Source organism: Macaca mulatta, chromosome 11 (assembly GCF_049350105.2).
Source record: "Macaca mulatta isolate MMU2019108-1 chromosome 11, T2T-MMU8v2.0, whole genome shotgun sequence".
Lineage (NCBI taxonomy): Eukaryota > Metazoa > Chordata > Mammalia > Primates > Cercopithecidae > Macaca > Macaca mulatta.
Window position 1 is genome coordinate 32,569,542 of NC_133416.1, and position 144,179 is coordinate 32,713,720.

The 144,179-nt window shown below is 40.7% G+C and overlaps 1 long non-coding RNA gene across 1 annotated transcript; it reads right to left on the reverse strand.

The window, feature by feature from the left end:
• Positions 1 to 25,091: 25,091 nt before the first annotated feature.
• LOC144333230 (uncharacterized) lies at positions 25,092 to 89,795 on the reverse strand. The gene is made up of 5 exons (XR_013401740.1): positions 89,706 to 89,795; positions 82,274 to 82,328; positions 35,131 to 35,201; positions 27,087 to 27,163; positions 25,092 to 25,379 (listed from the first exon to the last, which is right to left on the reverse strand). It is a non-coding gene; the product is annotated as an uncharacterized LOC144333230 (long non-coding RNA).
• Between the last annotated feature and the right edge of the window lie 54,384 nt (positions 89,796 to 144,179).

Here is a 144,179-nt window from a genome sequence, read left to right on the forward strand (position 1 = left end):
CCTGCTACACAAAGTAGGTATTCAGGAAATTAATAAATTAGGGAAATGGTAAGCAAATTTTCACACACTTTTTAAGATGATGCTTTTAAATGTGGGAATTACGTCTCTTTGGTCTCATTTCTTGACATCTTACCTTTTTCTCTCTTGCTACAAGAGAAAGCAGAAGCAGCCTGAGTTCCCTGGACACACACAGAGAGTGTGGATGGGTCCTGATTACCGGCAGGCTCTGATACTGAGAGCACCTCTGCTTCTGAGGGTATAGGGAAAAGCAATGTTTTTCCTTTTGTATTCTTACCACTGTTACAGGTGACTTCTGGCACCAGAGGTACAGGAAAGACAAACTGTTTTTCTCTATGCACTCTCACAACACTTCTGGTCACCAAAATGTGTAGAGCTTTCTCACACATTAAACAATTCTCCACTTTTTGACAGACACTAACTGGGTGTCTTGCGATTCAATTCTGACAGTAATCCAAGTTTGCATGGACCCCCCTCACATGGATTAATGGTACAGGGCCACAAGATTGCTCCCAACTTCAGATGCCAATCACAAGCAGTAGGTTCCCAGATTACCCACGACTTCTGTCTGACTTGGCTTCATATCAAACATTCTCATGACTCCCTGCTCAAATTCAAAATTTTCTAAGAGCTGCTCATAGAACTCAGGAAAGCACTTTACTTGCTACTACTCATTTATTACAAAAGGAACACAGGAACATCCAGATGGAATCGATTCATAGGGCAAGGTACTGGGAAGGGGCACTGAACTGCTATGCCTTCTCAGGTTGTGCCACCCTCCATGTACTCAGCAACCTGGAAACTCTCCAAACTCTGTTATTTAGGGATTTTTAATGAAGATTATATTACATAGTCATGATTGATTAAATCATTGGCCATTCGTCATTAATTCAACCCTTAGTCTCTTTCTCCTTCTCAGAGGTTGAGGTGTAGGGCTGAAGGTTCAAACCCTCTAATCACATGGTTGATTCCTCCGGCAACCAGCCCCCATCTAAAGGCTATGCAGGAGCCCTCAACCATCACTCATGTCATTGATGCAAGAAACACTTACCACTTTCGAAGATACCAAGGGTTTTAGGAACTGTGTGCAGAAGACTGATGATAGACCGAATACATACATTTCTTTTTTTTTTTTTTTTTTTGAGACGGAGTCTCACTCTGTCTCCTAGGCTGGAGTGCAGTGGCGGGAACTCGACTCACTGCAAGCTTCACCTAACGGGTTCACACCATTCTCCTGCCTCAGCCTCCTGAGTAGCTGAGAAGACAGGTACCCGCCATCACGCCCGGCTAATGTTTTGTATTTTTAGTAGAGACGGGGTTTCATCATGTCAGCCAGGATGGTCTCGATCTCCTGACCTCATGATCCGCCCTCCTCGGACTCCCAAATATATACATTTCTTATTATTTCGGAGTCCACCCTCTGGTCTCTGGCCACACACTTCTTATGGCAAAACAAAATAGAGCTCAATAGATACGGGCACATTACTAGAGTTCCATTCAGTCATTAACAGTCACTCCAAGGCATCATCACATCACATTGCATGAGCATGTCTCCTAGGGCCAGGCCGCTCAGGTTCGCAGGCTTCCATTCAATCTCATCAGGGTCCAAAACCAGGATTGGTCTCAACAAATGTGTATCTTCATCCTTTCAGGAATCTGGTACAATTGAGCTAAGAGACAATGTTATCTCTTGCACTGAACCTCTTTCAAGGTATTAATGTAACATTATATTTCCTTTATTGCATAACTCATTTGTTTATTCCTTTACCCTAAGCTACAATTCCTCCTTCTCTTTATTGTAACCAAGATTTTTCACCTTTGTGAGGGATATTAGGCTTGGTGACTGTGCTGGTCTAGATTACAGGCATAATACTAGTCTAGCAAGAACCTCCCTCTCAGTTCACTCCCATTCATATAGGATAGGGTTACAGAGATACAGAACTAGTAGGATATTTTTTACCACCAGGCAATACAGTTACTGATTCCCTAAAATCCTGATTCCCTAAAATCAGGATTTTAGGGAATTCTAGTATACAGGTTTTAAAGCATCGTTAGAGTTTCTTGATTGGAATCACCCTTGCTTCCAGCACTTGCAGTTGCAGCCTTGCTTCTGTATTGAATCACTGACCATTGAATAAGATAGGGAAAAACAATCAAGTCAGGGTGATGTGGGGAAGACAGAAAAAAGTATAGTCATCATTACCAGCATCTTCCCCAACCCCTCTTGACAATAATCGCACACTCATCCCACCACCCTTCCCCATTCCTCTTCCCCAGACCCACAAGATAAAGAAAGAATCTATCTAGTGGGGACACGCCTTTAGTCCCACTCATACTGAGTGTGACCCACACACTGTAGAGGCATGTACACCAGCCCTTTGTGGCTTTATCTCCCCTTGCTTAAACAACCAATGTGTCATTTGCCCATTGCACTTCTCTGGCACACTATGATTCTGAGGAGGATGTCTCTGCCCATTGTTAGGCATTACAGGCTGTGAAGTCTGTTCCTTGATCTGAAGAAATAAGATTTGGCAGTCCATACTGGTGTAACATCCTCTGTTTGGGTTCTTTAAAGCATTCTAAGCATTTGCACCTATCACGAGGTAAACAAAGCCGACTCCAGAGTCAGTGTCTAATCCTGTCAAGACCCAGGTGTAGCTCCCCCAGGGCTATCAGTATCAGTTTCACTTGCCAGCTATGTTCAGGGCCTTCCCTCCATGGAAATCTGCCCCATAGCCACTTGCAATCTCTGTCGGTTTTGCTGGCAGACAGACCATTCTTTTTGGCATTCTGTGCTTCAGAAGATGCAAGAGGACCACGTCTGGTTTCCGCCATCTCTCTACTGCTGCAGTATTCTCATGTCAGCTCATTTCATGGACCCAGCTCCTCTTCCTCTTTTCCCATGCCTTCTCCTTATAGTTTTCTTTAAAGCTAGGTGATAACGTGCTGCATTAAGCTCAGATCAGAACCATGAACTCTGCTTTCACCTCCAAGTGCACCGTTGTGTTTGCATTGGTTCCTGGAATTACATCCTTCAGTACTTCAGATACATTGTGATGATGATTAGTTCGTTTGCTCCTGGTATTGGTGAAAATGTGCTAAAACAGTAACTAAAATGATTAAGACTCAAGGGATTCACCCTAGAGGAAAAATAAGAAGAAGCAGATGTTGTTATTTATTGGCTAAATAATCTAGGAAGACTATAGAAACCACTTACAAGCATTTGAGGGTTGTAATTATGACAAGGGAAGGGGAAGAAGAAAGATAACTGGCTAGAGCAGAAGACAGGAGAATGTGCTGTGTATTGGGCTGTGGAAACTCACCAGGAAAGTGTTAACAGACCCAACATCGGAGACACCAGAAACAGATGACAAAGGAGTATATTTAATTCTTTTTCTTCCTTGGATTTTATCTTAAATTGTAAGTGAATGTGTATTGACTTACCAGAGAGAGCTAGGTTTGGCTGGAAGATGTAGCAGTTGGCCCTCTGCTCTCTGCCCTAAAATTTTCCAATCTCTGGACTCCCTCCAGCTCTAGTAAATTACAATTTCTGGGGAGTGGGTCAGGAAATCGGCACTGGTAACAAGCACACTAGGCAATTCTTCTATACACAAAAGTTGGGAACCACCAGGTGTGGTAATAACTAACATTTATGTAGCATTTACTGTTTTATACATGTAATCATTTTAATCCTCATAACAACCGTAAGAATTAGGTGTTATTATTGCCACTGTTTTGCAAAAACGAAAACTGCAACAAAGAAAGGTTAAGTGGTTGCCCAACTGACACAACTAAGAAGCACTAGTGCCAGGATTTGCCCCTCACTTGACAGTCTGCTCCTAAGTCCACATTCTTAATGCCCACAGGAAGCTGCCTCTTTGAGAAAGGTTAACTTTGAAGTCCTGTTGGTCTCATGGGCTAGAACTACAAGGAGGAAGGGTTCCATTCCTCTTTTATGTAAAGTGGAATGATCCTTTCTTTTTGTTTTTAAACAGAGGTGAATGAATGATTTAAGGCCCTCTGTGTACAGGTGTGAGCATGTAGTGATTTGAACACCTTAAATTTGTCCTAGATTTGTGCTAACTTGACCATGGGGCTTATATCTTTTTGCATTGAGAATAAAAGGCTGAGATATTTAAGTCTGAAAGGAGCTTCTGCATTTGAAATAGGAAGGTGCTTTCATGAGGAATGTTCATTGCTCTTGAAAAATTGAAACTGCCTACCTGAAAAACAAGTTCAAACCAGGCTTAACAGACTGGACGCCAAGAAAGCGTTTCATAGAAGTTTTTCCAAGTTGGTGTTTGTTTAATAGTGAGTCTTATACTGTAAGTTATCTGGGTTGGTTTTGGTTTGCTTTGTAGTCTGTTATCCAGGATTGTTCTTTCAGCCTTTATGTCCATATTTTTCAACTCATATTATATACTACAGAAAACTAATATTCACAATGATGCACTGAGATGCACTTCTAAAATATCAAAAATAAAGACTTACCCATGGGGAGGTTGTATTCTAGCAGCAAGTGGAGATAAAGAATAAACAAATATAAAAATATGTTAAACAAGATAAATAAATAGTAATGATAAACACTATGTAGAGAATTAAAATAGGCTGATATGATGCAATGTCTATTAACACAAGGTGGTCAAGCAAAGCCTCTGTGCAGAGGAGGTGACAATTAAATGAGATCTGAGTGACGAGTGGAAAAGAACATACTAGGCAAGAAAAGCACCTAGTGTAAGGGCCGTAATATGGTTTGGATTTGTGTCCATGCCCAAATCTCATGTTGAATTGGAGGACAGGGCTGGTGGGAGGTGATTGGATCCTGGGGGTGGATTTCACCCTTGCTGTTCTCATGACTGAGTTCTCACAAGATCTGATGGTTTAAAAGCGTGCAGCACTTCCCCCTTCACTCTGTCTCTTGACCTCCTGACGCCATGCGAAGAAAGTGCTTGCTTCCCCTTCACTTTCCACCATGACTCTAAGTTTCCAGAGGCCTCACAGTCATGCGTCCTGTTAAGCCTGTGGAACTGTGAGTCAGTTAAACCTCTTTTCTTGGTAAATTACCCAGTCTCATGTAGTTCTTTATAGCAGTGTGAAGGTGAGATCAAGTATGATAGGTTTGGAAACAGAAAGACCAGTGTGACTGGAGTGCAGAGAGGGAGAAAGAGAGTACTGCAGATGAGCGGAGAGGTGGCCTGCAGCCAGAAGCAGAGCTCTGTACACCGGGGCAGGGCAGTTTGATTTGCAGTGGGAAGCAATCGAAGTGCTTTAAGCAGAAGAATAGAGTGATCTAAGTTTTAAATGCTGTCCTGCTGCAAAGTGGACAATGGATTGTAGATGGCAAGAAAAGAAACAAAAGACTGGCCAGGAGGCTTATGCAGTGGTCCATGGGAGTCTGACTACAGCTCCCGGGTTGTTAAAACTTATCCTATGTTACTTTTTCATTTTATCCTTTTTTATTTTATGTCCTGTTAAAAAAATACATTGTGGGCTGGGCGCGGTGGCTCACGTCTGTAATCCCAGCACTTTGGGAGGCCGAGATGGGCAGATTACCTGAGGTCAGGAGTTCAAGGCCAGCCTGGCCAGTATGATGAAACCCTGTCTCTACTAAAAATACGAAAATTAGCTGAGCATGGTGGCGGGCACCTGTAATCCCAGCTACTCGGGGAGCTGAAACAGGAGAATTGCTTGAACTTGGGAGGCGGAGGTTGCAGTGAGCTGAGATCGCATCATTGCACTCCAGCCTGGACAATAAGAGCAAAACTCCGTCTCAAAAAGAAAAAAAAAAAAAAAATTACAGGAGGCCCTGATTTTTACTGAGCTCTTGCACTAGGCACCAACAGACCAGACCAAACCACAATGGAGTCACTCATACTAAGTGCCACATAATCAAACTGAAGCATTCAGAAAGTAGATAGATCCCCAAACACACCAATTGTTCTGACAACAGGAGATTCCCGTCTGCCTGCATTAGCATAATAAATGAGTCTCCTCTGCTTTAACCCTCCCAAAATAAAAAAAGGAAGAAATCTGAAGTTACCTGATGTTAACCAATCAGCTTTTTTTTTTTTCTATTGCTCTGTTTCCTTGTTCCCACCTTATAAAGCCCCCTGTCCTGCCATGCCCTGTGGGAGCTCTCATTCTGTTTTATAGAATGGAGGCTGCCCCATTCATGAATGGTGAATAAAAGCCAATTAGGTCTGGTGCCATGGCTCATGCCTATAATCTGAGCACTCTGAGAGGCTGAGGCAGGAGGATTACTTGAGCCCAGGTGTTCAAGACTAGCTTGCGCAACATGGTGAGACCCACCCACCTATACAAAAAAAAAAACAAACTTAAAAATTAGCCAGGTGTGGGTATTGTGGTGGTCTGGGGTCCTAGTTACTCAGGAGGCTGAGGCGAGGGGATGGCCTGAACCTAGGAGGTCAAGGCTGCTGTGAGCCATGCTCACGCCACTGCCACTGCACTCTAGCCTGGGTCACAGAGTGAGTGAGGCCCTGTATCAAAAATTTAAAAATATATATACCATTTAGATCTATAACTAAATTTGTTGTAATTTTGTCTTTTGGCAGTCCTTTTTCATCTCAGGATATTACACTATCTTGCAAAATGATTGTGATAGTATGTGAAAATTGTTTTGTTTTAGTGTCTTTATTAGGAAAAAAAAAATTAAAGTCAATCCCTTGTTTTTACCCCAAGTTTTGTTTTTGAAATTGTGCTGATTTGGATTGGAGTCTACTGGCCTACTCTTCTAGACCATGGAGAGAATACACAATATCCTAGAAAACACAGAAACGAAGAGTGTGCATAGCAGGTTTCTTGAAATGAATGACTGAACAATGAAGCACAGGACAACATAACAACACAGTATAACCTCAGGGCGCATTGAGTCATTTGGCCCTCACTTGGGCATACCCTTGGCTTCTTTCTTGGTGTCTTTTATTGAAGCTTCCCGGGAACACACCTGTCCTGCCTCTGATTTGAACCTTCTTGATTCCCACCCTCAGCAGTGTTCTCTCCCACAACTTCAACAGAGATTCTCTAATCATCCACAAAGGCATTAAAGCTCCACTCAGTTTATATTTATGTCCTTTTCCCTGGGATGGAAAGAAACCTCTGTGTTGATTGGGATCATTAGAAATTCCCCCAGAGAGACATGGACTCATTATGTTCTTCCCGTGTGTTAATATGGATTTACCAGAAGCCCCTGGAGAGCCGTGTGTTTATACGCACAGTTCCTGTTCAAGAAGGGTAACTACCTGCAGTGTTTACAGTGCACAGGCCCTTTGGAAATGGTCTCCAAGTGACTGTAAATAAATTGAAGTGAGTTAGAGGCACACTGTTCTAGACGCGTGCTGTTTCTTCTGGGCAGGCTCCCTGGGGAAGGATGAATTGATGCTGTGTTGAGCTCTCCCTGCACAAAGAAGAAAGTTTTCTGAGGAGGAGCCCCGGAGAAGAGCAGGGGAGAGGGTGAAGAGGGAGGGAGAGAGGAAGGCGTCCTTGGCCACTGAATGTGTGATACTGTGGGGCTTTTACAAACTATCCTTTTTAAAACCTACAATTTCAGGCCTGACATTAAAATTTAGGTACATCAGGATGGTGCAGAACATTAATGTGGAGGGAAATTCAGAGTATTTTTATCAGGGCTTCTTATAAACTCAGTGTAACCACAGAACCAATTCAGTCTGGTTCAGTGTTGTCTGTAACAATATTTAACAAAGTGATGGGTTGTTTTTCAATTGCAACAGACCCCCAGGTTGCAAGTCAAGTAACCAGAGCATGCCCAGATGAAGCAAGCATGTCAGATTTGAGACTGTGGAGCTAACCTGAAGGAAAAAGTCGTCCGTAAGCAGCACCTAAGTACTCAGATCAAGAGGCCAGGCCCAATTAAGAAGGGAGAGGTGCCCTGTTTTGTTGCAGTATGAAGTTAAAAGCCAATGACCCAACACCACATCTTTGTATCACCCAATCAGGTCACACCTCTTTGCATCTTCCTATCTTCCTCATAGCTACTCTCTGCCTATAAAACCTGTCCCCAGTCCCCAGCTCTGGGAGACAGACTTGAGCACTGCTCCCTGTCTCCTGGCCAATTAACTTGCAATAAAGCTTTTTTTTTCTCCTTAAAAGCCAGTACCATATTATTGTTTTCTATATGTGTTGAGCAGTGAGCCCATTGCTTGGTAACTCTGGGGTGTGGGATCTAGTGGTGGTGCTTCAGGGAACAGGAGATGCAGTGTCGTCTTGAATTCCTTGAAAACACAGGCAAAACGTAGTTAATATAAGTACATACGCATTTTTTCTAAGGAGCATATTCTTAGCTGTTATCACACAAAAGAGCCTATAAAAAACACATTGCGGTTCTCTCATCCCCATAGGAGTGGCTGCTTTTCTGTTCCCTGGTATAGGGCTCTCTTCCAGGACCACAGTTTTTTTCTTTTACTTAAATGCGAGCTATCTTTCAAAGAGCGCTAGAACAGAAAGATGTAGCATATCTAAAGTGCCTGGCTTCTGAGTGTGTGAACAAGACAATGCATGTCTCTTTTCCCTTGCCTGGCTACGGCCTTCCCATGACTTTCTTGCTTTCCCAATTGTGTGCCCCTGAGGCCTCTCCTGGGAAGCGTACCCTCTCTCAGGGATGGTGCTCTCTAGCCCCTGTGAGCCCATTACTCCTCCCCTCTCCTGGTCTGTTTTTGAAGGAGCCAAAGGGAGTTTCACATGCAGCAAAGATTATTTGTATTCGTATTTGCCACAGTCTGGAAGGTTCTCAGCTTATAAGAGATCATTATTAAGGTTATTTCAGAAAAAAGATTGTTTTCTTTTCCTATTACCTGCTTCATTTTTAATGAGAAATGAAAACTAAGCCTAATAGAATTAGAGACTCATAGAGCTGACAGAAAATAATTGTCAACTTCCAGCTCAATACAATAAGTATTGATTCATTCAGTGAACTTTCCTTTGAAGCCTATCTACTGAATGTGGAGGACACAAGGATAAGCAAGACAGACTAAGGAAAAATTGTTCATGATCTATTAAAAGGCAGTTAAGAAGTTTTAAAAATTGGTTAGGTGCTATAACGGAAATACATTCAGTATATGACACCTAAGATTTGTTTTTATTTTTAATTTTTTAAATTTGCATACATTTAAGGAGCAGAAGTGCAGTTCTGTTATATCATGGATATGTTACTGGCACCCTGGGTTCTTGTAATCTCTCAAGATAGAAATCAAGAGAGATCACAAGACATAGCAGCAAAGAGGACATTTATTTAGCTTGTGCACAAGGAAGCCAGCACTGTGGAAGGAAAACGTGGGGAGGGGTGGGTATGTCCCTGGAAGATAGTATGGGGGTTACCTTTAAAGGATTTTTCTATAGGGAAGGGTTTTGTCAGGGCACAAATAGGAGGGGTTTCTCTAGCCCTTGTGCAGTGGCTTGACATGCTTCTTTAGACATTGAACATAGCATTAGCATTTTAAATCTCTATCCCTGGGTGACATTTTTTGCAATAAAATGAGGAAGGGGTAAGTATAAGTTGAAGTTTAACTGCACATATGGGGTCCTGGGGAACTCCTTAGCCCCATAAAGCAGGAACTTGTGGTTAATAGCTTCTTGGGTCTTTTGTTGCTGATTGGCTGGAAGTTAGGTAAGCTATAGCTTGAGTAAGGGACTTTTGTGCTTTTTCTCTAGACCACATCAAAACAAAAAGCCAGCCAGCCTGCTTGTCTCAGATATATTGTGTGGTGGTGAAGCTGGGCTTTTAGGGTAACCATTACATGAATAATGTACATGTACCCGTTAAATAATTTCTCATCCCTCACCTCTCCACCACCCTTCTGAGTTTCCAAAGTGTATTATTCCATACGCTGTGTCCGTGCGTACAGATTATTTAGCTTCCACTTATAAGTGAGAACATGCAGCATTTGACTCTTTGTTTCTGAGTGTTTCACTTAAGATATGGCCTCTGGTTCCATTGGATGGTGTTCTGGATGGACTATTATCAAACTTTTGCCTGAACATTTCTGACTATTCAGTTCTAAAATATCAGACTGAGCTGAAATTGTCTCTTAGTTACTAATATTGTATATTAAGTATATATGCCCAAAGGGTCAGGCAGGCTTACTAACTGAGTGAAGAGAGTTGGGTATAAGGTTATAGCCATTTGATTCAGGGGCACTTTGCATATTAAACATATGAAAATGCTTTCTTCTTTCAGAGGAGATTTGTTTTCTTCTATTTTTCTTCTTAAAATGTGCATTTCTGCCTGTGTTTAATATCCCATGTCTAATAGTAATATAGACAAAAAAAATCCACTCTTCTCTTTACCATAAGATACACAGTAATGCATATATAATGATAAATGACAGCTTCAGTTTGGGAACGCAGTGAGGATTGTGAGGGACTATGGCAAATTGTGAACACCTGCTTCATCTAAATGGACGCCTAAATTATCCATGCAGGCTGACCCAGTGTGACTAATTCCTCTGATATTTCAAGAAAAGCCAACACAAAACTTTCATGTTTGGATGTTAAACATGTAACAGCTAATCAAATAAGTTCACAGACTAATCCTGGCCCATGGCAGTCTATTTACTACATTTGAACAGACAATGATCTTTGTAACTCCAAAGAGGATATTTCTTTGGATTGTTACTCAGAACAAATGTACTCCTTCAGTATTTCATTCACTCATTCATTCTTTCATCCGTCTATTCCTTCCAATATTTATTGAGTGCATATGAGTCAACCATTATGCACTGCGTATAAAGCTAAAACTAAAAATATGATAACGATCCTGACCCTGAGGAATTTGCCTCCTTTCCATCTCTCATTTTGTCTACACTGAACCTTTTACAACAAACTTGAGCCTTTGAGATTGGCTCTTTCCTCTTCTGATCACCCAATTTTAATGAATGACTTAGTTGGTCAGGAAGGCTGAGTCTGAAGAAGTATGAAACTGTAAATTTGGCCACCCTGAGGACACTGAGCCTAGATTCTCTTCTCTGAGGACAGAAGCCTTCATGCCCTTCTCTCCAGGATCTGTCTGATTTTTTTATTGATCCTCAGATCAGGAAAGTGGAGGTTTTAGTTGCTCCTCCCAGTAGTCTAGTCCAGTTGTCCCCAACCTTTCTGGCACCAGGGACCAGTTTCATGGGAGAAAATTTTCCCATGTACCGGGGTGGCAGGGGAATGATTTTGGGATGATTCAAGTGCCTTACGTTTATTGTGCACTTTATTTCTATTATTATTTGCATATTAAACGTATTGTAATTATTAATGTAATAAAATAATATTACAATAAAAATATTGTGATATATAATGAAATAATGATACAACTCACCATAATGTAGAATCAGTGGGAGCTCTGAGCTTGTTTTCCTGCAACTAGATAGTCCCAATTGGATGGTGATGATGGGAGACGGTGACAGATCATCAGGCATTAGATTTTCATAAGGAGCGCACAACCTAGATCCCTCACATGTGCAGTTCACAATAGGGTTTGCACTCCTATGATAATCTAATGCTGCTGCTGATCTGACAGGAGATGGAGCTCAGGTGGTAATGTGAGCAATGGGGAGTGGCTGTGAATACAGATGAAGCTTCACTTGCTGATCCATTGTTTACCTCCTGCTGTGCAGCCTGGTTCCTAACAGGCCACGTACCAGTATTGACCCATGGCCTGGTAACTGGGGTCCTTTGGTCTAGTCCACTGACCTCTCCCCATTTCCTCTGGGTGGGGCATATAACAATTGGACTATTTCATAAGGTCAAGTCTCACCTCAGAGCACTGGAGTCAGATCCACCCAATACTTCATTTTTCTGGTCTTTGGTGGGAAAAAGATTACTTCAATTTTCTTTCCCTGCGGGAATGAAAATGAAGTGGACAACATCTCTTTCCTGTTCCAATTTTATTTGTCATACTATAGTCTGAGATATTCAGAATCCCATAGGTTGTAAGTTGTGTATATATCAGGTATTTGGAATTAGCCTGTCATTACCAACTTAGAAATCTGCCATAATTATTTCTGAATAGTCCAGTGGGAAAAAAAAAGGAACGATCAACAAGTTCTGCTCTCTATTCCTTAGATTGATCTGCCAGAATATAACTAGAACTGTTTAAAAATCTGTGGTTTATAAATTCTGCATGTAATCAGGTGTTGGGAATTCCATAACATCTATACCAAAATGGTGGCTAATAACCACATGTGAGTTTTTGAGCACTTTAAATGTGGCTAGTCCACACTGAAATATGTAGTAAGTGTAATATATAAATAAAATTTTAAAAACAAAAGCAAAAGAATATAAAATATCTCATTGATGATTTTTGAATATTGATTACCAATTGAGAAGATAATATTTTGGATATATTGGCATAATTAAAATATATTATTAAAAATAGTTTCACCTATTTTTTTAAACATGGCTACTAAAATATCTAAAATTACATATGTGGCATGCACTATCTTTCTGTTGTATAGTGCTGGTCTAGACCTTACTTTTGTCAACTGACTTACCAAAGAGGAAGCATTTGCATAACAAAAACAAGTTAAGGTACAGGATAAAGACTGGACTAGTGTTTTGGTAAAATACTTTAGTTGTGTAGACATCTGCAGGCAATATCTGTTAGGATGTATGCCCCCCAACCATGCTCTCTACTCTACTTTTCCCTGTAAAAATATTAACTCAATTGGGATTGTTATCTTAGTTATAAGAAGATTTATTTTAAGATAAAGTTTAGAAGTCTGTTTTTTTCAGCATTTCTATCTCAGGAAATACTTAAAGAGATTGAACAGTATGTTTCTTTTCTTTCTTTTTGGGGAGGATTTTTTTTTAGTTTAACTATAATAGTCTTACAATACAGAGTCTTGGTTGAATGGGAATTTCTGTAAGAGGGCTTTTAGTAAACATTCTAAAACTTATGCTTTTCTTCATTCTATTTATTTCAGCAGCAGCTGTGAATAAGCTCTCTGATACCCTGAAGAGTCCCTTGTGAGGTGGTCACTAATGGTGCTTCCAGGTGCACAGTTTGGGAGGTTGGTTTGTGGTGGCACCATGGTGGAGAAAAAACATTCATTCCTGGTTTTTCCCAACTGTGGATATGATCGTAAGGGAAATCATCTCTAGTGGCGGGGACTCTTGCCTCCAGCCCTCTGGGACTTGCCTCTGGATCACCATTTGTTCAGGGAAGACCATAGCAGCCAGAATGATGTATTTTGGGCTTGGATTGCCTTCTGTGTGGAGTGAGGAGACAAATGGGCTTAGCACCTACCTTCTAGTCTTTTCCATGACACTAAAATTTTTTAAAATATAATTTTACTATATTTAAGGTTGTTTAATCATAATTCTGGAAGAAAGAAAAATGATGCAGACTCAAATTTATAGAATAATTACATGTTGGGACACATTTTTAACTAAGTAATCAAATAGCTTATCTTTATAAATGACAGATTTTTCTCTGCTTTTCCTCATGCTATTTTAATGGTATCTGTAGTCTCTTTGTAACTAATGCAGAGACATTACTTTCGTTTATTTTCCTCCTGGCTGACCATATTTTTGACAGGCATGAACTCATTCTGTTTCCGTGCAGTAAATATAATTTTATACTGACAAGTGGCTTTTAAGCTGATGTACACCTGTGACAAAGCTGTCTTTGCGAATCACAGACTTGCTTTTGTTACGAGCTACTTTTTGCTGTGCATCCTATTCACACTGAGGACCTAGATGAAGTAATAGACTGAAAATTAAGTACAGTCATGTGCTGTATAACTGCATATATGGGGTAGATTTGTAAGATTATATTGGAGATGAAAAATTTCTAATGTCTAGCACATCATAGTTGTTTTGTCATCAAGGCGCAATGCCTTATGCATGGGTTTGTGGTGATGCTGGTGTAAACAAACCTAGTACTGCAAGTCTTGCAAAATAGAGCACATATAATAATATAAGTTACATAAGACTTGATAGTAATAATAAATGACTATGTTAGTGTTTACATACTTACTATACTTTTTATTGTTATTTTACAGTGTACTCTTTCTAGTTATTAAAAAAAATAAAGCTAACTGTAAAACAGCTGCAGGTAGGTTTTTCAGGAGATGTTCTAGAAGAAGACATTGTTATAGGAGAAGACAGCTCCACGCATGTTATTGTCCCTGAAGACCTTCCAGTGGGAAAAGATGTGAAGATGAAAGACATGGATATTAATGATCCTGACCCCACGTAGGCCTAGGCTAAAGTGTGGGTTTGTGTCTTGGTTTTTAACAAAAATGTTTGGAAAGTAAAAAGTTAAAAATGATTTTCAAAATAAAAAATCATTATAGAATGAGTATAAAGAACAAAAATCATTTTGTACAGTTGTACGGTGTGTTTATGTTTTAAGCAGTTATTACAAAAAAGTAAAAAGGTTTGTTAAAAATGTTAAAGTCTATGAAATAAGTAAATTACAATAGATAACATTAATTTAAAGTCTACAGTAGTGCATAGTAATGTCTTAGGCCTTCACATTCACTCACCACCCACTCACTGACTCACCCAGGGCAACTTCTCGTGCTGCAAGCTCCATTCATATACCTACCATTGTGTTACAATTGCCTATGGTATTCAGTACAGGCACAGTGTAGGCACACTGTGCAGGTGCCTACGAGCAATAGGCTATTCCTTGTAGACTAGGTGTGTAATGGCCTATACCATCTAGGTGTGTGTAGGTACACCCTATGATGTTCACACAACATAACTAAATCGCCTAAAGACACATTCCTCAGAACATGTCCTTGTTATTAAGTGATACATGACTGTATAAGCTAAATTTTCTTCTCTCTACTTGATTTCAAGTAATAGCTGGTAAGCAGGACTTCAAAAACCACTAACATATTGTCTTCATTTTTATAAAGTTTATACCAACTATCTGCATGACAATTTCCCTTTGTGTATAATCACAATGGACTTTATTAAGCATCCCAGTGAACAGTTTTTTAAATTATTAAACATCATTATCATTATAAATACAAATAAAGGCCCACAGTCTTTTATTGCAGTAAATTGATATGTAATGTTTTTCAAGCAGCAAGCATCATGAAGTGCCTATTATCATGCTGGCGCTTTATTCTTACTCCAAATGTATGGTTTACCTTTTCCTCATCTTGTTTTTTCTGCATAGTATTTATGATACAGAACTGTGAATGCTTTGAAAGGACTGTATGAAAGTTAGCATAACGTTCTTCAAGTTAGAATGACAAGCTATGTGAAAAATGTGTATATTTATATATTTATGTATGTATATTTATAGATATTTATATATGTATATAAACACACACATATATATGTATAAATTATATTCCAAGTTATTTCATAAGTCTAGTGTCTCCATGGGAACAAAATGAAAGTTATGAATTTATAAGGCAGAGATATCCAGGCTTTGAAGTCCTCTTTTCGTGATGCAAAGAGCTGGAATTGTCCGGTCCCCTGTGCCCCATCACAGTTAACCACAGGTAGTCTACCTGCAGTAGGCACCTGTTTCTCTCAGTCTAGACAAAAGCTTTCAAGGGACACATGGGCAAAACATTTTCTTTTTTTTTTTTTTTTTGAGACGGAGTCTCGCTCTGTCACCCAGGCTGTAGTGCAGTGGCCGGATCTCAGCTCACTGCAAGCTCCGCCTCCCGGGTTTACGCCATTCTCCTGCCTCAGCCTCCCGAGTAGCTGGGACTACAGGCGCCCGCCACCTCGCCCGGCTAAGTTTTTGTATTTTTAGTAGAGACGGGGTTTCACTGTGTTAGCCAGGATGGTCTCGATCTCCTGACCTCGTGATCCGCCCGTCTCGGCCTCCCAAAGTGCTGGGATTACAGGCTTGAGCCACCGCGCCCGGCCGCAAAACATTTTCTTAACAGCCCAGTTCCCAGAGGCTTAACTTCCACCTGTTTACTTTCCTAGAACAGATGTGCTTGAGAATGTGCTGTGGCCATGGAACCAGGATGATTCTCTTCACCTCTCTTTCCTGTTCACAGTGAACTTGTCTTTACAAGTCATGATTCTCACTGCTCCAGAATCTTACTAATGCCTTCCTTACACCTCTGGTGTAGAAACTTGAGGTAGTGCAAATGGACAATTGAAGTGCTGGGGTCAACAAAAACCTCCTTTAATTAAGGCTCAATAAAGCCAAAGTCCACTTCCTAATTTCTCCCAGTCTCTTTCTCTAAAGAGTAAAGCATGACATTAGAAATAGCATATTTTGATCTCTGTTGCAATGTTCTGAATTCAGAAGGGTTCTCATCAAAATAGGTACCATCAGTTTATTTGAATTAAAAACATGAAACGATAGTTTCTGACAGAGAGTTAGTCTGATTTGCAATTGGTTTGATAATGAAAACTGATTTTGCCAATTAAGCTAAATTGTAGACATCCTTCATAAATGGAATGAGTTAAATCTCCCCATTTTAATGAAAATATTTAAAACATATATTATTTTGTATGCAAATATATAATACATGTATTCTATTTTTTAAAATTGATATATTAAAAAAAGTTTTTTTGCAAACGTGTATTAAAATTGACAGAATGTTCACTTCATAACTTAATTGGATTGAGCAGGGTGCCTCTAGCTGAAAGAGTAACAAATATAAAAAAAAACTCCTTTAATAAAGGACCAGGCTTTTGGTGCATTTTTCAGAAAGTAGAGGAGTAAAACATGATTCTAATGACAGAGTTACAAATCACTTTGCATCAGGTGGGTTCCAGTTGTTTGCTTTCACAAAGGAATTGAGTTTTCAGTTGATACAAAATTAAAGATAATTTTTGATGATAAATCACTATGTGCATTTTGGCATTCTGAAAGGAATTCATAGAACTGAATCATTCCTATGAGACAACTCTTCCTATTATCATATGAACTATCCATAAAGAAAAAACTGGGAGTACTGTTGATGTTGCTCTAGCAATAGGTAATATTCAGATACAAGAACAATAGCCCCCAAAAATGCATTTTTACATTTAACATTTAATTGTCAAAATGTGTTATACAGATGTGTGTGTGTGTGTGTGTGTGTGTATATACACATATATATATACACACACACATATTTGTGTGGTTTGATCAAGTCTGAATTAATAATAAAGCTAATAACAGTGCAAATTGAACTTTTGGCATGTTAAACCATATGATTACAATACATTTAAAAATTTAAATGTATACACATACTTATGATGTTGAAGGATCAATTAATAAGAGATTTTGAAGCATAAATATATATTACAGTAAGTTAAAATGCTGTGGGTAAAATAGAACAGAAATATTTCTTTCAGGGAGAAAGGAATTATGTAAAATAGCTTTTAAGGAAGAGTTTCTTCATGTTTGTATAAATGAAAAATGATGGAGTTTCACATTGCTATGGCATTTAGACTCCACTGGGCACATTTAAAGCAGTGATATTAAGGTTTTATTTTAAAATGTCAGTATATACAATGAACTGAAAATCTTTTTATTTAAAATTATGATGCAAATTTAAATATTAACCTAAAAGATGAGAGAGGACACATAATTTTTTAAAATTCTTTTATGAGGCAAAAAGATAAAATGCCACTACTGTGAACTCTATAGAACTCTGACAATAGGTCACTGGCCGTGTGTTACATTGCTTTAAATGTCAGCATTATAGTTCTAGTAAGTGATTTTTTTAGTCTAGTTGAAAATCTATACTTAAAGTACCTTGGAGACAATGATCGGAAGAAGGAACAAATGAGCAAGGCAGGTAACCATCTTCATTCAATGCTTGCAGAGAGGGAGTACATGAAACTGCAGGTGACCTTGGGCATAGTGATCATAAGCTGATAAAGCTTAGGTTGAATTCTAAGCAAAAAGGAAAGTTCTATTAGTAAAATGACTTTTTAAAAAGTTTCAGCAGGCTTTGATACTAAATGCAAAAAAGCCATGGAAACAAGACAAAAGGGGCAAAGGAGTCTGAAAGCAGATATTCATTTAGGGAAGGATGTTAAAGAAGGCTATTTGCATTCACAGGAAGATAGGAGATGTATAGGAAGAAGTCGAGAAAATTATTTGATAAAGCAAATTACCATAGAAAATGAAAAACAAAAAGATTAATTTTAAAAACAAGACCTCAGTTCAGCTTTCTACAAAGAGACAGAAAAAGAAATAGATGTGCTTTGTGCAAAACATAAAGATAAATTATATTTTAAAAATTAAGATTATGCAGTGACATGGTTTTTCTTCACAGAAATCTCATCTTGAATTGTAGCTCTCATAATTCCCACATGTTGTGGGAGGGACCTGCTGGGAGATAACTGAATCATGGGGGCAGTTTACCCCATACTGTTCTTACGATAGTGAATAAGTCTCATGGAATCTGATGGTTTTGTAAGGGGTTTCTCCTTTCGTTTGACTCTCATTTCCTCTTGCCTGCTGCCATGTAAGACATGCCTTTTGTCTTCTGCCATGATTGTGAGACCTCCCCAGCCACATGGAACTGTGAATCCATTAGACCTCTTTTACTTTATAAATTACCCAGTCTCTAGTATGTCTTTATCAGAAACGTGAGAACAGACTTATACATGCAGACAAAAGGGTAATGAGAATTAGCACACGTTCATTGAATTAGGAACAAAATATACACCGTAACTGATCAAAGAAAGGAAGAAAAACATTTTGAAACTACTTTTTTGCCATTAATTTGACTTAGAGTATTTCATCTGCCATATGAATCACACACAATAAATATTTAATAAGCATCTACTGGGCCTAAGGCATTCTGTTGGTACACACAGACACACCTTGGTCCCCAGCCATGAGTTGTTTAGATCTCATGGGAAAGCAAAAGAACATAAAAATAACTACAAGAACTAGTGGTGTATTGAGATCCAAACAAGAAACTTAGCCAGGAGGAAAATTAATTTTAACTTGGGTAGGCAGAAAAGAATTTGTGCATTTACTCATTCTTTCTACAAATATTCACATGCGTATTTTGTGACAGCATAGAATGCTTGATGATGGTTCCAGGGAACTTCTGAAAGTGTTGATGGTATCTGAAGTTCTAGCTCCATTCACCTTCCTGGCATGGCAGCCTTCAGTTTGAAGCCAAAATATATGTTGCCTATTTGCATGAATGTTTCATTGACCATGAGTTGACCAAGTCCTTTTTGAATTTCTCAGTATCTCAGTTTTGCATTTCACTATAACAGAATTAAGTCTGCCCGCCTTAGGGTGATGGTCAAGGTTTTTCATTTTCTCATCCCAATTTAACCTCCAGCTTCATCTTGCCATCACCCTCCCCTATCCCTTCCATACTTATATGTGTTCTCCACTCTTGTGATTTTATGCCTCCCCTTCTGAAAACACTCCATATTGTTTTAGACACCTGTTCTGTCACTCTTGTTGGTTCCTCTGCCTCAAATACACTTTTTCTCTCTGACTTTGAATGCATATTTCCTTCACTTTTGCTTCCTGAAATCCTCCTCAATTGTCCTCAAATCTTCATTCATGGGCTGGCTCTTCTGTGCAGCCTTCCCGGACCCTACATTCAAAATTATTCCCTTTCTCTGACTTCCCATGGCGATCAATCCTTCTTAGATTAAAAGGATCTCTAACTTGTTTTTCAGGAGGCTGAATCAGGGCTGTGTTGAGGAATATTTTTCTCCAAGGTTCTCTTTTCTTCTTGCTGCTCTGTTTGTTTCTGGGGACCTGGGTGATGCTGGTGAAAGAGACAGGCATCACGGTGTTTGGAGTGTGCTTGGTTTATACCTCTTTTTCCTTTTCCACAAGCAAGATAAGTCAAAGTCATAGTCATTTTAAAAGTTTTAATATCAAGCAGCAGAAAGGCTATTCAGAGAAATTTTCTTAAAACACTGGTCTTCAAACTGTCACTTTAAAAAGTAGTACTAGGACTTTTTCTAAGGTGATCTCACATGGCACTCCATCATAATAAATAACATTTACTTTATTAGTATAAATTTATTTTAAAAACTAAAACTTTTAACATTTACTTATTATAAAATCAACAAAAAATTTGGCACAGGAAAACACCAGTTGGCTGCAAATTTATATCTACATGCAGTTTATTTTAGTTTTTTGTTTCAGTTGTACAGTCTTGAGAAAATTCTTGATCTGCACAGAAAAGTACTTGCCAAATAATAATAGCATTTTTATAGCTTATGAATTTCTGAACATTTTTCAATTAAACAGATGCTAGGTTTGTAAAAGTATTAAATAAAAAATTTTAGGTTCAGAGTTTTGTACTTAAACATAAACAACTGTAAACATAAGTAAACATAAATACTGCAAGTATTTATAACAGAATACTATTGAAATGCATCATGCTAATTATTTTGGTTATTGAAAAACTAAATAGCGTTCCTGCAGTGCAAACATTCGTGGAGTAGATGTGTCTAGTTTTTGCCTGTCATCCATTTCCATTAGCATCCAGCACATGTATGTTATAGCAATATACTTGCTTGAACAATTTTACATGTACTGACATGGATAGGCTTGAGCTATAAAGAAAAGAAAAACACAGCCAGACTTGTACCTCTCTCACCAATGACACATTTTCATTTACAGTTTACATGAGGACACTGAGAGTCTTTGAGGTTAAGTCAATTAAGTTAGACAGTGACCGTGTATGAATGAATGTCTGAGTGAATTAGACTTTGAGTCCTGGGTTAATTTTACCTCTCCATGGTTTCTTCATGTTAATCATGCCGCTTGTTGATTGGTGATTTTTGGTGACAGATTCAGTGACTGTTTGACCGTCTTTATGAGCTCCCTCTAAAACTGTCAGCTCTAAAGGAATAGTCATCAGAGTAAACAGACAACCCACAGATTGGTAGAAAATATTTTCAAATGACACATCCAACAAAGGACTGATATCCAGAATCTACAAGGAACTCAAACAAGTTAGCAAGAAAAAACAAATAATCCCATCCAAAAGTGGGCAAATGACATGAACAGACATTTCTCAAAAGAAGATATACAAATAGCCAACAAACATATGAAAAAATGCACAACATCACTAATCATGAGGGAAATGCAGATTAAAACCACAATCAGATACCACCTTACTCCTGCAAGAATGGTCATAATTAAAAAGTCAAAGAAACAATAGACGTTGGCATGGACATGGGGAAAAAGGAACTCTTATACACTGCTGGTAGGAATAGAAGGAAATTAATGCAACATCTATGAAAAAAGATTTCTTAAAGAACTAAAAGTAGATCTACCATTTGATCCAGAAATCCCACTACTGGGGATCTACCCAAAGGAAAACGAGTAATTATATCAAAAAGATACCTGCACATGTATAATTATTGCAGCACAATTCACAATTGTCAAGATATAAAACCAACCTAAGTGCCCATCAACCTATGAGTAGATAAAGAAAATGTGGTATATATACACCATGGAATATACACTACTACATATACACTACTCAGTACCTATACACTACTCAGCCACAAAAGAGAATGAAATAATGTTTTTTGCAGCAACTTGGATGGAGCTGTAGGCTATTATTCTAAGTGAAGTAACTCAGGAATGGAAAACCAAATACCATGTTCTCACTTATAAGTGGGAGCTAAGCTGTCGGTACACAAAGGGATACAGAGTGTTATAATGGACTATTGCAACTCAAAAGGGGGAGGTGGGAAGGGGGAAAATGATTAAAAAATGACATTTGGAGTACAATGTACACTATTCGAGGGACGAAAACATTAAAATCTCAGACTTCACTACTATAAGATTCACTCACATAATCAAAAACTACTTGTACCCACAAAGCTCCTGAAATCAAAAAATATATTTTTAAAAAACCTGTTAACTCTAGAGTGCACAATCTCCTCAGTGTGGTTGCCAGTGAGCTTTCTCTGGGTCTACAGATGTTGGTAAAAGCTGGGTCACACACAGCCTGAGGAGAGAGAAGAAAGAGCGAAGCAGTGAAAAAGAACATTTAGAGCTGGTCCCATTGACAGGAGCAGTGATCTGAGATTATGTGAGGTGGGTAACGATGATACCCCAAGACTACCCAGACTGGTGATGCTGGCTCCCAACAGGTGGCTATTTTCCCAAGGCCTATTTTGGTGGTAATTAATCATAAAGATTAAGTGTAATCATATCTTTCAGAGACCCATCTTGTATCTTGTGTTATTTGGTTTTAGGCAAATGACCACAGAATGAAAACTCTTGTGTTTGCCACATGCCACAATCACATCCATAAATTTTATAGCTGAAGACATACCAGTGAGACAATATCACACAACCCTTGCCCTAAGCTCTTTTTCCCCACTCCCAGGCCTTTTCATTCTCCCATAATCTTACCTATATTTTCTTTTTTAATTAAATTAAATTTTATCTTTTTATCTATTTTATAAAGTTATATTTTAGTTGACAAATAATAATTGTATATATTTCTGGAGAACAGTGTCATGTATTGATAGATGTACACATTTAGGAATAATCAAATCAGGTTAATTAGCATACCTATCACCTCAAATGCTTATCATTTTCTTGGGGTAAGAACATTAAAAATCCTCTCTTTTAGCTATTTTGAAATAGACAATATACTATTATTAACTGTAGTCATCATGCTGTGCAATAGAACACCAGAACATTTCTCCTATCTAACTGAAACTTTGGACCCTGATATGGTTTGGCTCTGTGTCCCCACCCAAGTCTCATCTTGTAGCTCCCATAATTCACATGTATTACGGGGGGGACCTGGGGGAGATGATTTAACCATGGGGGTGAGTCTTCCCTGTGCTGTTCTCATGATAGTGAATGGATCTTATGAGATCTGATGGCTTTAAAAATGGGAGTTTTCCTGCACAAGCTATCTTTCCTTGTCTGCCGCCATGTGGGACATGCCTTCCACCACGATTGTGAGGCCTCTCTAGCAATATGGAACTGTAAGTCCAATAAGCCTCTTTCTTTTGTAAATTGCCCAGTCTGAGGTATGTCTTTATTGTCCAATAAACCTCTTTCTTTTGTAAATTGCCCAGTCTGAGGTATGTCTTTATCAGCAATGGGAAAATAAACTAATACAGACCCATTCATCAACACCTCCCGTTTCCCATCCACAACCCCCCTCCAGTAGCCTCTGGTAACCACCATTCTACTTTCTGCTTTTATGAGTTTGAAATTTTTAGATTCTGGATATAAATGAGATCATAGCTATTTCCCCAAGGAAGGCAACAGATACATGAAAAAAATACTCAAAATCTCTAAGAGAAATACAAATTTAAACCACAACGAGATATCACCTCACATCTGTTAGGATGGCTATTATCAAAAAGATGAACGGTGGTGTTGGTGAGGATATGGAGAAAAGGAAACACTTGTACACTGTTGATGATATAATAAATTAGTACAGCCATTTTGAAAAACAGCATGGTGTTTCTTTAAAAAACTAAAAATAAAATTACTATATAATCCAGCAATGACCTATATTTTCTTTACAGCCTTCTCAAACCCTCCTAGTTCCTCCTATTGTGGAGCTCCTTGGCAGGTACTTCTGGTCTGACTGCAAAGCAATGAGGCACTTTGTTGTTAATGCTAGAGACACCAGTCATTAAGCCTATCAGAATTAATGACACCAGTAATTAAGTCTATTAGAATTCCACAAACCACACAGGAAGATCAGTTGATGATGATCAGTAACATGTTATATTCAAAGAACTACTTTAGTCACCTATTTTCATGAAAGAAGTTGAGCATATGCATTTTTGCCTATAGATTGTTAATGGTAAGAAAAACTGAAGCATATTAGAAATTTAAGCACATACTGAGATTTTCTTCCCCTATTAAATCCATAAATAGCAGCCATGTGACATGCAGACTCTTAAGCTTTTAATGGCAGTAATTACAAGGCCCTCTCTCTTTTGAACTTTACTTTTCTGTGATTGATTTATTCTCTGCCTTGTCAGATGAAAAAGTTTAACTTAAAAAAAAAAAAACGAGTCTTTTTTGTATTTAAAAAAATTCCCTATGCCTTTTTTCTCCTTGATGTGAAGACAGACTATTGAGTGGTAAAAAGCTGAGACAAGTCATGACATCCTGATCTCCTTCCTGTCTGGGTGTGTGATCCTTGCAGATTGTCTAATAGCCTGGTGCTCAATTGGCTCTTTGTAAATCCCAGTGTGTGAAACGAAGACAAGGAGTCCACCATCAATTTGATCCAAGCTCATGTCAGGCACATGTTTTACCACAAAGAACCAATAGTGCCCTAAAACCCATGAGCCAGAGGACCTACTCTTGGCTTACATGAGGTTGAGGATGTCTCTCCTCTCTTTCTTCTCAACCAATTGGAATAACTGCATTGCCCATTTTACTTTCTAGAAAACCATCTATAAATCTCTCTTGCTTTCCACTTTCTCCTTGCATCTTCTTTGTACCTGCCTCCTAACTTGTGGTGCTTTACCTTATTGACAACAGAAGGATGTGATAACTGACTGTGGACCCTTCCCTTTGGTTCAGTCCAAAACTATTTTAATGTCATCATTGTAGTCATGTCTCCTCTGGTCTTGTGACTTTGCAACCCACAGATGCCTACATTCATTTCTTTCCACTTTATCCTGTCACTGTTGAGCCAGGCTTTTCTCAAAGAAGGTTACTGTCTCTTTTATTCTCTGAATAATCCTACTTAACCTTCTTCATAATAAGCCAGCAGAAGTTCTATAGGAGGACTGATTCTGCTGACGTGTAGCATAGAAACCCCATAACTAATAGTTTCAAATTCTGTGCTTTTAAAAACATTTAGCTCTTACACCCAGAAAATCTCCATACATGAAAGCATTCATTCATTTATTTATTCAATATGTATCCTGTGTATGGCATTCTACTGGGCCTTAGATATAAAGCCAAGAACGAGATAGATATGATTCCTGCCCTCAAAGTGCTTACAGTCTGATGAGGGAGGCAGATAAAACACAGTGGTTAGAGTATAATTGATTACAATTGTGATAATGCTACAAATGGCAAGTTCAGAATGTCATGAAAATATGTGACAGGGAGACTTGCCTGATATAAGACCAAGAGGTTTGTATGCCCACTGCAAAATAACAGACTCATTACACTGAGACAGCAGCGATGCAGCAGAGAAAGTTTAATGACCACAGGGTGCTGAGTGAGGAGTTGGAAGGAGACCCTCAAATGCATCTTCCTGAGGAATTCTGGGCTAGGGTTTTTAAGAGGATCATGGAGGGCAAGGGACTGGAGAATTAGTGTTGTTAATTGGTCAGGGCAAGGGGGGTGAACTGTTCAGGATTTAGAAACCGCATTCTTTGGTGAGTAGGCTTCTCATGAGGTCCCTCAGACCAGTTGAGTCAGTGGGGTCCCTTGGACCTGCTGATGTAGTAGTTTCATCAGTATGCAGAACCTGAAGGACTATCTCAAAGGCAAAGCTTCTTAATGTTTCATAATGTTCAAGTTCTTTTCTACAGAGGAGTTAAGGGAAAGTATAATCTTATAACAGGGTCTACATGATTCTAGGACAGCAGATAACAAACAACTATGAGGAAGCAGGTCAGAGACTGAGCTAACTTCACAATTAATACTGAATGTGCTACAGGCTGAGTTTATGTTGGTTTCTCCCTCTCCCTGTTTCCTGATTAATTTTGACTAATTTTTTAAAGTTTATATGGGGAGTTTCAGGCCAACAAAAATTAATGTTTCTTAAGCACTAAATACGCACCTGCCAAGCCTCACAACAACTCTATGAGATAGGGGCCATTACTATTTTCATTTTATATAAGAAGAAACTGAGGTCCAAAGAATAACCAGCCCAAAGTGAAACAGCTAATAAGGGATGAAGTTGGAATTTAGACCCAAGTTTGTATGACTCCAGAGACTATATCATTAACCTGTGTGCATCCCCACCTACCACAGAGGAACAAAGAACAAGTCTCAGGAGACCTCCTAGCACATCTGCTGCCAAGGCCTGGCTCCCCTTTGTACCACGAACCAGTTATGTTATGTGAAATTAAATATAGGTGTTGGAACTTAAAGCTATTTTGAGCCTTGAGAGGAACGTGGCTATGTGGTCCAAGTCATGTAGTGTGCAGGTGAAGCTTTGTTTTTTCACGTAATAATGAGAAAAGACTAAAAGATGTTGCCAGAGATAGGACCCCTTGAGATCATTATCCCTCCTTATAAAATGTTAAAGCAATCTTCCTGGGCTATAGCAAGCTGTAACACATCAATTCACTGTAATGTATGTATTAACCTTGTATGGAAAATGTTGTAACCCTGCTAAACTTATCTGTCTCTGTCATGTAAAATCTTAACTTCGGCTGGGTGTGGTGGCTCACACCTGTAATCCCAGCACTTTGGGAGGCCAAGGAGGGTGAATCACTTGAGGTCAGGATTTCGAGACCATCCTGGCCAACATGGTGAAACATCGTCTCTACTAAAAATACAAAAATTAGCCAGGCATGGTGGCACATGCCTGTAATCCCAGCTACTTGGGAGGCTGAGTGGGGAGGATTGCTTGAACCCGGGAGGCAGAGGTTGCAGTGAGCCAAGATCGCACCACCACTCTCCAGCCTGGGTGACAGAGTAAGACTTTGTCTCAGAAAAAAAAAAAAAAAAAAAAAAAAAAAAGAAGCTTAACTTCTCCACTTTGGATCACTGACTACATTCCTTTGGAGTGTGTGTTTTCCAGGTGGATGTCCTCAAGCTTTGCCCTCAAATAAACTCTATACTTAATCATATTTTCTAAATCTCATTATTTAGGGTTGACACTTGTTAGATCAAACGTTCTTAATGTCTGAAGGGCCATGGGCCCTGTAGAAGATACCCTGTGGCCACAAACACTTAGATATTCCCCTAATAGAGAGATGAGGTCTGTGTTTCCATCCATTGAATCCAAGCAGCCTCTGTGACTGCTTTGACCAACAGAACATGACAGGAGTTTCATTATATTAGTTTCTAGACACATGTCTTAAGGAACCTGCAACTCTGGTCCCTTAGAACACTCATTCTGGGGGAAGCCAAACACTATGTAAGAAGTCCAACTACCCTGAGACTGCCATACTATGAGGAAGCTCAAGCTAGCCATGTGGAGTGGCTATGTTGGGATAGATACCTGGCATCTTTAGCTGCTGTAGCCATCATAGTCCAGGTTCCAAGAACGAGTGAAAAAACCATCTTGGTCATTCCAGCCTAACAGACTCAACAAGGAGAAAAGTTGAAGACACAAGTCAACAGCCAAAACCAAGGCCCTGGGCACATGCAGCTATTTGAGCCATACAAGCTGAGATCCCAATCATCACTGGGCAGACACAAGTCATTCCCTCTGTGCCCTGTTCGAATTCCAGACTCAGTGTTGTGAGCCTAATTAAATCCTTGTTGATTAATTCTACTAGATTTTGGAGTAGTTTGTTCCACAGCAGACCTTTGAAAACTGGATGGGAGCAATGGATCCTCTTCTCAGAGCAATGCACACAGACACAAGTACACACACATGTGTGCACACACACACACACAAGTTTATGACAAATCCTAGTGTTCACCACTCCCCTCAAATTGATCTGCTGATTCTAGACAAAGCATCTGGCCACTGAACAATTTTAGAAGCCTTTAGTTTTATAATTCAGGCCAAAGAAAAATAACAACAAAACAAATGTTAGATGCACTTCCACAAGTGAATATAACTTTACTCCTATGTTAAATTCAAGCTGTAAGATTGGAATAGGATTTCCTTACCAGACTCCTCTCAAGAGGCAACATTTGCAATGGAAGCTTTTCTTTTTCTTACTTTACAATTATTTTTATATATAATCCGTAACATAAAGCATAGAGAAAACATAATGAATGCCTGTTTCCACCACCCAGCTCTATCAAACCTTGACACTGTACCATATTCATCTCCTTAAAACAAATTATAGGCCGAGAGTGGTGGCTCACACCTGTAATCTCAGCACTTTCGGAGGCTTAGGCAGGCAGGTCACCTGAGGTCAGGAGTTTGAGACCAGCTTGGCCAACATGGTAAAACCCCATCTCTATTTAAAAAAAAAAAAAAAAAATTACAAAAGAGCCAGACATGGTGGTGCACGCCTGTAATCCCAGCTACTCAAGTGGCTGAGGCAGGAGAATCACTTGAACTCAGGAGATGGAGGTTGCAGTGAGCTGAAATTGCATGACTGCACTCCAGCCTGGGCAACAGAGTGAGACTCCATCTCAAAAAAAAAAAAAAAAACCCACAAATTATAGGCACATTTGAAATATTTTACTACTTTCTATTTCTCCTCCCTCCTTAGAAGTAACCTTGATCCCAAATTTGGTATTTATCATTCCTATCCTATGTACATTGTATAATTATTACTTTGAAAGTATAATACTATAAATAATAAATGGCATTATTTGACTTATTTTCAAACTTTGAATAAATATTATCATTCTATTTATAATTGTGTAGCTTTCTTTCCTAATCAACATTAGGTTTTTGAGATTTACCTATGTTGATATATGTAACTTAAATTCATTAAGCTTAAGTCTTGTACAAGGTTTCATGTCTTGAATTTGTTCATCCATTCTCCCATGAGTCATCTGGGTTATTTCCACATTTTTGCTATTACAAACTATGCTACAGGAGTGTATAGTGTCTATGTGCATGTAGATGAGAGCTTCTCTAAGGTACATACCTATAATTGGAGTTGCTGAGGTACCATGTGCAGAGAAATTGCTCTTCAGAACGGGTGTGGCAATTCATAGTCACACCAGCAATTAGGCCCCCACTATTCTACATCCTCACCAAAATTCAATAGCATCAGATTGTTTAACTTTTGCTAGTCTGATGTGGATAAAGTTGATTCAGTTCAGTGTGTGGCTCACCTGTAACCCATAATTACCAGGTCATAAAAATTGAACACTAAGTACTGATTTAATCAAAAATTGTAAGAGAACTCAAAGTATGGAAAGAGTGGCTGTGTGTGCATTTATGTTTGTGCATTAGGGCACAGTAGTTGTATGGTGATGGGGATAATACTCACTTAAAAGAGATTAAGTCTTATGCTTTTTAGTAGGAAGTTAATAATGTCTATAATTGAAAAATCAGGAAATTTTAATATAATCATATTATCTAGAAACCTGGAGGCAAATATCTGAAGGAAAAAATAAAGAGCTAAAAGATGAGAATGGTGGCTTCCTGGGATTAGGACCAGTGGTGGGGCAGGATATGGCTCTTCTTTTTTGCAATCCTTATGTTCTACTTGACTTTGTTTTCTCTCAATTCCATGTGTATTGGGAGCCAGTGAGGCCCTCCATCAGCACAGTACATAGGAGCCTAGGAGCTCCTGGACCTCCTCACTGCCAGCCACCCTCACTAAGAAAATCAGAAGTAGCAGTTGCTGCACAAACACTTGAAAATCTTCCACTCCTCATTGCCATGGGAACCATGGTCACAGATTCCCGGGTCCCCATGAGTCGTGTGTGTGTACGTGTGTGGGTCCTTGTCCCTGTGTGTTTTCAATGTCCAGCATCACCTAGTGCAGTCTGTGATGCCTGGAGAAGCAAGTTCAGCTTCTTATGACCTCCCTCTCTCTCCCTCTCTTCCTCTTTCCTTCCTTTTTTTCTTCCCTCCCTCTATTTCTGCCTTATGTCAGAATAGACAGGAAAAGAGTAGTTAGGAACCAAGCAGAAACCCTGCTGGATGCCATCATTTGGAAGAAAGGTGATGAGCTGTGGGTCTGAGAAGCCTTAAGAAGAACAAACATGCTACCCCTTCCCTGGGGGAAGAGTCCTGTGCACAGAGAAGAGGCACCCTAAGTTTGCTGAGGAGGAGAGCATTCTCCCCACCCTCTTCCTCCTTAATCTTTGTGTTTGATGTAAACTTATTACAGAACAGGTATGGGAGGGAGCTCAGGGGACACTTTCTCTCTGAAATGTTTAGAAAGAGGCAAGAAAATGCTTTTAAAGCAAGAGATTTTCCAATGCCTTTATAATTTAGTTTTTGTCTTCTTTGACTCAGCTATGAAGTTTAACATAGATTTACCAACACAGGGGCTTTGTTCCTAATCACTTCCTCCTGCTCTTCATCTGCTTCTTTCATTCATTCACTGATTCATTCATTCATCAGCAAATATCTATTGAACATCTACCATTTTCCAGCCACTGTTCCAGTCACCTGGAATCTCCCGGTGAATATGCAAGACAAGGTCTTTGCTCCTGGATGGCTTCCCTTCTAATGAGGAAGACAGATGATGAACCATCAATGACTGAGTGAATGATGTGAGTGTTGTAAAGAGAGTGGGGGCAGCCTCCCTGTGCCAGGGATGTCTGAGCTGAGACCCGATTGATGGTGGAAGCCCTCGCTGCGAGGATCTGGCAGAGGGTTCCAGGTTTGAAGGTGATGAACAAGTGGAGAGAGACGGGGTGAGGGCAGAGAGCAGGCGGGATACAGATAATGAAGGGCGGTGTTGACTGGGAAGCCAGTATGGATCTTATTCTGAGTGCAATGGAAAGACATTGGAGTCTTCTGGTTTGTTTATTTGTTTTGTTTTATTGTGGTGTGGGAGCGAGATGATCAGGTTTGCTTTTTTAAAAGTTCAAGCTTGTGGCTGTGTGATGAAAAGAGCCCTGTCAGGAGGCTGTAAGTGTTCTGTGGGAGGTGGAAGGCTCTTAAGGCAAAGCAGTAACCACGGCAATGAAGGAACACGGACAGTTTGGGTGTATATTTTAGATGTAGAGTCAACAGGACCTGCTGGTAGATGAGGTGAAAGAGGAGAGAGGGAATCAAGAGTGTCTGGGTTTTTAGCTTGAACAAGTTCTTTGTTGAGAGAGAAAGATTAGAGAGGAATTGGCTTGGGGTAGGTGGTTAGGGAAGGAAAAAGACTCAAAAAGTCGTGGTGTCCCAAGGGAGAGAGAAAGGGGATTTATGTGTTTCTGTAGAAGGGCAGTTAAGAGAAAAATGAGGAGTTAGGTGAGCCGTGGTGACTTTTGAAGGAAAGATATCAATAGAACGATGAGTCAGAAGTCACATTTCAAGAAGATGGTGAACACCAGGAAGGTGGGATAGTGTCAGTTTTCACTCACAGTGTGTCCCCAGTTCCAGTCACTGTGTGTGGCAAATGGCAGGTGCTCCTCAATCATTTGTGAAGTGAACAATGATAGAGCAGAAGGCAAAGAGGTATTGGAGCTCAGTGAGAAAGACTTTTAGTAAATTTGGGAATGAAAGCATTGGGAGAAAAAGAATGCTAAATGGCAGACATGTTAGATTTTTTTATTTTTGTGCGTGTTAAATTTAACAGATATGAGATACTTGAATATTTGTAGTCACAGAAGAGATAACTCTAGAGAGGAGAGATGAAGAAGCTGGCCCAGGAAGGAATAATTGATGGCAAAGTTTTTTCGACAGGAGGAAGGAGACTAACATCTGTTGTCTATCTATTATGTACCAAGAAGTGGGCTAGGCTTGATAGTTGTTATCTCGACATCATAATAGCCCTTGAGGTGGAGACAAAACACAGGATACTCAATTAAATTTTAATTTTAGATAACAAAATATTTATTTTAACATTGTGGCCTCATTTAGTAATTTTGGTGTAAATATGCCCCATGCAGTATTTGGGACATACTTATATTTTTAAAAACATTTAATGCTTATACAAAATTCAAATTTAATTGGATCCCCTATATTTTCATCTGGCAACTCTATTTTGGGGTAAATATATAATTGCCATTTTACCTGAAGGAAACTGAACATCTGAGATATTCAATAACATTGCCCTCATTCACCAAGTTAAAGTAAGTGAGAATGTCAAGATTGAAACCCAGTCTTTTTGACTTCTGAACCCCACTTTTCTCACTTGTGATGTCACGGGAGATTGGAGTCCAGAGTCTCTGGTAGGGGCTAAGCTCAGTGAGAAGGCTCTTATCCCAATTGTATGTGTGCCTGGTCTCCCTGTTAAACTCCCAAAGGTAAGGAACTTCTTGGGGTCATTTTTGTGTCCATTAAAAGAGCCATTTACTACATGATTCTTGATGTACTTCTAGGTGGAACATTTTTTCTAACACATTAAGATAAATGACAAACTTTTGAGAGTCACCTCTGTTTAAATCGCCAACCCCTGGGCTAATTTAAAGAGGGAGCCTGGCCAGACAGCACACACAGCACTGCTGAAATCAACCAGATATTTACCAAATTAATGCTTGTGAATGAAGAGGACAGCTTTATTTCTTTTGAGAATAAATCTATTTTATATATATATAAATGGACTCAATATTAAAATTATCTGTGTGAACTATGCTTGTCCCTTTGGCAGGACGTGGGTGAGGTAAGCTTACCCCAACCCCTAAGAGGCAGTATAGTCTACGATGCAAGAGCTCTGACTCTGCAGTCAGAGGCGCAGAACCTTGACTTCTGGTTCCACCACATATTTGATATTTTGCAAGTTATTTAACTTCTCTTAGTCTCCTGTTTCCTGCTCTCAAAAATTGGGATGAAGATGATGACAATAATAATATCATCCCGACAGAGTAGATGCAAGGACTAAATGAGACTGCACATGTAATAAACGCTTAACAGGATAGTAGCTACCATCTTCATCACCATTACTGGTGGATAATGGTAAATAATGGTAATATGGTAATAATGGTAAATAATAACAGTGGATCCACATTTTACAAGTTGGGGAGAAGGTTGTGTGAGGATTTCGTTGTTGTTCAACTTTGAGAGCTGTTTGTAACAAGAACCTCATGTGAATTTTTATGGGGACATTGACACCAGGCTGAAACAAATCTGGCTTAAATTATGAGCAGGTAAAATGTTGCTTACATATGTCACCAAACATAAGAAAAAAGTAGTTTCCTCTGAATGCCATTTATTTAGTTGCCCAGATTTATATGGGGATTTGGGAGACTTTTCTTGAAAATGAATAAAGTTAGCCAGCACTTTACGGAAAACAACTAATGGTATTTGCTGTCAGAGGTAAAAATGGTGCTTTTGAGTTGTAATGGTTAATATAGGTGTCAATTTGACTGGATTGAGGGACGCCTAGATGAAGCATCATGATTGGGCGTTTGAGAGAGTGTATCCAGAGGCGATTGGCATGTGAGTCAGTGGACTGAGAGAGGAAGACCTGTCATCAGTGCTGACTGGCGCTTCCAAAGGGCTAGGAGCAGAAAAAGCAGGCAGAAAAAGAGGGATCCTCATGCTCTCTCTACTCTCTGCCTCTCTTCCTGAGGAGGACACTTTTTCTCCTTCTGCCTTTGGACATAAGACTTCAGGTTCTTTGGCTTTTGAACTGTGGGACTTACTCGAGCAGCTTCATGGGGGCTCTAGGGCCTGAGTAGGGGCTGCACTGTTAACTTTCCTGGTGCTAAGGCTCCTGGATTTGGACTGAACCATACTACTAGCTTGAGCCACGCTACCAGCTTCTGTGCTTCTCCAGCCTTGCAGATGGCCTATGAAGGGACTTTGCTTCTGTGATCCTTTGAGCAAATTCCCCCTAATAAACCCTCTTCCATGCATTCTACTGATTCTGTATCTCTGGAGAACCCTGACTGATACACAACTGAAAATGAGAATTTTGAAAAATCTACACCTGAACCATGAACTTTCTAGGACTTACAGTCTTTTCTGACAACATAGGTTAGATAGTAATGAATACAATTTTTTGATATCATATAGGGAAATGGCTCATCATTTGGAAGATCTCAATAAATTCAGTGAATCAATAACTTAGAGATAATTAATGCATGATGTAACAAAATCATGCTTTAGAAAAGGATACAGTGTTTTAATGTAACCAGACACCAAACGCTTATTTGATAAGGTTTTAGAGTCCAAATTGCAACTAATCTTCAAGCAATGACCATCTATCCATTTTTGGTGTAACATCAAAGAAAAATATCCACAATTATCTAAAAGAGCAAGAAAATACCCCTCTCTTTTCCAACTACACATCTGTGCGAGGCTGGATTTTCTTCACGTATCTCAACCAAGACAACAGATTACAATAGAATGAATGCAAAACAGATATGGGAATCTCGTTGTCATCAATCAAGCCAGACATTAAAGAAATTTGCAGAACAATCCTCATTGCTCTCTAAATTTTTGGTTTGTTCTTGGAAACCATAACTTTTAAAATACAGATATTTGTGTTAATATGTAATGGTTGTATTATTATTTTTAATTAATTAAATATTTTTAAATTCCCCATTAAGTTTCTAGTATGGTAAACGCTGCTAGATATGACACGCTTTGGGGGTTCTCAATAATTTTTAGGAGTATAAAGGAAACTGAGAGCAGCAAAAAGTTTTAGAACTTCTGGTGGTGGCTAATTTGCTTTTCAGTTGGAGGTACTGGGGCATATGTTGAGACAGAAAACTATCAACAGGTAGATACTTCTCCCTGGCGTGCAAGTCAGTTACTGTCATAAATGATTCTTCAGACAACATCTCAGGTCTTGAGTTCTTCCATCCACTTAGCAGTCACCATATGGAATTCTCATGTGGTCAGAATTGATTCTCAACTTCTGGCTCCTATGGCAGTCTCTCAAACTTCTTTCATTTCCTCTGCAGAGTACAGCTAGGGTTCTTACACCAAAGTAAGGGAATTTACTTTGTAGTTCCTTTGCTTTGTACTTAATGCTACTAATGCCCATGTTTAGGTTTCTTTTTCTTTTTTTCTCTTTCTTCCTTCCTTTTCTTTCTTTCTCTTCTTTTCATTTTTCCTTCATGTCTTTATTTTTGGTTTTCCCTTCTTTTTCAAAAATGAGGCTATTAGAGTGATTGTAGAGTTATAATAGAAGAATCGCCTTTATATTGTAAATATAAGGTTGGTACATTAATATGTTTTTCTTGAGAACATCATTCTACACCAGGCAGCTAACCCTGTGATCTCAAGCAACTTAGTGAAGTCTGCAACTCTGACAATTATAAGACATATATTTTGAACACTGACTGGTACTATTCTTTGTAGAATGCATGAGGACCAAATCCACAAAATACACATGCTTTAAAATAAATCACTAACAATTTGGAAGCCTATGCCCAACAGAGTGAAAATGAGATTGCACAAGTATAATTTCAAAATCAGTTTACAATCCAGTGGCAAATTCATGGTCATAATTAGCATCGTGATCACTATTGTGATAATCATAATGGATAAAAGGAAATTTTCAACTCACAGCCATTCATGCATGGAAGACAGCAAAACTGAAAATCCTGTTGCATCCCAACTGGTTCTAACAAACTGAAGCTGGGAAAAAAAAAAAAAAAACATGAATTTTGAGTGACTTAAGATGCCATGCTGTTACTAATTCCATCCAAAAATTCTCCTGATTGATGAACATGGAGACCTGTTTTATCCAATCACATTCAAACTTATGAACTTGTCTCCTCCTTTGCCGGCCACTTGTGTTCAATCTTTATTTAAAATAACACCATGAGCTCACACACACACACACACACACACACACACACACACACATCCTCTTCTGTTTTCTAGCACTTAACCAGGATTTTGTCCCTCGGTACAACTAGTCAATAAATGGCTTCACTAGTGTGTTTTCCTTTCCCCAACAAGTTAATAAACTTGGATTGGGTCTCCTTTAATTTCAGTTTTCTTTGTTTTATTCTTTGATAGCTGCTCACTAAGGGCAGGACCTGTTCTTCATATTTTACATATAGTTTGAAATTTTAATTCTCACAAAAGCCTCTGATGTAGTCAGGTCACATGCTGGTGAAGATCACGAATTCAAACCAGTGTTTGAGTTCTGATCTTGCTCCCCTACCTGCAGCTGCATGATCTTCTGCAAATGTTTGTGCCTCACATCTCTGTGCCTATACTTATGTGTAAAATGGCAGCAATAATAGAACCAAATTCTTGACTTGTTGAACACAAGGAAGATAACACATAAGGAACATAAGGAAGATAAGGAAGATAAGGAACATAAGGAAGATAAGGAAGATAAGGAACATAAGGAAGATAAGGAAGATAACACATAAAGACGATTAGAATGGGCTGGGCGCGGTGGCTCATGCCTGTAATCCCAGCACTTTGGGAGGCCGAGGCGGGTGGATCACAAGGTCAGGAGATCAAGACCATCCTGGCTAACACGGTGAAACCCCATCTCTACTAAAAATACAAAAAAATTTGCCAGGCGTGGTGGCGTGCGGCTGTAATCCCAGCTGCTCGGGAGGCTGACGCAGGAGAATCGTTTGAACCCGGGAGGCGGAGGTTGCAGTGTGCCGAGATGGCACCACTGCACTCTATCCTGGGTAGCAGAGCGAGACTGCGGTCTCAAAGAAAATTAAAAAAAAAAAAATTAAAACATAAAAAAAATTATTGCAATGGTGCCTAGCACATAGTAAAGCATTCAGTACTAACTATTATGAACTCTCTTTACAGATGAAAAATCTGAGACTTCCAGCAATTGAGGAATTGGTTTAAGGTCATAGCTAGTAAATGGTGGATCTTGGGTTTCTTCCCCAAGATTTATTTTATGGCAAAGCCTGTGCTAAAAAAATTCTTGTTTATAACCACTTTCTACAATGTTTCCTTTCGCTTCGTTGTATTATTTTCTTAAGTGGTGTAGTCTTGCCTTTTCTTGTTTATGTTATTTCATTCCTTTTAAATAATCTAGATGACAATATAATTCCTCTATTAACACTTCATTCTTCACCAAAGTTTCAATCATTTCAGTGACAAATATCACCCTCCTTACCCATTGTTCGTGCCTTGAAGACATTTTTTTCTAATGAACATTCTTATTTTTCTGAAACTAAAATTTGACCTCTTTCAAAATATTCCTTTTAATGTATGTAGTTTCTACTGATAAGCATCTATTATCAATAAATAAGCAGTTGTGTTGAAAACCAAAAAATGAACATCACTATAATTTCTGATCTTAAGATAGATGAACTTTGTAATCAGTTAGGAAGATATGTGCTTGTGATAAGACCTTACAAATTTTTAGGATTTTTTTGCATCTAGACAAACCATGGACATTATTTTTGAACATTCATTATTATTATTATTTGAGACAGAGTCTTACTTTGTCACCCAGGCTGGTATGCAGTGGTGCAATCATAGCTCACGGTACCCTCAATCATCTGGGCTCATGCTGTCCTCTCACCTCAGATTCCAATGTAGCTGGCACTATAGGAATACACAAACATAACCTGCTGAATTTTTTATTTTTTGTAGAGATGGGTTTCACTATGTTGCCCAGGCTGGTCTTGAACTCCTAGCCTTGAGAGGTTCTCCCATCTTGGCCTCCCAAAGTGCTGGTGGTCAGTCACCATGCCTGACCTATCATTATTTAAATATAAGTTTATATCAATTTTGAAATCATGCTAAGAAGCAATTTCCATGAGGGGACTGACATTAGAGATTCCTTCTTAAAGATCTAATCTCCAAATGCACTAGCAAAGTGTTTAAAGAGAATATAAGTATGGATTTTTAAGGAATGGAAGCAATTATTATATCAACGACACACACACAATACATACACCACATACACACATAACTCCTGTCTTACTCAGGTTAAGGAAAGAATTAATTTGTATATCTTATATTAAGAGCTACATGTACACTTTTTACCCAATGAACACCTAATATATTTCAATTATTGATTGGTAAATTGTTTTGTTTCTGACAATTATGTCAGTATCACAGAGTTTTATTTTTATACTTTGCATTTTACTTTCATAAGAATTTTTTCTTCATGACTGATTACAAAAGGAATTATGAGCTACATGGCAATTACAATGGAGAAAACATTTTGGTTGAAAAAAGTTGTTTATTTAACTTGACAACAGTAATTTTGGGTTTTAGTAAAGTTAATGAGATATTAGGTACTTTCCACAATGAAAATTGTTTCTGTCCAATGATATTTCATAAATTGTGTGATTTATAGCTCTAGATGACAGGCAAACACACTGGGAAACTGAGGCTTTATTTAAGCAAAAGATACAGGTGTGATAAAGCTTGATGGCTAAAATAATGGAATGTCTTGAAATTCAAACATATACCAATGTTCCTCATTTCTCTTTTTATAAATCTGAACATTGTCAAGCCATGGATTTGTTTTGCTCTTTTGTTGAAAGCCAGGACATAGAGAATATAGTCCCAAGTTGTGCTAGAGGCAAAGAAAGAGAGGAAACACTGGGTGGAGAAAGGAGTTGTGCCAAGAGGTCAGGAAACCTGGGTTCCACCCAGTTCCACCCTGATCATGACTTGCCATGTGACTTTGGGCAAGTTATTTTACATTTCTTGATCTCCATTTTTTTGCCTATAAAATGGGAGCGGGTCAATGTCATTGACTACTTTTGAAAATCTACTGTATTCCCAAAATTCTGTACAGTTGAACTGCCAATTTTTTTTCTTTTTTACACACTCTTGTTTGAATAGCATGTGTATTGAATATTTATAATGCTATAGTTTAAATATTTGTCCCCTTTAAAACTCATGTTGAAACTTAGCTGCCGTTCTAATGGTACAAAGATATGGGGCCTTTAAGAGGTGTTTAGGTCATAAGAGCTCTGCCCTCATGAATGGACTAACACTGTTATTATAGGAATGGGTTCTTTATCACAGTAGTGAGCTCATCCCCTCTTGCTCTCTCTTGCCTTCTCTTCACCCTTCTATCATGTGATGGCTTCTGCCCATTATGATGTGGCAAAAAGGTCTTTGCCAGATGCTGTCAACTTAATGTTGGACTTCCCAACCTCCAGAGCTGTGAGCTAATACAATTTTGTTCATTATAAATTACCTAATCACTGTTATCATAGCAGCACAAAAAGGTTGAAGACATACACACACACACACACACACACACAGAGATAAGTGTACACACAAATATTTGCTTGTACTATGAGCTGAAAGGGCCTAGAAACAATAACACTCTAAATCAATGAGCACATTGGTGCCCAGATCGCAGTTTCCAGTGCCATTCTCCAATAAAAGGAACCAGAACTTCTCAGAGAAATGACTAATTTTAGGACTGATGCAGGGAATATACAATATCAACCTGGAGCATCTTCTATTACCAAAAAGAAAGAAAATGCTCAAAAACAATTTTAGGAATATTCCAAAGGGATACAGGACCAATATGAAAGGCCTCTTAATAGCCAATGCTTAAAAAATCTGAGCAATTAATAGTATGCCATTGAATTATAACATGAAATATAAAATCATTATGGTTGGCTCCATACTGATGTAAATAAAAGTTTGAATAAATAAATGGAGAAAGACAAATATCCCAAACAGAAGAATTTCAACCAATTTGTGTAGTTGACTGAACATATACACAAGTGTATACATACATACATAAGTAAATAAGCAGGAAATAATAGAATATCTCCAGTGCAGAAAAATTCTAAACAGTTTACATAGATACTCCCTTTTTAGGAAGTATCCACCACCTTTCTACCATTTAAGAATGGGCCGTGTATAGAGATTTTCTTCAGTATAGAGTAAGGGAAAGGGAAGAGTAACTTGATTATTTATTGTGGAAAAACTAATACTACCCTAGCCAGATGATTAAGATGATAATCAACAATAATAAGTATATTGATTGCATACATCCTTCATATGATACAATAAAAATGGCACTTTACCTCTGTGATCTTTCTTCCCCCAAACCATAAATCCAGCCTACTAATGAGAAAAATATCAGACAACTCCCAATTGAGGGACAATGCACATAATAGCTGACCTGTACCCCTCAAAACAGTCAAGGTCATCAAAAATAAGGAAAGACTACTGAATTATCACAGTCTGGAGAAGCATAAGAAGACATGACAACTCAATGCAATGTGGTATCCTGAATGGTATTTGAAAGAGAAAAATGGCATAGGGAAGAAAAGGGAAATCTGAATAAAGTATGAACTTTAATAATAATGTGTCAATATTGATTTATTAGTTGTGACAGATGTACCACATTAATGTAATATATTAGCAATAGAAAAAACCAAGTGCGGAGTACATGGGAAATCTTTTTACTCTCTTTGCAATTTTTTTGTAAATCAAAATATTTTCTAACATAAACATGTATTTGAAACTATCTGGAAAAACAAAAGACCAAGAATAATGAAGGCAATCTTCAAAAAGAAAAAAAAAAATGGAAGGATTTATGCTACCCAGCTTCAGCATTTATCGTAAAGCTACTATATCTAAAACAGTATAATATTGGCAAAAGGACAAATAGATCAATTAAATAGGATGAGGAGTCTACAAAGAGGCCCAACTTATATAGTCAAGTGATTTTCAACAAGAGCACCAAAGCACCACAATGGGGAAAGGAAAATCTCTTCAACAAATATGCTGGAATACTGGATTAAAAACAAACAAACAAACAAACTTTGCCCCTACCTCACATCATACACAAAAAGAATCAATTCAAATTGAATAATATTCCTAAAGGTAAAAACCTAAAAAATATAGCTAATGAACAAACACTTAGAAAAATATATCTTTGCAAATTTGTGTCAGGCAAATATTTCTTAGAAAACCCATAGTTGAATCATAAGAGAAAAAACTGATAAATAAGACTTCATCAGAATTTAAAACTTTGGCTCTGGAATACGCCATCAAATAAATAGACAAGTCATAGATTTTGAGAAATTATGGGCAACACATATATATATGACAAAGGACTTGTTAACATGTGTGAAGAACTCCTGCAACACCATGATAAAAAAGATGAAAATTCAGTCTAAAAAATGGGCAAAAGACTAGAACATACACTATACAAAAAATATAATAAATGGCCAATAAACACATACTAAGGAGCTAAATAGCATTAGTCATTAGGGGAATTGAAATTAACACCATAATGATAAACCATTATATAAACACCAAACTGGCTAAAATTTAAAAGACTGACAATCACAAATGTCAAGAAAATTTGAATTTACTGGAATTTTTATACATATAAAATGGCACAACCAGTTTGTAAAACCATTTGTCAGTTACTTTAAAAGTTACACATGCGCCTACCCTATGACTCAACATTTTCCCACTTAGGTAATTATACAAGACAACAGAAAACATGTCTATAAAATTTTTGTAAATGAATGATTATAGTAGCTTTATTTATCATAGCCCCAAACTGGAAACAACCAACGTGTCTATAACCTTGTATATTCACACATGAAATACTGTTCACTCAAAAAAGGAGCAAACTACTGCTAAAACAGAATGGGTAAATCTCAGAAATCTTCTGCCAAGGGAAAGAAGTCAAAAACAAAAAAGTTCATACCATACACTTCCATTTATATGAAATTCTACAAGAGATGAAAACTAATCTATTGCAATGAAAATTACATCATTGGCTGCTTCTTGGGAGGTGCTATCTGAATAGAGGAGAGAGGAGTGATGGAAATATTCTGTGTCTTAATACACATTTATCAAACTGATTGAATGGTACACTTAGATACACATTTCTTGTGTGTAAATTATACCTCAATTCTTAAAAGTTCCCAGGAATATTTAGGGATGCTGTACATAATTAGTAATAATAAATAATAGATAAAATGTATTGAGTAATTATAATGTTCAAACATTGTTCTAAGTGTTTTACTTATATTAACTCACTTAATCCTCACACTCACTCTTTGGAGTTGAGACTATGAGTATATTATGAAACTGAAATATCAAACCTGGCTCCAGGGACCTTGCCTTTAATCGGTTTGTTGTATGGCCCTATGAAGAGAAATGTGCAAGGATCAGAATCATCATCTAAAATGGTACCTCCTTGTAGAACATTAAGGGCTCATCCCCATTTGAGAGCTTCTAGCCTTCTGAGTAGCCTTCTTTTCTACTCTCATGGGCTTTACTTCTGCTTACTGAATTCAGGCACTTAATTCTGGAATATAATGGGATCACAGTTGTGATATAATTGGTGATTTATTATTCATCATTTTTAATTGCTTTGGATAAATGAATGTTTGTGACAGGAGCCAAATACTGAGGTCAAACAAACCGTTCTACCCACCTTATGTTCTGTGTTTACACATAATTGAAGTAATCTCAGAATTGAAATAACCTGGGGGTCCCAGGTGAAAAATGATAATAAAAAATTGAAATCATAAAAAGTTGCTAGTGGTAGTTCAGCATAAATAGCATGGGGAATGAGGTGTATTCTGAAAGATTAATTCATCAGGTAATTCTATAGTGTGTTCCATGACACAGTTTTTTTTCAGTTAGATGTTTACAATCACCAAGAAAGCTCGTGTTTCTCCTGCCCACTGGTGCAGGTCACCCATCGGGTTACTGAGGCAATCCAAAGGAAAAGTATGACAAAAATGAGTGAAAATTAGAAGGACTAATATCCTGGGAAGGGGTCCAGAGTTCATTCATAGGAAAAATACTCTGCATTTCCTAAAACTCAGGGGAAAATTCGGATCCGGTCACTCGTCAGCTCAGCATCGGTGCGTGGCCTTAGAGAGAGGTTGAGCTGGTGTTTGAGAAGAATCAAATCATCCCCTTAGGAAGCACACTTCCTCTCTCCTGAAATACAGAAGTCACGCGGAAGAGTAAAAAGATAGAGTTGAGACTCCGTCTCAAAAAAAAAAAGACAAAATGTCATCCTGGATCAGCAGAACGAATCCTGGTTTTAGCAGCTAGTTTCTGGCTGCTCTGTGAGGCAACACGTTTTTCAACATATACAGTAACGCTTATGCACTTAAGTAGAATAAAAGAACAGCAGGTCTTCACGGTATAAAAAAGGCACAAAGACTGGAGCCTGGCTCTCAAAGGAAAGTTGAAAAGGAAGTCTATTTTCCCTAGTTAAGTACTAAATATATGTCATCAAAGAAAAATAAATGAGCACCTTCAAGGACCTCAATGTTCTAAGGAAATGGCAATATAAAAGAAAATCCCTGGATTTGTCAAAGAAAAAAAAAGGCAAGGAGGGAGGACATTCCCCAAGACAAACAATGGGGCAAGCAGAGATATATTGAAATATGTTTAAAAAAAAAAAATCAGGAGGTGTTGAAGACAGAGCAATTACTGTTGGCACCGAAACAGGGGAGTATGAATAGGGAGTGAGGGGTCAACTAGGAAAGTAGCTCATAAGCAGTTCAGCTAATGTGAATATGTAATTCTACTACGAAGAACTAGTCATTAGCATTTTATTTTCTTTGTGTGACTTTTGTGGCTTTGTTACCAAGCAGCATATAATTTATATTGATATTTATCTGACTTTATTCCAACAGATAAGAATAAGAAACATTACCATATATTTTTAACAGCGTTTGGTTGCACAAGGAACGGGTATTTTTGAACAGTTACATGGACTTAAATCTTTTCCTAGGTTTTTGTTTGTGGTGGTTTCAAGAATTTAATGCTATTTCCTATTCTTTGGTTATTTTCTTATTTTAAAAAATCCTCTTGACCAGGTGTGGTGGCTCATGGCTCTAAACCTAGCACTTTGGTAGGCGGAGGCAGGAGGATTACCTGAGGCCAGGAATTCAAGACCAGCCTGGCCAACATGGTGAAACCTCATCTCTACTCAAAATACAAAAAATTAGCCAGGCGTGATAGCACATGCCTGTAGTCCCAGCTCCTTGGGGGGTGAGGCAGGAGGATCACTTGCCTGAGAGTTCAAGGCTGCATTGAGCCAAAATCACACCACTGCACTCCAGCCTGGGTGACAAAGTGAGATCCTGTCTTAAAAAAACAAACAACAACAAAAAATCATTTTGTCAGACTGTTAGGCTATTATCTGACCCCTTTCAGTCTTTATTGAATTAAATGCTCTCAGTGCAAACTTAGAGGTTAATCATAGAAAACTATAGAAAGTAGGTTGCTATTAGTTTCTCTATATTCCTTCCTCCTTTCTCCAAATGTCAATTCCGATATTCCTCAAGAACATGTAAAATCTACTCTTTCATTTATTACTAACAGAGATGGGCATTAAGGTCTAGAAATATCCCAGAACTTTTTTCTTTCATCATTATCTCTCTGTCTTGCTTCCAGATGTTTTTAGAAAGTAGATGTGGATGTAAATGCTACTCTACCAAGAATAAAGCTGGAAATTAAAAGGAAATTGTATTAATAATAAGAAAATGGAATGTAATTTTATTTAGAAATAATACTAAATCAAATCTGACTATGATCCTGCTCTTTTTAATCCCCCAAGTGGGTAGTGTTTACTTAACCTTGCCCAAAGACAGGTCTGGCCTCTGCCCTCAGCTGTTGAGGTAATCTCTAAGCCCTTAGAATATCATGCCTGATAACAGTGTTTTTGTTTACTGGGGGCCTTGGGCCCGGCCAGATAGTTTAACAGTGTGATTTGTCAGGAGGGATTTGGGGCCCATGGTACCAGCTGACCTCAGGAGGGGCTGGAGACTTGGGTTAGCCACATGGATAGCCAACCATGTCTATGTGATGACCCCCAATAAAACTCTGGACACTAAGAATCAGGTCAGCTTCCTTGGTTGGCAGAACTCCATGTGTACTGTCACAAACATTACCTGAAAAGTTAGCACTGTCCATGACTCCACTGGGAAGTGTGTATGTGGATGTTTCTTGAACTCTGCCCTATGCACCTCTGCCCTTGGCTGATTTTAAGCTGTATCTTTTCACTGTAATAAGCTGCAACCAAGATTAACTGTTTTCTGTGAGTTTTGTGAATCCTTCTAGAGAATTATTAAAACTGGAGGTGATCTTGGGAACCCTAACTTGAAGTTGGGATCGGAAGTGAGAGTGGTCTTGAATGTCCCAGAATCCACACTAAATGAACCTATTCATATTTTATCTTTCACATGTTGGAGCCTAAGAACCACTGTTATTACTACTGGCTCTTATAAATATGTGAAATGTATTCTAATTTAAATAGTTAAAGAAAGAGCAGGTAAAAATCTGTGTTAGCTGCAAAAAATAATTAAATTACCTTGGTATTGATATCCATCATGCTTTACTGCAGATGGCAATGTTGTCATGATCCTCTGTTGATATTTCTCAGAGATGGTCTAAGTGTAGAATCGCTGCTTGCTTGTGATAAATCTGAATTATTTTTCTAAAGGATGAGTCAGAGACAGGACACAGACTCTTCTGGTCTCTTGGCATGAGTATTATTTGATGAAAATTTCAGACAGATGTAAAAAGATGGCTTTGCATGGTACCAGGGCTCAGAACACTAACTGACACATATTACTGATAAGACATTTAGCTTAACCCATCTGCCTTCTAAGAAATGTGACTATTTTCCATAAAATATCCTTTTTTTCTAAAAACCAGCTAGGATATTGGTGTAGTTCTTAGACAGAAGGTGGAAGTTATACTGTATGCAGTTATTTGATCTGATGGAAAAGCTGAAAAACCCAAATTTCTGTGTCTATTTTTAAGATCTCAAGTTTTCAGGGAAAATATTGTGGGTGTCTTTCAATTTATTTAATAAAAAAGTAGACTTACAATGAAATAAATATAGCTCTTGTTGCTGCTGCACCCTTCTATGAGGCCCGCAGGCACGGTATTTAGGAATCTTCTCTTGTATGACTTATTGCTCACCCTCTTCCTACTCCCTTCAGTAATATATTCTGTATGTTACCAGTAGGCTTTTGCTCACTCACCTGGCAAGCACTTTTAAGATGTCATTGAATAAGAAAGTTTAATGGAAAGATGAATATATTTATCCCTTCGGAATAGCACCTGTTCTGCCTAGAACCTGGGTCTAAAATGTCAAATGTCAATTCCAATCATACAGGAATTTTTCTCTCTAAATCTCTCTTTTAGGAACCTAAAACTGTGCGTGCTTAACAGTTTCTGGAATATAATAGACAGGCAAAATTGTTATTGAATGAGTGATCAGAAACAAAGGGTCTGGATTAGAATAACAATAAGAAGGAAAAAGTGGCCAAGCATGGTGGCTCATGTCTGTAATCCCAGAACTTTGGGAGGCCAAGGTGGGTGAATCATTTGTGCTCAGGGGTTTGAGACTCCCTGGCCAGCATGGCAAAACTGCATCTGTACAAAAACTACAAAAACTGAGCATGGTGGGGCGCACCTGTGGTCCCAGCTACTTGGGAGGATGAAGTGGGAGGATGGCTTGAACCCAGGAGGTGGAGGTTGCAGTTAGCTGAGATTGCACCACTGCACTCTGGCCTGGGTAAAACCCTGTCTCAAAAAAAGAAGAAGGAAAAAGTACTCAAATGAGCTTATTGGAGGGTGTATTTACAGATGAACTGTTTACGCACATGAATTGAAAGGGATCATAGATGTAACCCAAGGGATAATGCAGTAAGCTCACGCACAAAGGAGCTATTTTCTGTCCTAGATACAAAGGGAAAAGGTGAGGGAATGGTTACCACAACCTGGAATAAGTTTGTGTAGAGAATGTTGCTTTGGGAGAGACAATGAAGAACCCAGATAGCTGAGGTCCTTTTCAGGGAATGAGCAGAGAAATAAATGCAAATGCCTTGGCATCACATCCCTCTCTCACTCTAACTTACTCTTAAGATTCCTGCTGGGAATCTAACCAAGTTCATGAGAACCTGTGGTGAACACCAGAATGGCCAGTCTCTGGGGAAGGGTGCAGAGTAACCTAGAGGAGAAAAGGAAAGATATCCAGGAGGGAGTTTCCAGTGTGGACAGGGAGATGGGGCATAAGCAGGCACTTCCCTATAAAGCTTAATTAGAGCTATTCTAGGGGCAAGGACAGGATGCTCCTGGATTCAACAGACAAGATACCTGCATCATCAGGGTCCAGTCAGAGAACAAACACTACACAATATTTTGAATAGAGAAAGGTTAGGGTAAAGAATTCTTAACTAATAACAGGCAGGTAGCTAGCTATAAGGCATTAAGAGAACTCTAAAGAATACAGAAATCACAGACACGGTGGCAGATAGACAGCAGTTTCTACCCCTAGGCTGAAGCAGAGTACCCAAGCCAGAAACAAATGTGGAAGAAAGCCCTCCATTCAAGGCTAAGATTCACACCTCATTGGAGAAGTAACGTTATACGGCCACGTTATACGGCCACTGATGGCAGAGGAGTTCACTGAGGCATGTATGACTGGCTGAGGCTGGAAAACAGGAAAACGTTCATGGAGGTGCTGACAAAACGTGCCAGAAATCCACCCATTGGGTGCTGATGTAAAAGCTCCGAATTAGCTCGGCTGAGGATCCTGCTCAAGGTCTAAGTGCAACAGGAGCAAGAAGAAAGGCAAGCACAGGGAAGCATAAAAAGAAGCCCCTTCCTCCTGCAATCTCCCTCCAGTGTCCTCCACTGACAAAGACGAACAATATGCCAGGTGGCAAAAAATATTTACAGGGTCCATATGCAAAAATCACAGGGTGATGAAGAGCACAATTCAAGTTGAGAAGCATCAAATTGATAACTGACACACTATCTAACACAGGAGTAAATGGGGTTATGGAATTAAAGGAGGAATTCCTAAATTTTGAATGAGTTGGAGTTTTCTAGGTGAATAATTTGAAGAGGAACATTTATGCTGCATGTAAAAAAAAGTTGTAGAGTTGCAAGAACATTACATCGAAAGGATTATAAATAATTCTGAATGATTGCAGTTATCTATGACCATTAGAAGCCCCAAGTATGAGCTCCACCATGTGTAATTATAAATGACATTTTACTTTTACCTAGCTAGCAATTTCTTCAAAAAGGAAAAGAAATAAAAGACATTAAGAGTGGAAAAATCTTATTTTTCAAAACAACACAATACCTACCTGAAAGTGGAAATGCAAATAGCTTTTCTAGACTTATCCAATTATAAAGTCATGGATAGATTCATTCTGTTGAACTTTCTCATTTTCAAGGTGGTCTGGGGTAGGATGGGGCTTGCATTGCTGGTGTTTCAAATGTGGGCTTAACAGGTGATCCAGAACTGTCTGCGTGGGAGAAGATAAGACTGCAGAGATTGATGGGGGCTAGGAAGTTTCTATTGTTTTCTGGAGATACTATATCATGCCCTAAAAGCATTGCAAAATCTATACTCCCAAGAGCAGGTATGTGTGTGTGTGTGTGTGTGTGTGTATATATATATATGTAAACATTTTTACAGTTCTTGAAAAGCAAGGGAATTAGGTTAAATAAGGTCATAGATTTTTGTTTTTTTAGCTTTTTTTGTAATTGTTGTTTTTAAATTTACAAATGACATGAAATTAACTTTCAACAGATAAGTAGTTCTTATAAATTCTAACAAAACATACTAAAATATAAAAGCTTCACCATTATTTTTAATAGGTTTTCATGAGCTCTAATATTTCAGAGTGCTGACTCTTAAATTAATAGCATGGCAAAGAGGAGGTAGAGCAAGATGGCCAAATAGAAGCTTCCACTAATTGTCCTCCCCATAGGAACATCAACTGTAACTATCTACACAAAAATACACCTTTCTAGGAAGCAAAAATCCAGGTGATCCAGGTGAGGTGATCACAGTACCTGGTTTTAACTTCATGTTACTGAAAGAGGCACTGAAGATTATAGGAAAGACAGCCTTGAATCACTGACACCACCCCTCCCTATCCCCTGACAGTGGCTGCACGGTGCAGAGAGAGAATCTGTGTGCTTGGTGGAGAGAGAGCACAGTAACTACAGGACTTTGCATTGGAGCTAAGAGCTACCCTGCCACAGGGGAAAGAAAAACGACTGAACTCAGCCAATGCCCACTGAGGGTGCATTTAAGCCAGCCTTAGCCAGAGGGAATCACCCATTCCAGCACTCAGAACTTGAGGGTCTACAAGACTCACCACTCTATGCTGAAGTACTCTGGGGTCCTAAATAAATTTGAAAGACAGTCTATTCTAGGCCACAAGGACTTCAAGTATTAGGCAAGTCCTAGTGCTGTGCTGGGCTTGCAGCCAGTGGACTTAGAGGACACATGACCTAGTGAAACACCAGCGGGGCAGTCAAGGGAGTGCTTGTGCCACTCCCCCACCTCCACCAACCTCAGGCAGCACAGCTCACAGCAATGAAAGTGACTCACCATGTCTGCTTGAGAAGAGGAGAAGGAAGAGGAAAGAGGACTTAGTCTTGCATCTTAGATACCAACTCAGCCACAGTATGATAGGGTACCAGTCAGAGTCATGAGGCCCGCAGTTCAGGCCCTACCTCCCAGACATTTCTAGACACATCTGGGCCAGAAAGAAATGAAGGCCTTGAATGGAAGGACCCAGTCCTAGCAGAATTCATCATCTGCTGACAAAAGAGCCTTGGGGCCCTGAATAATTAGCAGTGATGGCCAGGTGGTATACTGCAGGCTTTGGGTGAGACTCTAAGACATGCTGGCTTCAGGTGTGACCCAACACATTCCCAGCTGTGGTGGCTATGGTGAGAGACTTCTTCCGTTGAGAAAACAGAGGGAAAGTAAAGGGGACTTTATCTCACACTTTAGGTGTCAGGTTGGCCACAGTGGGCTAGAGCACAAAGCAGGATCTTGGGTCCCTGATTACAGGTTTTGGGCCTTGGATGTTATTTCTGGACCTGCTTTGGGCTAGAGGGGAGCCCAATGTCTTGAAGGGTTAGTCCCAAATCTGGCAGCATTCACCACAAGCCAACTGATGAGCCCTTGGGCCTTAAGTGAACATCAACAGTAGCTGGGCAGTACTTGCAATGGCTCTTTGTTAGTGGTGGCCTGTGGCGAGAAGCTCCTTTGCCTGTGGAAAGGGGAGGGAAGAGTGGGAAGACCTTTGTCTTGTGGTTTGAGTGCCAGCTTAGCAGAAGCTAATAGAGAACCAGGTAGATTTCTAAGATTGTTACTCCAGTCCCTGGCTTCTAGATGGCATCTCTGGACTTACCCGGGGCCCTGAGGAACTTGCTGGCCTGAAGTGCAGTACACAAGCCTGGCTGGAATCACCATCTGTTGATTATAGAGCCCTGGGGGCTCGATCGAACATAAGTGGTAGCCAGGCAGTGGTTACTGCAGGCCTTGGGTGAGACTCAGTGCTATGTTGGTTTTGGGTCTGACCCAGAACAGTCTCAGTGGTGGTGACCACAGGGGAGCTTTTGTCACCTCTCCTCCAGCTCTAGGTGGTTCAGCACAAAGAGAGAGAGAGAGACTCCATTTGTTTGGGAGAAAGTAAGGGAAGAGAACAAGAGTCTCTGCCTGGTAATCCAGAGAATTCTTCTGGATCTTATCTAAGTCCACCAAGGTCACACCTCCAGAAGTCTGCAAGAAGCACAGCAATACTGGACTTGGGATGCCTCCTAATGCAGCTGGAGCTGAGATCACAGCACCCAAATCCATTTGAATATCTGAAAAGCCTTCCCAAGAATGATGAGTACAATGAAGCCCAGATTGCAAAGACTATAATAAATACATAACTCTTTAATGCCCAGAATGATACACACATACAAGATGTAAAAATTAGCCTCAAGGGAGGCCAATCCAAGAGTTATTGACCTTAAAGAAGAGGTAGAGAAAGAGATAAGTGTAGACAGTTTATTCAAAGAGAGAATAACAGAGAACTTCCCAAACCCAGTACAAGAAGACTATAAAACACCAAGCAGATTTAACCCAAAGAAGACTACCTCTAGACATTCAATAATCAAACTCCCAAAGATCAAGGATAAAGAAAGGATTCTAAAAGCAGGAAGAGAAAATAAACAAATAACATACAATGGAACTTCAATACATCAGGCAGCAAAGTTTTCAGTGAAAACCTTGCAGGCCAGAAGAAAGCGGCATTGCATATTTAAAGTGCTGAAGATGAAACACTTTTACCCTAGAATACCATATCCAGTGAAAATATCCTTCACACATAAAGGAGAAATAAAGACTTTCCCAGACAAAGAAATGCTGAAGGATTTCCTCAACACCAAACCTGACGTACAAAAAATACTAAAGGGAGTTTGTCAAGCTGAAAGAAAAGGACATTAATAAGCAACAAGAAATCATCTGAAGATTCAAAACTCACTGATAATAGTCACTACACAGAAAAACACAGAATATTATAACACTGTAATTGTTGTGTATAAGCTACTCTTAAGTAGAAAGACTAAATGATGAACCAATAAAAATAATAACTACGACAACTTTTCAAGACATAGTAAAATAACATATAAATATAGCCATGCACAGTGGCTTACACCTGTAATCCCAGCATTTTGAGAGGCTGAGACAGGACAATTGCTTGAATTCAGGAGTTAGAGACCAGCATGGGCAACATAGTGAAACCTCATCAATAAAAAAATAAAAAATTAAAAACAAAATTTCCAGTATATCAAAAGAAACAACAATAAGTTAAAAAGCAGAGGATGAAGTTAAAGTGAAGCATTTTGTTTTATTTTTGCTTGTTTGTTTATGAAATCAGTGTTAACTTGTTATCAGTTTAAAATAATGAGTTATAAGAGAGTATTTGCAAGCCTCGTGATAACCTCAAATCAAAAAGCAACAGATACATAAATAATAAAAAGCAGGAAATTAAAACACACCACCACAGAAAATTACCTTCACCAAAAGGAAGACAGGAAGGAAGGAAAGAAGGAAGAAAAGGTTACACACACACGCGCGCGCAAAGAAAAAAAAAGAAAGAAGAAAAAACAAATAACATAATGGCAGGAGTAGGTCCTTACTTATCAATAATAACATTGGATGTAAATGGCCTAAACTCTCCAATAAAATACATAAAGTGGCTGAATGGATTTAAAAACAGACCCAACAATCTATTGCCTCCAAGAAACACACTTCACCTGTGAAGATACACATAGACTGAAAATAATGAGATGGAAAAAGGTATTTCATGCCAATTAAACCAAAAAAGAGTACGAGTAGCTATAACTGTATAAGACAAAATAGATTTCAAGACAAAAACTACAGGAAGAGGCAAAGAAAGTCACTATATAATGATAAAGGGGTCAACTCAGCAAGAGGATATAGCAATTGTAAACACATATGCACACAACTGGAGCATCCAGATATATAAAGCAGATATTGGTTAAGCTAAAGAGAGAGAGACCCCAGTAAAATAATAGCTAGAGAGAGAGTTCAACACCCAACCATCAGCATTGGACATCTCTCCCAGATAGAAAATAAAAAAAGAAGTATTGGACTTAATCTGCACTGTAGAACAAATGGACTTAATATATATTTACAAAGCATTTCATCAAACAGCTACAGATTACACATTCTTTTCCTAAGTACATGGATCATTCTCAAAAAGGTGGCCGAATAGGAACAGCTCCAGTCTCCAACTCCCAGCGCGAGCAACACGGAAGACCTGTGATTTCTGCATTTTCAACTGAGGTACTGGGTTCATCTCACTAGGGAGTGCCGGACAATCGGTGCTGGTCAGCTGCTGCAGCCCGACCAGCAGAGCTGAAGCAGGGCGAGGCATTGACTCACCTGGGAAGCACAAGGGGAAAGGGAATCCCTTTTCCTAGCCAGGGGAACTGAGACACACAACAACTGGAAAATCGGGTAACTCCCACCACAATAATGCGCTTTAAGCAAACAGGCACACCAGGAGATTATATCCCACACCTGGCTGGGAGGGTCCCACGCCCACAGAGCCTCCCTCATTGCTAGCACAGCAGTCTGTGATCTAACTGCAAGGCAGCAGCGAGGCTGGGGGAGGGGCGCCCGCCATTGCTGAGGCTTAAGTAGGTAAACAAAGCCGCTGGGAAACTGGAACTGGGTGGAGCTCACAGCAGCTCAAGGAAACCTGCCTGTCTCTGTAGACTCCACCTCTGGGGACAGGACACAGATAAACAACAACAAAAGCAGCAGAAACCTCTGCAGACGCAAACGACTCTGTCTGACAGCTTTGAAGAGAGCAGGGGATCTCCCAACATGGAGGTTGAGATCTGAGAAGGGACAGACTCCCTGCTCAAGTGTGTCCCTGACTCCTGAGTAGCCTAACTGGGAGACATCCCCCAGTAGGGGCAGTCTGACACCACACACCTCACAGGGTGGAGTGTACCACTGAGAGGAAGCCTCCAAAGCAAGAATCAGACAGGTACACTCGCTGTTCAGCAATATTCCATTCTGCAGCCTCTGCTGCTGACACCCAGGCAAACAGGGTCTGGAGTGGACCTCAAGCAATCTCCAACACACCTACAGCTGAGGTTCCTGACTGTTAGAAGGAAAACTATCAAAAGGAAGGACACCTACACCAAAACCCCATCAGTACGTCACCATCATCATCAAAGACCAGAAGCAGATAAAACCACAAAGATGGGGAAAAAGCAGGGCAGAAAAGCTGGAAATTCAAAAAATAAGAGCGCATCTCCCCTAGCAAAGGAGCGCAGCTCATCGCCAGCAACGGATCAAAGCTGGACAGAGAATGACTTTGACGAGATGAGAGAAGGCTTCAGTCCATCAAACTTCTCAGAGCTAAAGGAGGAATTATGTACCCAGCGCAAAGAAACTAAAAATCTTGAAAAAAAAGTGGAAGAATTGATGGCTAGAGTAATTAATGCAGACAAGGTCATAAATGAAATGAAAGAGATGAAAACCATGACACGAGAAATACGTGACAAATGCACAAGCTTCAGTAACCGACTCGATCAACTGGAAGAAAGAGTATCAGCGATTGAGGATTAAATGAACGAAATGAAGCGAGAAGAGAAACCAAAAGAAAAAAGAAGAAAAAGAAATGAACAAAGCCTGCAAGAAGTATGGGATTATGTAAAAAGACCAAATCTACGTCTGATTGGGGTGCCTGAAAGTGAGGGGGAAAATGGAACCAAGTTGGAAAACACTCTTCAGGATATCATCCAGGAGAACTTCCCCAACCTAGTAGGGCAGGCCAACATTCATATCCAGGAAATACAGAGAATGCCACAAAGATACTCCTTGAGAAGAGCAACTCCAAGACACATAATTGCCAGATTCACCAAAGTTGAAATGAAGGAAAAAATCTTAAGGGCAGCCAGAGAGAAAGGTCGGGTTACCCACAAAGGGAAGCCCATCAGACTAACAGCAGATCTCTCGGCAGAAACTCTCCAAGCCAGAAGAGAATGGGGGCCAATATTCAATTCTTAAAGAAAAGAATTTTCAACCCAGAATTTCATATCCAGCCAAACTAAGTTTCATTAGTGAAGGAGAAATAAAATCCTTTACAGATAAGCAAATGCTTAGAGATTTTGTCACCAGTAGGCCTGGCTTACAAGAGACCCTGAAGGAAGCACTAAACATGGAAAGGAACAACGGGTACCAGCCATTGCAAAAACATGCCAAAATGTAAAGACCATCGAGGCTAGGAAGAAACTGCATCAACTAACGAGCAAAATAATCAGTTAATATCATAATGGCAGGATCAAGTTCACACATAACAATATTAACCTTAAATGTAAATGGACTAAATGCTCCAATTAAAAGACACAGACCGGCAAACTGGATAGAGTCAAGACCATCAGTTTGCTGTATTCAGGAGACCCATCTCACACGCAGAGACATACATAGGCTCAAAATAAAGGGATGGAGGAAGATTTACCAAGCAAATGGAGAACAAAAAAAAGCAGAGGTTGCAATACTAGTCTCTGATAAAACAGACTTTAAACCATCAAAGATCAAAAGAGACAAAGAAGGCCATTACACAATGGTAAAGGGATCAATTCAACAGGAAGAGCTAACTATCCTAAATATATATGCACCCACTACAGGAGCACCAAGATTCATAAAGCAAGTCCTTAGAGACTTACAAAGAGACTTAGACTCCCATATAATAATAATGGGAGACTTCAACACTCCACTGTCAACATTAGACAGATCAACAAGACAGAAATTTAACAAGGATATCCAGGAATTGAACTCATCTCTGCAGCAAGCAGACCTAATAGACATCTACAGAACTCTCCACCCCAAATCAACAGAATATACATTCTTCTCAGCACCACATCGCACTTATTCCAAAATTGACCACATAATTGGAAGTAAAGCACTCCTCAGCAAATGTACAAGAACAGAAATTATAACAAACTGTCTCTCAGACCACAGTGCAATCAAACTAGAACTCAGGACTAAGAAACTCAATCAAAACCGCTCAACTACATGGAAACTGAACAACCTGCTTCTGAATGACTACTGGGCACATAACGAAATGAAGGCAGAAATAAAGATGTTCTTTGAAACCAATGAGAACAAAGATACAACATACCAGAATCTCTGGGACACATTTAAAGCAGTGTGTAGAGGGAAATTTATAGCACTAAATGCCCACAAGAGACAGCAGGAAAGATCTAAAATTGACACTCTAACATCACAATTAAAAGAACTACAGAAGCAAGAGCAAACACATTCAAAAGCTAGCAGAAGGCAAGAAATAACCAAGATCAGAGCAGAACTGAAAGAGATAGAGACACAAAAAACCCTCCAAAAAAACAGTGAATCCGGAGTTGGTTTTTTGAAAAGATCAACAAAATTGACAGACCACTAGCAAGACTAATAAAGAAGAAAAGAGAGAAGCATCAAATAGACGCAATAAAAAATGATAAAGGGGATATCACCACCGACCCCACAGAAATACAAACTACCATCAGAGAATACTATAAACACCTCTACGCAAATAAACTAGAAAATCTAGAAGAAATGGATAATTTCCTGGACACTTACACTCTCCCAAGACTAAACCAGGAAGAAGTTGAATCCCTGAATAGACCAATAGCAGCCTCTGAAATTCAGGCAATAATTAATAGCCTACCAACGAAAAAAAGTCCAGGACCAGATGGATTCACAGCTGAATTCTACCAGAGGTACAAGGAGCAGCTGGTGCCATTCCTTCTGAAACTATTCCAATCAATAGAAAAAGAGGGAATCCTCCCTAACTCATTTTATGAGGCCAACATCATCCTGATACCAAAGCCTGGCAGAGACACAACAAAAAAAGAGAATTTTAGACCAATATCCCTGATGAACATCGATGCAAAAATCCTCAATAAAATACTGGCAAACCGGATTCAGCAGCACATCAAAAAGCTTATCCACCATGATCAAGTGGGCTTCATCCCTGGGATGCAAGGCTGGTTCAACATTCACAAATCAATAAACATAATCCAGCATATAAACAGAACCAAAGACAAGAACCACATGATTATCTCAATAGATGCAGAAAAGGCTTTTGACAAAATTCAACAGCCCTTCATGCTAAAAACGCTCAATAAATTCGCTATTGATGGAACGTACCTCAAAATAATAAGAGCTGTTTATGACAAACCCACAGCCAATATCATACTGAATGGGCAACAACTGGAAAAATTCCCTTTGAAAACTGGCACAAGACAGGGATGCCCTCTCTCACCACTCCTATTCAACATAGTGTTGGAAGTTCTGGCTAGGGCAATCAGGCAAGAGAAAGAAATCAAGGGTATTCAGTTAGGAAAGGAAGAAGTCAAATTGTCCCTCTTTGCAGATGACATGATTGTATATTTAGAAAACCCCATTGTCTCACCCCAAAATCTCCTTAAGCTGATAAGCAACTTCAGCAAAGTCTCAGGATACAAAATTAATGTGCAAAAATCACAAGCATTCTTATACACCAGTAACAGACAAACAGAGAGCCAAATCAGGAATGAACTTCCATTCACAATTGCTCAAAGAGAATAAAATACCTAGGAATCCAACTTACAAGGGATGTAAAGGACCTCTTCAAGGAGAACTACAAACCACTGCTCAGTGAAATAAAAGAGGACACAAACAAATGGAAGAACATACCATGCTCATGGATAGGAAGAATCAATATCGTGAAAATGGCCATACTGCCCAAGGTTATTTATAGATTCAATGCCATCCCCATCAAGCTACCAATGAGTTTCTTCACAGAATTGGAATAAACTGCTTTAAAGTTCATATGGAACCAAAAAAGAGCCCACATCTCCAAGACAATCCTAAGTCAAAAGAACAAAGCTGGAGGCATCACGCTACCTGACTTCAAGCTATACTACAAGGCTACAGTAACCAAAACAGCATGGTACTGGTACCAAAACAGAGATATAGACCAATGGAACAGAACAGAGTCCTCAGAAATAATACCACACATCTACAGCCATCTGATCTTTGACAAACCTGAGAGAAACAAGAAATGGGGAAAGGATTCCCTATTTAATAAATGGTGCTGGGAAAATTGGCTAGCCATAAGTAGAAAGCTGAAACTGAATCCTTTCCTTACTCCTTATACGAAAATTAATTCAAGATGGATTAGAGACTTAAATGTTAGACCTAATACCATAAAAACCCTGGAGGAAAACCTAGGTAGTACCATTCAGGACATAGGCATGAGCAAAGACTTCATGTCTAAAACACCAAAAGCAATGGCAGCAAAAGCCAAAATTGACAAATGGGATCTCATTAAACTAAAAAGCTTCTGCACAGCAAAAGAAACTACCATCAGAGTGAACAGGCAACCTACAGAATGGGAGAAAATTTTTGCAGTCTACTCATCTGACAAAGGGCTAATATCCAGAACCTACAAAGAACTCCAACAAATTTACAAGAAAAAAACAAACAACCCCATCAAAAAGTGGGCAAAGGATATGAACAGACATTTCTCAAAAGAAGACATTCATACAGCCAACAGACACATGAAAAAATGCTCATCATCACTGGCCATCAGAGAAATGCAAATCAAAACCACAATGAGATACCATCTCACACCAGTTAGAATGGCAATCATTAAAAAGTCAGGAAACAACAGGTGCTGGAGAGGATGTGGAGAAATAGGACCACTTTTACACTGTTGGTGGGATTGTAAACTAGTTCAACCAAATGGGAAACAGTATGGCGATTCCTCAAGGATCTAGAACTAGATGTACCATATGACCCAGCCATCCCATTACTGGGTACATACCCAAAGGATTATAAATTATGCTGCTATAAAGACACATGCACACGTATGTTTATTGCGGCACTATTCACAATAGCAAAGACTTGGAATCAACCCAAATGTCCATCAGTGACAGGCTGGATTAAGAAAATGTGGCACATATACACCATGGAATACTATGCAGCCATCAAAAAGGATGAGTTTGTGTCCTTTGTAGGGACATGGATGCAGCTGGAAACCATCATTCTTAGCAAACTATCACAAGAACAGAAAACCAAACACCGCATGTTCTCACTCATAGGTGGGAACTGAAAAATGAGATCACTTGGACTCGGGAAGGGGGACATCACACACCGGGGCCTATCATGGGGAGGGCGTAGGGGGGAGGGATTGCATTGGGAGTTATACCTGATGTAAATGACGAGTTGATGGGTGCTGACCCATCATGTGAGGACATGAGATTTGGAGGGGCCAGGGATGGAATGCTATGGTTTGGCTGTGTCCCCACCCAGATCTCAACTTAAATTGTATCTCCCAGAATTCCCATGTGTTGTGGGAGGGACCCAGGGCAAGGTAATTGAATCATGGGGGCTGGTCTTTCTCATGAATAATATTATTCTCATGAATAATTCTCATGAGATCTGATGGGTTTATTGGGGTTTTTGCTTTTGCTTCTGTCTCATTTTCTCTTGCTGCCACCATGTAAGAAGTGCCTTTCACCTCCCACCATGATTCTGAGGCCTCCCCAGTCAGCTGGAACTGTAAGTCCAATTTAAACCTCCTTTTCTTCCCAGTCTTGTGTATGTCTTTATCAGCAGCATGAAAAAGGGCTAATACAATTTCAACTTAACCAGTCTTGTGTATGTCTTTATCAGCAGCATGAAAAAGGGCTAATACAATTTCAACTTAACCAGTCTTGTGTATGTCTTTAGCAGCAGCATGAAAAAGGGCTAATACAATTTCAACTTAATCAATGTGGTACATCATATCAACAGAATGAAGGTCAAAAATCATATGCTCATTTCAATTGATGCTGAACAGCATTTGATAAAATTCAATATCTTTCATTACAAAAATCATCAAAAAACTAGATACAGAAGGAACACACTTCAACATAATAGAAGTTATGTATGACAGACCTGTAGCTAGTATCATATCGAATGGGAAAAAACTGAAAGACTTTCCTCTAAGACCTAGAACAAGACAAGCATGTTCACTGTCACCACTGTTATTCAACATAGTATTGAAAGTCCTAGTTAGAACAATCAGACAAGAGAAAGAAATAATGGGCATTCAAATTGGAAAGGAAGAAGTCAAATTATCCTTGTTTGGAGATGATATAATCTTATATTTAGAAAAATCTGAAGACTCCATCAAAACTCTATTGGAACTGACAAACAAATTCAGTAAAGGTGCAAGATACAAAGTCAGCATACAAAAATCATTAGCATTTATTTATGCCAACAGTAAACAATCTGAAAAAAGAATCAAGAAAGTAATTCTATTTACAATAGCCATAAATAAAATTAAGTATGTAGGAATTAACTTAACCAAGAAAGCAAAAGCCCCACTATAAAGAAAAGTATAAAACACTCATGAAAGAAGTTAAAGAGGACACCAAAATATAGAAAGATAGTTCATGTTTATGGATTGAAAGAACTAATGTTGTTAGAATGTCCATATTATCCAAAGCAAACTATAGATTCAATGTAATCCCTATCAAAATATCAATAGCCTTCTTCATAGAAATAGGAAAAACAGCCAGGCATGATGGCTCATACCTGTAATCCTAGCACTTTGGGAGGCAGAGGTGGGCAGATTACCTGAGGTCAGGAGTTCAAGACCAGCCTGGAAAACACGGTGAAACCCCCTCTCTACTAAAAATACAAAAGTTAGCCAGGTGTGGTGGTGTGTGCCTGTAATCCTAGCTACTGGGGAGGCTGAGGCATGAGAATTGCTTGAACCCAGGAGGTGGAGGTTGCAGTGAGCCAGGATCATACCACTGCACTCCAGTCTGGGCAACAGAGCAAGCCTCCATCTCAGAAAAAAAAAAAAAAAAAAATGGAAATAGAAAAAACAATCCAAAAATGTATGTAAAACCACAAAGACCAAGAATACCAAAGCTTTCCTGAGCAAAAGGAACAAAACTAGAGGAATCACATTATCTGACTCAAATTATACTGTAGAGCTATAGTAACCAAAACAGCATAGTGTTGGCTATAAAAACAGACACACAGAGCAGCAAAACAGAATAGATTAACCATAAACAAATTCATACATCTACAGTCAACTCATTTTTGACAAATATGCCAAGAGCATACATTGGGGAAAGGACAGTCTTTTCAATAAATGGTACTGGGAAAACTGGATATACATATGCAGAAGAATGAAACTAGACCCATCTCTCCCACCATATACAAAAATCACATCAAAATGGATTCAAAGACTTAAATTTAAGACCTCAAACTATGAAACTACTAAAATAAAACACTGGGGGAAACTCTTCAGGATGTTGATTGAGGCAAAAATTTCCTAATACCACACAAGCACAGGCAACCAAAGCAAAAATGGACAAATATGATCACATCAAGTTAAAAACCTTCTGTATAACAAATGAAACAACAATGTGAAGAGACAACCCACAGAATGGGAGTAAATATTGGCATGCTACCAATCTGACAAGATATTTATATCAGAATATATAAGGAGCTCAAAAAATTTCAGGGGCAAAAAAATCTAGTAATCCAATTAAAAAATGGGCAAAAGATCAGAACACACATTTCTCAAAAGACATACAAATGGCAAACAGACATATGAAAAGGTGCTCAACATCACTAATCGTCAGAGAAATCCAAATCAAACCCACAGTATCAACTCACCCCAGTTAAAATGGCTTTTGTCCAAACACATGTTTACCTAGGTAACAAACCTGCACATCCTGCACATGTACCCCAAAACTTAATTAATTAATAAGTGGCTTTTGTCAATAAGTTGGGCAATAACAAATACTGGCAAGAATGTGGAGAAAAGGGAACCCTTGTACACTGTTGGTGGGACTGTAAATTAACACAACTGCTATGGAGAATACTTTGGAGGCTCCTCAAAAAACTAAAAATAGAGCTACCATACAATTCATCAATGCCACTGTTAGGTATATACCCAAAATAAAGGAAATCAGTGTATCGAAGAGATATCTGCACTTCTATATTTATTGAAGCACTATTTAGAATGGCCAAGATTTGGAAGCAATTTTAGTGTCCATCAACAGATGAATGGATTAAAAAAATGTGGTACATATACAAAATGGAGTACTACTCAGCCATAAAGAAGAATGAGATTTGGCCATTTGCAACAACAAGGTTGGAACGGGAGGTCATTATGTTAAGCAAAATAAGCCAGGCACAGAAGGGCAAACTTTGTATGCTCTCACTTATTTATGGGAGCTACATATCAAAACAATTGAACTTATGGAGATAATAAATAGAAAGATGATTACCAGGTACTGGGAAGGGTAGTAAGAGCTTGGGAAAGAAGTAGGGATGGTTAATGGGTACAAAAAAATTAGAAAGAATGAATAATACCTAGTATTTGATAGCACCACAGGGTGACTATAGTCAATAATAATTAAATTGTACATATAAAAATAACTAAAAGAGTATAATTGGATTATTTATAAAAGAAAAAGGGATAAATACTTCTGGTGATGGATACCCTATTTACCCTGATGTGATTATTACACATTGGATGCTTGTACTAATATATCTCATTCACCCCATAAATATATATACCAATTATGTACCCATAAAAATAAAAATAAAAAATAAAAATAAAAAACAGCATGGCATATCATGACAATAGTTTAGAGCTGCTTGTAAAAGTTTTCTCAATTTTAAATTTTTTTTTCAAAGTATTGATTTGTACTCTAGTTTTATAACACTGCAGTTCCATCAGATAACAAACTCTGGAATAATAATTATATGGTAAAATATTTAGATTATAATAATTGTTCAAGTAAAAGAACAGATAACACCAAAATGAATCTACAAAGTGCATATGAGGTAATGTGATTGACACAATGCCGTCTTTTCCTCCCAGATTTCTTGAAGTATAATAGACAAATAAAAATTTTATATAATTTAGCTGTACAATGTGATGGTTTGATAGATGTATACACTGTGATGTGATTACCACAATCAAGTGAATTAACATAGAAAGCTATTGACTCTGGCAGTTTTTATGACTTCTACTGAAAGGTGCCTCTCTCCTAGGAAATACCTTCATCATGAATCTCTGAAGGAAAGTCAGCACAGTCCTTAACCTACCAATGATCTTTGTGGAAAGCCAGCATATTCTAAAATCAAGTTTTCTCACTGCTTCATATGACTGTCATCTTTGGTCTTACAGAACACTGCCAATTTGTTTCCCTTCTCTTTCCCCAACCCCTGGTCTTGAAATTATGAATGTTTTTAATAAATGCCTGTGGTTTTCTGGCAGGAAGATAATAACTTATTATCTCCAAGCAACTGTAAAGAATTGAAGAGAGGTCACTTTTTTTTTTTTTTTGAGAGAGTTTTGCTCTTGTTGCCCAGGCTGGAGTGCAGGTGGCACAATCTTGGCTCACTGCTACCTCTGTCTCCTGGCTTCAAGTGATTCTCCTGCCTCAACCTCCTGAGTAACTGGGATTACAGGCACCCAACACCACACCCAGCTAATTTTTTTTATTTTTAGTAGAGATGGGGTTTCATCATGTTGGCCAGACTGATCTTGAACTCCTGACCTCAGGTGATCTACCTGCTTCAGCCTCCCAAAGTGCAGGGATTACAGGCATGAGCCACCACACCCAGCTGAGTGGTCATATTTTTATGCTTTGGCCTTATTGGTGAAGGCGGCTTCTCTACCACTTTTAAAATTGAAAGCAGTGTTTACAATCATAATTTGCTTTTCTGCCATTTTCCTTATGTCCCTATAATTAATAATGATATTAAAGGTAATAATTGCTAACCATGTAAACTATAACACTATGTGCCCAGTACCATAAAAGCATTTTCCCTACATTTGCTCATTTAATCCTCACAAGAATTCTATGTGCTAGGTATTATTATTTAACTAAGAGACAGAGAGCTAAGCAACTTAAGGCCTACAACTAACAAGTCAAAGAGTCAGGACTTCAACCTTTGCAGTTTGCCTCCAGCATCTGTGTTTTGTTGGGTTGGGATGGATTAAAAGTGGGTCTGAAGGATTTGGAGTAAGAAAATCTATGTCAAAATCCTGGGGATTAGAAAGTCAGTTAATCCCTTCAGTATTTTTTTATCCTGATTTATAAAATGAGTGCATTGGATGAATTTTAAGCCTCCTTCCCATTCTTTCCAATTTCAGACAGGCAGGGTGGGCCTTTGGCTGTTATTGTTGAGGTTTTCATTGTCTTAACCCTCTCCACCTCCACCTGAACTCAAAATGTCTGCTCTGTTATCAATTCTTTCCTTCCAAGGCTAGAAAGTCTTTGGGAATCTGCCTCCACCCACTTTTCTCTTGTGGAGTTTTATTGTCTGAGACAGCTTAATAGGGGCTAGATGTAAAAATGCAGCCTGACTTTTAAGTCACTATATTGTGTCATTTTCTTACTGTGTGCCTAGAATTTCAATGAGAAATTATTTTTGTTTCTGTGATGAAGCCTCTAGAATCATTTAAAAGATTTTCTACTCTTGAACTAGGACGAAAATACTTAACGCTGTCTGTGTGGTCAGACAATACTCTGCTTGCAGCTCACTATTTAAATGGAAAGTGATAAATGCACTCATAAGATAAGCTTCAAATAAAGCTTTACTGCTACACTCCACAAATAGCCAAACTTTGTGCCAGGAGTTGGGACTTTTGTTTCACTGTAAGCCACAGCTGTACATGCAATATGCAAACTTTCAGACTTTGTATTTCAGGTAATTTGTCTGGGGCCAGTTGGTCAGGCATAATACTGAACTGTTTTTCTCTCTGTTATCTGTTTGTTTTGATCATGCAGGGTCTTTTGTTTTGCTCATGACACAAAAAATAAATGAAGCAGCAAATTTCTTCAGATACAGAGATCCTGTGACAATATGGGTTATGGGTTCCTTGCTGTATTTGATATTTTGTGCAATTTAATGGCACTTAGAAATAATCCTTGTTTATTTTGAGGAGTACAGCATTGCTCTCCTGTGGTGTTTAATAGTGTCTACTGGAAGATTATACAGCAGATTGCCTGTTGGCCTGTTAGCCTGTTTACTTAAGTTATTGTCTCCTTAATATATTTGGTAGTAATTATACGAAAGGAGATTTTTGGAAAGGGATAATCCTTTAAGTCTACGTTTAATTTCTCGGTAGAAACCAATTTCCCCTCTTTAAGTGTTTCTATGTTAGTGATATTGCCTTAAGTGACTTGGTTTCTAGATCTTTCTGTCCTGTTCTGAGGGATATTTCCTTACATGCTGCCAGTGCTCAGATATTTTTTTCAAAATAGCTTGGAACCACTATATGTTGTATGCCCAGCACTTAACCAGGCTGGGATTTTTAGGATTTAAGGGCTAAAAGCTTCAATGGTTTCAAAACTCTCTGTGATGTTAGTAGTGTGTGCAGAGCAAAGAGAAGGTTTCCAAATGTACATGAGAGTAGCAAGCATTTGTTGTTCTCATGGGGGAACAGCCTTGGCCCATAGCTCTGTTTTTAATTCCTGTCTTGGCCATCTGATTTGTTTCCTTCTTGAGATGACAGGATCAGAAGGAAGAGAAGGGGCTTCATTACACATCTAGGGAGAACATCTCTGGACTTATGTGAAGATAGGGGAAGCAGTAGAATCCCTGTTAGTAACAGAGTAAATAATGTATTTAAATAGCCTCTATGTCTCTGAATGCAGCCTTCATGTTAACTGCTTTTGAATTATAGAAAAAAATCAAAAAATCTATTGAACAGGCAAAATTTAGGGCAGAAATGTGAGCTGATTTCATAAGACAGGTCACATCTCTCCTCCCCAAATCCACCCATCCTTGCTCAGCAGCTCAGAGTGCAGGCAGCTATTATCCCAGGCTTGCAGGGATGGGGGTGTCCCTGGAGCAGTGTTAGGCAAACCAGACAACACTGTACAGTTTTTCTTTTTCTTTTGGGCCAATACTTGGCAGGTCAGTCAGGCTGTGGGATCCTGAATCTAGGTAGCTCTCCATATGAAGACTTTGGTCTTGGGAAAGGCTAAAAGGCCGGAATAGAACTTGTCTCCCTTTGCAGGCAACATATTATTCAGATTCAGATACAGTTCCAGATATCTCTTGCATGTTTGTATACATGCATGAACTGAGCATACATTAGTGCTCAGAAAGAAAGGAATAACATTTTGAATTTGAATAGTATTTTAAAAATGGACTTTATATGCTGCTTTCTGTCCCTCCAAAGTCATTCCCTATTTACTTCTGATGACTTTGAAAGGTTATGCAGGAAAGATGAATTCTACTTGCACATAACCTAGTAGAATAGCAGAATGTTGTGAAACAGCAGATCAAATGAACATCTTTATAGAAATGTCAAAAAACCTTTATACTAGAGTGGCTTCCCTCCACAGGGCATTCAATTAATTATGAGCTGATAATAAACAATACTTTTTATAATACCTTGACATTTATCTGGGTGCATTGTTTTATAAACAGTATTATTCACTAACAGCCTTCCAGTTCTGCGTTTATTACAAGGTGATCTTATAATTCTAAATGGGAAATTTCTACAATAAGAATTTGGTAGATTTATAATTAAGTTTTATAAAGATTTTGAGGTTGTCATTGATAATAAAAAGTTACATATACAGCATTCTATCTCATGTTCTTTGGTCTACACTTCTATATTCTTTTTGGTACACAATTTTAGTAAATTTGTGTTAAATATTGTTAGTTCCTTCTCATGCTTCTACAAAGAAATACCAGAGACTGGATAATTTATAAAGGAAATTGGTTAAATTGACTCACTGTGCTGCCTGACTGAGGAGACCTCAGGAAACTTACAATCATGGCAGAAGGGGAAGCAAAAACATCCTTCTTCACAAGGTGGCAGGAGAAAGAAGTGCTGAGCAAAGGGGGAAAAGCCCCTTATAAAACCTTCAGATCTCATGAGAACTCACTCACTATCATGAGAATAGCATTGTAGTACCTGCTCCCGTGATTCAATTACCTTTCACTGGATCTCTCCTATGACACATGTGGATTATGGGAACTAAAAGTCAGGTGAGATTTGGCTGAGGACACAAACAATATCGTCCCACAGCTGGTCCCTCCCAAATCTCATGTCCTCACATTTCAAAACCAATCATGCCTTTCCAACAGTCACCCAAAGTCTTAGCTCATTCCAGAATTAACTCAAGTCCAAAGTCTCATCTGAGACAAGGCAAGTCCCTTCCACCTATGAGCCTATAAAATCAAAAGCAAGTGAGTTACTTCCCAGATACAATGGGAATACAGGGATTGGGTAAATATACTCTTTCCAAATGGGAGAAACTGGCCAAAACAAAGTGGGTACAGGCTGCATGCAAGTCCAAATTCCAATAGGACAGTCATTAAACCTTGAAGTTCCAAAATGTTCTCCTTTGACTCCAGGTCTCACATCCACAGCATTCTGATGCAAGAAGTGGGTTCCAATGGCCTGGGGCAGCTCCATCTCTGTGACTTTGCAGGGTGCAGCCCCCCTCCTGGCTGCTTTCACATGTTGGCATTGCGTGTCTGTGGCTTTTCCAGGCACACTGTTCTATCTGTCAGTTGATCTACCATTCTGGGGTCTGGGGGATGGTGGCCCTCTTCTCACAGCTCTACTAGGCAGTGCTCCAGTGGTGACTCTATGTGAGGGCTCGGACTCTGCGTTTCCCTTCCACACTGCCCTGGCAGAGGTTCACCGTGAGGGCTCCACCCCTGCAGCAGACTTCTGACTGGACATCCAGGCATTTGCATACATCCTCTGAAATCCAGGTGGAGGTTTCCAAACATCAATTATCGACTTCTGTGCACCCACAGCCCCAAGACCACATGTAAACCACCAAGGCTTGGAGCTTGCATCCTCTCAAGCAATGTCCTGAACTGTATGTTGCTCCCTTTTAGCTACATCCAGAGCTGAAACAGCTGGGACAAAGGGCACCATGTCCTGAGGCTACATAGACTAGGGGGCCCTGTACCTGGCCCGTAAAACCATTTTTCCCTCCTAGGCCTCCAGGATTGGAGGAGCTGCCATGAAGTTCTCTAACATGCCCTGGAGGCATTTTCCCCATTGTCTTTTGATTAACATTTGATTCCTCATTACTTATGCAAATTTATACAGCAGGCTTGAATTTCTCCCTAGAAAAATGGGTTTTTCTTTTCTACTGCATCATCAGGCTGTAAATTTTCTAGGCTTTTATGCTCCACTTCCTCTTGAATGCTTTGCTGCTTAGAAATTTCTTCTGCCAGATACCCTAAATCATCTCTCTCAAGTTCAAAGTTCTACAGATCCCTAGAGCAGAGGCAAAGTGCCACCAGTCTCTTTGCATAGCAAGAGTAACCTTTACTCCAGCTCCAAACAATATCTTCATTCTTGCATAGCAAGAGTGACCTTTACTCCAGTTCCCAACAAGTTCTTTACTTCACACCACCTTAGCCTGGACTTCATTGCCCATATTACTATCAGCATTTTGGCCAAAATCATTCGACATGTCTCTAGGAAGTTCCAAATTCCCCACATCTTTCTGTCTTCTGAGCCCTCCAAGTCTCTAGGAAGTTCCAAACCATCCCACATTTTTCTATCTTCTTCTGAGCCCTCTAAACTGTTCCAACCTCTGCCTGTTACCCAGTTCCAAAGTCACTTCCACATTTTCAGGTATCTTTACAGCAGTGCCCCACTCTATGTGATACCAATTTATTGCACTATTTATTGTACTATTTATTGCATTATTTATTGTACTATTTATTTATTGTACTATTTCCTTCTCATGCTACTATGAAGAAATACCTGAGACTATAATTTAAACAGGCAAGAGTTTTAATTGACTCACAGTTCCACATGACTGGGAAAGCCTCAGGAAACTTACAATCATGGCAGAAGGGGAAGTAAACACATTATTCTTCACAAGACAGCAAGAGAGAGAAGTGTCGTGCAAAGGGGGAAAAGCCCTTATGAAACCATCAGATCTCATGAGAACTCACTCTCACAAGGATAACATGAGGGTAACCATCCCCATGATTCAACCTATCACCAGGGCCCTCCTACAACACATGAGGATTATGGGAACTACAATTCAAGATGAGATTTGGGTGAGGACACAGCCAAACCATATAAATATTAAGTGGATAAGAAATAATTTAGTAGACTATATATGAAGTTTAAAGAACACAATAGAGTGGACTCCTTTATATTATGTCCTTCCCCAATTCTATTCCCTTCTCAAACTCTGTTTATGATTGTGTTAATTATTTTCTTTCTTGTCTTTATTGTTTACATGTGTTTGTGCCTCTAAACATTATACAGTTTTGTTATGCGTGTTTTTGAGATACATACAGATGAAATCATACTTTGGAAACTTAGTTTTCCCACTCAACTTTATACACCTGAGATTCATGTATCTATTTATGTAGCTGAAATTTGTTAAATCCTACTTCCTTATGAATGTATTCAACCCATGTTTCACTATATCACTATTTATCCATAATTATTGCTGATTAAAAGTGTCAAACTCTGTAAAATATTGAAGGGCCAAATATGAGAACCATGACCCATGAGTGACACAGCCCCAGGAGATCCTGAGAACATGTGCCCAAGTTGGTTAGGCTATAGCTTGAGCTTGATTTTATACATTTTAGGGAGATCTACGATTTCAATCAATACATGTAAGATGTGTATTGGTTTGGCCGGAAAGGCAGGCTACCTTGAAGCTGGGTGGGGGCTGGGGCTTCCAGGTCATAGGTGGATTCAAAGATTTTCTGATTAACCATTGGTTGAAAGAGTTTCACTAAAGACCTGGAATCAATTGAATGTAGTGGCTGGGTTGAGATAAAGAGCTGTGGAAACCGAGGTTCTTATGGCAGATGAAGCCTTCAGGTAGCAGGACACAGAAAGAATAGATTGTAATTGTTTCTTATCAGGTTTAAAAAGGTGTCAGACTCTTAATTAATTCTCTCCTGAATCAGAAAAAAAGACCTGGAAAGGGAAGTGAATACTCTACAGAATGTAGATCTTCCCCATAAGAGAAAGCTTTACAGGGCCATTTCAAAATATGTCAAAGAAATACATTTTGCAGTAAAAAGATGCTTGATATTTTTAGGGCCTACTTTCTGTCAGGCTGGTATCATATTGCTACAAGGAGTCTGTTTTGTTAGTCTTAAGGTCTCTGTGTTAATGTTAATGTTAATGTTAATGTTAATGTTAATATTAGTCAGCTGTGCCTGAATTTCAAAGAGAGAAACGTATAACGAAGTATGTCCGACCATCCATTCCCATCATGGCCTGAGCTAGTATTTCGGCTTTACTTTAGAATGCTCTTGACCAGGAAGAAGGGTCCATTCGGCTTATTGGGAGGCTTAGAATTTTACTTTTGGCTTACAATTCTATAAGCAAATCTTCAGGTTTTCAAATTTTTGTTGTCACAAACACTGCTGTTAAAAAAAAGATCCACAAGTCTTTAATGCTTAAGATTTTTTTTTTCTAAGAAATATTTCAAGGAGTGACATTTCAGGGAACAGGGAATGGATTTCTTTATTACTAAGTAAGCCAAATGTTTCCCAAGGCAGTTGCTCCAATATATATTGGATCAGCAGAATATGTGATCAAATGGTGTCAAATTTTAAAATATCACCAAGTTGGTGGGTACAAAATGGAGTCTTACTGTGGTTCTAGTTTATTTTTTTCATGAATTCCAATGATGCTGAGCATATTTTTCTTTATTATTGGCTATTTAACTTGCACTACTTTAAGTGCCTATTTTTCTACTGAACTGTGAAAATTTAAAATTTTTATTGAATGAAATGCCCAGTTTGTACAGTATAATCAATTTTTACCATGCCTACTCCCCTGTAACTCACATGCCTACCAATTTAGAAACTATTTCCTTACCTAAAATTTCCTTACATTATTTCTCAAAAGATTCTTTCATTCCAAAAGCAACCACTGATCTATCTGATTTCTACCATCATAAATCAATTTTATCCATTCAAGAATCTCAAATAAGTGGAATCATATGATATGCAATTTTTAATGTTTTGCTTTCTTCACTTAGCATGATGTTTTTGAGGTTCATTAATGTTGATATGCTTCTTAGAAAATCTTTTTTATCATGAAGTAGTTCTCTTTGTTCAAATGTATAAGCACATAGATTGTTTTTGGTTTTTAGCAATCATGAGTAAAGCTTCAAGGAATATTTTTCTACAAGTTTTTGGTAGATAAGAACTCTTTCAATATCCTTCTCTGCTAATTCTAACATCTGGATCAGTTCTAGGTGGATTTTAATTGACTGATTCTTCTCTGCATTAGGGGTTGTGTGTTCTTGCCTCTTTGTCTGCCTGGTAGTCTTTTATTACATAACAGATATTGTTGGGTGATGAAAATTTTTGTATTTCTATAGATTTTCTTGAGCTTTGTTTTACTATGCCATTAAGTTACTTGTAACACTTTGCTGTTTTCAGGTCTTACTCTTGTGATTTTTAGGCATTTCTGAAACAGAGCCCAGTCTAAGGTTAATTATTCCTCATGCGTGAGGCAAATATTCCTGAGAACTCTGCCCACAGCCTTAAGCATTGTTTTTCCTGTCTGCTTGGTGGGAGCACGCATTGTTTCCAGCCCAGCATAAGCAGTCTCTTTTTCCTCTTTTGATGATTCTTTCCTGGGTAGCTTCCTCACATTCATGTTCTGATTCCCATCAGAGTTCCTCTGCAGATCTCTGGAGTTGTCTATCTGTGCAGCTCTCTCCTCTCTGGCACTCGACCCTGTGAACTCTCGCTGCCCAGGTCCCAAAGGACCAAGCTTGATCTCCTCACGTCGGGGAACCCACCTCAGTTCTGCCTCCAGCATCGCAGCCTAGGAACTCCCTCAAGGCTGTTAGCTGGAGCAGTTGTAGGGTTTATCTTGTTTGTTTCCCATCTCTCAGAGATCACCTGCTGATTAATGTATTTTGCTGTTGTTTCAGGCAGAGGATATGTCTGGTCCCTATTAGTCCACTTTGTCCAGATCCACCAATATTTTGAATCATATATTCATATTTTGAACCATAACCTCCCAGTTTGGCACCTTGGGAGGTTGTTTCCCTCCAGGGAAGGGGGTCATTGTTAACTTCAGGATGTAAGAGACATATGCCCTTCTTTAAAAGAAGACATTGCTAATGGAGGTAGGTAGTGGAAACAGCCAGAATGACACCGTGACAGCACCATTCTTCAGGGTGAGGGACATTTCCAGGGGTTCTCTCTTCTCCCTCAGTGTCAGAATCAGGAAGTCATCCTGCTCAGCATCTGCTGGCATGAGCTTTTGTTGTGGTCCCCATTGAGGCTTGAGGACCTGAAGAAAGTTCTTTTCCTTTTTTTTTTTTTTTTTTTTTTGATGGAGTCTCACTGTGTCACCAGCCTGGAGTGCAGTGGCGCGATCTCTGCTCACTGCAACCTCTGCCTCCCGGGTTCAAGTGATTCTCCTGCCTCAGCCTCCCGAGCAGCTGGGACTACAGGCATGCACCACCACGCCCAGCTAATTTTTGTATTTTTTTAGTAGAGACGGGGTTTCACCATGTTGACCAGGATGGTCTCGGTCTCTTGACCTCGTGATCCGCCCACCTCGGCCTCCCAAAGTGCTGGGATTACAGGCGTGAGCCACCGCGCCTGGCCGAGAAAGTTCATTCTTAAAAGGAGAAAGTGGGGTTGGAAAAAGAGTGTTTCTTATTAAAGTTGGGCGCATGATAGAGTGAAACGTTTGTCTTGAGGTGTTAACCTCTTTGGACACCTTAATATTTTTGCCAGCATTTTCACCTAAGAAGTAGTTTGCACACACAGCACAATAGTATTGGTAGTGGCTTCACCTGGTGTAAGATGAATGATCTGAAATGAATGTGCTGGTTAATCTGGGGGATTTTCTTCCAGATCAAATTTACTTGAGGGGAAATCCACATGATGTTGGACACAAGTGTCCTCTCATAAAGAGCCTTCCAGGGATGAACGGCTGACGCAGGGCTTCTCTGTAAAGTGACTCTGGGAACATTTTCCCCAGTGCGTTAGAAATTTCAGCATCTCTTTAAAGTCCTGCCTCGGGGACCCAAATCTTTGAATATCTCCCACATCTGCTCCAAAAATTCAGTCCTTCTCACTCATTATAGCAATGTTAGAAATATAGTCCCATTTGCAGTTTGCAACTTGAATTAAACCAATAACACAAACAACCTAGAACAATGCATTTAAATTTTTGGTATTACAACATGAAATATGCAGACCAGTTTCAGTAAGTTTGAGAGAATAGAAATGTATCATGCTAATGCAGCCTCTGGAATCAATAAACCTGGTTTTATTTCAATAATCCCCTATGATTTCCCCTTCTAAATCACAGCATGAAAGTAGTTGCTTCTCTATCTTGTAAAATACTCACGTTTTTATTTCCTATCCTGAAAATAACATTCTAAGGATTCAGGTAGATTATGCCAAGCATATTTGAGATCCAGGTTGATAACAAACATTGAGCATTTTCCTCATTTGGTTTTCCAGTCACAGGGCTTCTGAGAGAACCCTGAAATGGGAGCATGGTTCCAATGACTGAAAAGAAAGAGCAGCCAGCAGACTAATTGGCATGCAGCTTGGACCAAGAACTGCCAAAATGACCTAGAAAGGATCTGCTGTGTCCTGACAGGCCTGGAGATTTCCTGCAGATTCTGGCACGGTGGTACAGGCTGTGTCTGGAGCTCAATATGAAAACCAGTTAGATTGTGGCAGCTGCTGATTAAAGAACATTGCTCCCTAGAAAGGGTGTGGAAAAATGAGAAGAGTGGAAATCCGCTATAAACTGCTTCACAAAAGAGGGAAAGGAATGTCATTGAACTCTATGTCAGTGACGGATCTTTCCCATTTGCAGAAAACTTATCAAAATAACCTCCCTTGGGCTTATCACATCTTACCATTGACCCGTCTTCTAGCAGCTTAAATTTTTCATGTCTGTTAAAGAGGATTATCTATCTTTTCATATCATTTTTTTCCTATACATGATGATGGTGAGGCATTTTATACTTTACACGTATTTCATGCTTTATGTACATCATATCATTAAAATACCACAGTGATATGGTTTGGCTGTGTCCCCGCACAAATCTCAACTTGAACTGTGTCTCCCAGAATTCCCACATGTTTTGGGAGGGACCCAGGGGGAGGTAACTGAATCATGGGGGCTCGTCTTTCCATGCTATTCTTGTGATAGTGAATAAGTCTCATGAGATCTGATGGGTTTATCAGGGGTTTCCGCTTTTGCTTCTTCCCCATTCTCTCCTGCTGCCACCATATATGAAGTGTCTTACCCCTCCTGCCATGGTTATCAGGCCTCCCCAGCCATGTGGAACTGTAAGTCCAATTAAACCTCTTTTTCTTCCCAGTCTTGGGTATGTCTTTATCAGCAGCTTGAAAACAGACTAATACAGCAAATTGGTACCAGTAGAGTGGGACATTGCTGAAAAGATACCTGAGAATGTGGAAGCGAGTTTGGAACTTGGTAACAGCCAGAAGTTGGAACAGTGTGGAGGGCTCAGAAGAAGACAGGAAACTGTGGGAAAGTTTGGAACTTCCTAGAGACTTGTCGAATGGCTTTGACAAAAATGCTGATAGTGATATGAACAATAAGGTCCAGGTTGAGCTAGTCTTAGATGGAGATGAGAAACTCGTTGGGAACTAGAGCAAAGGTGACTCTCGTTATATTTTAGCGAAGAGACTGGCGAAATTTTGTCCCTGCCCTAGAGATATGTGGAACTTTGAACTTGAGAGATACTATTCAGGGTATCTGGAGGAAGAAATTTCTAAGCAGCAAAGCATTTAAATGGTGACTTGGGTGCTGTTAAAAGCACCCGGCAGGGTGCGATGTCTCACGCCTGTAATCCCAGCACTTTGGGAGGCCAAGATGGGCAGATCATCAGGTCAAGAGTTTGAGACCAGCCTGACCAACATGGTGAAACCCCGGTTCTACTAAAACACAAAAAAATTAGCCGGGCGTGGTAGTGTTTACCTGGAGTCCCAGCTACTCAGGAGGCTGAGGCAGAAGAATCACTTGAACCCTGCAGGCAGAGGTTGCAGTAAGCCCAGATTGCGCCACTGTATTCCAGCCTGGGTGACAGAGTGAGACTGTGTTTCAAACAAAACAAACAAACAAAACAAAGGCATTCCATTTTAAAAGGGAAACAGAGCATAATAGTTCAGAAAATTTGCAGCCTGATAATTCAGTAGAAAAGAAAAACCCATTTTTTTGAAGTGAAATTCAAGCCAGCTGCAGAAATTTGCATAAGTAGCAAGGACCCTAATGTTAGTTCCCAAGACCATGGGGAAATGTCTCAATACCATGTCAGAGACCTTTACGGCAGGCCCTTGCATCACAGACCCAGAGGTCTAGGAGGAAAATGTGGTTTTCTGGGCCAGGCACAGGGTCCCTGTGGTGTGTACACACTAGAGACTTGGTGCCCCGTGTTGCAGCTGCTCCAGCCATGGCTGAAAGGGGCCAACATACAGCTTGGGCTGTGGCTTCAGAGGGTGGAAGCCCCAAGACTTGGCAGCTTCCATGTCTTGTTGGGCCTGCGGGTACAGAACTGAAGTCAAGAATTGAGGTTTGGGAACCTCTGCCTAGATGTCAGAAAATGTATGGAAATGCCTGGATGCCCAGGCAAAAGTTTGTTGCAGGAGTGGGGCCCTCATGGAGAACCTCTCCTAGGGCAGTGCAGAAGAGAAATATGGGATTGGAGCCTCCACATAGAGTCCCTACTGGGGCACTGTCTAGTGGAGCTGTGAGAAGAGGGCCACCATCCTCCAGACCCCAGAATGGTAGATCCACCAACAGCTTGTACCATGCACCTGGAAAATTCACAGACACTCAATGCCAGCTCATGAAAGCAGCCGGAAGGGAGGCTGTACCCTGTGAAGCCACAGGAGTGGAGCTGCCCAAGGCCATGGGAACTTACCTTTTGCATCAGTGTGACCTGGGTGTGAGACCTGGAGTCAAAGGAGATCATTTTGGAGCTTTAAAATTTGACTGCCCAACTGGATTTCAGACTTGCATGGGTCCTGTTACCCTTTTGATTTGGCCAGTTACTCCCATTTGGAACATCTGTATTTACCAAATACCTGTACCCCCATTGTATCTAGGAAGTAGAGCTTGCTTTTGATTTTACAGACTCATAGGCAGAAGAGACTTGCCTTTTCTCAGATGAAACTTTGGACTGTGGACTTCTGGGTTAATGCTGAAATGAGTTAAGACTTTGGAGCACTGTGGGGAAGGCATGATTGGTTTTGAAATGTGAGGACATGGGTTTGGAAGGGCCAGGGGCCGAATGATATGGTTTGGCTGTGTCCCTGCCCAAATCTCCACTTGAATTATATCTCCCAGAATTCCCACAACACGTGGGACCCGGTGGGAGGTAACTGAATCATGGGGGCTGGTCTTTCTCTTGCTAGTCCAGTGACTAATTATCATGAGATCTGATGGGTTTATCAGGGTTTCTGCTTTTGCTTCTTCCTCATTCTCTCTTGCTGCCACCATGTAAGAAGGGCCTTTTGCCCTCCACCATAATTATGAGACCTCCCCAGCCATGTGGAACTGTAAGTCAAATTAAACCTTCTTTTTTTCACAGTCTCAGGTATGTCTTTATCAGCAGTGTAAAAATGAACTAATCTATCTTGCAGGTAAGTGTACAGTAAAGAACTAAAAATTAGGTTATTAAAAGCATTATTTTTTGAAAAGTAGATCTGAAAAAGTCTTTAAATTTTAAACACATTTTGGAAAGCAGGTGAATAGCTACAAAGTGTCACCCATTTGTGATTGGCCCCATTACCATCCAACATTTGAATTTCTCTAAAAGAAAGAACAGAAAAAAGGTAGACAGTCTCAGGCATTTGGGGGAATTTCTTTGATTTTTTTCCAGGTTTTATTTTTCTCTTTTTTGTTAATGAGTGTGGGGGTGTATCTGTGAAAATTTTTCCCAAAACTTTTCATCCCAATGTACTTTATTTTATTTACTCCAAAGTCTATATCCTTAAAATGGCATGTTAAAGTCTAAAATTTCTCCGCAATTATTGAAACACCTTTTTTTTTTAACCTTTATACTCATGATTTCTCTTTGTTATAGATGGCACAGAGATTATTTTTATTCTCTGTTAGTGAAAAAGAAATAAATGCTATTTTTTAAATATTTTTCTTCTTCTGGGTTTCAACGCTTGTTCCATATGCTTTCTTATTACTTTTTCTCTCAGTTGCAGAACTAGACGGAAAGAATATGCTTTCTGCAGAAACCGTCATTTGTCTCCATTCCCATGTTTCTGTTTATAACAAAAAGAAACTTAGCTTACTCGCTCAAAGGAAAATCAAGATAAATTTTTGTTGGGATATTATTACTGATTTACAATGTCGATTTGATTTTCGAATATTCAAACATCTTGGATTTGTCTTGCTTTAGATATTTCTCCTATTAGGCATCTCCTGGAAAACAGATACTAGTTTAAGGGCTCAAAAGAAGCTAACTCTACGCAGGCATTAGAGGTAAAGGCCTTCAGTTCTGGGGACATTGATCATGAACTGGGGCTACATGGCTTTTCATGGGTCCCATTTCAACTGTCTGCAACATTTTTTTTTTTTATCAGAATTCCAAAGGGGTACCTGAAAGGTTATGAGCAAGGGCTTTGGATTTCTTCTAAAATCACTTCTAATCAAATCATTCGCTTCTAAACTATCATTGCTTACTAATACTCCCTGTACATTTCACATTCCTCTATTTAGTAAATAAATTGCATTAAATTTGTGAGAACTTCCTTGAAATTTTGTCTTTACTCCTTACTCAAATATAATGTAATGTGTAAATCCTTACTCTGCTAGACACTGTGCCAAAGCAATAAATCGTGTCCTCTCAGGCTAAAGCAGGTCACTTCATTGTACATCACTATGGCATCCATATCCATACCTTTCTGCTATAACATGCATCAAACTTTGCAGTTATGAGCAGGTAAACACCAGGGTTTAGCTTTCACAAAGCTCGATGGAGAATTAGTCCCACCAGCCTTCCAGTGGGTGGGTGGACCCTCAGGCCATACACCTAAAGAAGCCTTCTTACTCTTTGACAGATGAGGCTTGGGTCCTTGGGAGAAGTTGGAACTGACTTGTATCTGGATGGCTCACTTAAGTTCTGGGAATAGACTACAAACTCTACACTTGAGGTTAGCAAACTACAGCCAAGTCCTGTTTGATTAGAATACAGCCATGCTCCATTTATGTATGGTCTATTGTTGCTTCAGAAAGTTGAATAGTTGCAAGAGACTATATGGTCTGCAAAACCTAAAACATTTACTCTCTGGTTCTCTATGGAAAAGGTTTGCTGAGCCCCACTCTAAAATAGCAGTCAGCTTTCTTAGAAATAGTTCAGGCCTGGTCTGTATGTGCTGAATAGGTTAGGCTAACCTCTGAAGCTGGATCTCCAAAAACTCAATTCCATCTCAGGTCTTGTAAATCTATTAGTCACTAAGCTTGTTAACATGTATATGGTTATATGCTATGAGCTTTAAAGTGTGGTGCCAGGCTTGGATTGGTCTTCTATGAGTGGTCTATGGGCTCTGCCACTTGCTGCTAGAGGACCCTTCCCCAGTCATTTCTAAGCATGTTATCCCTTGCTCTGCAACGTTATGTGACTCTCTGTTGCTACCTGATGACATTTACATGCCTTAACCTGACCTTCTCCACATGTGAACCTACTGCACCATTCCAGCCTTAGTTTCCATGTCTCACTGAATACCTGTTAAATGCTTCAGCCAAACCTGACTCCTTAACACCTGTCAAACATACTTTCTCCACCTTGGTGACCAAATCTTTTTGGGACTATTTAAACACATTCAGCTTTCTGTTGTCGTTTATTTGGGTTCTTGTCTCATGTACCCTATCAGGTTTTCAACTTTGTGAGGGCAAATTCCATATCTCCACTCATTTTTACGTGCCCAGTACATCTGGCTGTTAGGAAGGACTTAGTGATGATCGAGGCCATTGATCCTTAGCACTGTTTCTTGAATTTGTTTGACCCTCAGGAATATTCACCTTTGGATGCTTTCAGTTAATTTAGAGTCTAGTGTATTAATATTTGTATACCCAGCATCGAATATCTGGCACATAATAAATGAATGAAAAATAATGAATAAAAGAAAGGATGAGAAGAAAGTGGTCCCATTTACTAGGAGTGCTAGGGAGGCATTTGGGATCGTTGGCTCTGCTGCTGCATGATAGGCTTGGGACTTTCAAGACTGTCATTTCCTCCTTCTAAACTTGGAATTTCAATACATTACTGTGAGGCAGACAAAGGTATATGGGACAGGGTCCTTCATCTAAATAATATACCTCTTTGGAGTGTGATTAATTGAAAGGGACTGTAAAAAGCTAAAAACAATGTTTGAGTGCTATCTGTCAGCCATAGTGATAAAGCACTCTATATACATGGTCTTATTTAATACTAACTACAAATGCATAAAGTTGATTTTTAGAAAAACTTTCTGTTATGGAGAACTTTAAACAAGACACTAGTGTGATGAGTTTTCACACACTCATCACCAGATTCAACATTTATTAATTCACGGGCAATCTTGTTTAATGTATGCTTCCACCCACTTCTCCTCTCCCTTGTTATTTTGAAGCAAATCTCAGATATCATATAATTTCATCCATAAATATTTTGGCATATGTAATAGATAAGAACTCTACTTTTTTCTTTTTAAGACAGGGTCCAACTCTGTCACCCAGGTTGGAGTGCAATGGCGTGATCATAGGTCACTGCAGCAACAATCTCCTGCCAGGCTCAGGCAGTCCTCCTTTTTCAGCCTCCTGAGTAACTAGGACTACACCACACCTGGCTAATTTTTTATTTTTATTTTTGTAAAGACGGGATCTTGCTATTGTGCTCAGGCTGGTCTCGAACTCCTGGCCTCAAGCAATACCCCCCCAAACTTGGCCTCCCAAAGTGCTGGAATTTCAGGCATGAGGCACTACACCCAGGGGAAAAAAAAAAAAAAAAACTTTAAAAAAAATTCACAATACCATCATTAAACCAACCACTCAGCACAACTATTCTTTAATATCAAATATCCTGTTATCTCTAACTATCCATTAATTTTATATATTTTTGCTTGCTTGAATCAGGATCCAAATAAAATCCTACTTTATGATTGTTTGTCTTTTAACTTTTTGTGATCTACAGGCTTCTCCTTTCATCTCTTTTTTTCTCCCTTGCAATTTGTTTATTGAAGAAACCAGGTTGTTTTCCTATATTTTGGATTTTGCTAAATACATCCTCATTATGCCATGTCTCAGAGTTCAGATTTTTCTGACTGTATGCTCATGAAGTTCTTCAACTTTTTCCTCACTTTCTTCTGTTCTCTGTATTTACTATAAATTAATAGTTTGATCCAAATATTTGATCAGATTTAGGTTGGATTTGAAGAGCAGGACAAAAAAAAAAAACTGTGCTAGGCTCTTCCATCAGGAGAAATGTAATGTCTACCTGTCTTCTTTTGGTGATGTTAGCATCCATTGATCAATTATGAATTGAAAAATAATGGTATTATTATATCTTTCCTTCTTCATTTATTAGCTGTCATACTGTAGATACTGCTTTTTATAAATTATTGTTTTACCCAGTTGTACAATTTACATAGAAAAGGCCAGATAGTTGTTGAATTTTTCTTTTCAATATTTTTTCTCAAAATGATGGTTTGACTTATGTATATCCTTCAATCGTGACAACTTTTATTTTTTAAAAAGAATTATTATGAATACAGAAGTTTAAGCATATGTGAGGTATTTCTATCCATTGCAATTATTATCCTTATCAATATATAAAATATCCTATCTTTGGTCAGAATGAGTCCCTTTAAATTTCCTCTTGAGACTTGTTGATATCATTCTAACAATCTTTGATACAGTCCTTGCTATCTAGAGTGACAATGTGTTCTAGGCTTATCTTATGCATTTCTGGCCCAGACCTGAAATAAGCAATTTCTCCAAGAAGTTTTGGGGATTTTGTAGTGGTAGATGGTATTTGGAGACAACAATCTTGGTGTTAGGAATAAATATTATAATTTTAAAACTTTTGAAAAATTAATTGCTTTATTAAAGTATAATTTATATACCATAAAATTCACCCATTTTAAGTGTGCAATTCAATGATTTTCAGTATATTTAGTGTGTTTACAGAGGTGTGCAACCATCACCAAAATCTACTTTTAGAACATTCTCCTCATCCCAGAAAGAAAACTTGTGTCCATCGAGTCATTTTTCATTCTCAACTCAGCCCTAGGCAACCACTAATCTACTTTTCTCTGCATATATATATTAGGTGATTCTGTTCCAATATGTGTTCTTTTGTGTCTGGCTTCTTTCAAGAAGCACTATGTTTTTGAGGTATATCAATGTTTTGGAGCGTGTATCAGAACTTCCTTTTTATTGCTAAACAATATTTTATTGTATAGATCTACTACATGTCTTTATCCATTCACCAGTTGATGACTGTTGGGTTTGTCTCCATCTGTTGGTTCTTGTGAATAGTGCTACTATGAACATTTACCTAACAGATTTTGGTTGGACATATGTTTTCATTTCCCTCGGGTAGATACCTAGAAGTGAAATTGCTGGGTTTAAGGCAACCCTATATTTAACATTTTGAGAAATTATCATACTATTTTCCAAAAACAGTGGCTACACAATTTTACATTCCCACCAGCAATATATGAGAATTTTGATTTTTTCACATCCTCTCCAACACTTGTTATCTTATTGTTGTCTTATTGTTTATAGTCAGTCTAGTGGGTGTGAAGTGATATTGTGGTTTTGATTTGCATTTTCCTAGTAACAATGGTGTTCAGCATTTTTAATGTGCTTATTGGTCATATCTTCTTTAGAGAAGTGTCTATTCAAAGTATTTTGCCCATTTTTTAATTGGATTACCTTTTAATATTGGATTGGAAGAGTTCTTCTGGATATGTCACTTATTAGATATCTGACTTATTTCTTCCCTTTTGTGGGTTGTCTTTCACTTTCCCTGCCCGTGTCTTTTGATGTGTAAAAGTTTGTAATTGGGGATTATGTTTAAATTACTGGGTTGTTTTTCTTTTCTCACTTGTGTTTTGGATGTTGTGTCTAAGAAATCATTGCCTAACACAAGATCACAAAGATTCACTCATATGTTTTCTTCTAAGAGATTTAGTAAATTTTTAGTAAAGATTTTAGTAAATTTTTGTGTATGGTGTTAGGTAGGGAAACAAATTAATTTTTTGCAGATGGATATTCAATTGCCCCAGCACCATCTGTTGAAAATAGAATTTTTTTCCCGTTGAATTTTCTTGACACCTTTGTCAAAAATCAATTGACTGAAAATGAAAGGAGTTATTTCTGGGCTTTCAATTATATTCCATTGACCAATACATCTGTCCTTATGCTAGTACCATACTCTCTGTATTACCTTATCTTTGTAGTAAGTTTTGAAATTAGCGTAAGTCTTTCAATCCTGTTCTTTCTCAGAATGGTTTTGGTTATTCTGTGTCTTTTGCATTTCCATAGGAATTTTAGGATCAGCTTGTCAATTTCTGCAGAAAAGCCAGCTGGGATTTTGACAGGCATTGTGTTGAACCTGTAAGAATTTGGGGAGTATTGCCACGTTAATAATATTTAGTCTTCTGATCCATAAATGTGGGATGCCTTTCCATCTACTTAAGTCTTTTAATTTCTTTCAGCAATGTTTTGAAGTTCTTAGTATACACACCTTGCTTTTGTTAAATTTATTCCTAATAGTTTATTCTTTTTGATGCTGTTGTGAATGAAATAATTTTCTTAATTTTATTTTCACACTCTTCATTGCCAGTGTATATAAATACAATTGATTTTTGTATGTTTATTTTGTGAACTTCCTGAACTCATTTATTAATTCTAGGGGTTTTTTTAAGTGGATTCCTTCAGATTTTCTATATATAAGATCATGTCATTTGTGAATAAGATAGTTTTACTTCCTGCTTTCTAATCTGAATACTTTTATAGATTCATTGCCTAATTGCCCTGGCTAGAACCTTAGTATGTGCTGAATAGACTAATAAACATTACCATCTTTATCTTGTTCTCAGTCTTAGGGGGATAATATTCAATCTTTCACCATTAAATATGTTAGCTGTAGGATTTTCACAGATTTTTTTATCATGTTGGTGAAGTTCCCTCCTATTTCTTATTTGTTGAGAGTTTCCTTTTCATGAGTGGATAGATATTGTTTGTAATTCTTATTTACCTATAAGGAAACTAGCATTCTGGTGATATGACTCCAAGGACCAAGCTCTTAATCATTGTGCTATCTCTATAGCACCATCTTCCATTTAATTTTCACTCTACCCCCGCCTCTGAATTCTTTTAGCTCACCTTGTTAATGCTGGTGTTCTCCAGGATTTTCAGCCCTTCCTCTGGTTATTCTATCCTAAAGTGAGAGTATGGTTTCAATCATTCACTTGTAAGCTGATGACTACAAAATCTGTATCTCCTACCCTCACAGAGCTCTAGTATATCTTAAAGCTTCCAAGACTCTTCCACTTAGATATGTAAAGAACTTCCCAATCCATCATGTCCTAACGTGCCCCATTACCCCCACTCTACTCAAGTGGGCTCCTCTTTCCAGCCTAAAACCTGGTATGATCCTATAGGCTTCCTGGTCCTTGGTCCCTCCTCTCACTTTTTCTAATCAATTGCCAAGTTCTGCCTATTTTAACCACCAGAGCAGTCTGGTGGTCTTTGCAATCCATTCTTTTCTCTTCATCTCCACTGCTACTATCTTGTTCCTGTTTCCAGTCTTGTTCACCCTTAAATTCACACACCACATTACCAACAGAATGATTTCTCTGAATTACAGCTACTCTGACACTTAAATTCTTCAGAGATTTCTTATCACCCAGCACAGCAAGCAAGGCCATTCTTCCAAATATTAAAATCATTAAATGCCCATTAAGATGTCAATTTTAATAGCTGCATGATACTTTCATCATTTGGAGACATTATAAATTATATTACCTTCCTCAAGGATCTAGAAGTAGAAATACCATTTGACCCAGCCATCCCATTACTGGGTATATACCCAAAGGATTGTAAATCATGTGGCCATAAAGACACATGCACATGTATGTTTATTGTGGCCACTATTTACAATAGCAAAGACTTGGAACCAACCCAAATGTCCATCAATGATAGACTGGATTAAGAAAATGTGGCATATATACACCATGGAATACTATGCAGCCATAAAAAAGGATGAGTTCATGTCCTTTGTAGGAAGGGACATGGATGAAGCTGGAAACCATCATTCTCAGCAAACTATCGTAGGGACAAAAAACCAAACACCACATGTTCTCACTCATAGGCGGGAAATGAACAATGAGAACACTTGGACACAGGAAGGGGAACATCACACACACCAGGGCCTGTTGTGGGGTGGAGGGAGGCGGGAGGGATAGCATTAGGAGATAAACCTAATGTAAATGACGAGTTAATGGGTGCAGCACACCAACATGGCACACGTATACATATGTAACAAACCTGCACGTTGTGCACATGTACCCTAGAACTTAAAGTATAACAATAAAAAAATTATATCAACAGATCTATTTCTACTTTCCTTTGCCTGTCTTGTTGATTCATGCCTCAGTGCTTTTTGTTTATTCTGTTGTCTTTGAGAGATTTTTTTCTCCTTCGACAACATCCCCTCTATTCCTTTACACCCTGAAAAGCCTGGCTGACTAGACCCTCCTTTTTGAAACCTTCCTCTAACTCTTTCAGAGCTAATTATGCCTTCCTCTGTATTTTTTTCAGAACATTGCAGAAGCCTATAATATTTCATGTATTATCCTATATTATAATTATTTGTTGTTGTTTTACTCTCACTCTAAGTTCGAGTTCAGCATTTATACTAGATTTATATAGAGTAGTCTCACAATATCCAGCATACAGAAAATACTCAAAAAATATTTGTTGAACTCACCTAAATTTTGCTTTATCTATAAACTTCCTTGCTTTTAATAGATCATTTTCTAATTTGTCAAAATTTAAATGCATTTTAAAGAGAACATACTTAAGAAATAATATTTTTTAAATGACAAAGTAATATATGTTTATTTTAGATTGCATGAAATACATAAGTTTGAGGTGGGGATTCTTTTGCAAGTGATTTTTCAAAGGAGCATGCTCAGAAGAAACTGGAATTCAGTGAAGGGAGCAGAATAGGAAAGGGGAGAAACTAAGCAAAGATTTGGTCTGATCCCATGGGGAGCTCTGGAGGGAAATTGCACTACAGAGCTTCTCCTGCCTTGAGACAAGCAATGGGGACTTTTGTACCTAACCCGCCTCACACATCTGTCCATTGTTGGCTTCCATGGTTGGCATAACGCACAAAGGGGAGAAAGAGAAATGCAACTTTCAGGGCCCACCAGGAAAGGAGGCCCCAGATAGCTCAGGGAAATGCTCCTGAGAAGGGTGCAGCCAGTCAAAAGGAAGGAACCTGAAACCTCAGGTCTGGGCAGGGCATCAACAGCACCTGCCAGAGCAGGGTAAAGTGCTCATAGACAGAGGTCTTAGGGGTGAGTTGAAAGCAGGTGAGAGATTTATTCCACTACTGGTTCATTCACTTCATCTGCTGTGTCACACACTGTGCTAGTCACACACTGATGACAAACAAGGCAGACAGTACTCCTGGGCTTTGCTCCTGAGCTTTCTTCTGGCCATAGACATGGGGCTGTAGGGAGTTAGGAACTAACCAAAGAGATGCATCAACAAGATCACCAGTGGATGGCGAGCCAGAGAGGAACCCAAGAGGCAAGGGAAAGCTTGTGAGCCATTGTCTGAAAGATCTGGAGTCTGAGTGGTTGAGCTCCTTCTGGTTTCAGCTCTTGAAGGTGTGAAGAATGATTCTCTGGAAGCTATCCAGTCTTTGTTCAATACCATCCTGAAAAAAGTTGACTCAGATACCAGTGCCCAATTTACCCTCCTTTCTGGCTGAGTTGGATGAGCAGTAGCCTTGTCAAAGCCTCTGGATCAAAGTCCTGGAAAGAAAGAAGCACCACCTTTTTAAGGCTGTCAAAAAGAAAATAATCTGGAATTGGCTCCAAGACCTTCAAAATTTATTGCACAACTGGCACCATAGGAGGGTGAACATAAACAATGCTCCTCCTTCTGAAAAATAAGGAATGTATGAACAAGGTCAACCATAAAAGGCACATGGACCACAACATCTAACTGAAGTAGCTGGATCTGTCTACAAACCAGTGATGTGTCACTGTGAATATTTGGAGCTGGTGAGATGACCAGATCCCCAGAGCCACTGGACACCGAGAGTCCTACTCCAGGCTCTGGAGGCCAATCTGCCCTCAGTGTTTACGGAACCCTCAGGTTGGGTGGTCTCCCAGTTTCCAGAGATATCCTTACAATAAATCCCAATTGCTGAAGGTAACCCTTTGAGAGGGTCTCTGTGGCCCTGAGAGATCCTGAGTGATACACAGGCTCTAAATGTGTAGAGGTCTGCAGACAACAGGTCAGGGAGGGCTGGAAGCAGAGTGAGCCACTACATTCCCACTTTTGACTTTTTTTCACTCCAGCCTGCCCTTCTCATTCCTGCCAAAATTACAGATTGCACCAACCCAGAGGTAAGCCCTGAATTAAGGATTTGGGTCTCCATCCAATTTCAAAGTGCAATCACTGAAACAGGTACTTCCATCAGTACCACTTGGTTCTCCATGAAGCAGGACAGTTCCTTCTGCTCCCCAAGCCCAGCTCCACTTGGTTCCAGTCTGCCAGAACTCAAGACATGGGTCACCATCTCTTCCCTTTCAACTCCCAGGTTCTGTCAAGCATGGCCCTGATGGAAAGCCACGGTAGTGGAGTGGGAGTTGTCTCTTTTAACTAGTTGTTTTCAGGAGCATGTTTGAACTTACATCTTAAAAAACTCCAAAATATTTATTTTAGAAAGCAGGTTCCATGTCCCAAAGACTGTGGCAAGTGGGAACTTAAGGTCCCTTGAAATCATCCAACTGTGGAAGTGGTGATTTAGAGCTAAAGCAAAGATCTAAATTCTCCAGGCTGAAGTTTAGCTGAAAGAGGGCTTTGGTTCTCTCCCTCTATCCCTAAGCCTTCTTCCCAAGCCACCCCTAGACACCCTGTCCACAGAAGCCATGGTTTGTGATGGCACTTCGCTCCTGCATTCTGGGAGATGCCATTTCACAATGGTTGCTCCCTTTACACCTGTCACATGGCCCCCAATCAAACAAACTCCGGTGGACAGATTCACGCCAGCAACAGGTTCACAGCAGACCATGGAGGTATAGAGCACATGAATCTTCCATTTACTGAGAAAAAAAAGTGACAGAGAGTCTGGGGAAAGAGTACAGGTTCAAATAGGGACCCGCTCCCTGCTTTCTGTTCCCCTGCATGCAAGCCCCTCCCATCCATCCCCATTCCTTCCACCTGAGATCAGCGCTGAGCCCCCAAAGAAGTTCACTGAGTCTTTTGGAAATGTAACAAAAGTGAATACAATTGGTGCAGTTGCAATGAGGCCCCAGATGCCCAGGTTTGACATCCTCTGAATCACCCCCTCTCAAGTGTTACTGAGGGCTATGGGGATGTTTGCTTTCCACATACATGGCAGCATCTCATTCCTTGGCTTCTCTAGGAAAGCAGCCATTCCACATATAATATCTTTCCAGCTAATTGAAATCTGACAGCAGAGGTTTCAATATTTCCTTAAAAGGCTGGCAATGTGAAAACCATTTTATATACATTTCTTACTTATGATCTACTCCTTTGCCTTCATACAACTAAGCATTTTGAAAATGTCATAAGTTAACCTCTTCATGATGACTTGGGGTCATTATTATGAACACCCATTATTGTGTCAAGGTATCATTTTCTCTAGAAGGAAGAGACCATGTCTTAGGTGAAGAGGGATTGTTAGTCCACACTCCACCATTTTGTAAGCCCCCCACCATTTCGCAGACCTTGGTCAAAGTGAAATATTTCACGGTGGTTCGGGCCATGAGAAACATTCTGCCTAACCACCTGACCACAAGGCACAGGAACTTCCTTATCATACCCTGCTGGGCAAAGACCCAACTAAAGGAATATCCCTATCATATGTTGGGAGAAAGTCCAAGGAGTGTCACTGCACATCTTGTAGGATCAAAGGCCAAACTACCTCATCATAGGAACGTCTTATCAACATCTTCCCAGGCAGTAAACCATATTGCCCAGACCCCTTCCGCCTATACCAATAAGTACCCCGGCCTGTAAGCAGCAGTGGGCACTGGCATTAAGCTGATCCCCCACCTCGGCAGGTTTATGCTGGACATAAATGTCTGCATTTGCTGTAGAATTGCCCTCTCTCTCACTATGAGTCTTTCTTTAGCCCTCACCTTCCCTTCAAAACCTAACAGGGATGTCGTGTGCATTTGTGGGATTGGATTCCACTCATTTGTAACAAAGATCCTCATAAGTCATGGTAGTGGGTCTAGTTATGTTAAGCATGAAGTACTATCAAGTATCCTTTAACCTTACCATGAGAATCCAAAAGATGGAAGGCTTATTCTGTGCATATGACTGCTCTAGGCAAGAATGTGCACCAACCATCCCTGGAGGATAAAGATTATCATCATTACCATTGCAAGGCAATGATAGCTCCTTACAGTTCACATCACTTTTTTCCAGTTGCTCTCCTTCTTAATTATTAAAAGCCCTGGGCACAATGGCCCATGCCTGTAATCTTAATGCTTTGGGAGACTAAGGCAGCAGGATCACTTAAGTCCAGGAGCTCATAGCAAGAGCCCCATCTCCACAAACAATAAAAAAGTTAGCCAGGCATGATGGCACTTGCCCGTAGTTCCAGTTACTCAGGAGGCTGAAGCAGGAGGATTGCTTGAGCCCAGGAGTTTGAGGCTTCAGTGAACTAGGATCATACCACTACACTATAGCCTGGATGACAGAGCAAAACTCTCTCTAAAATAAATAATTTTCTAAAAAATGTCCTTCAAGATAGGTGTGACTCTCTCTAGAGCATAGCTGAAAAGATTAAATGGCTTGTCCTAGAGCACAGAGCTCAGCAGAGCTGAGAACAAAATTTAAATCCAGTGTTTTTCCCTCTATGCAGCAGCAAGCCTCCACTAGAGTTTTATGAAGGTCCAACTTGTTGACAACAGGGAGAAAAAAAAATCTAATGTTCCTTGATATTTTAACCTAACAAACAATCATCAACCCAGAAAAAAACCTTCCAAAAGTCTAAGACATATACATGTGCTTGCCTGTATGTATAGACATTCACCCATCAGCCATAACCTTAAATCTGAAGTCAAGAGCCAGAAAAAAAAAAAATCTCAGGGTAACATTATTATTGCTTCAGTCATGAAGTCTCACTTCCAGGACCAGTTATGACTTAGGTTTACGTCTCCATCCTTCCAGATGTCTCCAAAACCCTGAATCCTAGGGCTTTTCTTCTGCTGATTTCACTCTTTCTACACACATTTCTCACCACTCACCGCCTGCCAAAAGGGAGTGATCCCTAAACATGTGCAGTGATTTATGCTTTCCATGTCTTTTCCATCTGCCTACAGTTATGCTACAAGATCTATGGGGAAAGGACTAACCAGGTCTGCCTAATCAATACATTTGCATGACTTAAACTGATTTCTACCACTTTCAGCCTGAAGTGAAAGTGTTTTTTAACGCTGGATGGAGGCAGGGGACTGTTGACCCTTGCACAGCCTCTTGTTGGCTTCAGTCTGCCCCCACCAGCAGCTCCTCATGGGAAACGCAAATAAAGCAGAAAACGGGGTTTCTGATGAGAAAAGAACTTTTATCTGAAGAAAGAGAGTCCTTTTCAATTATCAGGTCCAGAGAGACATCAAAAGGAGACAGTAATTACTTTCTACTCTCCCCACTTCGAGCTACTTGTTCATCTCTTGAAATTACTTACTAATGCCACCAGTAGCTCTTAAATTAACCTAATAATGCCTCACTGGACACTATAACCCACATCCTATTGTTTAACAATGTACAGCTAATCACTAATTGTCATTTGGGATCCCTATTGACTCTAACAGGGAGGGCATCATGTCCAAGAAGCTGAAGAAGAGACAGTGAAGGATAGGGTTTATTAAGGAGGACTCTCATACAGAGATGATCCTGTGGCAGCAGGCTGGATGGGAGAGCTGCTATCATTTATAAAAAGCATGCAGTTTACATAGCATTTTCAATTAGTTCCCTCCACCTAGAAACCTCCAGTTAACCCCAAACAAAGGACCTTGATCCCCTGTATGACCTGCTTTCCAAGGGGTGGGCAGGGGGTTCAGATGTACTTCATAGAAAAAGAGTGAATCTCCTGGTTGGTCACTCCCAATTCCTTAGCTCAGGAATCCAAATCAACACTCTTCTTAGAACACAGGGTCACTCTCAGGGAATGCTTAAGTTATTACTGTCTGGTGCACTTGCCATACACTAGTCAATATGTCAGCCATTAAGAATTCCTGATAACTGTGTACCAGCCTGCTCCTTGTCCCGCTCTCGCCCTCTTTTTTTCTTTAAAAACCTGCTTGTAACAAAGGCTGGAGAGAGCACATAGCCAAGGTTCCTTGGATCTGAGTCTTCCAGGCAGCTGTCCTCACTCTGGCTCAAGTAAATTAAGTTAGATTTTGTGCCTTGCCTCTTGCTTTTAGGTTGACACTGATGCGAATAAATGACCCATGCTCCTTCACTGTCTGCAGCTTGGACTCCACATGAGAGGGTTTCCTAAGAGAGGAAGGAGGCTGCCTCAGACGGAGGAGGAACTCACGTCTGCCGAGGACACAGTTATGTCCAGTGAGGTCAGGGGACGGCTGTTGGCAGCTTCCATTAATTCTACTGGGGCAGGGAAGTGGCAACTGGCCGTTATTGGAGCTGAGGATGCTGGAATCGATTGTAAAGTGAACAGCTGCCCCTTAGATTGTAAGCCTACCTTAAGGAAACAGAACTACAGGGAGAGAGGAAAGAGCAGATTTTCACAAGACTCCTTGTTAGGCTTTGGTTCCCATATCCTTCCCCACAGCTTCAGCCTAAGTGTCCAGCAGCCCACCTGCTCACCTTTTCCCAACTCCCCAAAGGTAGAGGCTCCTGCTGGTAAAGAAACAGTTGAGAAGTGGGAAAGATAAAGGTTACAAACACTGCCCCAGATAATCCACAAAAAGCTTTGCTGGAATCAGGTTATGCATCTCTGAATCTGAGCTAGATTTGTTGGGGTCAGTTACCATGCTTGCTTATTGGCTCAAGAACTGACAAAGGAGGTGTCTTAAGAATTGCTTGCTGGATGGATAAATAAACAGCTGAGTGTTTGTCTGAGCCTGGAAACTGCCTGCATCAGCACAAAAGTAAAGCCCCAACGCCCTTAGGCCACATCTGCTGGAAGACTTCCTATCCATCAGTCCCAGGAAAATGTAGGCAAGATGAGGCAAGTCCTGACCAACACAGGAAACTGCTCTCCTTCTTTCCTGGCCTTTCTTCCACTGTGATGCCAAAAATTTCATCAAGTCCAGTTAGCCAGAGAGTGGGATGTAAAAGGAGTTTCCTGGATATCTGGTTCTACCATTGCCCCATGAGTATGATGGTGACGAGCTTGGGCCCTGAAATCAGAAAGCCCGAAGTTTGAAATCTCAGTCTTCTTACTTGCTAGCTGTGAGACTTCGAGCAAATTACTCAATGTTACTAAACCTCAATTTCCTCAGTGGATAAAATGGGGATAATATTGGGTAACACACTAACCCTAATGTCAGGAATAGAGTTAGTGCTCAATAAATGTTTATTTCTGTTCCCGTACACCCCATCCTGCTAATTCCCTTCTTTCTCTTCTTCCCTATAACTTCCAACTGCATTATTGCCTATGAACAGAGGGTAGAATAATCACAAAACTGGAAAGTTTGGGACAGCCTAGAAGTTATTTACAAGTCTAGGAGCAACCACTGAGGCCTTCCCAATGCCCTGGCTTTTTAAAAAACACCTAATTAGGAGCCAGTGAGGTCCCTAAGCCCACATAATTTCCTGGGAATGATAGGGGTATGTATTTACAAAATAACTCTTTACCCTTTAAAAGAACACAAGTATTTTTGGCTCCCATGATATCTCAAGTGGCACCTAGATTGCTGAAGGTCTGCTATCCAATGAGTAATGTCACTCAGAGAGGTGGTATGAGTGATCTAGAGTCTAGGTCTGTGAACTGGGATGCGCCATTTCTTCAAGTCTTGGTCTCCAAGGCGTAAAATGGAGAGATTGGACCAGATGATCACCAGAGAACCTTCCAATTTTAAGACTTAAAGTTTAAATGGTATTATGATATAGAGCGATTGTAAAAAAGTAAAACCCCCAAAACTTAACCTCCCAGGAGGAAAATTAAAAAGTTTTCATTGGAAGTAAATGATAACGTGGCACAGTTGGATGTGAATATAACGGCATAAGGAGGTCGGAGGGCCTAGGTGCCCTCTCACACTCATTCTCAGCACCAGATGTGGGGGCACCTGGAACAGCCTGTAGGGAGGCTAATGAATTCCACCCTCACTCCAGCTCTGAAGTAACCTCCATGGTAGAAAAAAGACAAGGAGCCCCTGAGTCTCTCTACTGCTTCACTGGCTACTCCCACTCTGGAAAGCAGGGGAGGAGGAAGACCCCAACATCTTCCATCACTGCTGAAGACACCCCCCAATACCCCCACACCTCTGCTTCAGCTCTTACCTGTGCCCCCACCCCCACACAGCCCTCTGCTAGCCATTAGGTGTTAGCTGCCTTTCACTTGCAAAAGGTCTTCCTTTGCCAACTTTTGTCACAAATTTTTGCGTATTGCTTCCATACATTTGCAGATAGGATTCAGTAGGCCCTGATTCCAACTATGTAAGAGAAAACAGAATGACTGCACTTGCTGTCACAGAAGGGTTTCAGGAGAGCACGTTGATTGGCTAAACAGTGCTGGGAGAGGTACTCTAACTATGTTCGACTGAGATGCTCAGACAGGAGCTTCCCCACAATCCAGGAAATCAGACTTTTCAATGTTGACTTGAAATCCTGCCTGATAGTCAGGAAAAAGCTTTTTTCAACCATGGGAGAAGAATGAGGAGGTGGGGATGGAGAGGGATAGAGTGTCAAACGATTCCATCCGGGACGGGGCATGGAAGGACAGTGGCGGACCCAAGTCCGGAGCTGTTCCCTCCAAACAGTGAATGTTTGGCAACCTTACCCAGAAGTTCTGATATTTCTAGTTAGTCAAACCAGGCTCTGATTTCCAAAATAAGGCCAAATCCAGAACAGTTTGGGAAATGAAGGTATCTGGCTGAAAGACAAGAGTTGGAACCATTGCCCTACCCTCAGCATCACGTTGACAGAAACAAATTCCTCTGCTATGCTAACTATCCACAAACAATTTAAGCCAAGAAAAAGTCCCAACTAGAAAAGCAGTGAATGAGCACCAATCCAATGAGGCCCATCATTTTTGAGTGGACACCCTCTGAGCAACTTGGGATTTCAGAGATAGCAACTGGAAAGGTAGTAACTACTCACTGGCCACAGGGATGACTGAAATGAGACCCACACCAGGGATAACACAAAGGATAAAAACAGTTTAAAGCAGAGATTGAGTTTATTATTTGCTGAACAAGAGTAGGATCGCGTTTCATTAAGAAAGGTCAAGACGGTTCTCTGAATTGAAGGTGAACAGGACAGACACACTGTGGGAAAGAGGAAGTTTTGTCCAAATTTGTGATTGACTGGAAAACAAGAGTAAACTCTCTTGGATTGTTTGCTGTTCTATTTTGGATCACAGAAGCACAAGCACAGTTCTCCGAAAGGTCCTGGATGGATCTGATCTGTGGGGCATGGCCCTGGCAGCCTGGGGTCTGTGTCTCCTCTCACTGAGGTGAAGTTTTTCTCTGGCACCCACTTTGGTTAAGAATGAGGAGCCCTGGGCCCCCATCAGCCTGTGGCATGGCTCTGCGCCCATCACCCAGCTCTCTTTTCCTCACTGCCTAGGATGGAAAAAAATGCAGCTTTCCTGGACACAGGAATGAGATAACCACATGAAAGCAGATGGGTAATTTTGTTAGCACGTAACTACTAATATGATATTTTCCAAACAGGAAAACTGAGGCACTGAGCCCCAAGCCCCAGTAAGTTGGAGGCTACGTGATTAAAATGTTGCTGAGTAGGGGGAAAAAGGCAAATTTTAAAGAGCTAACCAAAAACTAATAGGGTATAAATCTGAGTGGTGCAATTGCAGGTGATTTTTATTTTCTAATTTTCTGTATTGGTGTTCTATATTCTCCAAATTTTCTACTCTGTGTGGTTTTGAAATCTTTTTCTTTTTATTTTGCTATAACAAGGATGAAGTCAAGGTCATGGTAGTTATTGCAATGATGAGTTTAGGCCAGGCTCACACCTGTAATCCCAACCCTCTGGAATGGTAGGAGGTAGGAGGATCACTTGAGGCCAGGAGTTTAAGACCAGCCTGGGCAACATGGTGAGACTCCACTTCTATAAAAAATGTATTAGCCAGGGGTGGTGGTGCATGCCTGTAGTCCTGGCTACTTAGGAGACTGAGATGGGAAGATTACTTGAGCTCACAACTTTGAAGTTGCCAGGAACTAAGATTATGATGATCATGCCACTGCACTCTAGCCCGGACAACAGAGCAAAACCCTGTCTCCAAAAAGAAGAGAAAATATTACATAGGGGTGTGAGGTCAAAAAGTTTAACTCCTGATGCAGACAATAGGGCACAAAGAGTTCAAAACTAAATAATGCGTTTACCCAACCCTGCATATTAGCCACTATAAAAGTAAGAAAAGATGGTGCAGGTGTGCCCAAGGACATGTAGTTTTCTTCTCAAGAAAGGAAAGTACCTAGAATAAGATAATGTAAAAGGGTGAGTGCAGGGGTAAACAACGCCTATTTTTTTTTTTTTTTTTTTTTTGAGACAGAGTCTCACTCTGTCGCTAAGACTGGAGTGCAGTAACACGATCTCGGCTCGCTGCAACCTCCGCCTCCTGGCTGGGTTCAAGCGATTCTCCTGCCTCAGCTGGGATTACAGGTGCATGCCACCACATCCGGCTAATTTTTTTTTTTTTTTTTTTTTTGTATTTTTAGTAGAGATGGGGTTTCACCATGTTGACCAGGATGGTCTTATCTCCTGACCTTGCAATTCGCCCACCTCGGCCTCCCAAAGTGCTGGGACTACAGGTGTGAGCCACTGCACCCGGCCTAACAACTCCAATTTAAGCATCAGTGTTGTGTCAGAGTTTGTGATGGCTGGGAGGAATGTAATCATGTCTAAAATTCACTATTCCCCAAAAGCTGACTGTCTAGGAGAGACACAACTGAATTTTTGGTTGAAATGCAGTTAGGAAGAAGGGAGATACATGCACGGAATGAATATAAGAGGTTGCGGGGAGGGGCCTTGCATGAGGAGTGGAATGAGGAAAGGTGAGAAGGGGGACTTCCTGAAAAGGTATGTCTGTGCTGAGTGTTGGAGGATGAGCGGGAATTTGGCTTCTGAGTGGGAGAGGCACTCTCGGAGAAGGGGGTGCCCCCGCACTGGGAACAGCATGAGCCCAGGCCCAGAGGTGTGAATCAGCATGGTGCATTTGGAGAAGGTATGAAAAAGGAGTAGTCAAAATGAAAAACAGACTAGAGTTGTCCCCCAACAAAATAAATGTAATGTCCCCAATAAAATTAAAATGTTTACAAACCAAGACTTAGTAGCTCTGATAACAAGTATCTACTCTTTTAGAAGATAATAAACTGGTCCATAATTCAGGTGTATGGAAACAAAGTGTCTGTTTTGGAAAACAAAAATGAGGCTCTGCTCTCACATCTTGATACAAAGTGAAATGCTCTGGTCACCCCCTAGCCTTTCGAGTGCTTTCTTGTCTGTGGCTCCCAAGGGCTGCCCAGAGTGGCCATTGTGGACCCCTCAGGACCCATCAGCAAGAATCCCAGGACTTCACTCCATGTGGTTCAGAAAGGGGTTGTGTGGCTAGGTCATGCCATGCTTGTGAAATTGTTTTTTTCACCAAAGGAGCTAGTCAGGATGGCTGAATGTTTATTTCAGAAGCAGTGGATCAATGCCATTCCAAAAAGTTAAATCAAGTTAGCCTAAAGCTGCCTCCTTACATATTTAAGTTTGGCCTAAAGGTTTTCCTGTACATCGGAAACCATAACAAGCAGAGATGTAAACCAACTGTAGCTCACATCTGTGCTAATCACTGTGTTTTGGGCAATCAAATGCAGCCAACTGTTCAAACCATGTTCAAATATGGCAAATGCCGAGCTGTAAGCCATCCAGTGTTTCTGTACCTCACTTCTGTTTTCTGTACGTCACTTTCCTTTTGCCGTCCATAAATCATCTTCCACCACGTGGCTGTGCTGAAGCTTCTCTGAATCTGCTGTGATTCTGGCAGCTGCCCAATTCACAAATTGTTCATTGCTCAATTAAACTCCTTTACATTTAATTTGGCTGAATTTTTTTTAAAACAAAAGCTAGTATTCTGTTTTAAATCACACGGGGGAGGCGGAATACCCTGCTAGTTACATCAAATAAAAGAGGAGAGAAAGGGAACATTTTCTGATAGTAATCCATGCCCACCTATCCCCACAAACAGCCTTCATCAAAGGTTGAACTGACCCAAAAGATGCTCTGGCATTTACTCAGGGGTCCCTGGGGGGAATCTGACCTTTCCAACAGGCACTGGTAGGTGGCAGAAGAAGCCTCCTTGTCACACAGCTGGGACTCTGCTTCCAGTAGAAGCCTGACTGAAACCCCTGGAATTAAAGAGGGTTAGACAATTCTGCAGGCTGTGGACTAGGGTCCCAGAACCCTTCAAGGGCCAGGGCAGGCTGGAGGCAACCTGGGCAGATGTTTGCCAAGAACAGCAGGCAGCTGAGGCAGTGCAGCCAGAGTGAGACTCTGCCAGCAGTCAGGCTGGGGGGCTGAGGCAGTGCAGGGAGAGAGCCAGCTCACACTGGTCTGCAGGTGGAGAGGATTCTGCAAATAGGGAAGAAAAGTATCAAGAGTAGCAAGAAGCCCCAGGAAAAGGTTGAGATGGGCCTCTCAGAGCAGAGTGGGGATAATCAGTAAAGAAGTAAGGATTTGAATGCAGAGAGAGGAAATTAGCCTGTCATTACACTCTAAATGGTTCAGGGACAGGCAACCTAACATAGAGGATCTCACTCCTATCAATGGAACAGAATAAATAACTCAGAAAAAAAGTTACATACATACAACGAACTGATCTTCAACAAAGCTGACAAAAATATACACTGGGGAAAGGACTCCCTATTCAATTAATGTGCTGGGAAAATTGGATAACCATAGGCAGAAGAGTGAAACTGGATCCCTGTCTCTCACCATATACAACAATTAACTCAAGACGGATTGAACACTTACATGTAAGACCTGAAATTATAAAATTTCTAGAAGAAAACCTAGGGAAAAACTCTACTGAACATTGGTTTAGACAAATAATTTATGACTAAGACCCCAAAAGCAAACATAACAAAAACAAAAATAGACAATAGATTAATAGACTTCATTAAACCTAAAAGGTTCTGCACAGCAAAAGAAATCAACAGAGTAAACAACTTGCAGAATGACAGAAAATATTTGCAAGCTATGCATCTGACAAGGGACTGATATCCAGAATCTATAAAGAATTTAAACAATTCAATGAGAAAAAAATAACCCCATCAAAAAGAAGACAAAGGATATAAAGAGACACTCTTCACAAGAATACATACAAGTGGCCAAAAAACATATGAAAAAATGCTCAACACCACCAATTATCAGAGAAATGCAAACTAAATTCACAGTGAAATACCATCTTTACAGCAGTCCAATTGGGAGCTAAACAATGGTACACGGGGACATACAGAGTATGTTACCTGCACCAAGTGTCCTCCCTGGCCCCCTACCCTTAGAGGTCTGCAGGCCAAAATTGTACAAAAAGCAAGATGACAGAGTCCGGGGAGATAATGCCAGGTTTCCAGGCATGAAGGCCAAGGCCGCACTGCATGCAGGACAGGGGCGTCTGGAAATACAACTTTCCTTGACCCAGAACAGCTGGAAAAAAGGCTCCATAGTACATTTGTAAACAAAAAAAAAAAACATAAAAAAGGAAATTACCCCAAATCCTTGCCTGGGTTCCAGGCTAGGAGGAAATAGGACAATGAACCTTTCATCGCTGGCCATTTCTATACATGCACAGAAATGCTTGAAGACTTTTAGATTGCCTTTTACATAACATATGGAAAGTATAAAAGGGAGATGTGATCGAATTGTGGGGCAACCCTTAGATTGGGTGTAAAGAGATGATGTTTAGGTGGAACTCACACAATTAAAAGAAGTCCATTGTCTTTGGTGGCATGCATTGCAGAAAAGAAAGCTAATGCAGGTCCCTACGGTAGGAACAAACTTGGAGGACAGACAGAAAGGCAACCATGACTGAATCATCCAGGGGGGAAGGTGGGGGAAGCAAGAGCAGGTGCTGATGAGGTTGGCAGGACTCAGGCCCTTTGCAACCACTAGGGAGAGGGGTCCGAATTCCATTGCAAATCTGATGCACAGCCCTTGGTAAGTTTTAACCAGGACGGTGATGTGATCAACTTAAATTTAAAAAGATAACTCCAGATAGTCTATGGAGAACACCCAAAGGGGAAGAGAGTACAAACATGAAGCCCAAGTAAGAGGCTTCTGTAGTACTCCAGACAGGAAATAATGGTAGTTTTGACCAGGTTGGACATAGTGGAGAGGTGGGGAACCGCATCCGTTTGGGAAATGCTTCAGAGGTCGTCTTGACAGACGCTATAGTGGATTGGATGTGAGTTAGGCAGGAGAAGGGAACTGAGGATGGACCTCTAGGATTTTGGGCTGAGCAACTCTGGGTGGATGGTGGGATCCTTTAGTTAGATGAAGAAGAGAGGCAAAGCTGGTTTGGAGTGGAGGAGTGAATCATTAAGAACTCTGTTTTTGAACATGGTGAATTGGGTATTAATAGCTTATAAAATGTAACGCTATCTTAGAATCCATAACACTTCCCAGGAAATGTGGCTTTTTCACTGGGGTTTTAAGCTCCACTGGGAAAACCACATGCAGCACCCACATTGTTAGATGTTGTCCTCAAGGTCAGCAAACAATGACTTTGTCCTTGGGTCACTCATTCATTCATTCCTCCCTTAGACACACATGTATGTTCCAGAAGGAAAGTCTGCATGTCCTTCAATCTTTGTAATAATCAATTGGTAGAGGCCCTTATGACTTCTAAAGGTCCAGACAGATCTAGAATCTGTCATTTTACTGTTTAAAAATTATCTTTCTTCGTAGATATAGACACAGAAAAGTACAAATTATAAGGTCACAGCATGGCCTCTAATCCCCTAGTTCAGGAAATGCAGACAAATACTGGCCTCAGCCAGCCTCCCCAGCCCCACATCCCCTCCAGGCCCAGCCCTGGTATCCCGTTCACCTTGCAGCCTAGATAGGAAGTTTCTGTCCTGTCCCTGGAGACAGGGTGGCTGCACTTGGAAGGGCTGGGTTTTTCACATGGCGTGGGTGACAGGCTGGTAGCGGGAGAGGGATTGACCAGGAGCCCAGGCCAGAGCTAAGAACTGATCTAAGAATTGCATGGTGGAGAAAGGGCAGGGACCAATCCCATTTTTTTTTTTTAACAAGGCAACTGGCATGCAGGAACAATCAGCTGTCTCCTCTCCTGATTCTGGGGCTGAAGTCATTTTATTGAAGGCCTGGTAGTATCACATGGGGGATGGGAAGGGAGGAGGTTTAGTTGCCTGGAATTGGGACAGACAAAAGTATGCCAGAAATCATCTTCTACTGAAAACTTACAGCTGGTCCCCTTTTCCTTTTGAATGTCAAATAAACAGAAGAGAAAGCAGATTATGTGCATACCCTCCTCATTTCCCTAGGGATAAGGTGTGGGTTTTCAGTCTTTGGATGTTTCTTACCAGACTGAGCTAGAGTGAGCTGTGCCTATTGGGAAGACAGGGTGGGATTCTAGCCTGGGCTTCCAGTGTCAGGGATCATGGCCCAGGTCTGTTCAACTCCACTTCCCTCCTCCCAGGTATTGTGGGCCTTGTGTCAGATGTTGTCAGGATTCCTGTGCCAGGAGGCAGTCCAGGAGCTCTACCTACAGCTGCTGCTGACTGTGCTTTGTCATTTTTGCTGGGTGATTTAGCAAAATGCTCTCTCCAGAAGATGACAGAACACAACAAGGAGGGGCCCCTGGGAAGCAAAATCAACTCTGACCCCATTAGGTAAGCCTAACCACCAGGGAATAGAGAAAGGAAATGAGGCAATTTCCTGAGGGCCCTGGACAACCAGATGTGGGTCCCTCAGGGAGGCAAGGAAGAGAAGAGTGGGCTATGGCATGGGTGCTGCACCATCGTACACTGGAGTACTCTCACAGGTGTTCCAATTTCATGAATCCCATTACCCTCCCGTCCAAGGACGAACCAGGCCTGACTCTACTTAGCATCCGAAATCATGAGATCTGGCATGTTCAGGGTGGTATGGGCAGTGGACCAATTTCATGAATCCTTGTATTACATTCACTCTTCTACTGACCCACACAATGGTTTTTAATCCATGTTCATAACTCTACACATAAGAGATTCGATTAGACAGGGGCAAGGCTGTGTCATTCTCTCCATGAAGTTTTGGCCACTTGAGTCAGCCTTTTTGGCCTCTGGCTTGGTTTTGCCATTAGCTGCATCTTCTTATATGAGTTGCTGATAGAATTCCATTTCCTCATCTGCAAAATGGGAGTCCTAAATAAGTGGTTATCACTCCTTCTTTAAAATTTAGAACATTTGGGCCAGGTGCGGTGGCTCATGCCTGTAATCCCAGCACCCTGGGAGGCTGAGGTGGGAGGATCGCTTGAGGTTGGGAGTTCCAGACCAGCCTGACCAACATGGAGAAACCCCGTCTCTACTAAAAATACAAAAAAAAAATTAGACAGGCAGGGAGGTGCATGCCTGTAATCCTAGTTACTTGGGAAAGCTGAAGCAAAAGAATCGCTTGAACCCAGAAGGTAGAAGTTGCAGTGAGGCAAGATTGCAACATTGCATTCAACCTGGGCAACAAGAGTGAAATTCTGTCTCAAAAAAAAAAAAAAAAAATCAGAACATTCAATTCAAATGAAACCTTGAATAAAAATGAAAATGAATGGAACCAATAAATCAGAGACATTCTGATTAGGTGGCTGTGGAAGTGAAGAGAGATTCTAACCCTTTTTCTGTGCCCCAGAGAGCAGAATTTGAAAACCATGGCACTAGGATACCTCCATTGCCCCTCTTAGCCCACTCTGTGACTGGATGAGGGGCAGGGTGAAAGGGTGAGTGGATTGGTAATTGAAGATGGCTCCTGTAGAGCCATTACTTTCTATCATCAGGACAGCAGAACCCAATCATGAAAGGGCTGAGAATTGTCTCCTAGCTTGCCAGCAGAAGGGTGCAAACCAGGGCATAACATCTGGTCCATCTTTTTGTCCTTTTCACAAACCCAATGGAGGTGGCCTTCAGTTGTGCCCTGGAAGTAGTGAAGATGGTGCTACTGGCAGCTTTGTATGATAAAGTGATGTTCTATACAAGGTAACATCACTGCTGGGAACTTCCATCCAGCTCCAGATCTTACTACACAGAGAACATGAACCTGATAAGGTGGGACCTCTTTTCCAGTAATGTTGGCACCACTCTGGCCCCTGACATTGTCTCCCAGGTCCCAGCATTCAACCCTCCCTTCCCCATCACCTAGCCCTCTAGTCTCTTGATTCTTCAGCTCTCACATCTTCCTGTTCTGTGCAAATGATCTCTCGTGACTACCTGCCCCACTGCAACTCCTGGCTTCCTGTGCCCCATCCCAGTGATATTGTGAAGAGCTGTGAACTCTTCATTCTGCACTGAATCCTAAACTGTATCTGCAACCTGCAGTATGGCTTGGATGAGTGTAGGAAGATCCTGGCAAGGGTCTTCTATGAACAGGTAAGAGTAGGGGAGAGGTCAGCAGCTCCAGCCATTCATTTCCTGTAGCTGAGGAACTAACTGGTTAACAGGATGTTGACTAACTTGCACCAGAAAGGAGATAAAAAGATAGGGCTCCCTTCCTGGAACTTCAGGGGCCTGGTTAAAGGTGGATAGGAAAGAATGAGGAGGAGGTAAGCAGGTCTAGTCTTCCCGAAATGATCCATGGATCCCAGCATCTGGCTTGAAATTCAAGCCTTGTCAGAATTACCCCCCAATTCCTTCTCCTTTATCTCCATCCCATGTGAGCAGATCTGCCATTGCTCTCAGCTGGACACAGTCTTTGCCGGAGCATGAGGCCTGAGGAAGTCCTAGAGGAGCGCTGGGTTCCCATGACATTTCCTCTTTTCATGGACATTGTCTCCTGTTTCTACAGCTCCTCTGACATTGATCAGTGATACAGACTCTGGGGCAAGACTTCTGGGAAATCTACTCAAATGTACAAAGGAGCCAACTTCATTATGAAGGAAATTGGTCTCCTGAGATTCAGTAACCTGGAACTGCACCTAGGAAATGTAAGAGTATGGGGAGGACCAAATGTGACGTGAGTCCCTGGAGCACTTTATTTCCCTCCCTTGGGTCTCCTGGTTAGCCAGGCCTTATTATATCCCTAACCCCTCATTCTGGGGGCATTACAGCATCCAGTGTGTAGATCTATGTAGATCCATCTGCAAGTGGCCAGAACGTCCTGAGCCTGCTGTCTCTGCAGCAAGTCCAGCCCCTAGATTGCTCATGTCAGTTTCTCTTAGGCACCATCTATGCTCTCAAAACCCTGTTCCCAGAGTGTTGTATGATCCCCAGGGTGGTGAGTCACCTCTACCTTCTTCCAGATAGGCAGAGCATTGTTCCGTCCTTGCAAGGAAAACTACATAGTGAGGTGTGGATGACGGTGCAGGTGGTGAAGAACCTGTGGAACATCATCTACCACAGGCAGGAAGAGGACATCAAGCTGTTCTTCTGCAGCATCTCCAAGCAACTACATTCATTCATCAATGATGTATGCCCCTAAGTCCTGACAATCAGGTGAGAACAATATAGGCTGGGGCTGAGGATGGACTCTGGGAGCTTAACTAATGGTTCTGGGTTAGGGCAAGGGACTGGTGCAAGGCTGAGATAACCAAAGAGCAGAAGAAAGGAGACTTAACTACTTGAAGCAGCACACAGAGCAGGTCCCACATGCCTTTCCTACTGTATACAGATGTAGCATACACTGCCTCACTTACTCTCAACAGAAGTTCTTGTAGGAGCCACTCATTGAAAAATAAAAAGCTAACATACTGATAATGACGTTGGTTCTGACGTTGATTCTCCTCTTTTTGTTTTATAAACAGGGATGCAGTGGTTAAATCTTTGCATGCCAAGATGATTATTTCATTAAGATAAATTTCAAGTAGAGCCACTGGACTCAAAGGATATGTAACATTTTAAGGATTTTGATGCTTATTGCCAAAGATGGAATCATTATCTACTCCCAAGATTCCTTGTAGCCTAGATGTCAGTGACTTAGTAAAAGAACACCCCTCAGAGTAGCTGTGATCCAAAAATCATTGTCAGAGGTGAGAAGTAGAGCATCAGCCCAACATGTTAAATTGTATGTGGTTCCTACACCAATCAAAAAATGGACAAAGGGCATGAGGCAATTAATTAGCAAAAATGAAATACACATAGCCAATAAACAGAAAAAATGTTTAACCTCACTGATGATTGAAAAATATTAATCAAAACAGTAACAAGATATTATTTTTCACTTATCAAATTGGTAATGATTTAAAAAATATATAACTTAGATTTGGCAAATGTCTGGCCTCATCTGATGGGCAAGACCGCCTTGCAGAATTCAGGTGCAACAGTTCCCCTAGGACTAAAGTCTCCTACAGGAGTAAGTCAAGTCTAGGAGGATGGCCATTCCTGGCTGTGCCCCACTACAGACGCTCTGGCACCAAACACTCTGGGATCTGCACTGGCTGGAGTGCTGCCCTTACCACTCCTCTAAGCAGCTCTTCCTGCCAACTCAAGTGTCCGTGGTGGTCAAGGGGTCTCCTCCTGCTGGGATTCCAGAGGCCCATGGCCAGAGCAGGTTGCTCCTTGCCAGTATAACTCACCCATCCTCCTGGGGTCGTTGCAGGCCAGGAATGAGTTCCAGTGTGCGGTAGCCCCATGCCGGGTTCCCAGCTTCCCCTTCAGCTCAGCTTCTGTGACTTCACTCCACCCACTCTCAGTGCCTTCCCTCTGAAGGTCTGTTAGGGGTGTGCCAGTTAGCCCAGTCCCTCGGTGGCAGCTGTCCCACCTGGCAGTGTCTAGTGGGCCATCTTGCCCAGTTCCAAACATTCTTACATATACCACCTTATATACATTTGTAAAAGTTTCTCCAGGCTAGATACCAAAAAGTAGACTTTTGTTATGCAAATGAAGCTTAATAGAGTGTAAAGTAAAACATCTTAACCATCCCTCCTCCTATCTTGATGTTAATTCCCACCACTGTTCTTCCTAACTTACAGGCTTTTGCTAGCCAATATTTCATTTGTCTTTCTTTAACCCAGAATTTAGATGCTGTTATTATTGTTATTTTCTACAAACTCATTAGATTTACATACATTCTCATCAATTCCTTTTTGCATCTCTCACTCTCTTTGAGGATCATCTCTCTTCATCCTGGAATTCAACTTTTAGAAATATCTTTAGTGCTGGTATCTTGATGGTGCACTCTCCTGGTTTTTGTTTGTTTGCAATGATTTTATATTACTCTTATTCTTGATAGATGGCTTTACTGGTGACACAGTTCTAGACAACTACAATTATTTCTCTTAGCACCCTGAAGATACCACATTACCGTTTTCTGGCTTTCTTTGTCACTATTGAGAAACTTGAAGTCATTCTAAATTTTGGCCCTTTTAGGTGATCTATCTTTTTTCTCTGGCTGTTTTAAGATTTTTATCTGTGGCTGGGTGCAGTGGCTCATGCCTGTATTTCCAGCACTTTGGGAGGCAAAAGCAGGAGGATCAGTTGAGCCCAGGGGTTCAAGACCAGCCTGGGCAACATGGTGAAATCCTGTCTCTACAAAATTCGACAGTTATCCAGGCATAGTGGCTCATGCCTGTAGTCCCACCTACTTGGAAAGCTAAGGCAGGGGGATCACTTGAGTCCGAGAGGTCAAGGCTGCAGTGAGTCATGATCATGCCACTGCACTCTAGCCTGGTGACAGAGTGAGACCCTTTCTCAAAAACAAAACGAAACCAAAAAAAAAAAACACTTTTTTGACTGTTTTTAGTGTTTTACAGAAGTATATAAAATAGTATCATGAAGTCTCATCTTCTGTATGCTTCTGTTGACCAAGGATGGTCAACAACTCATGACCATCCTTGTTTTTTCTACACCCTTTCCCTGCCAGGATTATTTTAAATCAAATATCAGACTTTATATTGTTTTTTTTTCTATAAATATTTTCATACAAATTTCCAAATCATACTCTTTTAAAATTAAAACATTAGAAAATTATACTATACATACTACAAATTAAAATACAAATTATGCACGAATTTTAAAGATAAAAGAGGTTCCCAAAATGTGTAGAACAGAGGAACCTGAGGCCATTTATCCAGACCCTTAAGGCTGCTGGTTTACTCTTTTCTGCCTCTGAAATTAGGAGCATTTCAAAGAAGCATTTACTAGTTCTAATTTACATTTCAACTCATTTCGGAGGCTGAATCATTTGTCCAAGGTCATAGAGTGAATTACTGGGAGAAATAGGAGGAGGATTTCCAATTGAGAGCTCTTCCCTGTAACCCACATTCCCTACATTGTTCTTTAGTCTTAACAACTTTTGTCCTGAGAAAGAAAAGAGGTAAGGAATAGGAGTTGAGGCTACAGAGAAAGAAAAGCAGATATTTCCAAAGAATAGTAGAAGAAAAAATTGACCTCACCTTTCACAGCCTTTGTTAGCTACAGTAGCCAAACATCAATATCTATGTTTGATATAGAATGTACTTCTGCCAACTCCCTACCCTTGCTGCTTATATGAAAATCATTTTATATTGAAAACCTACTGTGTATCAGGTACTTTTCTAAGCATTGGAGATACTGCACTCATGTCCTTAACCTCATGAAGCTTACATTCTGGTGGGGGAGAGGAAACCTGCCCTAAAAAGAGTACATATATGTTAGATAAGTGCCATGGAGAAAATAAAGTAAGGTAAAGGGATAAGAAGTTTATGAGGGTGAGATGACAGAGAAGGCCTCTTTGATAAGGCAGCATTTAAACAGAAACCTGTGTCAACCTGAAAGAGTCAAAAAGGTCAGAATCCAGCTTGAAGAGAGTTTATTCAAGCACAGAGGTTGAGAACAGGCCACCCAGGAAGCACAGATTTCAAAGAATGGAAGTCAGTGTTCCAAAGTGTAGAAGTTTGGGATCATTTACATAGACAAAACTTTGGGATCATTTACACAGACAAAAATTTCAGCATCTTTATATGTAAGGATTAACACACAGTTACAACAATCTAATTAGTCAAAGTGGTCTTTTTCTTTTGGGAAAAGTATATTTAACATTTCACACTGAAAATACAACAGTCTTGGGGTCTTGGGCACCATCTGGTCTGAGTTCTGTATAGGACAACAGAGGAAGCAGTTAATCTGTAACAAAGATCAGTGATTGGAATGGGGAAGATATGGTCTCTGATCTCTCCTAGTCATTTACAGAACAAGAACAATGAGGAAGAGAGTTATCTACAATGTAAGAAGCAGAATTGCAAACATGCTGTGTGGCTCAGATCCAGGGCTTAATCTCTTCCTTGGCATAACAAATTTTGAGGGTCCTGACATTTTATTTTATGTTTTTCACTCTTAAAGGAAGTGAGGTCATAAACCATATAACTGTCTAAAGGAAGAAGATTTGGTATGTTCAAGGAACAAGAGGTCAGTGTGATGATCATGGAGAAAGTAAAAGGAAGAACAGGAGATGAGATTAGAGAATAGCAGTGAAGACAGAATCATCTTGGGTTCTTCTAGGCATGGTCAAGATTTAGGATTTTACTTTGAGTGGCATGGGACCTCCCTGAAGCACAGTTCTTAACTCCTCTAAGTTGGGGGAGTGGGGTGAAGGGTGCCTGTGATCAAGTGTGGGGCTGTTCATTTTAGTAGCAAATGGAAATGACCATTGTTCTTCACTATTTTCCATGCCATAATTTCCTTTCTTTGATGCAGACAAATGAAAAAGAATGTTTGCTTTTACAGATCATGCTTCTAAGTCATTTTGTATTGAAGAATGTATGTGTGTATTTGACTATCATGACTTGAACATTACAGGTTTGCTATTGTTGCCATTTTAGTGTTGTAAATATTTGTCCTCAGGGTGTTTGACTCTGGTTTGAACCCCATTAAAGTATCCCAGTGCCTGATCAGAGATAATATTTTGGATATGGCGCTTTTGAGTTCATGGAGCAAATGCCTAGCAGACAACAGGAAATGAACAACTCATTATTTTTATGGTTCCTTCACAGCTCTTTATCTAGAAAATCAAGTGGAACTAAATGATGTTTAAAGGTTCTTTCTTTCCTCAGTGTCAGCAGTGTAATGAAATAGTGTGGGCTCCAGCATCAGCCAGACCATCCTCAAATATTAGCTCTATAAGTGGGAGTCTTAGGAACTTGGGTATGTCACTTTAACCTCTATGCCTCAGTTTCTGCATCTGCGTATGAGGAAAATAGTGCTGATCTTGCATGTTGTTCTGAGTATTGAATAAAAATGCCCATAAAGCACTGAGGTTTGGCCAGCACATGGATGTCCTAGAACACATTTGTGTTGCATTGAGTGAAGCTTCTGGGTGAGAGTGACGGATGCGATTGAGGGTGGCAGGTAGGGAATGTCCTTATAGCTGTGGTCAGGGAAAACCAAATTTGTTAGCTGTTTCCCTGAGTGTGGCCATGCCCCCTCTAGAACACTAATAACTGGGCAGTGGTATCTGTCCCCTTTGGGCTCTAACCCTGGCTTCAATACTGACCCTGCCATTCCGTACCTCTGAACACTTCCCTCCTTGTTTTTGAAACTGAGGTCCCTGCTGAATATCCTAGATTCCTCAGTCTACCAAAGAGTTCATCTTCCTTTCCTCATCCCACCCAACCTCTAATAAAGACTGTCTAAATCACCCAGATAGCAGGAAGTCTTTCCTCAGGAAGGAAATTCTAGGAACACTTACACGCATATCTAGTGCCCAAGAAACCTTATGACCAAGAAATGCTTTTTCAAATGTCTTACATCTTTTCTGTTAGAGCTTAAGTCCAGTTCTTGTTATCTGTTCTAAATGTAAATAAAGTCAGCATTATGCTATAGACTTTGATGGGCTTGAAGGCCCACAGTGAAAAGATTTTTGTTGAGCCCTGATTCTTCCTGTTATCTATATATTTTCCATGCTAAGGAATCTCCTGTCTCCATCCCTTCTGCTCCCATCCTGATCTAAACCCTCACCCTTCCCTAATGGGACCATTTTAATGACTTCCCAATACCCTCTTCCTCTTCTCTACCTGATGCTCCACTTAGCAACCAGACTCTCTTTAAAACATGTACATTGGACCATGCCACCCCTTGCTTTAAATGCTTTAATAGCTTCCTCTTGCTCTTAGGGTCTAAATCTGGTCCCATATACTCACCCCCAAGGCCTCTGAGGACCTCTGCACCTTTAGCCTACATCACTTTCTATGTCCCTGGAAGCTACAGCCATACTGGTTCTTTCTCCAACATGAAGAGACCCCTTTCCTATGGGAATGGCTTCTGCTCTTACCCTACACAAGGCTGGCTCTCAGGCTAGCTCTTGCCCTTTGGATCTTAGCTGGAATGTCACCTTCTCAGAGAGGCATTCCCTGGCCAGCCTGTCTGAAGGAGACTTCCCGGTTACTCTCTCTCAGTAGTCAGTTCAGTTTTCTTCTTTGTACGTAATTAGTATTTACTTGTTTGTCTTTCCTGCAGCAGAATATTCACTTCTTGAGGGTGGAGAGTCTGTCTTTCTAGTACACCCCATATCCCAGAACCTAGCACAGTGCCTAGTGATAGTAAGTACTCAATAAATAGTTGCTGGAGGAATTCATGATTATTATTTATGACAGAGAAAAACTGTAAGCAATTTAATTATTCACTAATGGGGGTTCATCAAAAAAAGTATGACAGTAATCCCAGCACTTTGGGAGGCCGAGACGGGCGGATCACGAGGTCAGGAGATCGAGACCATCCTGGCGAACACGGTGAAACCCCGTCTCTACTAAAGAAATACAAAAAACTAGCCGGGCAAGGTGGCGGGCGCCTGTAGTCCCAGCTACTCTGGAGGCTGAGGCCGGAGAATGGCGTGAACCCGGGAGGCGGAGCTTGCAGTGAGCTGAGATCCAGCCACTGCACTCCAACCTGGGCTACAGAGCAAGACTCCGTCTCAAAAAAAAAAAAAAAAAAAAAAAAAAGTATGACAGAATTGGCTAGGCATAGTGGCTCACAGCTGTAATCACAGCAACTTCAAAGGCCAAGGTGGAAGGATCACTTGAGGCCAGGAGTTTAATATGTTGATGAAAAAATCCAAACTCTGCAAAATATTTAAAGAGGTTTATTCTGTGCCAAACATGAGTGACCATGGCCCGTGACACAGCCTCAGGAGGTCCTGAGAACAAGTGCCCAAAGTGGTTGGGTTACAGCTTGGTTTTATACATCAAATGTATGCATAAAAGGGAGACAGAAGTTATATGCAAAGACATAAATCAACACATGTCAGGTATACATTGCTTCAGCCCAGAAAGGTGGGACATCATGAATGGGCGGGGAGGGTGGTTTTCTAGGTCAAAGGCAGATTCCAAGATTTCCTGATTGGCAATTGGTTGAAAGAGTTAAGCTTTGCCTAAAGAGTTGAAGGCAACAGAAAGAAATGTTTGAGTTAAGATAAAAAGAGTTATGGAAGCCAAGGTTCTAGTTATTTAGATGAAGCCTCTAATTAACAGGCTTCAGAGAGAATAGATGTTGTCTCTTGTCAACCTTAAAGGGTGTCAGACTGTCTGGAAAAGAACTAGTAAAGGAAGGAGATTTTATGAAGAATGAAATTTCCTCCACAAGAGATGGCTTTGCAGGGCCATTTCAAAATATGCCAAAGAAAGTATATTTGGGGGTAAAATATTTTATTTTTTTCAGGGTCTGCTATCTGTCGTGTGATTCTATACCAGAGTCATGTTGGAGCTGGGTATCTTACTGCTACATAGAGTCTATTTTGTCAGTCTTATTATCTCTGTTTTAATGTTAATTCAACTCAGTTGTGACTAAACATAAAAGAGAGGAGGGTATAACGAGTCATGACCAACACCCACTTCCTATCATGGCCTGAACTGGTTTCTCAGATTTCTTAGGGATCCCAATGGCCAAGAGGGGAGTCCATTCAATTGGTTGGAGGGCTTAGAGTTTTATTTGGTTTACAGAGACCAGCCTGGCCAATGTAGCAAGTCACTATCTCTACAAAACATATAGATTAAAAAATTAGCCAAGCATGATGGTGAGACAGCAGGGATGGGACTCAGCTCCACTCCTACTACAGTATCTTTCCATACATACTGACTAACCACCAGACCTGGCACTACCCCATTGGCACCATACCTGCTGATCACAAGACCTTACAAACTATGTGAGAAAACTGAAATAAGAAGCATTGCACCATAAATCTTACTGAAGGGAATTAACCCTATTGCCCTCATGTATGTAAGTCCAGGAAAATTATAGATCTTAACCTCTTGCCTCATTATAATAAAATCCTCACCCCAGGAGGGGCTTTTCTGCCATTATTTGATCTTGCAATGTACATACTAACGTGACTTCCCACTGCATCTATGCACCCTGCACTCTGCCCTGCAAATGTAATGATGCTCATATACCTCATGTTTATTCATGTCGCCCTTCCTAAAACACCACAAAGACCTGTCCTCAGAAAGCCAGCCAGAGAACTCTTGCTCCTATGCTGTCTCCCTTGTGTTTGAGCATAAGTCTTAATAAAGCCTTGTCTGGGAAACTTTCTGAGCCTCATGTCAATTTTTATTGCATACGAGCCTAAGAAACAGTGGTTGATAACAGTGGTGCAGGCCTGGAACTCCAGCAACTCTAGACACTGAGGTGGGAGGATCACTTGAGCCCAGGAATTTAAAGCTACCATGAGCTATGATCCCACTACTGCACTCCAGCCTGGGTGACAAAATGAGACCCTGTTTCTTAAAAAAATAAAAATAAAAAACTGATAGAATCCTGTGATTGGTGATTATGCTGTATAGAGAAATATTTTACAGGAAGAAAAAAATTGTTAATCTTATTTTTGTAAAAATAAATTCTGCCTATATTAGGTATTTAAAAAATATATACTACCAGGATAGGTATCAAAATATCAGTGTTATCTCTGGGAGTGAAAGATTTTTCTTCCTTTAAAAAAAAAAAAAAAAAACTTGTATTTTAAATATTTCATACAATGAAACAAGTATTACTTTTGTAGTGTCAAAAATTATTCTCAATGGAATTCTACAATAATGACCTGATATGTGGGGTGTTACAGAATGGGGTTGGATAGTTAGTCTTTAGGGTTCTGTAGTCTGAGTTGACCCTCTTCTGGTTTTAGCTCCTGAAGGTGTGAAGAATGATTCTCTAGAGCCTATCCCATGTTTGGTCAATGCCATCCTGAAAAAAGGTTGACATGGATACTAGCACCTAGTTTGCCCCTACTTCCTGGCTGAACCAAATGATCAGTAGCTTCCTCAAAGCTCCGGTGTCAAAGCCCCAGAAAGAAAGAAGTGCCTTTTCTTGTTTTTATTATTTCTTTTGGAGACAGGGTCTCACTTTGTTGCTCAGTCTGGAGTGCAATGTCACGATCATGGCTCAGTGCAGCTTTGAACATCTGGGCTCAAGAAATACTCCCACCTCAGCCCCCTGAGTAGCCAGGACTACAGACACACCACTACATCCAGCTAATTTTTTATTTTTTGTACAGATGGGGTCTCACTATGTTGCTCGTGCTGTTATCAAACTCTTACACCCGGTGAGGAGGAGCCAAGATAGCCTATTAGAAGTAGCTGCAGTCCACAGCTCTCACGGAGAGGAATGAAAGTGGCGAGTGAATTCAGCACCTTCAACTGAAATATCCAAGTTCCCACATTGGGACTGACTAGGCAAACAACTCAAACCACAGGAAACGAAGAAAAGCAGGGTGGGGCAACGGCCCACCCAGCAGCAGCACAAAGCCAAAGGAACCTCCAACCCAAGCCAAGGAAAGTAGTGAGTGATTGTGCAACCCCACCCAGGAAACCATGCTTCTCCCACGGATCTTTGCAACCTGTGGATTGGGAGATCACCTCGTGAGACCACATCACCAGGTCCTTGGGTCTGATACACAGAGTTGTGTGGAGTCTCAGCAAAGCAGCTGCACAAGCACACACAGAGACCCAGGAGTTTTACGTACTCCAGCCCCAGGAATCCTGGCAAGGTGGGAGATCTGTCCATACATTCCCCTAGGAAGGGGGCTGAATCCAGGGAGCCAAGCAGTGTCATTCTGCAGGCCCTACTTCCAGGGAACCTCACAAGTTAAAACCCGCTGGCTTGGAATTCCAGCCAGCCAGTGGCAACAGGCCAGAGACTCCCTAAGATGGGACCAAGTTCCTATGGGGAGGGGCAGCCACCATCTCTGTGGTTTGGTCAACTCAGCCATTCCACCCCTCCAGCTCTGGAGAGTCTAGGTGGTCAAGATGAGGAGAAGTGCCCCCTGACCCAAATGCAGCACACCTGCTCTACCAAAAAGCAGCCAGACCGCTTCTTTAAGCAGGTCCCTGATCCCATTCCTCCTGACTGGGTTAGACCTCTCAATAGGGGTCTCTGGACATCTCATACAAGAGCATTTGGGCCAGCAGCATGTCATACCCACTGGGACAGAGCTTTCATAAGAAGGTGCAGGTTGACACTTTTGCTATTTTGCAGCCTTCACTGGTCATACCTCCAAGTATAAGAAAGGTCTGGAGCAAACCCTCAGAAAACCACGGCAGCCCTAAGGAAGAGTGACCTTCCTGTTAAAAGAAAAACAACAAAGGGAAAACAACAACGACTACAATATCAACAAAAAGACTCTACAAAAACCCTATTCAAAGGTCAGCAACCTGAAAGATCAAAGGTAGATAAGCCCGCAAAGATGAGAAAGAATTAACACAAAAACGCTGAAAACTCACTGAAAGAGGCAGAGTGCTAGTTCTCCTCCAAATAACTGCAACACCTCTCCAGCAAGAGCACAGAGTTGGTCTGAGGCTGAGATGGCTGAATTGACAGAAGTAGGCTTCAGAAGGTGAGTAATAATGAACTTCAATGAGCTAAAGAAGCACATTGCATGTTGTAACCCAATGCAAAGAAGCTAAGAATCATGATAAAACAATACTGGATCTGATAAACAGAATAGCCAGTTTAGACAGGAATATAACTGACCTGATGGAGCTGACAAAACACAACAGGAGAACTTCAAATGTAACCACAAATATCAATAGCAGAATAGACAAAGCAGAGGAAAGAATATCAGAGCTTGAAAACTATCTATCTGAAATAAGCCAGGCAGACAAGATAGAAAAAAAAGAATAAAAAGAAATTAACAAAATCTCCAAGAACTACAGTATTATGTTAAAAGACCCAACCTGTGACTGATTAGGGTACATGAAAGAGGTGGGGGGTGGGAAATGGAACCAAGTTGGAAAACATACTTCAGGATGTCATCCAAGAGAACTTACCCAACTAGCAAGACAGGCCAACATTCAAATTCAGGGAATCCAGAGAACCCCAGCAAGATATTCCATGAAAATCAACCCCAAAACACATAATCATCAGATTCTCCAAGATGAAAATGAAAGAAAAAATGTTCAGGGCAGCCAGAGAGAAGGGCCAGGTCACCTACAAAGGGAAGCCCATCAGACTAACAACAGACCTTTCAGCAGAAACCCTACAAGCCAGAAGAAAGTGGGAGCCAATACTCAACACTCTTAAATAAAAGAATTTCTAACCCAGAATGTTGTATCTGACCAAACTAAGCTTCATAAGTGAAGGAGAAATAAGATGCTTTTCAGACAAGAAAATGCTGAAGGAATTTGTCACCACCAGGCCTGCCTTGCAAGAGCTCCTGAAGGAAGCACTAAATATAGAAAGGAAAAACCAGTACCAGTCACTAAAGAAACACACTGAATTACACAGACCAGTGACACTATGAAGCAACCACATAAACAAGTCTGCAAAATAACCAGCTAGCATCATGATGACAGGACCAAATTCACACATACCAATAGTAACCTTAAATGTAAATGGGCCAAATGCCCCCAAATAAAAGACATAGAATGGCAAGCTGGATAGAGCCAAGACTGATCGGTATGCTGTTCTCAAGAGACCCATCTCACATTCAAAGACACACATAGGCTCAAAATAAAAAGGTGAAGGAAAATTTATCAAACAAATGGAAAAGAGAAAAAAGCAGAGGTCAAAATCTTATTTTCTGACAAAACAGACTTTAAACCAACAAAGATCAAAAAAGACAAAGAAGGACATTACATAATGGTAAATGGTTCAATTCAACAAGAAGAGCAAACTATCCTAAATATATACATACCCAATACAGGAACACCCAGATTCATAAAGCAAGTTCTTAGAGATCTACAAAGGGGTTAGACTCCCACACAACAATAGTAGGAGGCATTAATACCCCACTTACAAAATTAGATCATCAAGACAGAAAATTAACAATGATATTCAGGACCTGAAATCAGCTCTGGATCAAGTGGACATGATATATATCTACAGAACTCTCTACCCAAAAACGACAGAATATACGTTCTTCTCAGTACCACATGGTACTTACTCTAAAATTGATCATATAATCGAAAGTAAAACACTCCTCAGCAAATGCGAAAGAACTAAAATCATAACAAACAGTCTCTCAGACATGGCACAATCAAGAAAAAGAAATTCAATCAAAACCACATAACTACATGAAAATTAAACATCCTGTTCATGAATGACTCCTGGGTAAACCATGAAATTAAGACAGAAATCAAGAAGTTCTTTGAAACTAATGAGAGCAAAGAGATAGCATACCAGTATTTCTGGGACACAGCTGGGGCAATGTTGAGAAATTTATAACACTAAATGTCCACATCAAAAAGCTAGAAATATCCCAAGTTAGCATACTAACATTATAACTGAAAGAATTAGAGAACCAAGAGCAAACAAACCCCAAGGCTAGCAGAAGACAAGAAATAACCAAAGGTCAGAGCAGAACTGAAGGAGATGAAGACACAAAAAAATCCTTCAAGAAAATCAGCAAATCTAGGAGCTGTTTTTTTAAAATAAATAAATAAATAAAATAGAAGCACTGCTTGTCAGACTAATAAAGAAGAAAAGAAAGAAGAATCAAAGAAATACAATCAGAAATGATAAGGGGGATATCACCACTGACCCCACAGAAATACAAACAACCATCAGAGAATACTATAAACACTTCTATGCACATAAACTAGAAAATCTAGAAAAATGAATAAATTCCTGGACACATACACCCTGGCAAGACTGAACCAGGAAGAAATTGAATCCCTACATAGACCAATAACAAGTTCTGAAATTGAGGCAGTAAAAAATAGCCTACCAACCACAAAAAGCACAGGACCAGATAAATTTATAGCCGAATTCTGCCGCAGGTACAAAGAAGAGCTGGTAGCATTTCTACTGAAACTAGTCCAAAACAATGAAAAGGAGGGATTCATCCCTAACTCATTTTATGAGGACAGCATCATCCTGATACCAAACCCTGGCAGAGTTCAACAAATAAAACTTCAGGCCAATATCCCTGATGAATATCAATGCAAAAATCCTCAATAAATACCGGCAAACTGAATCCAGCAGCACATCAAAAGGCATATCCACCATGATCAGCTTGGTTTTCTCCCCATGGTTGGTTCAACATACCCAAATCAGTAAGTGTGATTCATCACATAAAAAAGAACTAAAGACAAAACCACATCTTTCTGCAATAGATGAAGAAAAGACCTTTGATAAAGTTCAACATCGCTTCATGTTAAAAACTCTCAAACTAGGTATTGAAAGAACATACCTCAAAGTAATAAGAGCCATATACGACAGACCAACAGTTAATATTACACAGAATGGGCAAAAGCTGGAAGCATTCCCCTTGAAAACCAGCACAACACAAGGATCCCTTCTCTCACCACTCCTACTCAACATAGTATTGAAGTTCTGGCCAGGGCAATCAGGCGAAAGAAAGAAAGGGTATTCAAATAGGAAGGGAGGAAATCAAATTATCTTTGTTTGCAGATGACATGAAAACCCAATCTTCTCAGCCCAAAAGCTTCTTGAGCTGATAAGCAACTTTAGCAAAGTCTCAGGATACAAAATCAGTGTGCAAAAACCACTAGCATTCCTATACACCAGTAACAGGCAAATAGAGAGCCAAATCATGAACTAACTCCCATTCACAATTGCTACAAAGAGAATAAAATACAGCTAACAAGGGATGTGAAGGACCTCTTCAAGGAGAACTACAAACAACTGCTCAAAGAAATCAGAGAGGACACAAACAAATAAAAAAATTTTCATGCTCATGATAGGAAGAATCAATATTGTGAAAATGCCATACTTTCAAGGAGCACTTGAAATCAGTGGGTTGGTTTTCTAGAGCTCCTGTAATAACACACCTCAGTTGGCTGGCTTAATACAACAGAAATTTATTTTCTCACAGCTGTGAAGGCTGGAAGTACAAACTCCAGATGTTAGCAGGATTAGTTTCTACTGGAGGCTTTGAGGGAGATTCTGTTCCATAGCTGTCTCCTGGATCCTGGTGGTTCTTGGCAACCCTTGGTGTCCCTTACCTTGTAGATACATCACTCCAATCTCTGCCTCCACTTTTACATGACACATTTTTCCGTGTGTGTATGCATGTGTGTGTGTGTGTGTGTGTGTTTTCTTAAGAACAGCAAACATTGGATTTGGGAGGGCCCACTCTAATCCACTATAAACTTCCCTTAGTTTGGTTACATCTACAAAGACCCTGTTTGCAAACTAGGTCACATTTGAGGTTCTGAGTGGACATGAATTTGTCAACTCAGTTGGTAACGGACCAGTCTGAGGGCAAGATAAGAGGTGAAACTAAGCAGGAAGGTTGAGTGCAGAGTTATGAGAGAAGTGTAGTCAGGGCTAAGATCTAAGCAATGCTGTTCTACTCCTTTAGAGGAGAAATTTTTCCGTCTTTTATCTTCCTTCAGCCACTCCTGTGACTACCTCATCCCAATCCCTCTCTGCTACTTCATAGTCCTTAAAGGTTAGAAGCATGAGCTCTGCACTTCTGTGTCTTTCATTTCTAGATCCTGGTTCTCTTGTTGGCCACATGCACTCAGGGACTTATTTCCCTCTACTTCAGTTTTCTCTGGAAAAATGGGATGACAACAATACCAGGTTCATATAGCCATTTTGATAACTGAGCAATGTAATATTTTATAAAGTGCTTGTCTCAAAGGAATAAAGTATAGATTCAGGTAACTTGCCTATTTTTAAATGAGTTGCCTTTTTATTGATTTGACTTATTTTATGCTAATGTCAAGTGATACTTTGGCCTTCTCTTTAATTTCTATCTTTTATTTGCCCCACTGCCTCTTATAGATGGTACAATGGTAGAAAGTCCAGACTGTGTCCAGAGACGCAGCCAATCCTGCACATTGAGGAGGATGAATTAAGTTCCTTGACTGGGGCAATAGTTGTAGTTTCCCACATGCCAGGACACGGTCCCTAACAATGTCCCACAATGGTAGCTGCAGCTTTCACTCAAACAAGACAGTGATGTCATGACATGAAATGGTCTCTCCTGGCTATGATCTACTGTTTGCAACTGGTATCATTTGGTTCTGGCATTTGTTGCTCACACTAACATATCAATGATAGGCCTATATATCATCCTTTGGTCAAGTGAAGGCCCAGTTGGGTCCTGGTCTCATTGGATGGTGCATTACAGGGTATGGCACTACATCCAAGACGTGCTTAGAGTGGCTTGCTACCTGTCAAACCCTCCGAGCCTCAGTTTCTTCAAATATAAATGGGGATGATATCTACCTCTTAAGACTGTGTATTAGGTTGTTCGGGCTGCCAGAACAAAATATCACAGACTAGTGGCTTAAACAACAGTTCTGAAGGCTGGAGGTCCAGAATCAAGGTCCTGTAAGGGTTGGATTCTGGTGAAGGCTCTCTTCCTGGCTTGCAGATGGTTGCCTTCTTGCTGTGTGTTCTCATGGCCTCTTCTCTGTGCACAGGTAGAAAAAGAGATCTCTGATGCCTCTTCCCCTGTTTGTAAAGACATCAGATTAAGGCCCAATAGATTAAGAGGCCTTATCAGATTAAGGGCCAATAGATTAAGAGGCCTTATCAGATTAAGGGCCAATACTTCTGACCTCATTTAACCTTTATTACCTCCTTATAGACCCTATCTCAAATAGTCATATTAGAGGTTAGGGCTTCAACATATGAATTTGAAATACATAATAGGCCCAGTGCAGTGGCTCATACCTATAATCCCAGCACTTTGGAAGGCTGAGGTGGGTGATCACATGAGGTCAGGAGTTCGAGACCAGCCTGACCAATATGGTGAAACTTCGTCTCTACTAAAAATACAAAAATTAGCCGGGCATGGTTGTGCATGCCTGTAATCCCAGTTACTCAGGAGGCAGAGGTAAGAAAATCACTTGAACCCAGGAGGAGGAGGTTGCAGTGAGCTGAGATCGCATCATTGCACTCCAGCCTGGGCAATAAGAGCAAAACTCCATCTCAAAAAAACAAACAAAAAACAAAATACATAACAGTATTTTGAGGATGGCAGAACATAGATCATGCTCTGAAGATGGTAGCACTTTTGATGTGGGTCATAATGAGGTCAAGAAGGTTGCAGCAATCAGGCTGACGAAGGAAAATCTGAAGAGACCAAGACAAAGGTAAATCCCCTGATCTCTGGAGAAGGACTGAACGTCAACACCAGAACCCCTACTTGGCAGTATCCATGTTTTGCTGCACCTCTAGTTATACTTGAATTCACTGTTTAATAACTATCTGTGGTTTTCTTTTCTTGATGCCACCTTCTCCCTCTCTTCCTACTTTCAATCAGCCGCCAGATATGCCTTACCTGCCTTCACGGCTATCTGTTTAGTTCAGACCTCCATCTTTGATGGCTTGGATTTGAAGAGTAGCTTCCTGTTTGATCTCTCATCTTTGTCCAGTCCAATCCACTCTCACACTACAGACAGGCCGATTGTGTAAAATGTAGACTAGATCCTGTCACTTTCCTACTTGAAGGGTTTCAGTGACTTCCTATTTTTAAGACAAATCCAAATTTGATAACAGGTTCACAGGGCCAACATTGTCTGCTCTAGCTCCTGCATGTCCCTCTGCCTGAGTGCCTGCCAACTCTACCTTTTTTTATCCTCTGACCCAGATGGCTCTGGGTCTCTGCCCATGCTGCTCTGCCTGCTCCGGTCTGCTCCCACACTCTTACACCAGACTCACTTTCCGGAGCTCAGGTTACAAGCCACACAATTTGGAAAACCTCTTTTTGGAGGTTGGGTGGGATCTAGCCCATGTGCTCACAGGTGCCTCTTCCTCCTCTGCTGACAGTTATTCCACTATACTGAAGTTGCCTGTAGTCTCCCACATTAGACACTAAGATCTGGGAGGCAGGGCAGCTGTGTCTGCAGTCTTACTGATTGTTGTATCCCCAGCACCCAGCACAGCACCTGACACATGGCAGATGTTCAATAAATGTTGGTTGAATGAATTATCATTTTAAAATCATTTTTAATATTTGTGAATGTATGTTCACAAGAGCCTTATTTACAATAGCTAAAAGATTGAAACAACTCAACAGCTCACTGATGGATGAATGGATAAACATAGTGTGCTATGGATATACATGAATATTATTTAGTCTTAGAAAGGAAAGAAATTCTGGCACACACTGCAACATAGAGGAATCTTGAGGATATTATGCTAAGTGAATTAAGCCAGGCAGTAAAGGAAAAACACTGTATGATTCCTCTTACGTGAGCTTCCTAGAGTCGTCAAATTCATGGAGATAGAGAGGTAAACAATGTTTGCCAAAGGCTGTGGGGAAGAGAGAATGGGGAGTTCATGTTTAATAGGTAGAGAGTTTCAGTTTGGGAAGGTGAAAATGTTCTAGAGGCATATGGTGGTGAATGTCATAGATCTGTAAACTTAAAAACGGGTAAGATGGTAAATTGTATGCTATGTGTATTTTACCACAATAAAAATGGCCACACTAAAAATATTGCTTATGATATTCCAAGTGAAAAAAATAAAACCTCCAGGTAGTACTGTAGAGAGAGAGAAATGGATCAGTGGGGTGTCTGCCGGTGACTGTGATCAAGATTCAGGAACCCATGGTGGGCAGGTCGGGTAAAGGCTCCTGCCTTAGTCAGCCTCATTGCCTCTGGACAGCCTCAGGTAACCCTCACACCTGCTCCAGACACTGCTTTTCATTTTTTAGTTTATTTCAATCGAGATATTTAAAATGAACATTCAGGTTTACAGGAAACTCTACCCTTACAGTATAGTCACTACGCTGTCTGCTAAGTAGGAGTGCATTGAAATAGGCTTCTCTGTAACTTCAGGAATGAAACATCATTAAGGCATCCAGCAGCAGACTGTTTCCAAAGATGTCAATACCTCTGTCTCCCACCTTGCAGGATTTTTGCAAGGAGACCTTGTCTTTCCTCCCATCAAGGGGTGGCATCTCTTTCTCTTCCCCTGAGTCTGAGATGGCAGAAGTGATGTTGTGTAGGCTTCCAAGGCAATGTCATGATAGTGTTTGTGCTCTCCAGGGGAGCCAGGTGCCATGCGATGAACAAGCTCAAGGTAAAAGACTGAATGAAGAGGCAGCACATGCCGTGAGGGAGGCCATGTGGGAAGCTGAACACTTGCTGTGTGAATGACCTTCCAGCTCAGCCCAGCTGTCCTCCACCATGATTTCATGAGACAACCAGCCTGACGCCACGTGGGACAGAGCAGGCCAACCAGGTCCTACCCAGACCCAGAGAATCATTGGGTCATAATAATCATTGCTGTTCTAAGTCACAAGGTTTTTGAAATGGCTTGATTTGCAGCAATAGATAACCAAAACCACATCTTCTGCCAAATTAAGCATGAAGAGTGTAGAATTGTATTATAGAGAGCTCTAGTGTAGAGCCCCCTCCAGTTTGTATTCACTGTAATACTATTAAATTAAAAGGAAAGAATCCACCTACAGCTCCCTCATCCCAATGCTTCACTTATTTTCCTTTTTTTCATTTCTAGCTTCTGGTGGTGAGCATACATAGATAAGCAATGTTGTGGTTATCAAGTACATAGCATTTTGCAGCTTTCCCTCTTGGCTTTATAGCATTCAGTCACACATTCAACAAATACTTATTGAGATCTACTCTATGCTGGTCACTGAGAATTTAGAGCTAAATAAGTACATACCATTTTTTCACAATTTTTTTTTTACCATACTTTACATAATCATTTCCTTGAAATTGCTTTTTGAGTTAAACACAAATTGAGCCAGGTGTTTGTCTTCGTAGAAATTTTAGCTCTAAAGAATTTATGGTAGATTATAATATGATCTATAGTATCAAACCATAAAATTAAAAGTATCAGAAAATAAAAATAAATATACCATGAACCTAGTCCAATAGAATTACTCTAACTAAATATGAAGCAATGAGATTTCAGCCAAGACAAACAAATAGTGAATTATTCTCATTGCTTGATTAAAGCATGCACATCATTCTCCTAATTGAAATGAAAATTCTGACCTCATCAAATAGTAGGAGTGCAAGGTGACTCCAAAGTGGAGAGGTGGAGGTAGCACGTGTGGGCAGGTGTCTGCTCTTCAAAGGGCTTGACTGTGAAGAGGACAGAGTGTGTTGTGGTGGGGAGGGGCGGTTAGAAGGGAGACACTGTTAGGATGCAGAAGGCAAGGTCCCGTTGGAGAGTCAGTAACAGGATTCAGGGAGCAGAGGGGCTAACTCGTGGGGCAGGGTCCCTGAGATGGCCTGGGGATGGGATCGGGAACTCACACGGGAAGACTGGCCTCCCCCCACGCGAAGAGTCGCTGCCCTTCTGCCTTGTGACAAGAGGGAAGATAAACACAGATGAAAATAGGTTTGTGGATTTGGAAGGAAAACGAAGGTGTTTCCTGGCTAACAACGTCTATTTTTTTTCTGTTTAAAGTAGGAGATGAAGGGGAGTGTGGGAGAGAGGGGTTGGAGGTTTGAAAGGGATAGCAAAGGTTCCCATGCTCCTTTGTTGAATCTGCTGATGATCTATGCCGAGTTTAGACGGTTGGAAATCTGAACCCTGGAGCGGACTGAAGGAAAAAGATAGATTGGGCCATGGGTATCCCCAGGGCCTTGGCCCAATCTTGAGCAGTCTCCTGACCCCCATGAAAAGCTACCATCTAAACTGCTGTAGACGGGCTGCAGATTCTCCTGCACCTGCTTTTCTGAGACTGGTGATTCATGGAGACCCTGGAGACAGGCAGAGGGTGCAGCCAATGGCACCCCTCCAGAAGAGTCTGAGGGGAGGAGAGGCAGTGGACTGGACACGGATTTCTGTTGAGCATTTCCGTTGGGCGCGAGGCCTCATGGGAGAGGAGGGAACCCGCCAGGCTCAGAGCTGCAGCACTGGGGCAGGGACTCAGTGGGCCAGGTAGGATCCAGTCCCAGAGAAACGGGACAGCAGGGCTGTGTGGTGTCCAAAGGTGGAGAACTTTCATCAGAGGCTGAAACCTAGAGGAGGAAGAACCACATCATGGGAACACAAGGAGGGATATGGAGCTGAGAGCCGGTATGGGTCTAATCTTGAGCAGGCTTCTTGGCAGCCATTCTCCCTTTCTGACTCCGAATTTTCTGACTTTCCTTCCCTCCTAGGTGCTGTCAGAGTTCTCCTGGTCTGAGTGTGTTCCTCTCCTGAGAGTCTCAGGAGATGGCTGCAGGAGCAGTGGCTGGATCCATCCCTGTGCTGTGCTTGGACGGTGACAAATCTGCTGCTACACTGGGCAGTAGCAGTAGTTTGGCAGTGATTTGGCTTAATTGCTATGTGCGCAGCAGTGGTGCATGTGGTCAGCATCCCTGAACTCACATCCATGAAGATTTCTGGTGCCATGGCAACATCCCCTGCTGCTTTGAATGTGAAGAGCTTCAGCCATTTTTGATTCACCCCAAATTTGAAGAGCTTTAGCCATGTCTGGTCAAAGTCCCTTGTGCTCACAAGTCCAAACAACAGGACTCAGTAGGGAGCCCCCAAGAGTGGTAGACTTGGTAGACCTCTACCTGTAGACCTAGGCTGGCTGCAGCATACCTCAAGATAGATGGGTCAGTTCTGGGAGCAAGGCAGGATTCTAGGTATGGTGGAACTCAGTGGTGTGTTTCCACTGAACCTCATCCTCTCCTAGTGGCACTGGCCACACCATTCTCTTCCCACTGGGACTCATCCAGATTTATTTTAGTCCCCGTTGGAGATTCAAGTGAGGTGTTAAGACTGAGCCCACACCTAGGAGCTTGGGGAATCCCACAGGGCAGAACCAAGGTCAACCTACCCAGCAAGTCTGGCTAAGAATTTTCCTTTGGAGAAGAATTATCTTCTCTGTATTCAGGATTAGTGCTGGAGAAACCAGAGTACAATTAAATAACTCTCAAACTCTTAGTTCTAAGATTCTGAAAACTCTTCCAGATTTGAAGATACTGAAAGAAAGCTCAATGTCACAGTCTTCTGGTGAGGGCCAAATTACATAGTCTGTGTGAAAGAGCTCTGCAATGTTATCAACTGCATGCCACCCACCCATAGACAACCTTAGCATCACTATATGTAGAGAAAACTAGAACAGCAAGTGTTTGTTTGTTTGTTTTGAGACAGAGTCTCACTCTGTCACCCAGGCTGCAGTGCAGTAGCATGATAGCTCACTGCAACCTCTGCCTCTCGGGTTCAAGCAGTTCCCCTGCCTCAGCCTCCTGTAGCTGGGACTACAGGCGCACGCCACCACTCCCAGCTAATTCTTGTAAATTTTAGTAGAGATGGGGTTTCACCATATTGGCCAGGCTGGTCTCAAACTCCTGACCTTGTGATCCACCCACCTCAGCCTCCCAAAGTGCTGGGATTACAGGCATGAGTCACTACGCCCAACTGCAAGTGTTTATTTTTTAAACGAGAAAACGAACTAAGGTAATCAGGAGTAGGCCCTGTCCCAGAGACAATATTTAGAGGGACACAAACATCATAGTATGAGGGAGAAAAGACTTTAAGAAAGGTGTTGCTCCTCCCAAACTTCAATTAGTTCAAAACTTGAAACTTGAAAGTCCTGTTAACAGGTAGTGGTAGGTACTGTACATGAAGAAACCTGAGCAGAAGAGGATTGTCACACAGGACAAAGTGGGGGTGTAGACGGACATCTGCTTCCCCATGGCTGCCAATATTAGGCAGAGATAGAGGTTAGGGAAGCCATGGCTGCTGCAGCAGATTCTGGGTTGGTTCACCATAAGCAAGTGCTGAAACAGAAAGAACAGAAACACCCACCAGCTGCCAACCTGCAGGAGGAAGTAAAGGAGGTACAAAAGCAAGAGCATATGAAAGTTCAGGGTGGATTTCTTCAGAAAAGTGATGTGTTCCTGCATCACCACTATGGAGCCGCCCTCTTCACCTACCCCCAAATCCACTGACTTCCCCTTGACCTGTTTACGGTGAAACTGAGCCATGAAGAATTCCATAAGGAAGAGGAGGCCTATGAAGATGAAGATAAAGAAGTACAAAGTTCTTGTTATGGAATCTTAAAACCTTTTTTTTTTTTTTTTTTCAAAACACACATTTGGATAGGGGCAAAGATGGGAATTAGAATGACGATGTTGCAAAGATAATATCGTCAGTCACCTCATCCTGTACTACGTATATTAACTCCAAAAGTAATTTAAGTGCCTATCCTGTGCCTGAGGATTAGGATCCTTCCAGGGAGTCGGGATGAGATGTACAGCAGGGGGCACCCAGGAACCCTGCCTTGCTGGGTACACTCTGTATTGCCCAGGTGAACATGATATTCCCAGATCGCCTAGTTGAATGTATTTGGGATTTTCCTCTAGCGTAGTCTTTGTCTTGAAGCTGACTGTGCCATAAAGACCACAAGATGGCACCCAGTGATTTTATGCTTCCTGTGTCCATGCCTTTGTCTAATCCTTTCCTTCTGAGTGCAGGCAGAGACTGTGACTTGCTTCTAACCAACAGGATACGGCAAAGGATGTCATTCCTGTGTTCCCAGTATGTTATGTAGAAGTCCACTTCAGCAGACCAGAGCAAAAGACTCTCCTCCACTGGCTTTGAAGAAGTAAGTTGCCATGTCATGAGAAGGCCAATGGCAAGGAAGTTCATGCAGCTTCTTATAGCTGAGAGTGATCACCAGCTAACAGCCAGGAGAAAAATGGGGATGATGGTCATAGAACTACAAAGGAATTGACTTCAGCCAATAACTTTAATGAACTTTGAAGTGGATTCTTCCCCAGTCAAGCCTGCAGATGAGTATACGCTTCCTGTGCCCATGCCTTTGTCTACTCCTTTCCTTTTGAGTGTGGGCAGAGACTGTGACTTGCTTCTAACCAATAGCATATGGCTAAGGATGTCTTTCCTTCACCATACAGCCTAGTGTACACCTTCATTATTGTTTGGTGAAACCATGGACAAAGGACCCATGCTTTGTCTTCCATATCAACTGTGAGATGATATATGAGTTGTTACAAGCTGCTAAGTTTTTGGAAATTTGTTACACAGCATTGGAAAACTAATGCACTGACTCTGGAGCCAGTACAATGGTACAAGAGTCAAGGGAAGCTGAGTAACCTCAGCATTAGGCATACATGGAGACAATTCTTGACTTCTTGCAGGATCTGGCCCAACCATACTTTAGGAGGTCTAAGTATGTTTTAGCAGAGAGTGCTTGAGACAGAGACCACTGCTGCTGTGGCTTCTGCCTCTTCTCCCTAGATAAGAAAGCTCCTGCATTCTCAGCCCTGGAAAAATGCTCATGGTTCTGAATAGATCCATCCTGTTTTGGATTTGGGCTCAGCAAGGTGGGACCTGAAGTCCCAGAACCATCAATTGCATATGCAATTACAAGTAAGTGACCTGATGGACTCCACAACCTCAGCAGGCACAAGGCTCAACAGTTGCTTGCTGCCACTTCAGCGCTCATCCTAGGCTAGGCATCTTTGTGCACTGAGTAAGCTGCACACAACTATCTGAAGGACCCTGGGAGGCCTCTTTTTGAAACTCAGTTGGGTTTGTGGGAAGGCCAATACCCTGTGGGTGAAGTTCTACCCAATGAATGTCTGTAGTTCTGTAGAAGACAGGTTACCTCTCAGAGCTGTGGGACACTTTAGGGCTGAATCAGAGCCAAATGTTGCTGTATACCTAATGCCTAGAATTAATTTTTGGTACATAATAGGGGCTCAATAAATATTTTGGGGGCACACAGACTGTAACCATAGGCTCTCAGAGAATCTTGATGTTGTTTCTAGGGCTTGTAGGTCATGGTAATGCTATTCTCAGGCAAGTTCACTAAGAGTCAAACTCAAATGTCTTGTTTATATCACAAGTAAACCTTTCACAGTCACTCTCCCTGGGTTTTTCCTGGTTGCAGGCAATGGTTCCCAGTCATTGAGACTGTACCATCTTGTTTCAATGGATAGATGGAGGCTACCTCAGATGCTTCAGATTAACCACAAAGGAAGGACAGTTTGGATAGCAAAAGCAGTCAGTCAGCAGCTATATTTGAGCATTTACTTGTCTAGTTGAAGATTGTTCCAGGCAGAGGGAACAACAAGGGCCCTTACCTTGAGATGGTGTATTGATCAGTGTTCAATGGCCCTACAGAATGGAGATCATCTGGTGAGAACAGAAACCTCACCAGTAATTTAAGTAGGGAGAATGTAACACAAAGACTTAACTAGTAAAAAGTAATGACTCAAAGCGGAAAAAAGGGACTTTAAGGCATCCAGAAGTAGCAACTGCAGGAAGCAGCTTCTACATCTTGGACTGAGGAAGGAACTAAGAATGGCATGGATTCAGATGATTAGGAAACTTGCCAGAATGTGTGGGTTAGAGCAACTTGCCAGAGGGTATAGGTGAGATGTGGTCCACAAGAACAACTTAGATGAGTGCTATCAAGTGTCCTGCACACCAGAGAACCAACTGCTGCCCTAAAAAATTAGCACACTGGAAGGAATTCCCTTGTTTCTACTATTACCTCTTACTGTCCTTCCAGTATTATCTATTGGCAAATTCTAATATCAGTTCATCTCACAAAGGAGAAATGTTTACAGGGTCCAGTTCCAGTATCCAAAACAGGGCAAGAAATGGTAGATTTGGAGCTGAGAGGCAATATGTTGATAACTGGCAGTCTACATTTTTGGTCACTCGACTTCCATATATGTCTACACACATTTGAACAGTCAACAATGAAACAAGCTCCAGCTGTCCTTTGTACAAGCAAAGAAGTTCTCACACTTTCCCCAAAATGGAGGCAATCACTCCCAAAAGACATTATTCATTGCTGATTATATTCAGTAATTCCAAGTTTAGTCACAGTCATACTGAAAATGTGTTACCTGATAACTGAATTGTAAAGTTAACCTTCAACAACTTGTGTATAAAATCAGGGAAAGAAGAACAGAGAAGAAAATAGTTACTGTATACAAATAAGTATATACACAAAAAGTATATAAATCTACTGCAATCTTTGTAATTATTTATAAGATCACAGTAGCTATCTCTGTCTTCCTTCTCTACTTCCCATTCATTTATTTGTCCTCATTCAGAAACTTAACTAGATGGGGTTCTTATCTTGGTAGGGTGACCCAAACCATCATTTCTGAAGGGTGGGACTCCCCAAGGGTCTTGACTTTTTCTTTTGCTTGCTGTAGTTTTCAACTAAACTTTACTATTTGGCATGAAAAGTATGCAGGCCTCCAGATATAGCTCTCCTTGTCCCCCATTGTGTAGCAGCAACCCTATTTCTCATTGACAATTGTGATCAATCACTTTGGCTAGTAAAGTAACCCTTTCATCATATTGGTTCAGTGGTGTAACCTACCACAAACGGTCAAGTGGCAGTCTGTCTTCCAAATCAATGGAACCATTATTATATCCTTTAATTTCCTCTTGGGAACTACAACCTCCAAACCAGAAGAACTCTAGGTTGCTGAATGGGATGAAAAAATTCTGCTAGTGTTTTACTAGGTATAATGAAGTGCTTCTCTCACTTTCAACTTTGATTCCCAGATACATATGTTTTGGCTGTGTGGGAGATAACACCATATAGCGGTCTCTGGTTCAAAGCATACTGCAGCTTGTAAGACAGACCACATTCTTTCAGGGTGTGTTCTCCCAATTGACAGCATAGCTGAATTTTCAGTGAGTCAGTCTATCTTTCAATTAAGCCAGCTGTTCCTGGATGATGGGGTATTGTGGTAGGATTCCATGGGCATCGGCCTATTGCTATACTTCCTTTACTGTAAAATTCGCTCCTTGATCAGGCACAGTTAATGAGATATTTCATGAGTCTACAGAGAGTGGTGCTGACAGAAACATTTAAGGCAGGAAAGTTAAATCCTTATCCAATAGATGTGTCTATTGCAGTGAGGAAAAATCTCTATCTCTCAATGGTGGGAGAAGTCCAGAGTAATCAATCTGCCATCAGGTGGCTGACTGGTCCCTGGGAATAGCTCCATATGAGCCTCAGTGTTGGTATCTTCTGTTAGTAGATTAGGCACCCATCAGGAGCATGTTCAGTTCAGTGGGGATGTCCATATTGTTGAGCTCATGAATACCCTCCATCTCTCCCACCATGGCTGCTATATTCACGGGTCCTATTGAGCAATCGATGGGTTGGCTGAGGAACATAGCTAACTGACCAACACGGTGCACCATTTTGTTCACTTGATTCTTGAGAGCTTCTTTTGTAGTGGATGTCTGATTTGGTGAGCATTCATGTATGATAAAAATATCTTCATCCTCTGTGCTGACTCTGAGAGTTCCTTCCACATACCTTTTCTTCAGAGTTCTTTGCCACCCATCATTAAGTCTGGTTCCTTTTAAGTCCCGTGCCATCCAGACAAACTGTTAACAACTGCTCATGAGTCATGTAGATATTTAATTCTAGCCATCTCTTAGTATAGCAAATTGGGCAACCAAATATACTGGTCAAAATTTTGCCTACTTGGACAATTTTCCTTCCCTATTCCCCCGCCCACCCTGCCAAAGATCATCCCTTAATGGAGTCTTATGCTGCAGCTTTCTTTTTTTTATTATTTAAGTTCTAGAGTACATGTGCACAACTTGCAGGTTTGTTACATATGTATACATGTGCCATGTTGGTGTGCTTCACCCACTAATTCGTCATTTACATTAGGTATATCTTCTAATGCTATCCCTCCCCCATCCCTCCACCCCACAATAGGCCCCAGTGTGTGGTGTACCCCACCCTATGTCCAAGTGTTCTCATTGTTCAATTCCCACCTGTAAGTGAGAACATGCCATGTTTGGTTTTAATGGTCACCATTCTAACTGGTGTGAGATGGTATCTCATTGTGGTTTTGATTTGCATTTCTCTGATGGACAGTGATGATTAGCATTTTTTCATGTGTCTGTTGGCTGCGTAAATGTCTTCTTTGGAGAAGTGTCTGTTCATATCCTTCACCCACTTTTTGATGGGGTTGTTTGATTTTTTTCTTGTAAATTTGTTTAAGTTCTTTGTAGACTCTGGATATTAGCCCTTTGTCAGATGGATAGATGGCAAAAATGTTCTCCCATTCTGTAGGATGCCTCTTCACTCTGACGGTAGTTTCCTTTGCTGTGCAGAAGCTCTTTAGTTTAATTAGATACCGTTTCTCAATTTTGGTTTCTTTGCTTTTGCTTTTGATGTTTTAGACATGAGGTCCTTGCCCATGCCTATGTCGTGAATGGTATTGCCTAGGTTTTCTTCTAGGGATTTTATGGTTTTAGGTCTGACATTTAAGTCTTTAATCCATCTTGAATGAATTTTTGTATAAGGTGTAAGGAAGGGATCCAGTTTCAGCTTTCTACATGTGGCTAGCCAGTTTTCCCAGCACCATTTATTAAATAGGGAATCCTTTCCCCATTTCTTGTTTTTGTCAGGTTTATCAAAGATCAGGTGGTTGTAGATGTGTGGTATTATTTCTGAGGGCTCTGTCCTGTTCCATTGGTCTATATCTCTGTTTTGGTACCAGTATCATGCTGTTTTGGTTACTGTAGCCTTGTAGTATAGTTTGAAGTCAGGTAGCATGATGGCTCCAGCTTTGTTTTTTTGGCTTAGGATTGTCTTGGCAATGCAGGCTCTTTTTTGGTTCCATATGAACTTTAAAGTAGTTTTTTTCCAATTCTGTGAAGAAAGTCATTGGTAGCTTGGATGGGGATGGCATTGAATCTATAAATTACCTTGGGCAGTATGACCATTTTCATGATATTGATTCTTCCAATCCATGAGCATGGAATGTTCTTCCATTTGTTTGTGTCCTCATTTATTTCGTTGAGCAGTGATTTGTAGCTCTCCTTGAAGAGGTTCTTCACATCCCTTGTAAGTAGGATTCCTAGGTATTTTATTCTATTTGTAGCAGTTGTGAATGGGAGTTCACTCATGATTTGACTCTCTGTTTGTCTGTTATTGGTGTATAGGAATGCTTGTGATTTCTGCACATTGATTTTGTATCCTGAGATTTTGCTGAAGTTGCTTATCAGCTTAAGGAGATTTTGGGCTGAAATGATGGGGTTTTCTAAATATACAATCATGTCATCTGCAAACAGGGACAATTTGACTTCCTCTTTTCCTAATTGAATACCATTTATTTCTTTCTCCTGCCTGACTGCCCTGGCCAGAACTTCCAACATTATGTTGAATAGGAGTGGTGAGAGAGGACATCCCTTTCTTGTGCCAGTTTTCAAAAGGAATGCTTCCAGTTTTTGACCATTCAGTATGATATTGTCTGTGGGTTTGTCATAAATAGCTCTCATTATTTTGAGATACGTCCCATCAGTACCTAATTTATTGAGAGATTTTATCATAAAGGGCTGTTGAATTTTGTTGAAGGCCTTTTCTGCATCTATTGAGATAATTATGTGATTTTTGTCTTTGGTTCTGTTTATATGATGGATTACATTTATTGATTTGCATATGTTGAACCAGCCTTGCATCCCAGGGATGAAGCCCACTTGATCATGGTGGATAAGCTCTTTGATGTGCTGCTGGATTCGGTTTGCCAGTATTTTGTCGAGGATTTTTGTATTGATGTTCATCAGGTATATTGGTCTAAAATTCTCTTTTTTTGTTGTGTCTCTGCCAGGCTTTGGTATCAGGATGATTCTGGCCTGATAAAATGAGTTAGGGAGGATTCCCTCTTTTTCTATTGATTGGAATAGTTTCGGAAGGAATAGTACCATCTCCTCTTTGTACCTCTGGTAGAATTCAGCTGTGAATCCATCTCATCCTGGACTTTTTTTTGGTTGGTAGGCTCTTAATTATTGCCTCAATTTCAGAGCCTGCCCATTATTGCTGTGTTCAGGGATTCAACTTCTTCCCAGTTTAGTCCTGGAAGGATGTAAGTGTCCAGGAATTTATCCATCTCTTCTAGATTTTCTAGTTTATTTGCGTAGAGCTGTTTATAGTACTCTCGGATGATAGTTTATATTTCTGTGGGGTTGGTGGTGATATCCCCTTTATCATTTTTTATTGCGTCTATTTGATTCTTCTCTCTTTTCTTCTTTATTAGTCTTGCTAGCGGTCTATCAATTTTGTTGATCCTTTCAAAAAACCAGCTCCTGGATTCATTGATTTTTTGAAGGGTTTTTTGTGTCTCTATCTCTTTCAGTTCTGCTCTGATCTTAGTTATTTCTTGTCTTCTGCTAGCTTTTGAATGTGTTTGCTCTTGCTTCTCTAGTTCTTTTAATTGTGATGTTAGGTTGTCCATTTTAGATCTTTCCTGCTTTCTCTTGTGGGCATTTAGTGCTATAAATTTCCCTCTACACACTGCTTTAAATGTGTCCCAGAGATTCTGGTATGTTGTATCGTTTTCCTCATTGGATTCAAAGAACATCTTTATTTCTGCCTTCATTTTGTTATGTACCCAGTAGTCACTCAGGAGCAGGTTGTTCAGTTTCCAGGTAGCTGAGCAGTTTTGAGTGAGTTTCTTAATCCTGAGTTCCAGTTTGATTGCACTGTGGTCTGAGAGACAGTTTGTTATAATTTCTGTTCTTGTACATTTGCTGAGGAGTGCTTTACTTCCAACTATGTGGTCAATTTTGGAATAAGTGCAATGTGGTGCTGAGAAGAATGTATATGCTGTTGATTTCGGGGGGAAGAGTTCTGTAGATGTCCATTAGGTCTGCTTGCTGCAGAGCTGAGTTCAATTCCTGGATATCCTTTTCAACTTTCTGTCTCATTGATCTGTCTAATGTTGACAGTGGGGTGTTAAATTCTCCCATTATTATTGTGTGGGAGTCTAAGTCTCTTTGTAAGTCTCTAAGGACTTGCTTTATGAATCTCGGTGCTCCTGTATTGGGTGCATATGTATTTAGGATAATTAGCTCTTCTTGTTGAATTGATCCCTTTACCATTATGTAATAGCCTTCTTTGTCTCTTCTGATCTTTGTTGGTTTAAAGTCTGTTTTATCAGAGACTAGGATTGTAACCCCTGCCTTTTTTAGTTTTCCATTTGCTTGGTAGATCTTCCTCCATCCCTTTATTTTGAGCCTATGTGTGTCTCTGCACATGAGATGGGTCTTCTGAATACAGCATACTGATGGGTCTTGACTCTTTATCCAATTTGCCAGTCTGTGTCTTTTAGTTGGAGCATTTAACCCATTTACATTTAAGGTTAATATTGTTATGTGTGAACTTGATCCTGTCATTATGATGTTAGCTGGTTATTTTGCTCATTAGTTGATGCAATTTCTTCATAGCATTGATGGTCTTTACAATTTGGCATGTTTTTGCAGTGGCTGGTACTGTTTGTTCCTTTCCATGTTTAATGCTTCCTTCAGGAGCTCTTGTAAGGCAGGCCTGGTGGTGACAAAATTTCTCAGCATTTGTTTTTCTGTAAAGGATTTTATTTCTCTTTCATTTATGACACTTAGTTTGGCTGGATATGAAATTCTGGGTTGAAAATTATTTCCTTTAAGAATGTTGAATATTGGTCCCCACTCTCTTCTGGCTTGTAGAGTTTCTGCCGAGAGATCTGCTGTTAGTCTGATGGGCTTCCCTTTGTGGGTAACCCGACCTTTCTCTCTGGCTGCCCTTATTTTTTTTCCTTCAGTTCGACTTTGGTGAATCTGACAATTATATGTCTTGGAGTTACTCTTCTCGATGAGTATCTTTGTGGCAATCTCTGTATTTCCTGAATTTGAATGTTGGCCTGCATCGCTAGGTTGGGGAAGTTCTCCTGGATAATATCCTGCAGAGTGTTTTCCAACTTGGTTCCATTCTCCCCTTCACTTTCAAGTATACTAATCAGACGTAGATTCAGTCTTTTCACATATCTTGGAGGCTTTGTTCATTTCTTTTTACTCTTTTTTCTCTAAACTTCTCACTTCATTTCATTCATTTGATCTTCAATCACTGAAACCCTTTCTTCCAGTTGATCAAATCAGCTACTGAAGCTTGTGAATGTGTCATGTAGTTCTCGTGCCATGGTTTTCAGCTCCATCAGGTCATTTAAGGTCTTCTCTACGCTGTTCATTCTAGTTAGCCATTCGTCCAATCTTTTTTCAAGGTTTTTAGCTTCTTTACAATGGGTTTGAACATCCTCCTTTAACTCGGAGAAGTTTGTTGTCATGATCTTCTGAAGACTTCTCTCAACTTGTCAAAGTCATTCTCCATGCAGCTTTGTTCCGTTGCTGGCAAGGAGCTGCATTCCTTTGGAGGAGAAGAGGTGCTCTGATTTTTAGAATTTTCAGCTTTTCTGTGCTGATTTCTCCCCATCTTTGTGGTTTTATCTAACTGTGGTCTTTGATGATGGTGAAGTACAGATGTGTTTTGGTGTGGAAGTCCTTCCTGTTTGTTAGTTTTCCTTCAAACTGTGAGGACCCTCAGCTTCAGGTCTGTTGGAATTTGCTGGAGGTCCACTCCAGATGCTCTTTGCCTGGGTATCTGCAGCGGAGGCTGCACAACCGCAGATATTGCAGAACAGCAAATGTTGCTGCCTGATCGTTCCTCTGGAACCTTTGTCTCAGAGGGGCATCCAGCTGTGTCAGTAAGCCCCTACTGGGAGGTGCCTCCCAGTTAGGCTACTCGGGGGTCAGGGACCCACTTGAGGAGGCAGTCTGTCTGTTCTCAGATCTCAAACTTCATGCTGGGAGAACTGCTACTCTCTTAAAAGCTGACAGAGAGGGATGTTTAAGTCTGCAGAAGTTTCTGCTGCCTTTTGTTCAACTATGCCCTGCCCCCAGAGATGGAGTCTACAGAGGCAGGCAGGCCTCCTTGAGCTGTGGTGGGCTCCACCTAGTTTGAGTTCCGTGCTGCTTTGCTTACCTACTCAAGCCTCAGCAATGACGGGCACCCCTCCCCTAGCCTCGCTGGTTTCTTGCAGTTCAATCTCAGACCGCTGTGCTAGCAGTGAGCAAGGCTCTGTGGCCATGGGACCCTCTGAACCAGGCATGGGATATAATCTCCTGGTGTGCTATTTGCTAAGACCACTGGAAAAGTGCAGTATTAGGGTGGGAGTGACCTGATTTTCCAGGTGCCATCTGTCATGGTTTCTCTTGGCTAGGAAAGGGAATTCCCTGACCCCTTGCACTTCCCAGGTGAGGCAATTCCTCGCTCTGCTTCGGCTCATGGTCCATGGGCTGCACCCACTGTCCAGCAAGCCCCAGTGAGATGAACCTGGTTCCTCAGTTGGAAATGCAGAAATCACCTGTCTTCTGCATTGCTCACACTGGGAGCTGTAAACTGGAGCTGTTCCTATTCGGCCATCTTGGAACCTCCTATGCTGCAGCTTTCTACTTTTGTGTGGTCAATATATGATGCAGACCAATCTGTAAACCAGTCTGTAGTTCTTTATTCCTAAGGCAGTTGGGCTAATGGAACTCTCCATGAGGCCACAGGCCTGAATTGAGGGAGAGGAGTTAATTTAGGAGGTGCTATATCAAAGGAATATTACTTACCACTGCCTGGACACTTTGCTCTCCTAGTGCTTGCTCCAATGTCATGTGCGGCTAAGGCCAAGCCTGGGGGCCATGAATGGCAGTGGGAGGCAGACAGATTCCTGGATAGAAGGGGGTAGGTCCCTGGTAAGGCACCTCCTTCATGCCAGAGAGGGCCTGAAGGCTGGGGGCCAAGCTGCCAGTCTTGAGGAGTGGAGTTGGGACTTGTGGTGCCCATTTCAGGCTGCCCATGGCCATCCAGGGACCATGCACTTCCTCCCCTCTGAGGTCCATAAAAGCCCCAGCCTCATCCAGAGTGAGACAGAGGGCAGAAGATTGAGAGATGATGGGATGACCAGCTGTATAGAGGAACTGCCCTCTCTGCTGAGAGCTTCAGATACCTGCAGAGACCTCTGAATGACCTACCTGCAGAGAGCAGCCACCCTCCCCAAGGCTTCTTCTCTGCTGACAGCTGAATGCTTGATGGGACAACCTGCCTACAGAGAAAAGATACCCACTACAGGTATCCTCTGAGCTGTTCTAACGCTAAATAAAGCTCCTCTTCATCTTCTTCACCCTTTACTTGTCTGCTACCTCATTCTTCCCAGATGCAGGACAAGAACTCGGGCAAAGGCACCACTGGCTACAGAGGTTTCTGGGAAGAAAATTGACACTTCAAAGATCCCATAACACTATGATTAGATGTTTAATCTTTTCCAGAGCCAGTAGCAAGCCAGAAAGTATTTCTCAAAAAGGAGAATGATTATCTGCAGAAGAGGGCATAGATGTATTTTAAAAACCTGATATGTCTGCATTGTGATTATTCTATGGGTGCTTGCCAGAGGCTGTAAGCACATTATTTTCCACAAACATTTAGAAAATCGTTGGATCCACTGGATAACAAGGTACGTGGAAGAGCAGCTTGCATTGCAGTCTGGACTTGCTAAAGAACTTTCCCTTGTTTTGATCCTTACTCAAAACTGTCAGCCTAATGGGTGACTTAGTTCAAAATCAGGACGCATGGTGCTTCCAAAATACAAAGAAGACCACCAAGAATTTTGCTTCTTCCTCTTGTGGTAAGTGGTGCAAGGCTCAGTATCTTGCCTTTCATCTCAACATGCTGCAGAGCATTGGATTACCTGTAACTTCACTAAGCTGGTGGGCTTCTAATTTATGTGGTATTTATCTTTTGCTTGTGGGTCATGTATATCTTACAAAATTATCTAAATTATTTGCTACTTCCTGCTTAGCAGATTCAATCAGCATAATGTTATAAATGTAGTAAACCATTGTTATGTTTAGTGGATTGCTGAATGATTGGGATTTCTCTGGGCTGTATTATGATAGAGAGCAGGAAAGTTGATGTAGCCCTGAGACAAGACTGTGAAAGTGTACTGTCTTTTTACCTGGCTCTGCCAAGTAAAAGCAATCTACTTATAGCTATCTTTTGCAAATTGTTGTGGAGGGCAAAAACAACACTAACTAGGACCATAGCTGCATACCAAGTGCCAGAGGCTGTGTTGATTTGCTCCAGTAAATATGCCAATCACATCTGGTACAGTGGCTGCAATCAAAGTTTCCAACTGATTAAGTTACAATAATCCAGAGTCATTCCGAAAGATCCATCCAATTTTTGCATGGCCCCAACAGGCATGGAGATAAGAAATATATCACTATTCTTGTTTCAAGTTTTTGATAGTGACACTGATTTCTGCATTTCCACCTGGGATGTGACGTTTCTTCTCACTTAGTAACTTGATAGAGAAGGGAAGTTCTAGGAGCTTCCATTTAGCTCTTCCTATTCAAATCTCCCTCATAATATGGGTCAGAGAGCTAACGCAGGGATTCTTCCAGTTTCTGAGTACACTGATTCTGATTATACATTTAGGATCTGGGAGAATAGCCACAGGGTGGGTCTTTGAACCAAACAGGTCCACTGTGAGTGGAGTTTTGGCCAAGGCCATCTATCACAGGAGCAACATAAGCTCCCACTTTGACTGATGAGATGCAGTGATATCTTGGGTCCTAAGGAATTAGCATCAATTTAGAACCAGTGTCTCATAATTCTTTAGAAGTCTGGGTGATTCTTTTTCTCCAGGGCTTGGTCACTCTAGTCAATGACTACAGATGTCTTCTCTGTAGACAATGTATATGTCTACAGAGGACTTCTCTGTGGAAAATCTCAGAGTAATATTTACTGTATATATTGTGACAATGCTGCGGAGTCCAATTCTATCAACCAAGGGACTCTGGGGCTATAAATTGGCTTAGGTCTGGCAACTGGGTTAGAGGCCATGATTCTCCATTGTGATGACTCAAACCAGATGTTTTTCTGTTAATTAGATCGGGAGTAAGCAAATCTTTTCTGTAAAGGGCAGATAGCAAATACTTTAAGGTTTGCAACCCAACTGGTCTCTGTTAACAACTACTCAACTTCCCTGTTGTAGCAAAAGAGGAGCCATAGACAAATGGATGAGTGTGTTTTGTGTTTCAATAAAACTTTATTTATATAATAAACAGAGATTCCCCTAATCGTCTGAGCCTGTTTATCTTTTCTCTGCCCTTTCTTTAGACAAACTTAATTGGGAGGTAATGGAGCCAAGTGAATGACACTTTTGTTAACTATTCATCTGCTTTCCAAAATGTGTTTAAAATTTAAAAACTCTATTAGATCTTCTTTTTTAAAAATAACGCTTTTAATACTTTAATTTTTATTATTTGTTGTACACCTACCTGCAAGATAGGTTTCTTAAGGTTGCTGTCAGGTCTTTGAGCCCAAGCTAAGCCATTGTATCCCCTGTGACCTGCACATACATATGTCCAGATGGCCCGAAGCAAGTGAAGATTCACAGAAGAAGTGAAAATGGCCCGTTCCTGCCTTAATTGATGATATTCCACCATTGTGATTTGTTCCTGCCCCACCTTAACTGAGCGATTATCCTTATTAAATTCCTTCTCCTGGCTCAGAAGCTCCCCCACTGAGCACCTTGTGACCCCTGCCCCTGCCTGCCAGAGAACAACCCCCTTTGACTATAATTCCACTACCCACCCAAATCCTGTCAAATGGCCCCACCCCTATCTCCCTTCGCTGACTCTCTTTTCAGACTCAGCTTACCTGCACCCAGGTAATTAAAAAACTTTATTGCTCACACAAAGCCTGTTTGGTGGTCTTTTCACATGGATGCGCCTCAAGTTTGGTGCTGTGACTCGGATGGGGGGACCTCCCTTGGGAGATCAATCCCCTCTCCTCCTGCTCTTTGCTCCATGAGAAAGATCCACCTACAACCTCTGGTCCTCAGACTAACCAGCCCAAGGAACATCTCACCAATTTTAAATCGGTTAAGTGGCCTCTCCCTACTGTCTTCTCCAACCTCTCTCACTATCCCTCAACCCCTTTCTCCTTTCAAACCTGGCGCCACACTTCAATCTCTCCCTTCTCTTAATTTCAGTTCCTTTCTTTTTCTGGTAGAGACAGAGGAGACGTGTTTTATACATGAACCCAAAACTCCGGCGCCAGTCACGGAGTCGGGAAGACTGTCTTGATTGTGAATAATCAAGCAGGTGTTTAATCACTGCAGGGACACCTGCTTGATTATTCACCCACGTTTCAGAAGTGTCTGATCACCACGGGGACGCCTGCTTTGATCCTTCACTCTTAGTGGCAAGCAACACTTTCCTGGGGGCCAAGCACGGCCACCCCTTCTCTCCATGTCTGTACCCTCTCTTTTCTCTCCACTTTCCTAGGGGACAAGTACCCCCCACCCCTTCTCCATTTTCCTTGGGGGCAAGCACCCCCCGCCACCCCTTCTCTCCATGTCTCTACACTCTCTTTTCTCTGGACTTGCCCCCTTCACTATAGGCAACTTTCCACCCTCCATTCCTCCTTCCTCTCCCCGAGCCTGTGTTCTCAAGAATTTAAAACCTCTTCAACTCACACCTGACCTATAACCTAAATGCCTATTTTCTTCTGCAATGCTGCTTAACCCCAATATAAACTTGACAATGGTTCCAAATAGCCAGAAAACGGCACTTTTGATTTTTCCATCCTACAAGATCTAGATAATTCTTGTTGTAAAATGGGCAAATGGTCTTAGGTACCTGACGCTCAGGCATTCTTTTACACATCGGTCCCTACCTAGTCTCTGTTCCCAATGCAACTGGTCCCAAATCTTCCTTCCCTCCCGCCTGTCCCCTCAGTCCCAACCCCAAGTGCCACTAGTCTTTCCAATCTTCCTTTTTTATGGACACATCTGACCTCTCCCCTCCTCCCCAGGCTGCTCCTCACCAGGCTGAGCTAGGTCCCAATTCTTCCTCTGCCTCCATTCCCCCACCCTATAATCCTTTTATCACCTCGCCTCCTCACACCCAGTCCACCTTACAGTTTCATTCCACAACTAGCCCTTCCCCACCTGCCCAACAATTTCCTCTTAAAGAGGTGGCCTGAGCTAAAGACATAGTGAAGGTTAATACTCCTTCCTCTTTGTCCAACCTCTCCCAAATAAGTTCATGTTTAGGCTCTTTTTCATCAAATATGAAAAACCCAGCCCAGTCCATGGCACGTTTGGCAGCAACCCTGAGATGCTTTACAGCCCTAGACCGAGAAAGGCCAGAAGACCGTCTTATTCTCAATATGCATTTTATCACTCAGTCAGCTCCTGACATTAAAAAAAAAAAAAGCTCCAAAAATCATATTCTAACCCTCAACCCCACAACAGGACTTAATTAACCTTGCCTTCAAGGTGTACAATAATAGAGTAGAGGCAGCCAAGTAGCAATGTATTTCCAAGTTTCAATTCCTTGCCTCCACTGTGAGACAAACCCCAGTCACATCTCCAGCACATAAGAACTTCCAAACACATGAACCACAGTGGCCAGGCATTCCTCCAGGACCACCTAGCCCAGGATCTTGCTTCAGGTGCCAGAAATCTGGCCACTGGACCAAGGAATACCCGCATCCCTGGATTCCTCCTAAGCCATGTCCCTTCTGCGCAGGACCCCACTGGAAATTGGACTGTCCAACCCAGCAGCCATTCCCAGAGTCCCTGGAACTCTGGCCCAAGGCTCTCTGACTGACTTCTTCCCAGATCTTCTCGGCTTAGCAGCTGAAGACTGACACTGCCTGATCACCTCAGAAGCCCACAGGACCATCACAGACACTTTAGGTAACTCTTACAGTGAAGGGTAAGTCTGTCCCCTTCTTAATCAATATGGAGGCTACCCACTCCACATTACCTTCTTTTCAAGGGCCCATTTCCCTTGCCTCCATAACTGTTGTGGGTATTGACAACCAGGCTTCTAAACCTCTTAAAACTCCCCAACTCTGGTGCCAACTTGGACAACATTCTTTTATGCCCTCGTTTTTAGTTATCCCCACCTTCCTAGCTCCCTTATTAGGTCAAGACATTTTAACTAAATTATCTGCTTCCCTGACTATTCCTAGGCTACAGCCACACCTCATTACCACCCTTTTCCCCAGTTCAAAGTTTCCTTCACATCCTCCCCTGTATCTCCCCACCTTAATCCACAAGCATAGGACACCTCTACTCCCTACTTGGCCACCAATCATGCACTCCTTACCATCCCATTAAAACCTAATCACCCTTACCCCGATCAACGCCAATATCCCATCCCACAGCACACTTTAAAAGGATTAAAGCCCATTATTACTCGCCTGTTACAGCATGGCCTTTTAAAGCCTATAAACTCTCCTTACAATTCCCTCATTCTACCTGTCCAAAAACCAGACAAGCCTTATAGGTTAGTTCAGGATCTGCACCTTATCAACCAAATTGTCTTGCCTATCCAACCCATGATGCCAAAGCCACCTCCCTCCACAACCCCTCCATAATGCATTATTCTGTTCTGGATTTCAAACATGCTTTCTTCACTATTCCTTTGTACCCTTCATCACAGCCTCTCTTTGCTGTCACTTGGACTGACCCTGACACCCATTAGACTCAGAAAATTACCTAGGCTGTACCGCCCCAAGGCTTCATAGCCCCCATTACTTCAGTCAAGCCCAAATTTCTTCATCTGTTACCTATCTCAGCACAATTCTTCATAAAAACACATGTGCTTTGCCTGCCAATCGTGTCCAACTGATCTCTCAAATCCCAACCCCTTCTACAAAACAACAACTCCTTTGCTTCCTGGGCATGGTTGGGTATTTTTGCCTCTGGATACCTGATTTTGCCATCGTAACAAAACCATTATATGAACTCACAAAAGGAAACCTAGCTGACCCCATAGATCCTAAATCCTTTCCCCACTCCTCTTTCCTTTCCTTGAAGACAGCTTTAGAGAATTCTCTCCCACTAGCTCTCTCTGACTCATCCCAACCCTTTTTTCATTACACACAGCTGAAGTGCAGGGCTGTGCAGTCAAAATTCTTACACAAGGACCGGGACTGTGCCCTGTGGCCTTTTTATCCAAAGAACTTGAACTTATTGTTTTAGCCTAGCCCTCATGTCTGCGTGCGGCAGCTGCCACTGCCTTAATACTTGTAGAGGCCCTCAAAATCACAAACTAGGCTCACCTCACTCTCTACAGTTCTCATAACTTCCAAAATCTATTTTCTTCCTCATACCTGATGCATATACTTTCTGCCCCCCTCCACTACCTCTTAGCAAGCCGAACTCATTGCCTTAACTCGAGCCCTCACTTTTGCAAAAGTACTATGTATCAATATTTATACTGACTCTAAATATGCCTTCAATATCCTGCACCACCATGCTGTTATATGGGCAGAAAACGGTTTCCTCACTACACAAGGGTCCTCCAACATTAATGCCTCTTTAATAAATACTCTTCTCAAGGTCGCTTTACTTCCAAAGGAAACTGGAGTCATTCACTACAAGGGCCATCAAAACGCATCAGATCCCATTGCTCAGGGCAGTGCTTATGCTGATATGGTAGCTAAAAAAGCAGCTAGTGTTCCAAGTTCTATCCCTCACAGCAGTTTTTCTCCTTCTCATCTGGTCACTCTCATCTACTCCCCCACTGAAACTTCCACCTATCAATCTCTTCCCACACAAGGCAAATGGTTCTTGGAACAAGGAAAATATCTTCTTCCCACCTCACAGGCCCCTTCTATTCTGTCGTCATTTCATAACCTCTTCCATGTAGGTTACAAGCTGCTAGCCCACCTCTTAGAACCTCTCATTTCCTTTCCATCTTAGAAATCTATCCTCAAAAAATCACTTCTCAGTGTTCCACCTGCTATTCTACTACTCCTCAGGAATTTCTCAGGCCCCCTCCCTTTCCTACACATCAAGCTCAAGAATTTGCCCCTGCCAAGGAATGGCAAATTGACTTTACTCACATGCCCCAAGTCAGGAAACTAAAATACCTCTTGGGTCTGGGTAGACATTTTCACTGGATGGGTAGAGGCCTTTCCCATAGGGTCTGAGAAGGCCACCGCAGTCATTTCTTCCCTTCTGTCAGACATAATTCTTCAGTTTGGCCTTCCCACCTCTATACAGTCCGATAATGGACTGGCCTTTACTAATCAAATCACCCAAGCAGTTTCTCAGGCTCTTGGTATTCAGTGGAAACTTCATACCCCTTACAGTCCTCAATCTTCAGGAAAGGTAGAATGAACTAATGGTCTTTTAAAAACAAACCTCACCAAGCTCAGCCTCCAACTTAAAAAAATAAAAAAAAAAAAGAAGGACTCTGTCAAGAATAGAGCCCAAAACCTCACCAACCAAAAAAGTAATTACACTGAACCCCCTTAGACCCTCTCTAATTGGATGCCTTGGGTCTTCCCAGTTCTTAGTCCTTTAATACCTGTTTTTCTCCATCTCTTATTCGGACCTTGTGTCTTCCATTAATTTCTCAATTCATACAAAACCGCATCCAGGCCATCACCAATCATTCTATACGACAAATGCTCCCTTTAACAATCCCACAATATTGCCCCTTACCACAAAATCTTCCTTCAGTTTAATCTCTCCCACTCTAGGTTCCCACACCACCCCTAATCCCACTTGAAGCAGCCTGAGAAACATTACCCATTATCTCTCCATACCACCCACCAAAATTTTCGCTGCCCCAACACTTCAACAATATTTGTGTTATTTTCCTTATTAATATAAGAAGGCAAGAATGTCAGGCCTCTGAGCTCAAGCTAAGCCATCGTATCCCCTGTGACCTGCATGTATCCCCTGTGACCTGCACGTATATAAGTCCAGATGGCCCGAAGCAAGTGAAGAATCACAAAAGAAGTGAAAATGGCCCGTTCCTGCCTTTACTGACAACATTCCACCATTGCAATTTGTTCCTGCCCCACCTTAATTGAGCGATTAACCTTGTGAAATTCCTTCTCCTGGCTCAGAAGCTCCCCTACTGAGCACTTTGTGACCCCTGCCCCTGCCCGCAAGAGAACAACTCCCTTTGACTGTAATTTTCCACTACCCACCCAAATCCTATAAAATGGCCCCACCCCAACTCCCTTCCCTGACTCTCTTTTCGGACTCAGGCCACCTGCACCCAGGTGATTAAAAAGCTTTATTGCTCACACAAAGCCTGTTTGGTGGTCTCTTCACACGGACGTGTGTGAAAGTTGCTATGGTATTCTAATCATATGATGTACATAAAGCATGAAACACTTGTAAATTATAAAATGCCTCACCATCATCATGTATAGGAAGAAAATGATATGAAAAGGTAGATAATGCTCTTTAACAGGCATGAAAAGTTTAAGCTGCTAGAAGAAAGGTCAACAGTAGGATATGATCAGCCCAAGGGAGGTTACTTTGATAAGTTTTCAAATGGGAAAGGCCCTTCACTGACATTGAGTTCAACAATACTCTTTTCCTATCTTTTGTGAAACAGGGTTTATAGTCATTTTCCACTCTTCTCATTTTTTCCTGTCCTTTCTAGGGAACAATGTTCTTTAATCAGCAGCTGCCGCAATGTAAAAGGCTTTCAGACTGAGCTACTCCAGACACAGCCTGAACCACTTTGCCGGGGTCTGCAGGAAATATTTAGGCCTATTAGGACACAGTAGATCCCTTATAAGTCACATTGGCTGTTCTTGCTCCAAGCTACATGCCAATTAGTCTGCAGGCTATTTATTTTCAGTCATTGGAATCATGTCCACTTTGGGGTATCTCTCAAGAACCCCATGACTGGGAAACCAAACAATGCAAATGCCCAATGCTTGTCATCAACCTGGATCTCAAATGTGCTTGGCATAATCTACCTGGACCCTTAAAAGATTATTCTGGTGTTAGGAAATGTGAAAAAAAAAAAAGTAAATATTTTACAAGATAAGGAAGCAACTAGTTATATGCTATGATTTAGAAGAAGAAATTGTAAAGTATTATTAAAAGAAAACCAGTTTTCTGTGTTGCAAAGACTATCACCATGTGTTTCTATTCTCTCAAAGTTGCTGAAACTGCTCTACTTTATCTTTCATGTTGTAATACCAAAAATTGAAATGCACTGCTCTAGGATGTTTGTGTCATTGGTTTAACTCAAGCTGCAAACTACAAATGGCGCTATATTTCTAACATTGCTGTAACAAAGCAAGGAGGACTGAATAGTTGGAGCAGATGTGAGAAGTGTTCAGAGATTTGGGGCCCAGAGGCAGAACTTTAAAGAACAGTTGAAATTCTGAGTGCACTCAGAAAAATGATCTCAAAGTCACTTTAAAAATGCAGCTTCACAACAGCCAGCTCATGAGAGGCTCTTTGTGAGAGGATGCCACTCTCTGATATAACACGAACTTTCCTCCTAACAAATTCAACATGGTGGGGGAAGAAAATTCCCCCAATTAACCAGCTCATTCCTTTCAGATCATTCATCTTACCTCAGGTGGATCCACTACCAATACTATTGTGGTGCATATGCAAACCACATATGTAAAAACACTGGCAGAAATCTTCCAAAGAGGTTAACACATCAAGACAAAAGTTCAACTCCTATCACATGTCCAGCTTTAATAAGAAACATTTTCT